This window comes from Drosophila subpulchrella, chromosome 2R (genome assembly GCF_014743375.2).
Source record: "Drosophila subpulchrella strain 33 F10 #4 breed RU33 chromosome 2R, RU_Dsub_v1.1 Primary Assembly, whole genome shotgun sequence".
NCBI classification, from domain to species: Eukaryota; Metazoa; Arthropoda; class Insecta; order Diptera; family Drosophilidae; genus Drosophila; species Drosophila subpulchrella.
This window is the reverse complement of record NC_050611.1, coordinates 20071053-20213796: the sequence shown is the minus strand read 5'-3', so window position 1 is coordinate 20213796 and position 142744 is coordinate 20071053. Positions and strand designations below refer to the sequence as shown.

The window sequence follows — 142744 nt, the reverse complement described above, 5'->3', positions numbered from 1 at the left end:
TTGTTTGCATTAAAGCGGTACCTGACTGCCCTTAAATACATAGAAAAAAATATTTAAAACTTTACTTTTTTATATAAAAATAATCGATCTTAAAATATTAATCTTTAGGTTTAAAAAATGTGGAATCGTGTGAAGACATTTATTCATAGTTAGGAATTTTTAATTTGTAATAAATGGGTTATCGAATAATGCATTTAAAAATGTAGTAAATAAAATATTTACTCGTCTTTCTTAACACTAAAGAAATAAGAAAAAATAGAGAAAAAAGTTTAAAAAAATTTATGTTTTGAATGAAACTATTTTCACATTCAAAAATTGTACTTATTAGCCATAAGTCAAGGTACGTAAACTACAATTGCCACTCTGTACAATATTAAACTCTATTTTTTCAAAGTTCCTAGACCTCTTTTGTGGAACTGTTTTGTTATATATTAAATTTTAATTTTAAATAATATTTTTATAAATTTCTTCAAGTGCGCCTGCCCAACCCCTGCCAGCAAGCAGCACTTGGCCTTCCCAGCACTTGAGCAACTGCTTCTGCTGCTGCTGCTTCCAAAAAGGCTTTCGGTAACTTAGTTTCCGTCGCTTTTTACAACCTCATGTTTGCATTTTACCTCAACGACGAATGCTTGGGGTCCACACAACAACATCGTCCAAAAACGAAAAAAAAAGAAATAAAATATATAGCAACATCAAGAGGTGGTAGCTCCACAAGTGGGTTGTCAAGCAGCCCAAAGTTGTTGTCAAGAGAAGTTGTAAAATGCTTCCCAAGTAATAATATACAACAATTTCGTAGCTGGAAGTGGATTTGGAAAGCAAAATGCTTGCCCAAGATAAACATTTTGTTTTCCGCTCTGCTTTATATATTTTCAACCAGCTTAGGGTTGAGTTTAGGGCTAAATTGCTAGAAATTGGTAAGAAACGCACCCATTGAACTGAAGATTCTGTAGATCTATTGAACTCAAATCATGGGATTAGTATTTTCTGTCCATGATCTGGTGTTTTATGAGCCATATTGAGATATGAGATATTCAAGCTAATCTCTTTTCTCATTTTATTCGTATTAAGCCCATTGTTATGAGGGATTCTGGAAGTAAATCCGTTTTAAAAACTCATGCAATGATTTAACGGCCCCTTTCTTCCTTATCTCTGGTGAAAATGAAAGTGTGTATTTTTCTTTGACAGCTCTTTATTTGCTATCTTTTTTATCTATTTGGAGATAAGCTTTTCAGCTCGAGAAAGCCTCGTAATCTTTAACCGGGCTCAGCGAATCGCGTGGTCGATTTATGGCTTGGATTTATGGGCTGATCTCTGAACAAGACTCGCGACTATAAACACCCACCCAGGTGTCGTCACAGTTGCCATAGACAGGTGTGATTCTTTTGCCAAAGGTGTTGATGCCATCATTATGTAATCCACACTACTAACTTGGTTGACCAAGGTTCCGATATCTGAAATTAATTTGAATTCATTTAGTTTTTATAGTCACGATGGCCCAAGCGTCATCCCTGAATACTTTTCTTATCTAGGGTCTTGCATTACACAGCCATCTCACTCCACATTTTCCAGCGAGCCTATAACCATTTCCCCAACATCAAATTTAATGCGATTTTAATTTTTGTGCCCAGCGCATTTTCCAATTTGATGACTGTCGGGGGAGAAAACGAAGACGAGTGCTCACCTGGGATGTAGATGGATATTGGGGATACGTATCCCTGCCTTCATAAAATGGCATAAGGGCAAATAAATATTTCAAATAGTCATAAATATTGTTGATTGCAGGGGGCCCAAAGGAGGGAATTGTGGCAAGGAAGACCTTTTAATTAAGGCAATAAAACGGAAATCGACCACGTAACCTAAGGAAAACATAAAGTTTACATTAAATCCACTTAATGTTCGAACAAAGTGCCGTGAATGTCTTCTTTATCGCCACGTGCTTCAGGTTCAGGTCCCTGCCCCGCCTTCTTTTCACCTCCCGCCCACTTGGTTGTTGATTTTTTGCTCGTGTCTCTGTTATGGCAACCTAAGGTTAAAGGGTCGGTGTAAGTTTCACGGAAAAAAAAATAATGAAGTGGGTTAATAATGTTAATAACAAATATTTCTAAAAAAAATATATAATAAATTGGCTCAAGGAGGTAATGTTTGTTAAAATATGTATATTGACACCAAAGTGATCTATTAAGAAGGCGTTTATCAGTAACGAAATTCAATCCTCCCCTTTAAGTACTCCACACCTTTGAAAAACGACCTTATAGTGCACTTATTTTCTTCAACATTTTTAGTTAGTACTCCAATGATCTTTTCTTACTCTGTAGCAAAGCCCGTATTCATCAACTGCGGCAGCTTATAACTCATAATGCTTTTGGCCAAGTGAACAACCGATGTCGATGTTGTCCTTCCACCTGGGCTAACACAACACCCCTCTCCTCCCAGGGCTTTGCCCTCATATTTGATTTTTATTAGCCTTCATCTGAGGCCGTGTCAGAAGTTGGCGCCTTTGGCGTTTGGTCTTCCTTTTTCGCCACCATCATTCCCATCCTTCCGGCCACATTCCGATTCGCTCATCATCTCACTTCATCATCGCCTCCTGTCGACCGACTGGCCATAAAAACATTTGGACCCAAGGTTGTCCGATGTTGATGTAAGTATAAATTAAATATTTCGTGCATTAACGCTCGAGTGTTTATTTTTGCCTCCGGGGAGAGAGAAAAAGAGAAGGCGAGTCGAGGAGGAAACTCATTAAATTAGCAACGTCGATTTTAATACCCCTCGACGTTTTTTCTTTCCATTTGCTGGGGCTTGCCTAGCCGGATTCATGAATTATTCACCCCGAATTGGCAGATCTGCCCAAGCGCCACTGGGTTAAATTCATGGCAAACATCTTTTCAAAATCCCAAATTCACTCACTCTTCCTTCCGTCAATGAGCTAATTGAAGGCACGAAACAGCCAGAATAAGGAAAATGAGAAAGTGTAGGCGGATACTAGGCACTTGGCCACACTGTTTAGTAAAAATGCAGATCTGGTCATACTGAATACATTTTATTTTACATTTTGTAAAGGTAAGCCTGAAGGCAATGTAATTGATTAATTGTTTTCTTAATGCACAACTTCTGCTTCAATGGTATGGTCTATTAGCCTAGATTATTGATTACTATTTCACATTATTTTATCCTAATTTTCCCCCAAAGGGCACTCCGAATTCGATGCAATTATTGGCTAAAGTGCCTAGCCTGAAAAGTAGGTAAGTTAAGTACGACTGTGGCAGACAGGCGAGAGGGGGGAGGGTCGGGAAGTTGGGAAATCCAACCGGAGGCTGACCTCTCTGACTTTTCATGACCCAATGACACTTTGACTAATTGAAAACTGTCAAATTGCAAGTCGCATGCGGTGGCCTCCAAGCCCCTCCTGCCTTCTCTTCATCATTTCCTTAATTGAATTAACTCATTAGACGTAAATATCTGTAAATCCATCTATGCACTCCGACCACTCCAGCTGAGTTGGGTTTACCTATGACCTGGCAAACAAGATAATTCAAGCATTTTTCATTCGTATATCTGGGATGTGTGCCAAACATTTTGGTCAAATGTCATTTTGCACAAACATTGCTGGCGTCCGATTTTGGACTGGTCAGCTCTGGGATTTATTAATGACGTTTCGTATTGGGGTTAACATTCATTTAATTTATTTGAGCCCTCTCCCCCTAAATGGCCGCAATTTGTGCATTGTGACAGTTTGGAAATCGGGCAGAGATTGAACATCTCTCTTGGTTTATATAATTAATAGCTCGTTGTGCTGCGACTAACAAATTTTGCAGCTGTCACAGAAACAATTTGAAAGAAATTAAGATAATCCGAGCAGAAGCATAGGCAACTATTACTAGAAGATCTAATCCACTGGTTGATGGTTTTAAGGACTAACTTCAACTTGACATGATATGATAACTAAATCAATTTGCGAAAGGACTTTTGATAACCCACAGCTTGATGGGTTAACTCCTCGTTACCAGAGTTTCAGGCCATTTCACTGGGCCACAATCAAAGTAAACCGAAATCTGTTCACATTTTTTATATAAATGGCCCCTTCGTTTTGTGATTGCCATTTGGGGATTATCTTTTCGGTCTGATTGAGAAGCCTCGCACTCCTCGAGGCAGGGATTCCATCCCATCCATTCCGTTTGCGGGGCCATAACTGATGATGATGATTCCATTTGCGGTTTGAATAATTTTCATAATTTAAACAACAGCCCCCGAGTGCAGCAGGAGTCACTCACTCACCCAGTTGGTCCGTCAGGACACTCGGCTCTCCTTTATTTTGGCCCAAAAGCAGCCGAGTCAAAACAAAAGCGAGAGTGTAAATCACGGAGTGAAATGATAAATGGAGCAGCGACTTGTTACGCATAAATTGTTGGCCAAAAAGGAGACGAGGACGTCATGTGCGAAGTCCTCCGACTATGCCACTTTCCCTCGGTGCAAACAATATTTCATTACATTTACATATTCTCACTCAATTTTCATATTTTCGCATTCTCGGTGGGGTTTTCCGGAAGGAGAGCCGGGCCCGAGGAGTCAAGTGGATCTTGTTGGGCCGCGCCTTTTGTTTCCATTTTATGGTAATGCCGCCGAGTCCCTTGTTCCGCCTGGTTCCCCATTTTTCCCTCCGACATTTCCCAATTTCCCACTTTCCCGCCTCCCGTTTTCCACTGCACAGTGGCGCCCTCAAGTGTCGGTTCATTCGCATTTCGTATGTCAGCATTTTAAATAGGCTTTTCATGTTCGAATTTTATTGTATTTTTTACGCTTTGCATCGGCCGCACTTTGCCACGTTTTGTTTTTTTTTATTTTATTTTCCTTTATTTTTTTATCTTTTGCGTGGGTCCTTGAGTCGCATTTCCATGTCCGCAGGCTACATTAAATTCCGCAAGTTGTATGCAAAGTCAGGCCCTCCAACTCTCAACTCTGCCCTGGCTTTATTAAATACAAATATTTTGCTTGTGGAGGACAATTGTTTGGCGGCTCCTGGACTCCTTCGTCTCTGTTTCTGTGCATGTGGATCTTTGTCCTGACCACATCCCTTGAGCAAAGTCTGGCTGTCAAGGACAACATATACTTGCTGGCAGTAAAGGTTGACTTTTACAACCCAAAGTGGAAACCAAGTTATTTCTCCGGTTTCAGGCACTTCCTAGATGTTGTGGTGAAAATGGTTGTCATATCATGCTAAACATTTACCTAGGCAAATGTTAAATGGAATTGTTTTCCTAAAATTGATACAGTAGTTTTAATTTATTTTGTAAAAATACATACATGAAATTCAATTATTTATATATATTTATTTTAAATAAGTCACGAAACATTTAGTTTAGTTAAACAAATTTGGAAGCTGTATCTAAATTCGCTTGGGCTTCGCGTTGGTTCTTAAAATTAACATATAATGATAGATAGAACTCATGTATTAATTTTTACTTATTTAAAAAATTTAATACATTATAAAATTCAGCTTTTTATAAATGCAGAAATATTATTTCTTGTAAAATATTAATTGATATTCTGCATAATCTAAAGAGCATGGGGAATTCGTTCCCTTTATCCTTCCCGCAGGACACTTCCTTCCCACACACCGAGTTCATTCCTGGTTCCTGATTCCTGCCTTTTCACTTCCTCTTGTTGCTTTTATTTAAAACAAATAAAATGCCCAAAGGCTTAAAATCGGCACACAGCTGCAGATTCAGCAGGACATCACAGCAAACTCACACAGATACAGCACACCCACACAGCCACTTGCGCCCACACACATCCACACATCATCAATGTGTTACAATCTCGAAAAAATAAAAAAATAAAAAATCGTGAGAGAAAATAACGCAACAAATATATGGAAAAGGGTGGGGAAAACAGGCAGTTTCTGGATGGTTTGGGTATCCTGTAAAGTTAACGTGCGAGAGAATCCCGAGCCCGAGTCAACGAATATTTCATTCGTCATAAAAACATTTTGCAATAATTTTTGCATTTCACTCGACCAACTGCTCACGGTTTATCCCTCTCCTTTTCCCGCCCACACTTCTCGCCTGCCCTCATTTATCATTCTGCAGACAGTGATGACCTCTCTGGATTTCAAAAAGTAGCTAAACTTAAGATAGAGAACTGTAATTTTAAGTAAGATAGCAAGAAATATTTTTTATAATTTTCTTAAGGAACTTTAAAATTTAACATTTTTAGTACAAAGGTTCTTTAAAATTATTTGGAAGGCATTAACATATAAGATACATTCAAACTCGTATACCTATGACCAAAAATATAAATGTGGAAACTCTTTTGAAATCAGCTAGTAAGTATTTTTGGAAATATAGTTATATGTAGTTATATATAGTAATATATAGTAATATGTAGTTATATATAGTTATAAATAGTTATATATAGTTATTTATAGTTATATATAGTTATATATAGTTATATATAGTTATATATAGTTATATATAGTTATATACACTTAAATAATATCGTATTCGGTACTAAAACTATACAGATGTTATCTGTTTTTTGATATAAGATATAAGCAAGTTTAAAATTTTTGCTTAAAATGATGTCCCTTGAAAAGAATATTTAAGGATCTTTAGTTCGGGTTTTCGTTTTGAGATGTGGCTATAAATTATGAAGGTGGGCAGCTCTGAGCAAATACCTCGATGGGTCATAACATACACCAAAAATCGCGATGTGAGTAAGTAAGTAAAGTGTGGGATGGAAAAAGGGACAGGGTATGGGGGCCAAAAAGTGACAGAACGAAGAGGGACGGAGACAGAGTGTGTGTACTTTACGTTTGGTTTACTCGGTTTGGTTTTTGGGATGGGTTCGCTTGGGTTGGGTTGGGTAGGTTTGGGTTGGATTCCTTCTGCTGCTGTGGTGTTGCACAATAAACCTTGCTTCCTGGCAACGCAATCCCTTATAAGCCACTTCACTCCGTCGACCGCCGGCGCAAACCGAACCTTTAGCTCACTCCAGGTTTCCTTATTGCTCCTCAGCTTGTTGGTCAGTGTTGCAGAATTTCTTCAAGTGCTATTCGGTTTCCTGTTGCTTTTGCATTTAACTCGGTTTAAAGTCCTCTTCAGTTGACCTCTTGTGAACCCAGATCTCGGGTTCCTTTGTTTAATTAACTTCTTAAAGAACGTCTTTTAAATATATAGAGTTCAAAAAGGAAATTGGGTCAAATTACTCTCTTAAAAACATAAAATATTAGTGTTAATATCCATTTAGTTTTTTAATTGTTTTAAAGTTGCCAACCTATCGAGCCAAAGATATTCCTTAACTGTCGCATTGCAATTGTCCCCTAGTTTGCCAAATGTTGATAATGAGTTTGAGACCCAGTTTGGGAAAAAAGGTGTGTCCCTCTGTCCCCGCCCTATTTCTGTATTCTACGTATCCCTTGTTCCATCTCGTTCCGGCTATATCCTGTCTGTTCCCTGTCGCCAGTGCAATTTGGCCCGAGTGCGTCCCAGATATGATCAGAATTGACACTCGGCCAGTGAAATTTGTGCCTAATTTGAGGCCTCAGCGGGATGCAGACCTCTTCCTGTTCCATTTTCCACCTCTCCCTTCCGCTCTCTACCCTCCTTTGAGCCATGTAACATCTAAACAAAAGATTAGCTGCAGTCACCAGAGGGAAGTGCACTTGGAGAAATATTTTAAAAGTAAATAATTTCACTTTTAGGGAAACTTGGTTTTAATAATACTACAACTTTTTTAAAATATTTGCATTATATGTAACTAGATTTAGGTTTGAGTAAGTGAACAAAAATAGATTTTAGAAAAGAAAAATTTATTTCTACAAACTTTATGTGATGTTAGATGTAGTAGATCTAGTTATGATATTAGTCCCAAACATATGTCGGTAAATTGCAACATATTAATTTTTTAGTTGGGGTTAGGAAGTTATATAGATCAGCGGTCGTCAGCGTCCTATGCAGCGAGCATAGCAACTGCTTTTCCCATTCTCTGCCGCTACACGGACAGTATGCAGCAGCGCAAGCACACAAAAAAAAGAAAAAACTATATTTTTTCGAGTGCTGGGACCACACAATGGAAATGACACGAACTGCAGTCATCTAAGGATGGATAAAAGGAGCGCGGTGGAGGGTCGGGGTCACCATGTGCACGCGTTTAATGGCAGAAACACAACAACGGAACGGCGGACCGAGCCGGGCAAAAACAATTGTCAACAGACGTGGAAACGTGACCAACGAATTTTACGCACAATTTCACTTTATGCCAGAGTGTCCGAGGGTAACAAAGCCGGCCAAAGAGCAGGAGACCCTTTGACAATGGCCAGCGCACAGCGGAATCTCCTCGGCCACACATTTATTGTTTAGAGCATGGCCCAATCCTCGACCATTCGGGAAATCCAATTAGCCAGTGGCAGTGGCTCTCCGAACACCGGGTTTGTTGACCAGGAAGTGGCTGGCTTCCCCGATCGGCGAATATGATTCATATTTGCCCATTTCGTTCTAATCGTAAAAGGTAATCGCCACTGCTTAGGCGCCTTCGCCTTTGTTTTCACTTTGTTTTTCACTATGTTGCAATTATTGCAAAAGTCGGGGAATTTTGACTTATGTTTCTCGGGATCGCTTCCTCTGCGATTGCCGATAATTGCCAAGAAGCCTACAAGGCACCGTCCCTTCGACTCTTTGGTCATGGCAGAACCATCCGCAAATGGCTAAAATGGGCAAACCCATGGTGTTCTTCGGTTCGTTGACATCCTCTGGCTTTCGATTATCGCCAGCGAGTGGGAGGAAGTTTGGCCGGTTGTGCGTGGAATGGTCAAGTGTCGAATGGGTTACGATGGGAATGGTGTAGAATTGCTCATAAATATAATTGAGCTTCTGGGAATTCGCCAACTGATTAGGTAAGAGGAGGAGCAGGAAAACTAATAACCTTAGTGGGAAGTTTTTACAATATATTTAGTTTCAAGCTGTCCTATTAACTGAACTTCGTAAGTACTGTAGGAAAAAAGGAACCCCTTCCTATAAATTCTTTAAGATTATAAAGCCGCGAATTCTTCAGAACTAAAGGAATTATAATGGATAATTCATACAAAAATTCTAAAAAAATGTTACCGCGAATTCTTCAGAACCAGCGATTGTACATAGAAAATGTCTCTTAAAGTATCAAGAAAGTTATTCAATAGCAGCTAAATATATTTAGAAAAATTTAATTATATACCAGTTTCTTATTAAGTTTAATGCTGTATTATCTTACCACTGGGAGTCTGGAAGTTTCACCTTCAGTCCGTCGATTTCCATTGCAAATGCCTCCGTTCTAGTCTTGGATCCCCGGCCATCTCGCATGTCCAACTTTTGCGGCGACACATGTTTCCCATTAGCCAATAGAAGAGGAAAATAAAAAAGTTTCACTTGATGCGGCCCCAGTCTTCCCTGGTCGTCTCACATTTCAGACTCCGAGCCATCCAACCTATCCGACCGACAATGAGATGTGCCGCAGTGTAGTCGTAGTGGCTGTTGTTAATGATGATGTTGACACAACTTGTTAACAGAATAATTTATGCGACACTGACTGGCCAAATGCTTTAAAAAGAAACAAAAACAAAGTTGCTAGCTGCGGAGGAATCTATTGCATATTTAATGACGCCACGAGAGGAATATCTTTGCCGTCCTGAATCCAGTATCCCGAATCCCGAATCCGGATGCGCGTGCCTCACCAGAAACTGGAGATCAAATTAAGAGCACCCAGGCAGCTTTGGAGGGACTTGAAGGCTTTTGGGGGCCTGAGGATTTGCCGCCTCTGTTCTTTGTCATTTGTCAACGTCGCCAGTTTCAAGATTTTGGCCAAGCTGCAGCTTTGGCTTTCAGCTTCGAGTGTAAAAAATAATAAACGCATTCGCTTATGATGTGTAGAGCTTTCATAAATCATGCTCTTCAAAAGTTGCTGTTGGTCTTTTCCACTACTGGCAGTGCCGCAAATTTGCCTGGGCCAAGAGGTCACGGGGAATGGCGGAGAGTACAGGGGTCAGGGGTCAGAGGTTGCCACGCGACAGCGCTTAGACAAACAAGTGTCGCTTTTGGTTCCACGTTGAAGATGATGATGGAGATGGCTTGGAATGGGATGGTCTGCATGGATAGTAACTACGAGTAGTTCTGGCGATTTACGAGCTGCAAGTGGGTCACCAACTAGTCAGTGGAGCTTCTGAGGGTATTTCAGGAGAAAAGGTCCAGTTGGTTAGGTAAATGACAAAAGAAATTCAGAGGGCTTTCATGGAATGTCAGCTCCTCAAAAAGACAACAAAAGATAAAATAATGTGTGTGGAGAACTATGTTTATAAGCTGCACAAAGCAAGAGGTTTCCTTAAGTTCTTGATCTCTTGACGTAAATATTATAAACCTATTTATTTTATTATTTTATTTGTTTGAAAAAGGAATGCTTTGAATAACCTAGGCAGCAATTTATTTATGCCTAAGATATTTGCCTGACTTATACATCCCAAAATACTCATAACTTTGGTTTAAGAGCAGCAAACATTTGCCTATTTATTGCCAACCAAAATTGCTAGCCATTATCAAATAAAACTAGTTGGTACTTTATGTTTATGGCCGAGTTGTATGCTCCCAAGTAAGCCACAAATTTCTGTGGATTTGCAGACCATGTAGTTGGCTGTTAAGCTTTCGCTTCTCCCCATTTTTCCCCTCTCATTAAATGGCTGATGGAAACTCAATCGATATCCGTCAGCAGGGCGTTCTAATAATGTGTTCAACATGTCAGCCAAGTGCTTATGTCCAGTAATTCCTGGGGTTGGGGCCTCTAGAACCAACACCACCACTCAAAGCCCGGATCTCCCCCTGGACTACCACTTATGAAATTGAATGTAAACAAAATGAGCGACTCGACTGCAAAGCTCAGTCGTCGGGCGATAATATCCCCCAGCAATCGACCGCTGGCAATCCCAATCCTAAAACCAAACCAACCCCTTCCAAACCCCTTCCAAAACCCCTTCTAAACCCCTGCAGACCCTGCTGGTGTTGACTGACATATCGGCGCCAAGCAGGCAATTAACATGCGATTGTCATAAATTTACTCAATGCACAGATTATTAAACATTCATAAAATAAATTACCCAGCCAAAGTGCATAAATTCTGAATTGATTTTAACGCATTGTCCGAGACAAAGAAGAAAGTCTCCCCCTCGCAGGAGGAGAGGAGTCTGGTTATTGAATTATAACGATGTCGGGCAGAATGGCCAAGGGAAAAACATAAACATAAATTCCTTCGAAAGTCTTCGGGCGAAACAACAATTGCATAGAAATCAATTTCAGAGAAGAAGCGTTCAAGGGTTAAATTCCAAGGGGGAGGATATAAATTTTGTAAATGCAACGAGGGGAGAACTGAAGTGGTGGGGGCGCAAAGACCCCACAAAACAGGGGCGGCTAAGGGGGGCCTTCATTTAATGGCATTTGTGGCTTGTCGCTGGGGTTGAAACAAAGACTTCTATAGTTTCTTTAGGATGCGAAGGGAAGTGGAAAAGCGACCATCGACTTGAGCACTGGCTGTTAGAAATCGGATAGTTATGAAAACTTCCCCCTAAAATGCTCAGCACCCATCACTGAAAGGGGTTGCATTTGGCTCCTTAAAGCTATGTTAAATATAAAAGTCTTTGAAAGTTTCTGAAATGTGTTCCAAACTATAATCACAAATTTATTGGGTTTCAGATTGGAAATGCATAGTTTTCGATTGAAAACGAATTTTAATCTTTCAAACATTTTTAAGTAAGAGTGAATATAAAATAACATCTTTAAACGTTTATTTATTAGAACATTAGTAACTTAGGTTACCCTTATTTTTATACCCTTGCAGAGGGTATATTGATTTCAGTCAGAAGTTTGCAACGCAGTGAAGGAGACGTTTCCGACCCCATAAAGTATATATATTCTTGATCAGCATGACTAGACGAGTCGATCTAGCCATGTCCGTCTGTCCGTCTGTCCGTCTGTCCGTCTGTCCGTCTGTCCGTCTGTCCGTCTGTCCGTCCGTTTCTACGCAAACTAGTCTCTCAGTTTTAAAGCTATCGGGCTGAAACTTTCCCAAAAGTCTTATATCTTTTGCAGGTAGTATATAAGTCGGAACCAGCCGGATCGGACAACTATATCTTATAGCTCCCATAGGAATAATCGGACAAAAAAATGAAAAAAAATTATATCTTTGGTGTTTTTTAGCATATAAACTCCTAAGCTTGGAAATAACAATTTTTAAATAATTTTGAATTTTAAATTAAATTTTATCGAAATCGGACGACTATATCATATAGCTGCCATAGGAACGATCGGAAAATTTGTGGAAAAATAATATGAAAAAAATTATAGCTTCGGTGTTTTTCAACATATAACCTCCAACGCTTGGAAATAACATTTTTTAATTAGTTTTGAATTTCGAATTAAATTTTATCAAAATCGGACGACTATGTCATATAGCTGCCATAGGAACGATCGCAAAATTGGTAGGAAAATAATATGAAACAAATTATAGCTTCGGTGTTTTTTAACATATAACCTCCTACGCTTGGAAATAACATTTTTTAATTAGTTCTGGGTTTCGAATTTAATTTTATCAAAATCGGACGACTATATCATATAGCTGCCATAGGAACGATCGGAAAATTGGTAGGAAAATAATATGAAACAAATTATAGCTTCGGTGTTTTTTGACATATTATCTTATACTATTGGGAATATCATTTTTTGTGTTTTTAAATTTAATAATTATAGCTGCAAGGGTATATAAGCTTCGGCTTGCCGAAGCTAACTTCCTTTCTTGTTTGTTTACACAGAGATAATTATTCAAGTACATTGTTCTTGAATTGAGAACATTCGTTCTTAAAAACCGTCTAAGTATATTTTGGTATCAATGTTCTCAATATTAGAACGAGATGGTGAGAAAAGAAAAGTTAAATTGAGTTTTTTTTAACAACTTTTTGATAAGTATACCCTACTGACTGGACTAATAGTTTTTTTGTTGAGATATACAATGTAATTACCGTATGTTGTTCTATTTTTAAGAACATTTTCAACTCAGATGAGAACGTCAGAGTTTTCTCTGTATAATTATACCCGTTACTCGTAGAGTAAAAGGGTATACTAGATTCGTCGGAAAGTATGTAACAGGCAGAAGGAAGCGTTTCCGACCCCATAAAGTATATATATTCTTGATCAGGATCACTAGCCGAGTCGATCTAGCCATGTCCGTCTGTCCGTCTGTCCGTCTGTCCGTCTGTCCGTCTGTCCGTCTGTCCGTATGAACGCTGAGATCTTGGAAACTATAAGAGCTACAATACTGGGATTAGGCATGCAGATTCCTGAGATTCCTGCGCAGCGCAAGTTTGTTTCAAAAGAGTGCCACGCCCACTCTAACGCCCACAAACCGCCCAAAACTGTGGCTCCTACAGTTTTGATGCTAGAACAAAAATTTTAACTGAAATGTATTGTTCTCATCAATACCTACCGACTGACCTAAAAAAAGTTTGCCACGCCCACTTTAACGCCCACAAACCGCCCACAAACTTCAAAAAATCGTAAATATGAACGCGGATATCTCGGAAAATATCAAAGATAGAGAAACGAGATTTCAGATTTAGATTCCGTAGGCTTGAGCGCAGCGCAAGTTTATTACGCGAATATGCCACGCCCACTCCAACGCCCACAAACCGCCCAAGTCTGTGGCGCCCACAATTTTCATGGTAGATAAAAAATGTAAACTGAAATGTATTGGTCTCGTCAATACCTATCGATTGATTTAAAAAAACTTTGCCACGCCCACTCTAACGCCCACAACGCTTAAATCTGTCTACCGCCGGTAGGTGGCGAATTTGCTGCTTGCATATCTCCATTTTCCTTTGGTCCCTTTAGCTGAGTAACGGGTATCTGATAGTCGAGGTACTCGACTATAGCGTTCTTCCTTGTTTTTATTATAAAAATAATCTTTTTTTAACCCTTTTAAAAAATTGGAATTTTCCACCAATTTAATCCCCCCGTCCAGTTACCGAACCGATTAAAGGCGACAAGCAGAATCGCAGATAACCTCACAATTGTTAAAGCTGAAGCTGCGACGTGATTGCATTTCAGCTAACTGCATTACACTTCGCCTTTGCCCGCTCTAAGCAGATAATTTGGGCCAGAATACCATTAGGAATTCCCTTTTCCCGCTCGAAATCGGAGATGGGGAGCTGTATCTTCGGGCTTAATTCGACTGCATCTCACACAAACCCCCAGAAACCCCAGAAAAAAGCAGCAGCAGGAGCACACTCAGATGTGAAATGAAATTACGAAGAACCAGCTGAATGTCAATGTCCTCCCACAAAATCCCTTCCCATCTGCTCCTCGTTCGGCGATGCCAAAAACAAAGACCGAACGGAATGTATATACAGCAGTATGTACAAATATATATATTTTTTATGACATTTCTGACAATTTATGATGCAAATTCCTCACCCAAAAACTGAAGAATGAAGCGATGGCACGAGGAGAAGCCTCCGACAAATTGTCGAGAAATTGCATAAAACTATAAAAAGGGCAAAAAAAACCCAGAAACATGGGAGAAAAAACAAATTGTTATGCTGAAATCTGTAATCTGAAGTAGTTGCGGATGCACTCGAGAGATATTTATGGGGCGAGAGTGGGAGTGAGAGGGAGTATGGCGAAAAAGAGACAGCCACACTCCCTGGGCAAAGGGCAAAAGCTGTATGCAAAAATTGTTTTATTTCTGCTTTCATTATTTTGCTTTATATTTCGTGATGGCTTTTTATTTTCTGTTGATTCATCAGAAAATAAATTGAAATATTCTTGTTGACAAAACCGAATTCGGACAGAAAACTTTTTGCTGTTTGCCATTGGATGATTTATTTAATTTACTAAAACTAACACAACATGGAAAATATTTGATAATAAAATCACGTTCACACGCTTACGGCCACAAATCAATTGGTGCCACCGAAAACGAACCCATCAATGAAATCGGCCTCGTCCCCGAGAACCCAAAGTTCATTATAAAATTATTTGTCTTGCTTTTATTTCGAGTCCCCAATTCGTGGAAAGAGTTTTGACCGCAAGTGAGGATTGCTCCTCCACCCACACGATTTTGCCTTTGGCCTTTAATATGTATAAATACCAATCTATCCCACGAACTCTACCACAACAGATTCTTTCAACTTGTGCGGTCCCCTTTTTCTGGTTAATATGACTGGGTTTTATCCGAAAGTCACACAAACAAGCCAGCAAAAAGAAAAGCGAACTACTGGTAGCAATACTCGTATATACGGTCAGTTAAAAACAAATATTGCAATTTAAACAGCAAAACACCACAAAATGTGATGGAAAAAATGAAGAGCTTAATTAACGAAATGAAATATGACCTTGTTTTTGGCTGAAAATCGAAATAGGAACTGATGACGAAAGTGAAAGACAGCGCAGTCAAAAATAGCGAGTAGAGTTATCTAATCCATTTGAGATAGTCTATTGGTTAATTTAATACTTAGCAAAAAGTTATCGAGTTTGTGTAAAATGATATGATGGTAAATTAATGATTTTTTTTGAAGTATAAAATGTTTTACAGCAGATTTTCGTCAACGTATCAATGGATCATCAGATAGTTTTTAGATTTCTAAGATTAGATTTCTTTCTATATCAAAAAGTTTGTTTCTTTAATACCTTCACTTTAATTAAAGTAAGTTAGGTCGCACTAACCCTTATTTTATAGTTTAATTATCTCCTAAACATTAATATTTTTGGAAATGTTGTTCCCACACAACCTAAAAAACTTCGATTTCGATCACAACGATTTTAAATAACTGATTTCCATTTCGTGCATGTGGCCAAAACTCAAACATGGCACAATATGTTATGAATTTTTATTGAGTTGTTTGTGTGTTGAGGAAAAAATTAATTTATCGCCTTCGCCCGTTCGTTATTGTTCAAATAAAAGGCCAAATCGATATCGACGATCGAAAAAAATGGAGGGAATTCGGAGGCATCATCATCATCTGGACACCGCCATCGATGGACATCAATGTGGGGATATGTCAGAAAGTCGGAGGCGGGGAGACGTTGCCTGAATTTAAATGGACAAATTAATTGCGTTTGTCAGGCCTGTGGACAGGTTCTGGCCATTGGGACAACAACGAGCCCAAACGCCCGAACAAAGAATTAATTGGTTTTTGGACACTGGATGAAATATATTTAATTTAGGCTTAATGCCGGACAGAGATTGCATTTTAGTATGCATCCCCTCTCTCTCTCCATCTTGTTACAAGTGTCAAATTGGCATTGAATCATGACTGGGACTGTATCGCTTTATCTGTACGCGATCGTCGGGCCATCAAATAGCCATTAAACAGTAGACCATTATCCTGGTTGATGGGGAAAGAATGCCAGAAACCCTCTATAAAGGATCTGGGGTCTCAAACCGCAGGCGATCGTGTGGCTCAGTCGCTGATCGAGGACCGGAACATAAATTATCACTTCGTTTTGGGTCCGACAAAGTGACTTGTAGAGGATACAATCGGGGAGAGATGAGGAGTAAGAACTATGTATTAAACACTGAGGAAAAATGATTGAAGTTTATTTCAATTATAAGAACAATTTTAAGAGTTTTAAAATATATAATGTAGTTTAGATTTTACAATAACCAATAAAAGAAATAAAATAAAAATACATATTAATAAATATTCTTTAGGTACCTAAAAATACTTTTGTTAGTTTGAGCATAGCAAATTTACTTCACATGTATTGTAATGTGTAATCCTTAAGTTGAACAACATTTTGTTCTGGTTATTATAATTATATGTATTCAAAATAGTATAGAAGGAATATTTTTTCCCCGAATACAATGATGTTCTCCCCTAGTTTCGAGATCCCTCTTTTGTCCGATCTGAGTTGACAGTTTTATTGTGTCGCCCTTTTTGAATTAATTGAGCCGCCCCTCGCTCAGTTCCAAATGAAGTCGTTGTCGTTGTCGTGTTTCCAAGGAATGTCGTGAGGATGAGTTCCCCGAGACCTCATCCCATCCCTGGAGATGGAACCCCTGAGGGAAGATGGACCGCGAGGACCACACATTGTGATGGAGACACACGCAGCTCTTTTCACGAACCCAAAAAGCGTTCCCTAACAAATTGCTTCTTCTCTATTCATTCGGCCTGCGGGCAAGAGCCGTTGCCAATTAATTATAATTGATTGGCGATATTAACGAAAATTATGATGATTATGATTATTCGCTGGAAATGCACCCGCAGATACGTAGATACGTTTTTCTGTCGAAAGATTCGAACGATTCGTAATAAAAGCTGGAAACTATTCGAATGCATGATAAACGACTTAATTGTGGCTTTCAGCGAGCCATTGGTATTTAAATTATTAAACTTTTGATATATCATCTGCGGGGCTATAAAGAATATTTTAATCGGTTTGAATGGCGCTTTAAGGCGTACAAAAGTGGGAAAATAAATAAACAAGGGATTGGACTTTAAAAGAGGAAAGTGATGAAGGACAAATCTAAAATAAAAGATGATTATTAAATGTTTCTAAATACCTCAGAAACTAAAAACGCCTAATTAATTTTGTTTAAGGGAAAATCAAGCCGAAAATTATATCTATTATATTAATTACACTTATAAACAGTATCATATTGTCTTTCTAAATTGTAATATTTTTTTTAACTTCATGGCTTTACTTTCTAATTTTTGGTATGGTCACATTGCATTACATCTATTCTACAAGTAGCCACTCTACATTTATTTTAGGAGCTGTCAAAAATTTTTCAGAATATTTTGATCATTTGTGCTCCACTTGGAAGGTATTGTTTTTCTGTGGATATTTTCGCAAACATGGGTCGTCGCCGGAATAGTTCACGGAGTTACCAAGCCTGGCGCTCCCGTTCCCGTTCGCGTTCCAAGTCGCGTCAACGACCCACTCGCTCCGACACGATCTTCTCGGATAGACCGCGGCTGGAACGACGTCCGGGCCATGCTGCCTCATCCTGGGACATTCCGGCCGCCGGATATGACCATCTGACCCCGCTCCAGTACAAGGCCATGCAGGCCAGTGGGCAGATTGCCTCCAGGATTGTACCGGATGCCGTGCCCACGGGGGAGTCCGCTGCCATTGCGATGGTCACTAGACAAGCTCGTCGTTTGTATGTGGGCAATATTCCATTTGGCGTTACGGAGGAGGACATGATGGACTTCTTCAACAACCAGATCATGTCCTTGGGCCTGAATGTCTCCCAGGGTTTGGATGCCAGGGCGGTGCTGACCTGTCAAACGAACCTGGAGAAGAACTTCGCCTTCCTGGAATTTCGATCCATGGATGAGGCCACCCAGGCCATCACCTTCGATGGGATTAGCTTTCGCGGGCAGACTTTGAAGATCCGAAGACCCCACGACTATCAGCCGGTGCCCTCATTTTGTCCCACCGAAACCGAAACTTCCCTCGACTTGAAGTTGCTCACCAATTTGAATATTCCATCGTTATCAGGCAATTCAGCTGGACATGTTGTATCCACCCTGGTACCCGATTCCCCGAATAAGATCTACGTGGGTGGCCTGCCCACCTGCCTGGATGAAGCGCAGATCAAGGAGCTGCTACTTTCGTTCGGAAGACTAAAAGGATTCAATCTGGTGAAGGATAGCCAGACCGCCCTGAGCAAAGGATTCGCTTTCTTCGAGTATGTGGATCCCTCGGTTACCGAACAAGCTATAGCTGGCCTAAATGGCATGCAGTTGGGGGAACGCAGGTTGATTGTCCAGCGATCCATTCCCGGAGGAAAGAACGGGATCGTTGGACAACCTCCCGTTGTTCAGGTACCAGGGATATCCACCCTACTGTCCACTGGCTCACCCACGGAGATTCTGTGCCTGTTCAACATGGTTCTGCCGGAGGAACTCCTGGACGACGAGGAGTACGAGGACATCAGCAGCGACATCAAGCAGGAGTGCACCAAGTACGGAGAGGTGTGCAGCCTCAAGATCCCCAGACCCATCGGCCCTTCACCGCAACGGGGCTGTGGCAAGGTCTACGTCCAGTTCGAGTCCGTGGAGGACTGCCAGAGGGCCCTCAAGTCGATCAGTGGACGCAAGTTCAGCGGTCGCATCGTGATGACCTCGTTCTACGACCCCGAAAAGTATCTGGCCAACGACCTTCAGTAATAAGTTTAATAATAACATGGGTTCAGAGAATGCCTGAAAAGCTGTCTTTGAAAATCAGTTCTCTTTCATTTAAACATTTGAATTCTGCCTAAAGGGGAAAAGACTTTGCTCTGCTTACGCTCAAAACCGCCACATGCAATGGAATTTAAAGGAAGGGTCGAAATAAATAGTCATATATATGTTTCAGCTATCATATACTAGGTAAAAATGCTTCTATACTGCTCATATCAGGGAGTTTATTATAAACCTCTACTATTTTATTAATATTCTACAACGCTTCTACTTACTATATATATTATTGGAGAAATTAACTTGTTGATATGTACAACAAGTATCTGAGAACTCCATCTTGTCAGCTGTTGAATCGGTTAACTGATGGGCCCAAGGCCAGACTGCGATAACGAATTTAATCCCCTGCGAAAGTGCCGGCTCTCGTTATTGTTTTTCGTTGTTGTGATATCATCTGCTTAATGCCACAGAAATCGCTTTAAGTTATCTGGGGTTGGGATGCCAGGACACGCCTCCCCGCCCCCCAAAAAGGGGCGGCCCGGGATTCAATTAGGCAGACCGACTTAAGCTGCAATCCTTAAAGCTGCTCCAAAGCTGACACCTCCTTCTGCAGGTCCTCCTCCTCTGTTCCTCTCTTGTTTTCATCTTCCCTCTGCCAACAAAGCTCTTGCTTAATTAAAATTTTAAACTTTACGCTTTATCGCCGGCATTTCTCGGGCATATTCACACCTACCTTCTGCCTTTTACCAGGTAATTCCTTAATGCCCTGCCCTCAATGAAGAAGCTTCTTGGCTGCTTATCTCGCCGAACGGTTGCATTTTCTCAGGTCTCACATTTCAAGACTTTCGGGGCATCCGCCTTGGGGTCTTTTCTTATCGCAGACTTTGGTCATTTGGTCGACAGCCGATCATCAATACTGGTACGCGTAATGAAATGGTTAATGCACGGAAAGAAATGTCTATAGGAAATACAATTTACTGGTAAAAAAAGAAAGTTTAATTTTTATTCCATTTATTAAATACATTCATTCAATACAAAAATTCAGAAAATCTTATTTGAAATCGTAAAATTATTAAGGGTTAATTTCACAATGTTAGGTTAAGATTCTATTTGGTTATCTATCATAGGAAAAAGACAAATTAATTTTGCAATGTGAGGTTACACAATATAACTAGAAATTTGATTCTAAATAACATGATGTTGAGAAACTTAGTTTTTCCAAGAAAGCCATTTTAAACTAAACTTCAAAAGTTAACATGACATTGAGAAAACGGCCTAAAAAATGGTGATTGGAAATTGAATATTTTACAAAATTATTTGTAAAAATATGTCAGGAACCTCCCACTTTTCCCCCAGTGCAGCTTTAAGAGCGTTGAAAGCCCATCTCCAAACTGAACGATTTATCAGTGGCAGCGACGACCACAACTAAACGCTTTATCGGAGTGGTGGAGATTGTGGCAGGAAGGAGCGGAAAAGACGGAGAACTTGAGTGGATTGTGGACACAAATTAATTCAACGCCTTGGACTTTTGTCATTCACCGGAGGAGACGATCTGAAGGCGAACCTTTCATTCCCCGTGTTCCCCAAAAAAAAGCAACTAAAAACTTCTTTCGAAGCCGCTGCTGTCCCATGAAAATCAATGCCTCGATGGGTAATTAATAAACGCCCATAAAGATGCGGATACAATAAAAATTCCTCTGGAATCGGAGGCGGGTAGGATGGGAGGAATCGAAATCAAAAGGGTTTCTTTGATTTTGTAGTTTTTTCCTTCGTTGATTTTTATGATCTGGCAGCTGCGCTTTGGGGATTAACTGGATTGACTTCTAATCTCTCCAGCTCCCCGAATCTCGTCGGGCAACTTCTTCCCTTTCCATCGATGGATTGTGACCGAGGTTAGGGTCTCTGTGATGTTAGGTAATCGAAATTAAGCAATCAAAGGCACAGTTGAGTGAACCCTCGCCGTCTCCTATGCATTTTTGATTGCATTCTCATCATTTCATTTGAATATGATGTAGTAGATAATTACCGGGCTCCTGCCAGAGCAACGCCCTTGATAAAACAATTGTTAAATGACTTTTTCCCTCACTTGATTGTTCCATTTGGTAGCTGGAAAAGTATCAGAAGCTTGTTTTTTACTTATCGCATCCATCACTTGATTTGTGTATCTCCCGAGTTATCCAACTTAATTAGTTGGATCTGCAGGACGTTGTGCTTCACTAATGATAGTTTAGATGACCGAACATCGTATAAATTTGCCAAAGATCTAGAGATACTCCTATGAGATGGGGGGATCCATAAAAATTTGTTCTTCTAATGATCGCGATAGGCATCTCGCATGTGTTCAATTTGTACAGATTTAATTAAGATACATGGAAATGTTCAGAGACAAAAGCGCGTTTAATGAACTGGACTGCGAATCGCAGAAAGGTCAGAAGTTAATCTCTGAAATATTTAAAAATCAAGCAATCAAGGCCGGAAACTTTTTCTGGTTCTCAAAGGGAGAATTTCTATACCGAATTCAATTAACCAGAACCTGTTGCTTTGTTTGGTTTACCCGCAATTCAATTCACATTTCCGGGGCCCTAAAAAAGAAGAAATTAAAGGAATGAGGAGCCGAAGAACAAAACATGCGAAATAAAATCAAATAAACAAATATTGTTGTGCAGTTCGAGCGAATTTGTAATTTCCCCTTCATAGTCAACAACAAAGGCTAAAAACAAATTACCAGCGAGAATAATTTCACCGAAATTTCCACTTGGGGTTGTATCTGGAGAGGAGGGACGAGGTTTTGGATGGTATTCCCCACCCACTTTCGGGCTGTCATTGCCATTCCCGTTCCAGGGTTTCCACGTCGCTTCGTTAATGGCAGCGCAATTAATTCGAGCAAATCGTCTGTGAACCCTTTTTATGACCTCTAAGAGCCCGGTTCACACTGCCACCCACCCACTTTTTATCCCCCGTCTCATTCGCAGATAAAAATTCATTAAACGACATCATTGGAGAGCTTTGTTTCGCTTTGAACTGTTTGCCGGGCGATAATAAATGCGGAATAGAAACGCAAATGCCGAAAAAAAGTGTTCTTTAAATGCTTCTGAAGTTGTTTTTTCGGGGGTGGCGAAAATTGTTTGGGTTTTATTTGCGCAAACTGTTGAATGAGCTACAATAGAACCTGAACTTGGTTCTGGGAAATGTACTTCTTAAGGTTCTAAATTTATAAGGATTTCTTTTGATGATACAAGATAAAAACGATTGCGTAAATATATTAAATTATTATATGTATTATCTGATAAATGACTATAATTTGTACTAAGCTTGTCCTTTTCTTTTTTAATATATTAAAATATTTTTTAGGGTTCCTATCAAATAAAGATCTTTCAGGTAGTCTTAAGGTTTCACAAATTATAAACTGTATCATTTGTTTTTTACCTAATGCATAAGATTAAAAGGGTTCCGTAAACATAGAAAATATTTCGTGCATTTGGTGATTTAGTCATCAATCATATCTATTAAACAAATAAATAATTAATTATTATTTTCCCGGTCTTAAGTAACATGTGGATATTTTTCATAATACATAACTATTTGTATTACCTTTTGTTTAACTATTGGTTGTTAATATTCCGCATAATAGGTACGACCATTCAGCTGAATTGCATCCCTGCCAGGGATATAAATCTCGCTGCCCCTTCCCAAAATTTATACTGGACTAGTTCCCCTAGCACCATTAAACTAACCCATTAGCTGGCTATTCAACATTTTGAGCACATTGTTACACGATAATACCGCTGATCTATTACGCGGCTCAAGCACCATTTGTCTTCCCTAAACTCTTACACAATCCGAATCCAGTCGAGTTCCGAATCCTAAACCAGAATGCGAGTTCGAAGAACCCATTTGTGGACACCCTACGGCGCCGAGGGAAAAACAAAAGGAAAAGCGGTGGGCATCCGAATGGGTTTTTCCAGCAGCTCGGCGAGGGAGGGTCCAACACCAGCGCGAAATAACCTGCGAGTCGAGCGCATTTAATGAGGGTCATAAAATCAAGCGCCGGGCCTCAACCTCCAGACAGAGCGAGAAAAAAAGAGGCCCTGAGACATACAGATAAACCGAAACTAAACCAAATCAAACCAAACCCGAAAGGGTGTAACAGGTGAGCCGGCAATGAAATTATAATGCAGATTATCCCGGGCAAGGAGAATTGGTAGCTCTGTGGCCCAAAAAGGACATCTAAGTGGCCCAAAGCTGACGATTTGAGGAGGAAACCATTTCGTACCATTTAACCATTTTCCTTTTATTTCGAGTATTTGCTTTGATATTTTGCCGCAAACCTTTTAAATCGTTTGTTTGGGAATTACACCAAGGGGCTTTCTTTGTTGCTCCTCCTCTCCTATGCAAATGCGTGTCAACTTTGACCCCAAGTGAAGCCGAAACACATAATCCGAAAAAAGAAGAAAAAATGGAGCAGATGCGAAACAACAATAAGAGACCGGGCAGCGAAACAATGGAAAATCCGAATTTAAGCTCCTCGAAATGCTCGACTTTTTCGACTGGCCGCCACTTCACTCCGCCTGGCATAATCCAAACTAAATGTCCGACTTAATTTTGTTGTTCAACTGTCCTGCTTTTGGCCCGCCTTTGCATGCACTGCGAGAAATATTTCAGGGAAAATGTTCAAAAAATAAAGGTACAATTGGGTTGTAGAAATTGTCTCGAGGGTTTTAATTTTTATTTGTTTTAATTTAATATTTAAATAGGTTTATTTATCTACATACACTTGTTTAAAGTATGTTAAAAAATGTGGACAAATTTATAAAGATACAAAAATGAAATTTAGTTAAAACAAACTTTAAATTTTGTGTATCCTTAGATCTTAAATTAATGATAACAATTTTAGCATAAACAATTTTTTTTCAATATATACCTTTGTTTTTTTAAATAGTGCTTAAAAAATAAATTCTAACCTTCTTTGATTACCAATATTTTAAAATTATTTTCATGTAATTGAATATATTTGAGGTCATATTAACAGGATTTTATTGAGTTCTGGTAATTTTTATTTTATACACTTGATCGATTTATCAAAACACTCAACTCCAATGAACCATATATGTATGGAATATTTATTTTCCCATTCCTTTTCCTTAACATAATCATATGTACCTGTCATTTCCTCGATGACCGACAACTTGTGAAGCGTGCTGATAGTGGGGTGTATTTATAAATGTAAGTGCAGATTACATACCTTCGTTGCCTTGGTTCACTGACCTTTGGCCGGGTCTATTCAGGGGTTCCCTTAAGGTTGTTCTTTGTTGTTTACCTATTCCTTATTTTTTTTTGCCGTGTAATGCTGTGAACTTCGAGGTCCGCCCACTGATGAATGCCCGCTGCTCCGGGAGTCGTCTCCATTCTGCTGGCGAGCATTTGTCCTGCCGTTTGTTTGGATGCTGCTGCAGTGCCTTGCCCCTCACGGGCACCCTGCCCCCACCGCCCACCGCCCCTTTCCGCCTGTCAGCATCCACACAATTCAACTTCAACTTTTGATACTCATCTGAATTTGCATTATTTTCTTTTGCTGCTGTTTACGTTGATTCTGATTTTAATCTCTCAACTGCGCTCCGCTTTCCTCGCTGGCTGGCTTTATTTAGTTTGGAATCTTTTTTCCCGGTCCGATTTGCAGTGATATGTACCTGCCTTCAGCCGTCGTCCAGGTGAACAGGTTTCCTTTCTTTTGTCTGTCGCGCCCGGCAGGTTCCAACGCACTCTTCACTCGCTTTTTCCCATTTTTCCTGCAGTCCCCATTCACTCCGTTCGAGCAAAAAGGCGAGGACGGGAAAAAAGTATCCTAATTGGTATTAAAATTGACGTTATTTTTTTCCCTTACCCATTGTATTTCGATGCCTTAATAGCTAGAACGGTGCCGCATTTGTCTTCTCCAGTTTTGTCCTTGCGCACTTTATTCAAATTGCATTAAATCTGGAATCGTAACCCGACTTTGGGCAAAACGCATTTTTCAGATTGCATCTCGATGGTCGAGATTAAAATCGAAAAACAAACAGGCTTCTGTTCTTTCTCCGATTTCCTCGACCCTCACAACCAAACAATTTTTTCTGTGTTTTTGTTTCTTTTTTTCATTTAATTTTTTGTTACCTGAATTTTATCTTTTGTTTGGCGCTCGGGTTTAATGCCACGAGCATTTATAGGGGAAAAATAAAAAAATTATCTGCAGGATTAATTTTAAATGTGGCCACTTACACGTAATTAAGTTCGCTGCACATTATTTAAATATAAATAAAGCCGTTTTCCCAGCAGCGATATGCAGAAATAATAAAGCCGGCTATAAAATTTTATTAAAGCTTAAATGGAAATGTAACGAATTTGCAGCAAAAGTGGCTTGAGTTGGGCATTTCAGAATGGCATAGGTCAGTTCCAATAAGTTATAGTTAACAGCACTCCGAAAACTGTTGAATTGGTTCCACTTCCCCTTTAACAGGTTCGATACATTTTCAGTGGACGGTATTACTCCGAAAGATAATGTTCCGTCTTATGTTGAGAGTTAACAGACTGCCTGTTAAGACATTTTTGAATTTAAATATAACATGACTAAACCAAGTATTAACCAAGTCTTTAAAAATTTATTAGATTTCATAAATTATAATACCGATTCTGATACAAAAAATAAAGAATTTTTCGTATTCTTTAAAAATAAAGAAGAATTTTTCGTATTCTTATTTATTTGTTGTACTCTTTGGAATCCTATAATATCCTAACTCCATCTGTACATCCCATTGGATTCCGCTGAGGTATTTTTGGGAACTTATGTTATTCTCTCTGGGATTTAATGTGGACTTTGTGAGTGAGTTGTTGATTCTGTTTGGATTTGTTTGTGGATGTCATCTAAAATGTGTGTCATTTTGTGGCTAATGTAAAAGTTACCATCCGTGACTCTTCTGCCCAGCCAATTTAAACGCAACCGCAGTAAGATCATATGAAGTAAACCAATATAAATTTGAGTTTATTGATATATCTTTGAACTTTTAGTTTTCTTTACAACTATAATTCCTTTTTCTGGAACAGCCCAAAATAATTATACAAATAAATAACCTCTATAAATACACAACATACAGAAAAAGTTTTAATTTCTAACGTGTAAATAATTATATTGTTGTTTTTATAAACTTACGAATTTCACTGTTTTTGTTTTCATAAAAAAAAAGTTTGTTAAAAACAGCTGTTATTATTTATATATTTTAATGTTTATAAAACGAAAATAAATATAAATTTGTTTTATTTTTTCATTACTATAAGTGTATATATTAAATATTGAAGAAGAACCAGACTCGTGTCTGCAGTAAACTTTGCCTAACAAGATCAAAAAACTTCCTGGCCATCATAAAATATCCCATATCATTCAATTAAATATTAACATAGCTTCCACACGTTTTGGAACGCGTTTCGCTCTCAATCCATCCCTGTTAGAGGGCGGCGCCTGCGCACTGGCCGCTCTCTTCTTACTTATAACATACCTTCCACAGGCGACAGATACAATCCACTCGCGATGCAGTCGCCGACTCGATTCATAAATTGCGTTTAGTATTGCCGAGAGATTCAAGCGTTGTGGTACTCGAAATCGCGAGGCGCGTTCTGTTGCGTTTTGGATTGATTCGGTCAGAAAATCATAGTATCGTCGGTTTTCGAGACAAAAAGTGCTGGAATCGAGTTAAGAATCGGCAAGTGCTGAGCCCAAAAAGTGACCAAAGCCCAGTAAAATTCACCTATAAAAAGTGAAAGATCCTTCGAGTTGCTCGTTCGTTGTCGCCTTTCGGTTGTCGTCAGTTCGTCGCGAGTAGTTGCAACTTCGTGAGAGAAACACAAGGGCCCTTAAATCAGCCAAAAATCATAAAAAAGTCACCCAAAGTCAAGTAATTCAAGCTTTTCAAGACAGCCAAAATTCATGCATTAAATCTGAAATAATATTCATATCGGAGATGTGCTCGTGAGATGTTGCTGCTGCAACAGCCGCAGATTCGTGTGGCCCAGTGTCAGTGATTGAGAATTATAAGCTACCGAACCTAACTCCAGGATGATGCCAAGCGGATTACACATAAGGATTAAATAACAAAGTAATTTGCATATCTGGAAAATAAATTGAAATCATGACAGCGAACTAGGCACAAATTTATGCACGAATATTAGCCGGAGTTCACCTTTCTCCTTTCTGCTTTCTGCTCCAAGGATCCTGCGCCAGCGGATGTCCGTTCATGTCCATGTTGCGAGTCAATGAAACTTTTAATTGTGCACGCGTGCCCCCCTCTGAAAAGAACCCCTTCCAAACCTCTTCCAAGCCCCTTCCGAACACCTTCCAACCCCACACCTGTTCTGTGGGGGCCTTCGTGCCCGTCGGCCCCGCCCCCTTTGGGTTTATGTTCATGTTTCCCGCATATTTGTCATGGACATCGCCTGGATGAATGCATGACTGGGTGAATAATCTCCTGGGGATCGTTGGGTGGAGTTGGGGGGAATCCCCCGGGAACAGGAATAAAAGTGCAACCATCAAGCCATACAGACTTTAAAACTTGCGCAACTGGCCAAGGAATATGCTGTGGGACATGAAATTGTTTTGGTATAAAGGAAAAAGTTGAACTTTTAATAAAGTTCTGGGGAAGCCCACAAAAGGAACAGAAAGATGCCATTTACAACTTTGAAACTGATTTTACTATATTGAGGGAACTATTTCTGAAGAATTTATTGCAAATCACTTTTGTATGAAACAGGAGTTTGTGAGTTTGGCTTTCAAAATTTGAGAAACTAAAAAGGTATTTACAACTTGTAAAAAATATTAAAAAAAATTAATTAACTTCAATTTACCTAGCCAAACAAGTAAAAGTTTTAGATGCAAAATCAGGGTTAAACCATGTTAAAAAGCAAAACGCTTCATACCAATTTGCTTATACTTCTCTAAACTTTTTATTTTACTTTTCAAAATGTTTTTCTTAATGGAAGGATTGGAACTACAGATTATATATACAATATTTGTTTATTTATTTAAAACGTTTTAAAGAATAGGCAATGAAATTCAAACATCGTCTTTAAGTTATCCCCTATTTTCAAACTGAAAACATTTTTCGTTCAACTTTATTCAGTTATCTCGCTTGCCCCGCTAACTTTATTAACCAGCAAGTGGAACTCCTCTTGTTCCGCCCTTAAGCTCTCGGCCAAATCTCAACTTATTTTCAATTATCATGTCATCTGGTGGGAAGCCACTTCCCCCTTCAGCTTTTCATCCCCTTTCCTTTTCGCCACCAGCTGCACTTGAACTCCATGTTGGTAATTCGGAAAATCCCCCTCGCCAAAAAAGGGACCAGGAGAATTTACTATCGCCACCGACGCCAATTGAAGCACTTGTCCCCACGCTCCCTGACCTCAAACCACCCCACCCCCCCCCCCCCCCCCCCCGCGGCTTTTCTCCACCCCCTTTGGTTTTACCACCCAACTCCCACCCGCTTTCCTCACTCATCTCTCCTTTTTCGTTATGTTTTTTGCGGTCAGTTGAGGCCGCGTGCCGAGTTTCCATTGTATGTGTGTTTTTCGTGCTTATTTTTTTTCTTGCATACCCAGTACTTGCTGTTTTTAGGGTATGTTGTATGGGTACATAGTTAAAGATTTTAATACGGCCTTACAATTTTTTAAGTCCCCATATCTCAGGATCTATGTGAGGTAGAACAGAAATAATTGGGATGTGACCTATTAAGGTTGGGTACTTAGCTTTAACAAAAGAAAGTGGAAGCTTGATGGTATTTTAAACAAAAATAAATTCATAACCCCATTTTTTATGAAATAATTACCCGGTATTTGATAGTTTGTTTTATATTTTTCGAAAGGACCTGGATATGTGTGCGAGTCAAAGAACAGTAGAAAAAGGCAGCACTGGAAAAGGAGGAGAAAGTGGTGGTGAAGGAGCAGGGGACACCGCCAAGTTGACCTCGTGTCGCCTGCAGCGTTAATTTATAATTTACTCTCGGCTCACTGAAATCGCCTAGCACCCCGAAACCCCCCTGAAACCTTCTTGAGAGCCCCCCCCCCGCTTTTATTATTATTATTTCTGTGCGTTTCCACGCGCTTTTCCCTGGCCAAGCTCAGGAAAGGAAAAAGGTCCTTTGCCCCCATCATCATCTACCAACGTTTTTGCCACTTTTGACTTTTTTACATTTGCCGACGGGCCTGAATGTTCTTGTTTTTTGTGTCCCCGTTGTTGTTTGTGTTACTGCTGCCTTTGCTGTGTTTTCCTGTTCGTGTTGTTGTTGTGGTGTCCCTTGAATTTACTGGCAACAAGGCGGGGATATCCAAAAACCTGCTACCAAAATTCAGACCCCCCATCCTTGCTTTTTGGCCTTTTCAACTACTCATTGTTGTTGTTTGTCTCGGTTTTTAGTGCCTTAATTTCGCTGTTTGTCTGTATGTTTTTGAGGTTTTTTTCTTGGGGGATGCTCTCTCTTGGTTTTAAATATTTTTGACTTTTGGCCCGCGACTGTTGCTCTTCTTACTTTCTCCTTACAGCTTTTTTTCGACTTTTTTCGTTCGTTTGTTTGTTGTTTTAATTAATTTGTAAATTTACTCGACCAGATTAAAGCAAAAGAGAAGCAAATTAGCCTGAGACTCCGCCAACAAGAAAGGCAGATGGACGACAGATGTCATTTGGAGAAAGAGGGAAAGAAATTTTTTTCTTTAGGAGGGCGAAAACCAAAGTGGGGCATTTAGGATTAAACAAATTTCTCTGTTGAAATGTTGGAGCTTGGAGTTTCAGCACTTGACAATTGCAGAGGATTAGTTTTACCAGCTTAATTGATTTAAAATTTGCAAATAGCTGAGAATAAACACAATAGAAATGAAGACAAAGAACTCCCGTAATTAATACAATTGTGTTCACGAAACGAATGCAAATGAACCAAAAAACAACAAACAAAATTTCTAAAAAAGATAGCATTCATAAAAAATATCAATTTGAGTTTTCAACAATGGCTAAACAATGCCAATATTGCTCTTTTACAGTTTGTTCAACTAATTGAAACCGTATAAACAAGAAATAAGTAGTAAAGGAAAAAAGCTATTTCATGAAACAAATATTTTTCACATGTATAATAAAAACCAATATTTATAGAATCAATTTGTCTATTGTTTTAGTATCTTGTTGGATGTCAAAAATAAAATCTTTACTTTTGTTTATTAAACAATCTTGTTAAATGAAGCAATAAAATGTGCGTTTTCTTGAAAACCCAATTAGTGCTAAGCATATCTGATTTGCTGTGTGGCTGAATCAACATTTGCAACCTGAGCGGCAGACTCTCGGGTTCCCTAGACAAACAGTGTCTCAAATTTGTATTTCTATTTACGTTCACGTTGCGGGACGTCTATCAAATTTCCCTGTCAATCTGGGTTTTGCGTACCAGGAAGGTCCCATCCTATCCCAACCCCCCAGAACTCCGGGCTTCATCTTTCGTCGAGCTGTCTCGAAGTTTGCCAATAACAATAATTCAATTTCCCGTCGACGAAGTCGAGTCACTCAAGTAAAACACTTCTGTGGAAACTCAGTGAGCAACACATTCGCCCGCCGGGCATTTAATTGCTCCTCCAAAGCCAGAACAAAGGCTGAATCAAATGATTTGCAGTACAAATGTATGAGGGGCATTATTTTTCCAGCTGTTTTTTGCCGGGCCTTTGTTTAAACTTTAAAGTATTTAACTTGGGCTTAACCGCAATGGCAAAACTTTGTCTTGGTCCTGCTCCCGAGGTATTGACACATTTGTGAGCGGCGCAACATGGAGTCGGCCAATAAAATTCTTGCGGTGTCTGAGCCAACAACGAATTTCAAATTAAATAAACAAAATACAAAAAGCAGAAGACGAAAAAAAACAGCTCCCAAATGTGCAATTAAAAAATTTTACAGTCATAACTTTTTATTATGGAACATAATTCAGACTTTTTATGCAGGGCGGGGAAAATGAAGAGGGGCGGCGTTGTGGCTCCACTGCGCGTGTTTAATTTCGTTTTTCGTCCTGTTTTCCCAATAAATTTTCTTCCCTTTTGCACGCAATTTCCTCACTTAAACTTTTTCCCACTTTCTCCGCTGTTTGCCCCTCGATTTCCCGCTCGCTTTTCCTTTTTGGGGATATATAATTGCATTAAAGCCAACCGCCGAACCGCCAGCACTTTTATGTTTTATCTGTTTCATCATTTTTGGGTGGCAACAAATTCCCGACTTGTTTACATTTCGCATTCGGTAGTTTCAGTTTCTAACTATAGATTTTTATCACGAGGCGAGGCGGTTCCGTTTCATATTTTTTATTGGACCTAAATGTCGACACGTGGATAGTTTACCATATACCCATATAGCTATGTTACCAGCTTACTTTTTTAGATGCATTTTAATTGGAGTTTTGCTGGGGCTTTTTATGGACAATGATTATCGTGTGGATTAAAAAAAAATCGGGAGCAAAGGAGGTTGTATTTGGCGCAAAGACCTTAAATTACCATCTGGTACTGGGCTTTATGAGTGCAATTTTGTTAATAACAAAAAATTGTTCTTTTTTTTTTTTATTTAAATATATTTTTATAGAACGACTGGAATGATGATATATAAAATTTATTCCCACTATAAGCATATAATATAACTAAAACTGTGCTATTCATGATTTATTTTCCTACATAAAATATGTTTTTATAGAGCCTCTAAAATTTTTATTATATATTATTATATATAAAAGTTATTACCACCTCAAGCGTGTACTAAAAAATATATTTATATAGAACCACTGAAGCTCTGACGATTATAATGGTTTTTCCTACTTTAAAGCCCTGCTGCTGCTCTCTTTTTCATACTTAAAAATAATTTATCTTCCTCACCGGTGTGAACGTTTCGTAATACCCCCATTATTCACATGTGAAACACATTAACCTACGCCCATTAAACTGTCCGACAGCCAATAATTGTCGCCCCAACTAAATAATGCATAAATAATGCAGCGGGATAACAAACTGAACTGGAACTCAAACAGAAACAGGATCAGGGGAGCGGCATTGTGGGATATTAACCCGTTGGGGCCCGAGGGGGTGGCTCTGTTAGTGGATTTGTCGGCCAACAAAGTGAGAAAACCGCAACGGAGCGGCATAAAAAATGCATAAAACGAGGACAGAATAAAGTCATAAAGTAAAAATTGCAGACGGGCGGGGAAAAAGGGGGCCGGAAAGGAGCGTCCTGAGACCCAGGAAAATAAAGGAGTGTGTATGTGTAGAAGGGAAAAAGGAGAAAAAGGGGAAAACTGACTGAGTCAGTTGTTGTTCTTGTTGAGCTTGGGTCTTGTTTGAGGTTTCAATAGGTCATAATTCACGCCTAGTCGCCGCTTTTCCCCTTTCCACTTCCCCCGTTGAGTTGCCCTGTCGTTAGGCGCCTTCAAAAAGGCTCGGGAGGAAAATAAGTGGGCGGGGAAAGGGGCAAACGTGTGGGTGTTCTGCTGGCGCCACATACACACTCGTAAAAAAAGAACAAAAACACGTGTGTGCACAACCAATATGCGAAGGGGGAACAGCTAGAGTTACTGTCTCTATAAATATGATTCCAAGGCAAGACGGCACCGTGGTTGAAAAGACTAGGAAAAGTAGTATAGGTATATTATTTATTATATTATATTAATATTTTCAAAAGTTACTTTAAAGGTACAAAAATACCTAAGTATATGGAATATAAAATATCTGAAAGATAGTTAAAAGTAATTTCAAACCAACGACTATGATATTTAGTTAGGGGATTTTATTTAGAATATTTATTTCACAGGTTAAAGATTTCCTTAAAATGTAGTATATAAAATAATCCACATATAGTTGAAACAAAAACTTTAAACACTTAAAAAAATATAATTTTCAATCACAGTTGATAGTTTGATTTATGGAAAAGTTTCCACATTTTAAAAAGTTAAATTGAAGCTTCCAAAAAAAAGTGTCATATCCTGGTGAAAAAGAGATGAAAATTGTTATCATGTGTTAGCTGTATCCTCTTTCCTTCTCATTTCCAACCATTTATCCCTTTCTCTCGCTTGTGCATTGTGCAAATTTGTTTTGGTCGCTGGTGTTGTGTTTGTTTTTACATTAGTTGTGGTCTGTCTCCGGCTGGCCACTTGGTGGAAAACTCTGGGCGAGGAAAAGGGGAAAATGCCGTGGAAAAGGGGGTGGCCTGGTGCCTGGTTCTGTCTTCTTTATGGCTGCTAACGATGAAAAATGTTTGCGTGGTGCGTGTCGCAGCGCCTGCTGAGTTTCCCTTCGCCTCCTATTTCCGACTTTTCTCCAACCCTTCGCTTTTCCAACACCCCCTCCCCGGGCCCATTCCTCACCTTTTTGCATGCGTGGCCCTTCGTGCATATGTCTGAGTGGCACTTAGGATCAAAAAAAGGACGAAAAATAAACCTTACTGAAAAATAGATTATCATTGTAAACCGAAGTTTAAAATACCCTTTTAGAGAAAATTAATATCCGTTGCGTTATATTTCATTTCTAATGATACCATAGAGTTATCTGATTAAAATAGAACCAGTAGAATAATAAATCAAACACCCTTAAATAGCAATTAATAAAGTTAGTAATGATTATAGTTTCCTAGATTTAATAAGCACTTTGTCAAGTTTTAGTTAATTGTTTTCGAATTGTATTGATCGTATGGTAACTTTATCCTGTTTATTCCTGTATTTAACCACACCCTATGGTCACATTAATTGCTTCATTGGAGTAGCCACCCTGATTATGCTTAAAATGCCTGAAAAGTTCTTTATAGTTCTTTCCCTAGATTTAATAAGCACTTTGTCAAGTTTTAGTTAATTGTATTCTAATTCATTATAGGGATTCCTGGTATAGTAACTTAATTTTTTTTCCTATTTATTCCTGTATTCAACCACACCCTATGGTCACATTAATTGCTTCATTGGAGTAGCCACCCTAATTATGAAATGACTAAAAAGTTCTTTATAGTTCTTTCCCTAGATTTAATAAGCACTTTGTCAAGTTTTAATTAATTGTATTCTAATTTATTATAGGGGATTCCTGGTATAGTAACTTCATTTTTTTTTTCCTATTTATTCCTGTATTCAACCACACCCTATGGTCACATTAATTGCTTCATTGGAGTAGCCACCCTGATTATGCTTAAAATGCCTGAAAAGTTCTTTATAGTTCTTTCCCTAGATATAATAAGCACTTTGTCAAGTTTTAGTTAATTGTATTCTAATTCATTATAGGGATTGCTCGTAGAGTAACTTTTTTTCCATTTATTCCTGTATTCAACCACACCCTATGGTCACATTAATTGCTTCATTGGAGTAGCCACCCTGATTATGCTTAAAATGCTTGAAAAGTTCTTTATCCCTTCATAGTTTTTAAAATTTAAATACCCTCTGCGAGGGCACAAAAACTCTTTTATCCTGTTTTTTCCCCGGTTCTGTTCGTGGGTTCCATAGTTAATCCCCATTAGAGGAGTGGGTGTGGCCGGGGGCTGGCGTCAGCTTTAGGGTTGTCGCCCGCAGGTAATCGCAGCGAGGGGTAAGCAGCGAAGGGGTTGGGGTGAACAGTCAATGGCACTTTCGGTTATGGCCATAAAGTGCCTGCCATGGCCCGAACCGGAGCTCCAAGTGGTCTGCGTCTGGTGGTGGTGTCTACCTCGTCCTCCATCTTTCCCCTAGTTTTCTAGTTAGCAGGGCTTACGCAATGCGATTCCCATCCCTCGGAAGCTCAACCCTCTACATAATTAAGATCGCGTGCTTAACTTAGTCCGCTTAACTAACTTAACTAACTTCGCATTAGTGGGGAGAAGTTAAAATTCACCGGACTGTCGCAGATAACCGTTCATATATCACAAAAATACTATATTTGCTAATGTAAATCCTTTGACGTAAACCGAGTGATGGAATAGGATTACATTTTTTATCAGAGTGGGTAAAAGCATTTAAGGAAAATGTAGTTATTAAGGGCTTGATAAATGAAGGTTGTTTAGTTACATTTCGGTTTTCAAGCAAAGTAGTTAAATCCAATAGCAACATAGAAAATTTCTTTACTTAAAATGTGATTTCCAGTAATTCATAAAATAATAAAATACATATTTCCATAAATATCTTTAGCCCCATACAAGGAAAACCCATTATAAAGGCAATTCAAATCTCAGCCAATTATGCAACTTGTGATTGCAACCCAATTCCGCCCAGCTACTTTTTGTGGTAATTAAAAAATAATAAAAACAGCGATAAAAAACATTAAATGCAAAGATAAGGAGCCAGAGAAATCCAATTAATTGCAAACTGAAGCCAATTAAGTTGACAGGCCAAAGGTGCGGGGAAAGCGGAAAAAGGCGAATAAATCCTGTTGCTCTTTCTCACCTGAGCAAATACGCGAAGTCACACACAATCGCACACCTAGACCGCCAATTAACACACTCGCAGGAACCCAGGAAAAGCGAGAGAAAAAGCGGGGAAATGCGATGGCAGTGCGTAGGCAGGGAAAACCGCAGAGTGCAAACGCTGCGAGACTTCTGTTGTCCCCTCAAAAAGCCAAGGCAACTCAAAGGATTCTGCTTTAAGTGGGTTTTTTACTTAAAAGGAAAAGGGGTGAAATATAAAAAATACAAAATAAATAATTTTAATGCAAAGGAAATAAAACAAATATTAGAAGTTCAAGAGGGACAGACACTACCCCACATTTGTATACTCCTGAAGCAATTCCCCTTTTTCCTTTGGCGGCATATTTAAAAACAATTTTCCCAGCATTTGTTATCCATATGAAATGTGCCAAGGATGCGCAACGACCTCCTCGGAGTCTGTGTGTTTGTGCTATTGTGTTTGTATTGGTATATATGTACATGAGTATGTGTTGCGCCTTTTGACTCGTAACACGGCCCTATGCTCCACTGAAAAATCCCACGAGTTTATCGGATCCTGTACTGACTCTACCCTATAAAAATTGGGTTGAAATTGGGCTTATCAGGCCATTTAATATTTTTGAACAACATTTTTTACAAAAATATTAACGTATTTTTAATTAAGTAAGAACAATCTTTATAAGATATGAACATTGTATCACATATTTGCTTTATATCTGTACTCCTTTTTGTATCAAAAATTTGAATCAAAAAATATACGTTTTCTTAATGAGACATTCTGTTGAATGACTTAGATAGTATTATTCTTCCAAGAAGTTTAATATTACAAAGGGTACTAATTGGTCTACAGATTTGCTACCGATTTCAACCTTTTCCACCTTGCCCCTTCAGTTAGTTATAAACACGCGTTTTTAGTACATTGAAAAAAGTAAAATGTAAACAGGCAAAGGAGGTAAAAGAGGATTTGCCTCCATTAAATAAACAATTTTTTTGTCATAGATACAGAATCATACACACAAACACACACAGGATATATATAGGATATTTTATGAGCCACCGTGTGTGTGGAAAATTGTTGACATTGAATTTTTACGAGCTTTGCTCTGCTATTGTCCCTGCTCAGGGGAGTTGGTATATGTATACATATCTATATATATCCTCCACCGGGCTCTGCCTTTTTTGCTTTTAATTAAAAATATATGTAGGCGAATGAAAATAAAATTGTTGTTGCTTGGCTACCATGCCAATGCATAAAATCCTGAAATGTTTACCAAACCTTTTTCGTTTTTCCTGGCAATTTGGAGCGGTTTGAAATGTGATTACCTGCATTCTATTTGCCTTTTGATTTTGGCCAAGTACTCAGAATAAAATGAAAACATGTTCAATATTTAAACTCCAAACTATTGACTTATCCCATGTGTATTAATTTCTCGATGGCCAAAATGCAACCGAAATATTTTTAGAACAAAACAAGTAGTTATATTTGCCTTTTGGCAGGCGCAAAAAGTGCAATTAGTTGTGAAAACAAATAAAAGCTCTGATTTCAAGTGGCTCCATTCGCATTGTCCGAAATATTTCATTAAAAGCCGAAGAAAGATGTGCAATTCTTGCTCGAGATGCTGAGAAAGTCAGTCAAATAAAATATTAAACTCTATTATTTAAATTGCCAGCCGGCGAGGGGGAAAATCTCCTTTCGCACTTCCACTTCCCAGGGACTTCCCATCAGACTTTTCAAGGGGCGCTGGCAGCAAAGTTTTTTAGGAGTGAAAACTCTTTGTCGAGTGCAAGGAAAACAAGAAACAAAAAGCTCCTCGAAACGTGAAACGAGATTCTCTCGGCGATGGAGATTGTAACGCGAAGCGGGCTAAAATAGAAGTAACATTCTATTATTAACAACGCCACTCGTTCCTGCCACTTCATAAACAGCAGCAGACTGCCGAGAAGAGCAATATGAAACAATGGCAGCAACAATGGATGATGGGTGGGATACTGAAGGACTGAGCAACTGAGGAGCCCAAGGACCAAAGGACAGACGCACAGACAGGACAACAACGTGACGACGTCGTCATCGCCAGCAAAGTGTTGACATCTTTTTGCCCATTCATTGTGTGTCCCAGTCCATCCATCTCCTTGCCGCTCGTAACTCGGATCTCGGAGCCCCAAACTCCCCCATCGGGCAACAATCCTTGACTAACGCTATTCGTCCTTTTTAATTAATTTCACTTACTGTAGTCCCTCTGTCCTACCGCCTGTCCTCACAGGATCCCTATCCTTTTCGAAGGCACAGAGAGAGAAATAAAATACCTCTATAAGCAAATGGGTAGATTGAAAGTATGAAATGCAATTCTGAAAAAATAACATATAAACTTAAATAAATATTTGAAAATTTCGGTATTGTTAGAATTATTTTCCTTTTAATATAACAAAATAATACAATTTTCTCAGTGCACTCTTTCAAGATGTCAATGTGACATGGTCCAGTCTCAGTTTGAACTCTATGGAGGATGTAGAAAAGGTGTTGGTCCTTCGGGGGCTGCCATTCCATTTTCCGCCGCCCTGAGAAGTTTTCTTCATAAATTTATAAGCGTCACGTTGCTGACACTCTCACATATCTCTCACACACTTTTTTCCACCTTCCTTTTTCTCACCTGTGCCCCAGATAGACAGACAGACCAACAGACAGACGGACAGAAAGTCGGGTGAAGGCCTTTTGGGGCGCCACAGGAAGCTTATTCAGGGAGGGATCAGGCTGGCACCCAATAAAGCTCAGTGGTGGGGAATAAAAAGGGGGCAAATCACTTATGCAAATTGGCTAAGAATTTCTCGCATTGTTCACTCTGTTGTGAGAAATAAAATGTTAACGAAAATCCAAGAGAAAATGTTGGGGAAGGAAAAGACTGGCTTAAAGCGTGGGAGATTTAAACAAATGTTATAAAGGGGTATTACAAATTCCTCAAGGTTCTAAAATTAATAAGAACTGACAGAAAAACTCTTGTACTTAAATAAATGTTACATTTAAAATAATAATAGACTTTAAAAGTAATAAAACACCAAGGAAAATTATATATTGATAATTTCTTACTACCACTAAAATACCTTATAAAAGGGTATTATAAGTTCTAAGATATTAAAAAAGCACGTAAAACAAACTGGATATATATTTTCGATATACCCAATAAGTGTTTACTAAGCCCCTTGTATTTATTTTCATCTCTTTAAGAGTTGGATAAATATTTTTTTTATAGAAACATCCCAAGGATTTCACAACCGCTCCGGAAGATAAAGCCCCGATAATAACCCAACAATTACTGTGTTAATCTCTGGCACACTTGGCACCCCTCCCAGATATCAAATCGTATCTTATCTTCCGGGGAGTTTCCCTAACCACTTGGCACCTGGAAGCCATCATTCCGTACACCTGCCCTTTCACCTGACCATTTGGCCATTATTTCGTTTGGGGCTGGCAGAATGGCCAAATTAAATAACCATGTGCTCCGGCTCCTGCTCCGGGTGAAGTGAGTTATGGTTTGGAGGACTCTCGCCGTGTGGGAATTTCGAAAATTAGATTTCCCGGACAACAGGTTTCCATTATTGGGGCTCCTTCGCATTTCGCTTTGCATAATGCATAAATATTTTCTATTTGCCGTCATATTCCATTCGCTGGCTGGGAATGGAAAATGTGGTGGGCATACGTACTCCTTATGAGAGGGGTGTCTGGGGTCTCGAGTGGCAGCAATAGGCACAGCATAAATAAGCAGGCTTTTCCGAGCAGGTGAGGCAGGTGGCAAATGGAGGGGGTGGGTGTTGCAAGGAGGTTTCCCGACAGGAGCTTGCCACTCGTCACTCACCCATTTCGCCATTTGCCATTTGCCATTCATGCGTCGTCCTGGTCTCAGACATTATTCATACAAATGTCTGAGCCAGCTCCTGCGCCGGCTGCTCCTTTTCCTCCTTCCATTTGCCACTGGATTTCCCCCTCCTGGTTTTTTTATTATTTATGTTACTCATTCGACTCGTATCCTGCTTGTTGATTGCTTTGCCTACACGTGTAGTTTCTCTTTCTTGGCCCCTCTCCATGTTTACCAGTTCCTGGGTCCCCCCTTCACATTTTTTTGGGGCTGGAAAAGGGGTGGCTGAGGCCCCTTTGTTCGACTCGCCCCGTCGCGCTAATATTATGAATGGCAACTCATGCATTGTAGCCAGTTTTCCTCGGTCTCAGCTTCTGTTTCGCTTTCTATTGCTGCTGCTCCTCGGAAAATTGTGGTTGCCCTCTCACCTGTAAGTGGGAAATTCAGGAGCGGCTCGGAAAATTAAGGGGGATTTTAAGTTCATCTAGGGGATTGAGTTTCAAAAAAATGCGATATTAATATTAATTAATTTTAAGACAGTAAGGCAGTAATCCATTTTATAATCTACTGACTGGGTTCAAGATCTTTTAAAGGTGTTCTTCCTGAATTTTAGAAATTTTATGTCGTCGAATTTTACCTTGTTTTTACTACAGCTTGGGTTCAAGGTCTTAAAAAAGTGTTCTTTCCTGAATTTTAAGAAATTGAAGATATGTCGATTTTTTTAATATATTGAAATAGTATTCTTTTTAGACAAATTTTTTTACTTGCTTTTATAGAACACTATTTAAAATATTTTTAAGACTTGTAACAAAAAGTTAAAACTAGAAAATATATTTTTAGCCTCTAACATATACTGCCCCTTTTTTGACCAACCCTCGAAACTCCCAAATCCGCTTCTGGTTTTTCCGTTATCCGTAAAAGTGTCAATGTAAGCCCCCCAACCCCCTCCCCAACGTGTATGTGTTCGTCCTTGCGGGCGTGCATGTGTGAGTGTTTATATTAGAAGAATCGCTGTAAGCCCCTTTTGGCCAAACAAAATGCTGCTAAATTGCTTCAAGAAAGCGGAGAATAGAGGCAAATAAAGTAGAGCACATAAGTAACACCGACGAGAGGGAAAGTCTCCGGAAAAGCTGGGGGAAAGTGCCTGGGAAATTGGGGTGGAGCAGCTAGATACTTAAATCTTAGCATTTGGCCGCATTAAGTTATATTTCACCTGGCCGAGAATTCCGAACCAAACCGACGAAGTGCGTTGTTTTCCAACCCCAACCCCAAACCCCCCGAAACATTTCACTTTTCCTGTGCATTTCCATCTGGCTGGATTGGGGGGTAATAAAAAATTGAGGTCAATTTGTTTTGGCATGTTGAAAGGTTGACAAAAACGTACTTTCTTATTCCATATTCCATATTCCAACGCTTTATTTGTGTTGCCCTGCCACCGACCGACATTGTTGTTAAATATAACAAAGTTTATTTATTTATTTATTATTTACACTGCCCTCGGCGCAACTGCCAAGGTTCTCTGGTCACTCAGTCTGCAGGCCGACCGTCCGTCGAGGCCCCACTGTAGTCTTTCGGAGATACTGCCCGCAGGCTTTCAGGATGTCTGTCTGAAAGTCTGTCTGTGCTGGCATTTTAAATATTTAAGTCATTTTCGTGCCCCAAAAGGGAGCAACATCATTAAACTTATTGGATTTCGGTGCTGGGCAATTGCATTCGAAATGAGTGGGTGGAAAATTGGGGGCGGGGCATGAATTCTTCAGGGATACCTATCTCTGAGGTTGGTGCCCTTTGTGGCCCGCCTCCTGGGGGCGTGGCTGTAAAGTTTGTTCCCGACGAATTTGAATGAAGAGGCGTCGAAGTATTGATCCAATTTGTTAGAGGTGAAAATTGGTCAGATCTCGGTTGGAAAATTAGCTAGCAAGTGGGGTTAAGAACTTAAAGAGGTAAAATATATATGTTTGGGGTGTTTTTTATAAAAGGTCAAAACAATTTTCAATGGAAAAGGGACTCATGGAAGGACACTTACTTTTCCCAAGGATGCCTTATCATTTCCCCTTTTATATAAAGGGGAAACACGAATGGAAAAGTTCAACAGTCTCCCCATCTTCCCCATTCCCATTTGCATTCACATACAATTCCAATTCTGGTTAAATTCCACTTTGTAATTAAGAAAGCTTGATCGAACACGCTGCAGTATGCAGATTTTCCTAGGAATCCCCCCAAAAGTGCTCCATATTATGCACTTTTCGCCGGCAAGGAAATTTTCCGGATGAGGGGAAGAGCTGAAAAACTCCAACATGCATTTCTCTGATTCAATTTGCAATTCAATATTTTGTTGCTCTCTTTTTCGCTTGTTTTGGTTAGGGGGGAAACTATCCAAATTGTGCATAAATGAAAACTAATTCGTGCAAATGTTTTTCCATTGTTTTAATGTTTGGCATTTTCTATTTGCAGTGGCGAATGTCAGCGACAGCCAGCGACTGATGATGGAAAAATCGAATTGAACAACAAATCACAGAGCGGAGAAAAATCACAAGTGGAAAAGATGAGATTGAAAATGCAGGCAGCTGCAGGAAAAAGCGAGAAAAACACGAAAACGCGGCTACACCAAATGGGAAACTTATGAAAAGCACTAAAAACCGAGAGAGAACAAGAAAAAGGAAAACAACGTTAGAAAGAGGAAAACTAAAGCAACAATTACTGGGGAATCGGGGTCGAGAACCCAGGAAAATACGGAAAAATAATAAACGTTCTTGAGGAAAGTCGCGAATCTAGAGCCACGCCAAAGAAAAGGATTCCCATTAAATTACCCCGGAAAAATGGATACCGTTTTCGCTGTGGTTTTCCACCGGCAGCCAGTGGCTTTTCTTCTGGTCCTCCTGGCCGCAGCTTTTCCACTGGCCCAAGGAGAACAGCACCCCGCCACCGCCGATGAAGGTAGGTACCCGAAACCCGGTTCTATTTCCATATAACTCAGGGATACACAAAATTAACGGAAGTGGCCCGGCATAAATAAATAAAAGGCACCGTAAAAACAACAAACCAACACATTCCGAATTGCGTGAAAACCTCAATTGAAATATAAACAGCGTAACCGCAGAAATCCAGTTGAAATTGTTTTGAATTTAATGCAGGGTTGCCACAACAACAGCGTCAATAACGCCGAAACACCAAAACAACCACTATAAAAATAGCAACAAAAGCAATTTAGACATTAACACTATTTTCGGAGGGGGGCGGTGCTATAAATTCCAATTAAGCCCGGTGAAACTTAGCCTTGAACTGGAACAAACGCTACATGGAATTTGAGATTTGACAGGACACGGCTTTTCATTTTAAAATAGGATTTCGTATGTTACGACCGACCAAACCCCATAAAAAATTCAACATTTCAAATTGTTTTTCCTCTTTCCATCTATCCATAATGACATTTCACGGACATCCAAATGAAATTAGAGAACATGTCAATGAGTTTGTTTATATAAATGGGGCATGGCCCGAACTGAAAACCATGGACTACGATTGCGTTTAGTTTTCCCATTAGGCAAACGGAGGCGTAACCCAACAGGCCAAACATCTGGCGGGCAAAACCGAAAAACACACACTCGGGCATCGAGGGTTAATTGCACGGGGACATGGGAAGTGGAAAGTGGAAGTCAGGAGAATTTAATTTTTGACTTTCCGGATCCCGGGGATCACCGCCCGAACAATAGAGTCGTGCCTCAGTGGCAAAGCCCAGCGGGAGTTACTGAGTTGTGACTGCAGCTGCGATTGTACATTTTAGTAATTACCAAAGTGTGACTTACGAAATGTAATGACTTTGTAAAAGAGTCAAATCAAAAAATGATGTATGATATAACCTATGATTCGTGATATCTATTATTGATGCAGATAAAATATTTCTAGGTCATAGCACTTATTTAATCTATGTATCCAATCGAAACTAAGAATCAACGAATAGCGAAATCCATTTAAATCATACCCGCTTATAATATAAATACAATATAAAATCTGCTTAAATGGTTAAAGAATTTGGGAATATATAACATTTATGTTTGTTTTTGACAGTCCTTCCGCTTGAATAGTGACATGTGTAGTAGTCGCAATTGAACTTTTCCTCACCCTTGTCACCCCTCAGCGCCTCGTCACCCTCTTTTCTTTCCCAAACCCTCACGATCCCGAGATCATCATTGTGTCATTCTCATCAGTGTCAAAGCCAAATGTGATTTAAACTCGATTATTCTCAATTATTTTGTTACATGCATTTCGATTCCAGTGACTCAGCCCCATGCCAAAAAAAAAGAAATGCCACCCCCTCAGAGCTCTGGCACCCTAAAAACTGTTCCTGTTGGAATTATTTTTCTGTGCTTCATGCTTTTATTGGTTCACTTGAGTGGATTTGGTCTGGGGACTCTTTTTTCCACTCCTCCTTCGACTCGCTGCATTTGTTTGATTGAAATTGATTTTGTCTCGCCTGCGGGGATTTGTCGGAACGGAATGCCAGACTCCGGACTCCAGAACCAGACCTTATAAAACATTCTCAAGTACTCGCTCTCTCCCACTTGACTCACCCTGACTTGACTCCTCCAATAAAGATTAAATTCATGCCGAATGGCCTCTCATTGAGATATATGTATAGTGGCGAAAAGGAAGGAGGGCCTCTAAGTGCTTTCAGATGCTGTCTCGTTATGGTAATCTGGTAATCCCCCCGCGCCCCTGGGTTCTGACTTATTTATAACACCATTCGAAGTGATTACGATCTTAATTGTAAGTGATGCACTTGTTCACATGTAAGTGCATATAGGGCATCGTTTTCCACCCCCTAGTTTAGCAGAGGGTCAAAACTATCCCACACACGGAAATGGCGTCCTTTTTCTCACTCCAAACAAAAGGTTCATGTCCCTAACGAGGCTCTATATCTAATCAAATATTCAACCTTTTTTAGACGGCTAAACTGATTTCATGGCAGCGATAAGCAAATATCTGCCATTCCCAACAAATTACTTGTTAACAAGTGCATTTTAATGTTCAGCTTTTTGGCCAAAATGTGGCACATGTGTGTGTGCTTTTCTGCGGATGGAGTGGCCACAACTGAAATTCATGTGGGCTATAAAAAAAAAACCGACTAAACACAAGCCTACAAATGGCCAAAACCCTCACTTAGTGTGTGTGTGTTTTGGCCAATTGGAACAGAAAATTGTGAAATGGTTTTTGTGCTTTGTGATTGCGGCCCTTTTTTTCCGCTTCTGCTGCCTCGATTCCAATGTAATTTGAACATGCAAGCCGTATGTTTAACTGCGGAATATACGGTCATGGGCGTCGTTAGGGGGTGCTAAGAAAGGAAATGTTGAAATCAAAATAAAGAACAAAATGGTTAAGGTTTTACATGGGGTAAGGTCTTTCTTACCTTGTGGAAGAACATTAAATAAAATGAATAAATATGAAAAAAACACGGAATTCATCTATATATTCCTAATTTCAAACGTAATTCACTCAATCAAAAGTAAATTACACAGACAAGTTCTATCAAAACCTTGGTCTTGGGTTGTCTTTTAAAAAGGGCGTTCAATCAAAGTTCACCATGTTAACTGGCATTTTTCTCTCCCTTGTATAAAATTGATTTTCCACATTTTTCCCGCTTGCCTCCTCCTCAAAATGAGACATCGGTTATCCGAGCTCTATTGAAAATTCAATTTCTACACCATTTTCATGGATTAAAATGTTAATTTTCAATCTAATTAAATGCATTGGCTTCGATTTCCATTCACAGAACTGCTCGTCTTCAAGAGGGTTCAATAAAAAAGGTCGTCAAATGCTTTGAATAATAACCCGGGGTGGCTAAAAAATCAAACCGGGAAGAGGTCGCAGCTGTTTTGACGCAGAAATAATCCATTAATTCAATAAATGTGTAGCGCGAGTTTTTATCTTTTTTTATACACTTTTTGTCCCCGCTTTGGAAGTCAAATATTTGTACAATAATTTGTGGAAAAATGCTGGCAGCAGCATCTGGTGACGAAATCAAAACCGATTCCTGACCGGGACTAAGCGCTCCTGCAAATACGCGGCGGAGGTCCTTTCGCTGCTCATTTTAATCTTTGATTTTCGGGTATATTGGCGGAGGACACCCAGGACTTGCTACCCAGGACCCTCGACCCACGACAGGAGCTAAGCACACAGACATGGTGGGAAACATGGAAAATACTTGAAAAATTACTCACCCGCAGCGGCGGCACAGATCCCAGTACCCATAACCCATGAACCAGCAGCCGGCAGCCAGAATGAATGAATGAATGAAAATGTTGTGGAAAATCCCAGAGAAACATTTTGAGCAAATATGTGTGTACATATGTATGGATGAGGAAGCCAGAGGCTGCGCGGGTGGGGGTACGGGTAAGGACTTTTGGGAACGGTTACGGTTACGGGCACATTGGATGGCCAGCGGGTGGCTCAAAAATCAATGGGCTCAAAATATTAAAGCGCTCGATTTCCATGTTTTCATGTTTGCCAAAGAGCCCTCGATCCCGCCTTTCACCATTTCCCCATTTCCCTTTTCCCTGCACGATTTCCGTGTGTGTGCTCCGATTTCGATGCTGATTCCGATTTCGATTCTCATTCCGCTTGAGATTGCCGTTTGTGCATTGGCGGCTGCCTTTTCGATTTGTAAATTGGCACTCAATGAATCAATGGATTTCGCCTCATTTTTAGTTCTGGCCGCAGTGGTCAGCGAGGGGAGCCTGAAGAGTTATAAAAAATAACTAAGAACTGACCTATAGGTTTGAATATGATCTAAGATATGTCTTATAATGATGTCCTTGGGGAATTTAAAATAAGACAAGGAAGAACGCTATAGTCGAGTACCTCGACTATCAGATACCCGTTACTCAGCTAAAGGGACCAAAGGGAAATGGAGATATGCAAGCAGCAAAGCGAGATTTAAAAGCGCCACCTACCGGCGGAAGACAGATTTAAGCATTGTGGGCGTTAGGGTAGGCGTGGCAAATTTTTTTTTGGATCAATCGATAGGCATTGACGAGACCAATACATTTCAGTTAAAATTTTTAATCTAGCATAAAAATTGTGGGCGCCACAGGCTTGGGCGGTTTGTGGGCGTTAGAGTGGGCGTGGCATATTCGCATAACAAACTTGCGCTGCGTACAAGGCTACGGAATCTACATCTGAAATCCCAATACTCTATCTTTGATAGTTTCCGAGATATCCGCGTTCATATTTACGATTTTTTGAAGTTTGTAGGCGGTTTGTGGGCGTTAAAGTGGGCGTGGCAAACTTTTTTTTGAGTCAATCGATAGGTGTTGATGAGAACAATTCATTTCAGTTTAAATTTTTACTCTAGCATCAAAACTGTAGAAGCCACAGTTTTGGGCGGTTTGTGGGCGTTAGAGTGGGCGTGGCACTCTACTGAAACAAACTTGCGCTGCGTAAGAAGCTCAGGAATCTGCTCGCCAAATCTCAATAGCCTAGCTCTCATAGTTTCCAAGATCTCAGCGTTCATCCGGACAGACGGACAGACGGACATGGCTAGATCGACTCGGCTAGTGATCCTGATCAAGAATATATATACTTTATGGGGTCGGAAACGCTTCCTTCTGCCTGTTACATACTTTCCGACGAATCTAGTATACCCTTTTACTCTACGAGTAACGGGTATAAAAACACCCATTTCTGACAATTTTTATATTTTTTATTCCTTAAAGGGCTTTTTTATACAACACATCCTACTAGAATTTCGACGCACTATTAAAGTAAATTAAAAAGGATTGTAATTTATTTATTACTTGAAATCCTTGTATTATAGGAACTTAGGGCCAAAAAAGTTGAAACAGATATTTTTCCCGATAGCCTAATCCCATTTTCTAGATTACATTATTATTACTTAATTGAAGAACTTTTCGATCCACCTCCTGGGCATTTCCCTATACGCTCCATATACAAATCAGTCAAAGTGTTTTCGCCCTTTTCATCGACTTTACTTTTTCAACACCCTCAGGTTTTTGAGCAGACGGCTCTCATATTTGTATGGGGACTTCGAGCAGAATTTCAGGCACTCGCTTATAATGTACTTGACCTGCGAGGTTTTTTTTAGAGGGGAAAGGGAAGGCAAATGGAGGCAGACTTCTCCTATCGCGGCACAATAAACTGGCAAAAGTGCAGTCTGGTTTCTATATCTCCGTGTGTGTTTTTCTGCGGGATGTCCTTCCTTTGAGCCCGTGGCCGTGACTGTGGATTCGCCTCCTTTTCTTTTTGGCCAACGAACGTGTGGCATGCTCCATTTATGCGCTGATATACGGAATTATGCTGAAATCACGTTCCCACACAAGAATGGAATGGAAGGGGGAGGGTTAGGATAAGAGTTTTCCTCGGCTGCATGTGGAAAATCTCGGCATGAAGGAGCCACCAAGAAAAGTGCTTCCTGCATAAGCGATTTTCCTCTGTTTGTGTGGTCCTTGCTTTGATGTTGTTCTTGCTATTGTTGGGTGTTATTATGTTTGTGTCTTTTCCTCTTCGGGAAATGCTTTCAACTATTTTTATATCAGCAGGAGTGGCTAAACAACATAGAGAGAGCGGGAAAACCCTATGTTTACTTATGAGGCAGCCCCTCGCATAAAAATCGATAGTAATCCACTTGATCGATACCCGTCTTCCAGAGTGAATTGGTAATTTGACAAAATTATATGACATGGGAAACCAATTTGGGAACTGGGCAAATTAATATGGTTCGATTTGTGTGGTCTCACAAGTCATTGAAGTCAATTTTTAATGTAATTAGGGGGGCAGTTCGAGAGGGAAGTGAAAAAACAGGCACTTGACACAAGAATACCCTGCAATCAGTGCTTGTTGTTATTACCCACTAAATAATTCATTGAACTTGTGGCAAGAAAATTAAGTCCATGGCTGCTAACATATAAATGCCAAAGCCAACAAGACTTTTTTGACTATCTTTAGATAGAGCTAACCCCCAGCTAATCCGTCGGTATTTATAGAAATCCAATACTTTAAGTGCGGCCTCGTTAAAATTTAAACGTTTCCTAAAATTTGATCCGAAATCGTTTGGTTAAATCAAACAGCCGTCTCTTTAAACCCTTTTTCCCCGGCTTGTGGCCAATTTAACGATCACACCTTGAATGGGTAGTAACTGTCACCTCATCTCCATCACAATGTGAGCTGTGAATGACTTTGAGTTAATGGGCCAGTGTGTGTGATTGGGTTAGAATTTCATCCGACGGATGATGCCAATCAATGGGCACTTTTATTGCCTCTGCCTGGCATATAAACCTGGGTTCCACGAGAGTCACTTACTTAGTTGATGGTAGTCCTCTACACTGAAACAAAGAAATACTTTCGTAGCTCTTAATATTCCTTATTGAAAAGTCCTTCTTTATGTGACATTAATCTTAGAGATACTTATTATAGAACGATTTTGTAATGATCAGAATACCTTTTAAGTCACTTTTGTTCCATACAAATACCATATTTTTCCGTTGTGTACCATCTTTTCCCCATGATAAATGGTGGGCGTGTGGAAATCAGGAGAGAAATCACCTCTCCAGGGGGATGATGACATGGCAAGTGACATGGCCAAAATCAAATCATTGTCTCAGCGACAGAGGAAAAGTCCTCCTGCCTCGGCTTCAAATTAACTAGAGGAGGAAAACGGAGAGAAAGGATGCTGAAAAATAATGGAGATTTATCAATCGCATTATCTAGCCATCAATCTTGTCAAAAACTGATAGATGAGCCATTATCTGACAAATTATCTGTCGCGCGTGTGTGTGTTCGATGGGTTTGAGATTTACAAATTAGAGTCATTCGGTCAATAAATATTCTCAAGCCGATTGATGGGTGGATTTTCTCAGGAAAAGTAATCAGTTGGGGGGTAGTGTCAGTGGAATTCCCCTAAGTAATAAATAAATCCTTTCAATCTTAGGAAAGGTAAATTACAAGAGGAAAAGCAGATTATTTAATTAATTATGGTTTTGTATTTGAAATTTATAAGAGCGGAGATAGGATTAGGGGTGTTTATTTGTAATACCTAATACATAATTGGAAAAGCTATAGTTTTGATCTTGTCCCCAATGACATGGACCTCATAGTGAAAGTCTCCCACAACTGTTACTCCGGAAGTTGGAACAGGAGGCTGTTTAGGGAATTTTATAGATTCATTGACGCAGTTGAAAGTCCATTGCAAGGCCTGAGAAAGTCTGGTGACCAAATCGAAGCATTGAGCCAACTTAGAAGACCACACGGAAACCGAATCGAAGTTCAGGCCCTCCCGCTTATATAGTCTTACCACCTCGTGGAGATTTCGAAAAGTACTCAAAGTAATTATAGCCGTAGGCTTATCACCAAAATAGTACTGAGGGAAATCCAGAACTATTATAGGGGATCCTTTCATTCTGCGTCCATAACGTTTTTTCGTATCTGTCTCCTCGAATTCCTCGATGTGGATGGTTGGGCAGTTCATTCGCTCGATAAGCTTAACCGAGCTCAAGTAATTTGGATGGTGTTGAATGCGCTCATTCATGGGTCTTAGATTTGCTCGAATTTTCTTTATTACTTCGTCCCTTATCGATTCCTCCACCAGAACACTAGCCACCAGTCCACTTCCAATTGGATGAATCATATCGGAGACTATAACCTCCACCACCTCGTCCACATCCCCACTGGCGAACAGAATCATTATCCGCGGTAGCACCCACGATTTGTGGGTTCCATCTTCTGGATATCTGTGAACATGTCGCGAAAGTAGGGACAAGTATACGTCCGAATTTCTAACTTCATTCTCATTCATTTTGTAACGCTTGGAATTTGGATTTATTTTGCTAAACCTTTTGACTTCATTGAAAGCTAAATTCAAAGTTCAAAAAGTAAAAGGCCACTTTTTAGGTGATCAACTCATGTATTAAAATTAATTTATTTTTCCTCCCGCTATAAATAAATTCAGCAGAGAATAAATAATTTTAAAATGGTATTAACTTAAAAAACAGTCAGTCGGGTGGAGGTTAAATTTATGAGACGCCTTTTTAAGTGTTTTCAAAGCGAAAACTGTCTATGAATATTCACGAATAACTTACAAGCTAGCTATCCCCCCCACTTTTTTTCGGATCCAATTTGTTAATGAAGTTATCAACGGTTCAAGTTAGTTTCTCTTGGTTTCCAATTCATTTGCATATCTCGAGGAGCACCGCTCTTGTTTATGTTTATGGGGCTTTATAATCTGCTTTTATAGTTTGTTTACTTAATTTTCTGTAGCTTTTTGACATTTTGCTCCAAATTAAAAAAAGCACACACAAAAGACGAGGGTAGTATTTAAGGAGGAGGTGGTAGTGGAAGGGAGGCGCTGACGTATAAATATTCCCATTGCCCATTCCAAAAAAGAAAATAGAAAAAAAACGAAACAAAAGCAAAAAGTTTTGGGCGGAAGTGGCTGCGACGCCGAAACACAAACAAAATGATACCAAAAAAAAGGAAAAAAAGAGAAAAAATGCAATGAAAACAAAAATAATAATAGCAGCCAAAAAATGGGAATACGAATATTGCTGCTCCAGTTTTTTTTAGGACGTGGCTGGGAGTGAGGAAAAGTGAAATGAAAATCCACCAAAATATGCACATGAATTTGTTTTCAATTTCACATAAATTGGAAGAGCTTTTAAGGGTTTTAAAGAAATATTTACAAGAAACAGTTTAAAGATTTTAAATGTTTTTTGGGATCATATAATATAGTGTCTGGTAATAGAAACCTCTTAAAAAAATTTAAAATAAATTCTAATTCAATATTTTTTTATAAGAAACAATTTAATTTGTTATTTTTTCTATTTACCTACATTATGCCACATTTTCGTATCGCCCTTTGAGTTGTGATTAGTTTTTGCCATGGGCGTTTTATTATTTCCCTGACGCTGACAACTGTCTGGTAGCCGTTGTTCCCGCTTCTGGAGGGCCCATTCATGGCTCCTAAGTGGCCGAAATGTTTTTGTGCCACGTTATTAATGATCAACAAATTCCCCTGACATTTCGTTTTGAAGTTGACACGTGCGCGGGGAAAACCGAAACCGAAAAGTCGAAACTGTTCAGCGATCCACCCCCGAGTCTTGAATTATTCTTTTTTTTTGTCATGATCCAGTGCTTAGAGTCACATGGCACATTCCCCATTTCAAACTCAGGCCAGAACGCTCCCTTTTATTCTCTGTTGCGTTAGGAAAATGAAATGAAATGATTTTGAGTAATTTATTTTATAGTCGCGCTGAAGTATTTATTATTTTGAAAAGCGCCGAACAATGCCATGATTAATTTCGCTGCATGCGGAGCAAGTGGCCAACCACATCGCCCCCTCTGCCCGCCGCCCCTGGAACCCAGGGCTCCCCTAATCCCTCGGAAAATTCCTTGCGGCATCGAAAGTTTTTCTTTTCTCTGGCTGCCACTGATTGCCGAGCATATTTGGGTTGCTGCCGCCGTTTCTTTTTTTCTTGGGGGTTCTGCGTGTTATTTATTCGATTTGATTTCGGCTCCTCCATCGCTTCCCCATCAAACATATTGCAAAAGCAAATGCTCCTCTTAAACCCCCCGGTTTGGTTCCGGGCAAAATAATAGCATCGGACTTAAAGAGGTATAACAGGAACATATATAAAATATATATATAAAATAAACAAGAACATTTTTTTAAACTTTAAGCGAAAGACCAAGTGGTTATTTATTTCATATATTTTCTGTGGTGGTTTTTAATAGATTAGGGTATTACCATTTTTAGTATAGAATATTGCATGTCTTTCTCATATATAAAACAATTTTAAAATTAGAAACATTTGAAGAACTTTGTTGAACCATACCATGTACCTATCCAAATAGATCTTCTTATTTTTTTTTGGGTAATCTAAATTGTACTTAATGAACATCGCATCATAATCGAATATGGATGAGACCAGGTCGCTTATAATATTCTTACCACGATTGTAAGCTGTTTTTCCTTTGTTTTTTTCCTCATGCCCTTGGGCTATAATTCAGAATCAATCGTTATGCTTTTGGCAGCTTGCAAATTTTTCTTTATTATATCATATTAATTTTATGAGTCTTGTTTTTCCTAAACCACCCTTGGAGCACACTCCCTGCCATCATGTCCCCCATTCGCTATCGTTTTCTCGTTGGTTATTGCATTTAAAAGATATTTTTCATATCAATGAAGCTTCCATATTGGGGCACACACACACAGGCAAAACCACCAGAAAGGAAAACAAAGGAAAAGGAAAAAGTTTGCTAAATTTCCTAAAGTCATGCAAACATTTTTTACATATATCGATTTTCAGCCGGATGAGGTCGACGGGGGTGAGCCCCCTCGGTCTTGTTATGACAGGCTCAAATTGGGTGCTATCAAAATTATATATTATTTTGCATAATATCTTCTTCTCCGGCTCAGAGACTCTAGGATAGGTAATTTGATGCGGCATGAATTTCGTGTCCCACAACGATTAGGTTTTCCCGACGCCCACCACACCCACCTTCCACCGCCCACTTTGTTTTGAAGTGGGTGCGTTTTCCCTCTGTAGAAGCGACTTTAAGCAAACTTTTGGCGAAACTCGGAACGATGTCTCATTTGTTTGGGGAGCAGCACTTAAGCACTCTGATTGTCTGAGCTTTGTCAAAGGTGAAACGGCAGGTGTTCCGTGAGAAAGGAAAAGGGGTCGGGTAACTAAAGAACTTCCCAGGTATTCCGCTTAATGCAGTCTGAGAGCTTCACTTTTTGTAGAAACGCAGGAAAAACAGTAAAGAAGATGCACTCAGAAGATATAATAATTCGATAAGTGGAAGCTGGAGGGGATGAAACTACAAAAGTATCAAAAGAAATGCGCTTTAAAAGTGTCTAAAAGTATGCAACAATAAAAGTCGAGACCAAAAGTCGAATGTACTCATTCATTATATTTTTCATTGCATACTTTTAGACACCCTTTATCCGACTTAAGCTCCTGCTTTCTGTATATCCCCTTTGAAATTGGATTTATAAAAAGAATTAATAATTTAAAATTATATTTTACATCTATAAATATTTTTCAACGTGCACTAAAAGGTGTCAGGGCTTAAATAATATTTTCGTTTTAAGCATTGACTTCTGCTCCGTGTGGTACTACAAAAGGAAATTACCGACAGGGAAAAGGGCCACGTCGAATTCCTTTAGGTGTCGAACCATTTATGACCTGCCATAAACACGTGTAAATCCCGTTCATTATGGAAAAGTCACGATTTCCAGTGTCAATATCGTAAATACAGACAACTCCGACTCGGAAAGAACTCCGACCTCAAGAGCACTTCCATTTGGCATTCCCAACTTCCCCATTGGGGCAATAAAATCGAGAACCCAATTGAAGCTCCCACATAATCGGTATCCATCCATCCATCCATCCATCTATCTATCTATCCACCCGGCTATGTGTCCATGTACACTCGATTACCCCGCTCGACGATCTAATCACTTTGAGTGATGGCCTCGGTGCATTGAGACTCCGATTCCGTCTAGGTCCCCGTCTACCGATATCCGTATCTTTAGCTGCTTTCGTATCCGTATCTGTATCTGTCTGCATACGAGCGTCCCTCGCCAGACGGGCTATCTATCGCCGTTGCGTGTTCTGTTTGCATTTTACAAATGTCAACAAAGGCAAATGCACTTTGAGGTTCTATTAGTGGTCAGGTGAGGGTTGATAAGCGCGATGGAGCGCTGCATTTGATGGACAGCCAGCAAAGGCGATAAGTGTAACCTCCTCCTCATGCGACTTAAGTAAATCAACACTAACATAAAAAAATTAAAAATAGTTATTAGGGTTAATTAAATGGTATTTATACCTTAAGTGTGGGAAATAAATGTATTTATACTTCATTAAAAGTGTTTACTATTTAAAATAATAAATTAACAATCGTTCAATTCTCGCAGAACATTTTTAATTGCAGTGTAAAACTGGTGGTGGGTGGTTTTAATTCTATTATACACACATATTTAGGTTCCGATCCCCCTTCTCAGCTAAGTAATCCATCATAAAATTAGTTTTGGCTGCCACGAATGCAACGAGCATTAGATTTTTAACCAAGATTATGATAAAGTTAAGCCAAGCGGTGAAAGAGTGCTACATTTGTGATATCAAAATAATAGGAATATTTGTAGGTATACGTAGTAGGTGGTGGGTTGTATAAATATTAATTTAGGGAATTACCTGTAGGGTTATGCGCTGGGTAGCCAATGCCAACTGAGGCGATGTAGAGACGGTGGAGAGGGTGGATGTGAATGGATTGGCTGGCTGATGTGGGTCAGACACGCTATTCAAAGGCAGTCCCACCAAATATCTTAGAGCAACAAGTTTGGGGATATTTGGGGAACATTTCAGGAATAAATAGAATTTGGAAGAATTTCAATAGGGAAATATAATATCTTTAAAATTTGAAAATACATCTGAATGATGTTCCATCTTTTCCATTTGTAAACTCAACTAAACTATCTTGACTTTAATTAACCTTTAAAAAGTTACTCTTCTCTCACACAAAAAACCTTGACCCACACAAGGAGCAAACCTAAAATTGACCTCACTAACCCCGACCCCATTTCCGACATTTATCCAACCTCAATTTCATAGATATTCGGATATGTCCCTAAAGTATCCCCTGCCCCTTTTCAATTGAAAAATACCCCTGAGAGAGATGGCAATACCGACTATATGTTGCTCCATGCATAATAATAACTCGGTAAGGGCCAAAGCCCAAAGTCAATCTAATGAAAATCAAATAAAATAACTCAGGGCTTTTGGGAGGAAAGCCGAAGGTCTAACGAGTATTTTCCATATTTTACAACTTCCCATGAAGAGGAAACAACAAAAGGAACTTTATTAGGGAGGGAAACCCGGGGAACTGAGCACTCAACTTGGCAGGCCCGGCTAATTTCGAACTTAATTTAGGTGACTCTGTCAGTCGTTCCTCTGGCCAATTCCCCACTTTGGGCCATAAGCAATCGGCAAATCGTATTATTGGCATTATGACCGACCAGCCAACCGACCCCGCCCCCTAAGCAATTTCAACATCCGCCTACGACATTTTGATGGAGGCGCCTAAAACTCGGCAAATGCCGCCTGCAGGAAATATTAAAGCTCAAATCGACAACAACGACTAAACTTGGGGGTCATAAACGGCCAGTGGATCGCCAATTGTCATTGGTCACGTGCGGGTTAAGGGCGGGGAACTCCACTTTGTTGCTCGGTTGTTATTTGAAAATATAGAAATAAAAAGAGCCAAGACAAAAGCAAAAAAGCGAAAAAATCAAAGAAACATTTTACGACAATTGCTGTTGCTTTTGCTGTTGCTGCCGTTGATGTTGCTGCTGTGCATGTTGCTGCTGTACAAATTGCTGCTGTTGCTGATGGCGTCGTTTGAGTCATTGGCAATTTGTCGTCAGCAATTGTTTGCTGGGTTGTCGTTCAGGTGTTGTTTCCCTCCCTTTTCTGGGTGGGAATCCACTCGCACACAAAAGTTTCATTTATAGATAGCATTTCCACCTACAAATCCCCCATTTGTACCCTTTTCTCCGGGATTGCAACGTAAACATATCTAATTTGATTTATTTCCTACAGTATGGTCTTTGTATTTGTTATGATGCTCGTTGGCGCCTAGGAAAAAGCTTAAAAGATCCCTTACTGAGTTCTCCAAAGGGCTTTCGCCTATCAATTTCCCAGAGCCCCCGCAGCGTTGGGCAATAGGCAATACAAACGATCTGAATAATCACCTCATCGACGGGAGCCAGAGATCGGGATCACTTGAGGCGATTGTCAAAATATTTTCACAGTTGCAGGCAGAGCAAATAAATAAATAAATAACCGGGAACAACGAGATGGATGCGTTGGCCGGGATTTAAATGGATGACTGATTGACTGGGTAATTGCCCGGGCACTTGGCACGGCCTTTGTTTGTTTCCATAAAAGTTCTAAATGAGCTTAGCGAATGGGGCTGTACGGATGGTTTTCCGCCGCGGGGGATGCCACGGTGTGGGAAATCCAGTGCAGAGAATAAATGCATTTTCCCCAAATGGAAAATCGCTTTTATATTCAACGCGCTTTTTTCCTTTTCGTTTTGTGTTTTCACAGCACGGATTATTTTTTAAACTTCATTATTTGTTTTATGGGAGTGTGCATTAAATGGATTAAAGCTTATCCTAAAAAGGTTTCCTTTTTGTGGGTTTGTTTTTATAGATATTATGTTTAAAGAGGAAGCGCGATTTTTTAGTTCTGATGAACATAGTTGAAATAGATATCTGTACAGTATATTTAAACTAATACAGAAACATAATGTTTAATAAAAAACATATTAAGTAATTTAAATCAAGGTAAAAGTTATTAGATACTGTTTTATACATATTTGCTTTCAGCTTTATTTTAATGAATGATGAAAAATGTAATGAAAGAAAACTAAGCTTAAAATCTTGAAACTAACTTAAGTTGTTCAACTTAAGATTTAATATTAAACATAGAAAAACGAGATGGATGAAACTAATGGATTTTATTATAAGTGTAGATTTATTAAAACTCTTCTCTCGTTTTTTTTTTCCCGAAAAAAGATATTTTATTCCGCCGAATAGCTACACGACCATAAATTTTATTCCTTGACTTGAACTGTGAACTGATAGGCAATATGGGAAAAGGCTAATTCCCTCGAGAACATCGAAAACTTGAATATTTTATGATCCGCTCCGAGAACACCAAACAGAGAAACATTGAATATGACACATAATTCCATATTCCACGAACCTGAATGAAACTCTGGGGCTCCCCGCTCAGTTCGTAGATTGAGTGCTGAAGAAACCAGAATTAGTTCTGCGGCATTACGATCTCCATCAGCTGGAAATGTATTTTGTTCTGTTCTTCCGAGGAGAAAAGGGAAGGAAGAGCCAATAACTTGGCCCTATCATGTTGACGCCCACTTAAAGTGGCACAATTATGAGGCGACAACATTGGACGCGGAACACACAACATCTTGAGGCGGTCCGTCGCCTCAATTCGTTGCGATCCGCTTAATTATAGAATACATGATGCGGGAAATTTGTTGCACGCACCATTAGCGACCAAATGTCCGACAGTCAGCCAACAGATCCGGCTGAATTTGTCAAAATATTGCCACCAATAAAAATAGAAAATCAGAGGGCAAAAAACACTGAAATGCACTTCTGTCATTCTGGGCGATCGTTCAATCAATATCAGTGTGAGTGACAATAAATCTTTTCAGAGGCCCCCCCACAAAATCATCCAATTTCCGCTGGGCTTCGAAAATCGTACAAAGATCGAGGGGAATTGCAAAAGTTCAGAGGCATTTCGTTCCGAATGTGTGTGAACATTTGTTGCACTGGCACTGCAATTAGCAATTGAACTCTTCTGTAGCTCATTTCGGCCGTAATCACTTTGATCTGCTGACCCAAATACAAATCCATTCCGAGCCATAACAAATTGCATTTGGCCCCAATGAATTATATCATTCATCCGATTACCAATTGCTTCAATTTTATTTTATTTTCATGGCGCCTCGCCTCTCTTGACTCCTCATCGGTATCATACCCCTTCCCGGCCCACTTGGCTCCTAATTTATTTGAGTGTGTTTATGCATATCGGTAGAGGATTTCGATTGCCTAATGTTAATGGCAAATGTTACTTATGGCGCTCGGAAATCCGGAAATGCCAACGAAATCAAGCAGAGAAATGGAAATCGCTTTTTCGGATATTCCGGGTTGGGAAATTCTTTCAGTACAGACAGGCACTCAGTTGTAGAATTTATTAATTACAAATCGGAACTAGCCTGTATCACTGCACTATATCCAAAAACATTTTGTTTTCAAATTATTTCCCTTTTTAATTCCATTATTTTGTAAAACAGACATTCCCCCATCCTCATTGCCCATATGCCAATATCAAATATTCCCATTCTCATACTCCTATTTAATCGTTATAAAATGCCCATTAATCGAGTAGAAACGCATTAAAATAATTGAATTTCAGTTCGACAAACAGGAAGAGCTAGTCGATTTGGCAGTGGGAGGTACATAGCTAATCTAGATAAATATTGATTAATATTTGGGATGGCATTCAGCGTTCGACGGCGGTTCCCTTGGGGGCTAACCCAACAATGTTCGGGAATCTGGCAGAGGGTTCCACATATAGGCACGTACAAACGACACGCCCTCTATTGCTCGTCCGTTGTTTCTGTTGGTGTTGCAATTCAAAATATGGAAAATATAATTTGTATAATTACATTGCCCTTTGATAATACCAAATACATACCAATAAGCAACAACAACGACAAACGTGGGCACAAATCTAAGATGTTCGCGGGGGGCCCTAGACCAACACCCTGAAATGGCGAGGAGAAAAACAGATAGGATTGTATTTTAACAATTAGAAAATTATTTTAAAATATTTCTAATTAAGCCACACAAATTAAATATGGAATTTTTTTAATACATATATAATATCAAACTTTAGTACCTAAAATACGTTTTCTTACAAAATTTATTGTAATTTATTGTACTACATAATAGGTAAGCTATGTAATACCTATCTATATAATATTTGAAAATCCCACTTTGAGAGTAATTTAAAATAAAGCTTATTCGGTCTATAATTTTAATAATATATATATATTATATATATTTTAAAGTTATGAATTATAGTAAATTTTTGGATTACAAGTTTAATGAGGTATGTCCGTGACACGAGTCCATCTCCAAAGGGCGACGACTAATTGAAGACCGCTCCGCCCCTGTTTTCCCCCTTTTACCCCCCTGGGCGGCGGCACGCACAGCGCGGTGCCATCGCGTAGAAATAGATGTCGCCGTTGGCCGAACCTCACCCAAATCGACCTGGAACCCGACCACTCGGAACTATGGTGAAACGTGGCTGTGGAGGCGCCACTCGCTGCGCCGATGATGTCTCCATGTCGGAATCCGCACAATGGAAATGAACGTTTGGCGCTTGAACCCTTTCAGCGAATGGGCTTTATCATCAAAGGGAAATCAAGCTGTCAGTCAATTTATAGTTGTATAGTAGTATCGCAGATACAAAGAACAGGGAGCGATGTGGCGATAGGGCCAGGTCAGAGTTCGCATTTTTCAATTAAGGGAAACCACACAGGCAGTTTCGATAACAGACGAACTTCCGAATTGAACACACTACAGTTGCTAGAGCTGTGTATGAATCTGTGTCAAACTGATATTATTTTCTATTTTCAGGACCGCTGTCTGAAATCCTGACTGCCGTGGGCTCGGAGGTGGCGCTACCTTGCGATCTGATGCCTGGATCAGGGATCTCCGACAAGGCGCAGCTGGTCATCTGGTATCGCCAGGGAAATGTCAAGCCCATCTACACGTAAGTACACAAAAATCTAGACTAAGAAGGTCTTATACAAATGTTTTAAAAATCTCTTAATTTACAACTCACTTGAAACTTGGGAGCTAAATAAAAATTAAATTTGTTTAAATCCAATTCAAGATTATCCTTTGTAATGTAACTTATCCCACGATTTGATTCCAAATTTAACCTCTCCACATTCTTTTCCAATTTTTTCACTTTCTTATTTCCTTACAAAGTCCCTACCAAATCTTTTAACCAATAATTTAACCTCTTTCCACATCCTTTTCCTATTTTTTCACGTTTCTATTTCCTTACAAAGTCCCTACCAAATCTTCCTAAAGCCTTCTTCATCTCACCACCCAACTTTGCATCCTCATCCATTTTAGCGACTTATATTCCCCTGATATATATTAAAACCTTTGCCACTTCTCACTCTCCTGAGATTGTTTCACAGTAACGCCCCGCTAAAGTGTCAGCTAAATGAATTCCACTTAATGATTTTACCAGGGGGTAAACCCTAGGTTGAGCTCATACTTTTTGGAATTAACCAAGGACCCGAGGTGAATTTGGTTTCGATACCGTTGGGAATGGCAGCCAATTATAAAGAAACTCCCGGTGTTAAATGGGCGTGGGGAGGGGGCGTGGCACCCACAAATCCATACAGAGGCTTCCGAAGTAGGCGCTAGCTCATTATAAATTCTATTAACGTGGGGCATTTATGTTGAATTTGACGATATAAACATTACTTACACAGAACAACCTACGTGATGGGGAGGGGGCCCAAGTTATGTGGGTGGGGTTAAGGTAAGAAATCCCACCCCCTCTATACGGCGCTACTAGCACTCAGAAAAAAACCTACCCATAAAAAAACCATTTTCATTTCATAGCTTTACATGGACTTTATTTAATATAAGCCTTGTAGTTAATATTTGTTGAGTATCTTATAGGTAAATATCTATCAATTTCATATATTTCCGTTTCTGAATCTGAAAAACTAGATGTTTAGTAAGATCCATATTTGGTCTTAAAAAAATTTAAACTTCTACGTTTATAAGTATCCGAAAGTCTAGTTTAATTATAATCGTTTATTAAATACTCATATTTTAACGTTTTATAAGATCTGTATATTTATATCTTGTAGTTGCTATGCTTTTTTCCTGAGTGTCAAACTCGGAACGTTAGCAATTTTTAACAAGCTCATAAGAAAAGGAAAAAACATTTTGTGAGGCAGTGTGCCAGGAAATGTCGCTAGTAAAGGCAAGGAGGTGGTTCTGGCAGATGGGTAATATATATATAGCCATATAGACTGACTGATTGGCAGCAGCAATTCTGCTCAAAAATCGCTTGTTGGCAACTCACTTTATACTTCGTTTTCTTTTGCGATTTTTCAGGAAAAGCCAAGATGGAAAGTTCTGGGAGGGGGTGGAGAGGGGTAGCCTGCCAGGTGAAGTCGAGTGGAGTCTCAAGTAGACAGATGCGCAATAGACCAGAAATTGAATTTTATTTCATTTTCCATTAAATTCGTTCGTCTGTTCTCGGGGCACACAAATCGATGATGTCAAGTCAAAGTGTCAAAGTTCTCTGCCGGGGAATGTGCACTCCTGTGGTCTTCGGTACAGTGTGCCCTCGATTGCAATTACCATGGGGAGGGGTAGCAATTTTTACGACCGCATAAAGTTGAGGTTTATGCAGATATATCTGCTCAAGCTCTTCTGCATTCAGTTCTCGCCCGCATTTCTTTATTGTTTTCCATCAATTTTAATTTGCCTTTCCCACACTTCATAAATTTTCGTGTTCGTTGCTTTCATGTTCTGGCTGGCTGGAAATTTCAATATGGCCAAAAGGCTGGCAAAGGTCGAGAGATTAATTGCATGAGAAATTTGTTTTCCAATTGCCATGGATAACCCATGGATAACCTACTGTCCCCCGTCACCCCGATTCGGCTCTCACTCACTTCTACATAATTTAATTATGTTTAAAATCCATTAACAAATATCCCATCCATCTTGTGCCACTTACTCCTGTTCTTTTGGGTTGGGTTTTCTGGCATTCGAGTGCATTTCTCCAATGATAAATCATCTAAAGTGCAGAATGGGGCCTATGGTATATTTGTAAAGTGGGATAATCCGGGAAAAGTCGATAATTGCAGTTAAGCTTTCTCAGCTTAATTGAATTAATCAAATCGCATTTAATAATTTTTTTTTGTTTTAACTCGAATCACTTTAAAGAACCCCCTATATCATTGAAGCCAACGTGTTCCCTTTGAAATCTATATTTCTTTTTTTAAAAACCCTCACAGATTTTTCTCCATAACTCACAGCTGAAAATAAAAAAGAAAACGTTAAATTCTTCCATGTGCTTTTTATCGCCCGAATACTCCTAAATGCTTTTGGGCTCTTTAAAGCTACTTAAAAAGTGCCACAAAAAAACAAAAAGAAAAGTCCACAAAAAAACATTTAATTCATTTGGAAAACAAAGTGATATAAAAATTCAAGGAATTACGAAAATACAAAAATAAAATGGTAATCCGCTTAAGCCAAAAGGGAAATACAACAGGCGCTAAATTGATCAATTAATTAATTGAAGTGAACTATAAAATGGAAATGGAAAACACGATTTTGTGGGCTGACTGGGCGTGTCACTTTGAGGGCGTTGCAGGGCATTAACATAAATAGCAAAAATGTGTTTCTGGTTTTTGCATGGCCTCCCCACCTCCTGGTCCCCCCACAAAAAGGTCAAACGAAATGCTGAAAAAAGAACCAAATGAAAAATCAAATTAAAAGACTGAAACCAATTTAAATGCGACCATTTAAACATGCTAAAAAAAAAAAAGTGAAGATAAAAAACCAAAGCGAAAAGCGAGTGGAAATCAAAAGTTCTGTAAATGCATTTTACGATTCCCGATTTCAAAGTGGGGCCTTTGGGCTGACATTTAATGCGGCACTTTGTCAAAATGCATTGGACAAAGCCATAAAACAAAAGCGTTTGCCCATAACAATAAAAACAAAGTTCTCTTTCGGCCATTCATGCACTCCATCTATTTCTGTCCCATTCCCCGGTTTATATGGGGTATGTGGCTGAAAATAGTTTGACCCAAGGGAAAGCTAATTAAGTATTCCGCTTTTAGTGGATTCCCTGGATTTGACACACATTTCAGTAGCCGATGTTGTCTCAATTGTTTGGACAATAAAATCAATGAACCAGGTTAACACAATTTGGCTTATCGAGCCTGGTAATTGGAGGTGTGTGTGGGTATTGGTGGAACGTGTCAAAAGGGTTTTTCAGGGGGAATTCAGTTTTATGTGACATAAATTGCTAGGGGGGAGGGTAAAGGCTAGATTTATGACTAGGCTATGCTATTTTAAGGGATGAAAACAAGTTGCAAGTTCCCTTTAAATGACTCTAATTTTGTAGATAATCAGGAAACGACATGTAAATTCTATTATAATAACTCCTATTTTAAAGATCATTTTATTTTAGATAATATTACTTCATCAAATTAATTATACATAGAAATTTTTTAAAAACCTGAATAATTTATTTCTTATTCTCCTTATTACAGCTTTGATGCTAGAGGTCGTCCATTAGAACTGGGTATTCCTTGGGCCGACGAAAGTGTCTTCAACAAGAAGGCTCACTTCCACCATAATACAGATCCCCCAGTCCTGCGAATCAAGAACATCCAAACCTCAGATGCCGGACTCTACAAATGCCGTGTGGATTTTCACAAGTCGCCAACCCGTAATTGGCGTATTAATGTGACAGTGCTAGGTGGGTTTTATTATTCATTCATCTAGAAGAAGTATATTTCTGACTTATTCTTGTCTTTACCCCCAGTTCCACCCACTCAACTGACCATCCTGGACCATCACGGTGCCGAGATTCGGGACCAAACGGCAGGACCTTATCTGGAGGGCGACAGCATCGAATTGACGTGCCTCTCCAGCGGCGGAGTTCCTCCTCCGCGGGTCTCCTGGTGGCGCGAACACGCCCTGATGGACGACTCCTTCCAGGTGCTGCCCGATGGCTCCGTTCGGAATGTCCTGCGCATCAAGAACATCCAGCGGAAGGATCTGCTAACGGTAAGTCATCCAGCTCTTTGGAGGGGGGTTTGGAGTGTTTGCTCCAAATATCGTAAGCCTTATTTACGACTCTAGCACAATGCACCTTCTGGCACAATGCTCTAGCTTCGCTTTTCTGTTCACCACCAGTGTTGCCTTTCGAATGCCACAAACAGCTTTGGAAATAAATGACAACAGCTATAAATATTTTTTGTAAGCAAGGGCATTATTATAAACAGAACATAGTGCTTAATTCTTAAGCCTTTAAAAATTGCTTTTATAGTAAAGGTTATAAATCTTACGGCACCTGATTAAATGTTACATGTTTTATACTTCTGAAGTTTTTGTCATAATTTCCTATGATAATTTCTTGTGATTAAATTGATTACATTTTCGAAACAAATAGATGATCTTTTATAAAATATTTTAAAATGTTTGGAAAGCATTACTGTTAGTTATAAGCCTAAGAACTAATAGTATGATAAGCTTATAGATTTACGCAGTCCAAAACCTACTTTGGTCTTATTATGAAAGTAATTAGTTTATCAAAAATATTACAGCTTATAACTCTCATACCGAAAAAAGACTTATATATCTTGGAGACTCCAATATATGTCTATAAAATAGCCAGTTTCTCAGCTCTGGCTCTCAGCCCTAAGCGGCCAGTTGGCCATTTATTTCGGCCAGTCACAATGGAAGACTTTGGCCGTGGGCCTCCGTTAATGATAGCGCTCCGTGTGGCAAGCGGCCGGCACACAATGGCTAATAGAAATCAAATGCATCTGACTGCATTGGGAATTGTTCCCTGGGTGGTTTCTGCGGCTTACCCATGAGAAACCCCTCCCTTTGGAGGGAACCCCATCTCCCCAGCAGAATCCCCTCATATGCTCTATTCCCAAACCACTGAGGCTGCCCCGTTCGGTTGATTCTAAGCCGGATTTTTCTTTGGTCCGTGTAATGAACATTATTGTTGGACAGCGCTAATCCCGCCATTCAGATCTCGGTTTCCGCTCGACCAGCTTCCAGTCCAACGGCAAATTGTGAGGCGGTCAGGTCTTTTGTATCTGGATGAATGGCTTGCGTGGAATCACTTGAGTGTTGTTCATGTAATACCAAAAGTTATTAGCTTAGACTAAAGGGATGAACTAAAGCGGCTATTTCAAGGAGTGCTTTAGTCAATAACGCTGAAAATAAATAAAGATTTTATAAGAAAAAGTAAATTCAAGTTCTGTACCAAATTATACAAATTGATTTCAATCGGAGAAGCAAATAATATTTATTTAAGCCATTAGCAAACAGAATACTATAAACTTGTTCACACAGAAAAATTTTAAAAATGTAAAATATTTAAAGATTTGATTAACCCAGGCTATCAATGAGAATTTTACCTATCAAAAAGCAGCAGATAAAATAAATGAAATCTATCTTAACAGTTATTAAAGCTGATAATGCTTTGCTGTAGGTAAACTACCCGGATTAAATGTCGAACACCAAGTTAAAGCGCTTGTGGTTATGAATTGTGGCCATTGTTCGCGCTTCTGCCAATCGATTTAAATTAAATGGCTCAAACCGTTCGAGGTCATAATAAACACCTCGCAGTATCGATGACACTTCCCAATCCAGAGAGCTCCCTGGAGACCCCCTACCTGCCCCAATAACAGACCCAAGTATCTCCACACAATGTTAGGTTCTCTTGTGTAACCGAATAGAAATTTATGACCTAATTTTCCAATCGAAACGAGACTTGCGGTGCGGCGAACCCAAAAGTTATGCAAATATTTTTATGGCCAGACATCGTTACAGTTTTCGTTGGGCCAATAAAATGTCCGAAATGTATATGGTACCGAGAAGTATCGCATTACGAAGCGCAGGGGAATTTACGATATTGATACTTGCATTCGCCAACCTTTTGAACTCTTTGTCGTGAGTTTGAGTCTGTGACTCCGACAGAAAGCATAATTGATTAGTCTTTATGGGTAGCTTTTTTCCGATATTACTAGTATTGCTGCGTATTTGATACACGTTTCCCGCAATTAAAATTAAATGTTCAGTAGGGTGATTTATCATCGATACCTGCCCCCACATTTTATTGTTGCTATTATTAGTAAAAGGCAATTAATGTAATGAGCATAAATCATGGGGTTTCATTATTGTTCCCTCTTTCCACCTCAATTCCAGATGTACACTTGCCAGGCGACCAATGGCCATGTGGTTCCGGCGCTGACCAAGAAGGTTATCCTCGACATAAATCGTAAGTACCTTCTATAAAATATGCTCGAATATTAGAATATTAGCTACACTTTGGTATAATTTGTGCGGCCAACCAACACACACAGTTCAAGGTCGGCTCTTAGGACTCAACGGATGGCTGTGGCTTATTGTTTCTGTTTTAGTCGGTGGGCGTGACATTTTCATGGAAATTAATGTAATTAAAGTTTTGTCATTTCGCCACAAGGACGAACGACCGACCACTGGCATATTCATCCACATTCATGCATTTATGGTTATGCGGGTGGTTTCTGGGTTTTGGGGTTCAGTTCGCTATGCTAATCGCATTGGGGTCCCTCGAGTGGGGCGGGCCATCCAGTGATGGGCATAATAAAATGTGTCATAAATAATGAACATTTCCATAAAGGTTGGTTATAGATGAGCAGGAAATTAAGCGGGGTCCTTGCAAGCGAAATTGACGCGTTGTCCTTGTGTGGTAATAACTGAATTTCACCATGTTAATCAGGCTTTATAGCAAAATGTGAATTAAACAGGCGACTATATTAGACTATTCTAATGGGTTATCATATTTCATTTAAGATGCATCTTTAAATGTTTTAATTTAATAAAACAGGGAAAGAGCTAAACAGTATTTTAAATTATTATAATGGGCTATAATATTAAATTTAAGATATTTTTATCAACTTTGCTTGTCCAATGAACATTTAATCGAATAGTAATTTGCGTGTCAGCGATATAATAGTTATTTTATTCAAAAAGTAGATAAAATCAGTGATTAATGGGGTTAGAAAACATTTTATGACTAAATCGTTTATTAACAAATTACAGAAATAGAAAACAATTAAAGATGATATAAATCTAATTGAATTATTGCCATTATTCTCGACAGTTCCCCCGCTTAGTTTGCTTTTGCAAGGACTAAATCACGCCGTAATCGCTGGAACCCGAACCCATGTAACCTGCACGGCGATAGGAGCTCGACCTCCGCCGGAAATAATTTGGTCAAAGGCGGGTCAGATTGTGCGAGGTGCCACGGCATCGGTAAGTTTGGGCAAACTTAGATTTCAAACAGGTTGTATAACTTATGATATAACACTTCGAATAGACCTCCTCCGATGGTAACACAACCATATCGGAACTAATGCTGATACCCGTTCCCGAGGACAATGAAAGGCAGGTGGTGTGCTCCGTATCGCTAACTGCGGGTATTACTTCCCAGCAACTGCATGAGGGTCATACCACCGTGATGACCACTCTGGGGAATGGACACACAGGACTGTATCTCAAGGATTCCAGGGTGCTAAATGTGACACGTAAGTTGGCCTTAATTAGCAATATGAATTAGATAAATATTAAATATCAAATGTGTTGCAGATGCACCTATTGTCAACCTTAATCTGGGAGCCCCCCTAGATCCGGATAATCTACTCAAAGGCACCGATGTCTACTTGGAATGCGATGTGAAGGCGAATCCCTCGATTACCCGTGTGGAATGGTATCACAGTGTGAGTAAACCAAAGAATCTCAATCTATTTATATTTTTACAGCAAAGCTCTGGAATTTCTATTAGTTTATAAACCAATCAACACCCCACTGTAACCACTAATTGAATAATATTTGCTATTCCTTCCTCTCTTTTCAGGACAAACAACTTCATTCCTCCCGCGGCATCATCATCTCGAACCAGACCCTCGTCCTTCAGGGCATTTCCAAGTCCTCGCATGGCCAGTACTTTTGCAGGGCCAGCAATCTGCAGGGCAGTGTGTCCAGCAACGAGGTCTACTTGGACGTGAAGTGTAAGTGTTGCCCCTTGACCCCACAAGCACCTCACTTAACTTCAGCACTTCAATTTTGCACAGATAAAAACATATCAAATTTAAAAAAAATAGGAATATTAAATATCTTCATTTTAAACTTTAAAATATATTTATTATTTGTTTATTTAAAAAAGTAAATTAATTAAACAATAATAAACCCGCACACAAAACTATGCACTTATAATGAGTACTAGCATCTCAACTCAGGACTCATTGAATATTTATATTGATAACTTTAAAATATTTTAACCAATGATTAGATAACACAGTGGATTTTAAAACATATATAGGGTGGCCTTTATTTAATTTATTTCGATTTGAGACAATTTAAAGGACATTGAAAAAATTGCATTTCCCACTTTCAATTTAACATTATTCAATGGTAAAAACTATACTACCCACAGAAATATCACAAAGAATATTTTGTTAGTACTTCACCTTTACCTTCAACCTTTAATACATATTATTCATCCTGAATAACCCTTAATTTTCCCCTGTGCATCGCCTCCCTTCCAGATCCCCCCGTTTGCAAGTCGGAGTCGACGGTTATACGTGCCGCCCTGAAGCAGACAATCAACATCACCTGCGAGGTGGACGCCAATCCCCTCGATAATCTAAATTACAAGTGGCACTTCAACAACTCGCTGGAGAGCCTCATCGAGCTGCCCCAGCTGCAGTCGGGCGTGGGGCTGGGTCCGGTGATGCTGGCCTCCGGATCGGATCTGGGCGGATACTATCAGCGGAGCAAGCGGAAGCACTCGCACGGACTGCAGCAGCGCCTGCTCCACGGAAGGCACGGGCGCATGGCGGCCGTGAGGTTCGAGGACGAGGACGGCGACGATGGCTACGGGGAGTTCGAGGAGTACGGCGAGGAGGCGGGCCCGCCCTTCGCCCAGATGGTCTACTCCAACATGGTGCACAAGAACCACGTGGAGGGCTCCAAGCAGCAGCAGCGGAAGCAGCTGTCCCCCCAGCAGATGCCATCCGGCGGTTCGTCCGGAGACAGCCACCACAGCTCCTCCTCCTCATCCTCCTCCTCCTCCAGCGGAGTCCTCCAGCTGGCGGAGCGCAAGCGACTGGCCGCCCTGCACAAGCAGCACCATCGGGGAGGCGTGGCCACGCCCCCCACCACCACCGCCGCCCCTCCGCTGAACAACGTGTACAGTTACCACGTGGAGAGCTACGAGAGCTTCGGCGCCATTTCCTGCGTGGCCAGCAGTCCAATGGGCCACAGTGCGCCCTGTTGGTACCACATCCAGCCGGCAGGTGAGTGTCCAGGACTGTCCAAAGTCGGGGGTCTGGAGATAAAGAATGCCGGGGTGCCAGGAAATCAGATAGAACGGGTGGCCTTTGATACCCTTTCACGGGGGTTCTTGAATTTTGGGGAGATGGTGTGCTTATAACTCGAGTCTAGAGGTTTTTGCCAAACGAACTTCTAAAATATTTTTGGTATAAGTTTTTTTTTTGCAAAACTCACCAAGGCCCAATCAAAGATAAATAGGTTATTTGTGGAATAAAGCATTATTTATTTTTCTAGAAGAGTTATAGATCATATCTAACTTTAAAACTCTTGGTATATTGTGACTACTTTTAAGGGGCTTTACAATTTTATGTTTCCTTCAATTTGCTACATTTTGTTGTGCTAAAATGTAATTGAAAACTAAAAAATTAAATATATCTTTCTTTTAAGTTCTTGGTAAGCCTAAGTGGTCTTAAAGTTTTCTTAAAAATAGCTCATACGACACGTATGCTAGCTAGAATTTAGTATGAAAAATCGTTATATCAATTCAAACTTGCCAGCTTATTAATAGTGTTGAAAAAATTATTAAAATAAGGCAAAGCAAAAAGAAATGATTAGTTAAAGTATACGCCACCTATATTAAAAAAATCTTTCGATCACAGTTAACAGATAGATCGTATGAGTGATAATATTTGAAGCCGTGGCGCAGACCCTTAAATGCTTATTTACTCAAGATGTTATTTGGTATGCCAAAAAAGAACTGCAGCTACTCGAACCTTCCTTGTTTTTTAGGATGAAACAAAAATTGATTTAGCAATTTTGTTTTACGCAAAACTAAATCCATTAAAGTGATAAAAAACTAGTTAATTAAAGGGGGCTTACAGCAAAGTCTGAGCAGCTCTCCCCATCGAAGGGTATGCGAAAAAATGTAATTAATTTCAGATCGAGGCGACGGGCAAGTGCAAGAGCAACAGAAACAGCAACAGCAACAGCCAAGGCAAACATGTTTACCCGATTCGGCTGCTGGTTGTTGGTTGTTGCAAGTTGGATACTGGCTGTTGGCTGGTCAGTAGATAATTGTGGCAGGCAGCACGTACGGATGGCGACCGGCGAGTGAATCTCTGAACGTTATTTACATTTCGCCGGACGTCGGGTGAAGTTGCCTCCCGGCAGGCGGCAGTTCAACGCGTTGCCTGGGGGCGGAGATCCTGGCCATCGCATTCACTTGTCCGTCCGGCAATCGCCCGGTTTTGTCCCTGACAGCAATAAAAGCCATGTTTACCAACGCCATCTGCATGTTTGCCTTCCCGATGCTGCCACACTGCCACACTGCCACTGTTGCAACTACTGCAATCTGTGTGCGGCCCGATAATCTGATAATCAAATGCAATAAATTGCCAGGGTACATCATTTATTTATAAAAGCCCCGCTGGCCGTGGCCCAAAAACATGCTGCGATTTTGGTGCGTGGCCACAGGAAAACAGCTTGAAAGGCCATCAGCGAGAGTGTCCTGGTTATGGGAAGCCATCCGCAGAGATTCGGGTTGCGGTGGAGGGGATTACTTCGGGATTTGTCAATTGAAGAGTAACTAGACACGAAAAATTAAAAAAAAATTTAAAATAAAATACAGGCCTCTGCCAGTTTTCTAAAGATTTGTTCAAATTCGATTAAACAATATTATGTTAAGTATCTGTTTTGTTATTTCTTAGAAAAGTTACCTTCCAGTTAAGATGTTCAGATATGAGCTTGTTTTCTCCATGTGATGTTAACTTAAGATAAGGCAAACTTTGCCTTGAGTTCAAAGTTTTTAGACAGATTCAAAACTAACATGATTTTGAGGAAGTGTATTTTTTTAAAACAGCAAGTAAACTTCATGAAACAAGTTAACATGACCCTTAACATGGCCCCTAAAAATATGTTTGAGAAAATGATCTTGTTTCTATAACTGTTCAGATGATATATATGATATGGTTCATTGAAGCTTTACCGAGTATCATAAAAAAAGGATTCCAAGACGATTTGAACTAGAAAGCTTTTTTTGAAAGTCCTAGTTCAAATTACCTCTTAAGTGAATCCTTTGCCAATATAAAAATAACTATAATGATTTTTATATATTTTCTTCATTAGACCTTCCCGAACCGGTGAAGAACTGCACGGCCTTCAATGCCACGGCCAATTCGCTGCAGATCCAGTGCATTCCGGGATACGATGGTGGCATTCCCCAGCACTTCCACGCCCAGATATACGACGAACTGAACCGCCAGGTGCTGTACAATGCCTCGTATAAATATGCGGAGTTCACAGTGAAGCGTCTGCCCAGCGACTCCGTGTTCGTCATCCGGATAACGGCGGTGAATGGCCAGGGTCCCAGCAAGGTGGCATATCGTCTGCGAGGACGCACGCTTTCGGCGCCTTTACTGCGAACAGGTGAGTTTTCAAGGGGTCAGGGATTTAGAGATGCCGATTTAGCCATTTGTGAGACATTTTTGAGGGACTAAAAAAAAATAAAATAAATTATTAGCTAAGAATATTTATCCAAAAATAAATTTTGTTATGACTCAAAATATTTTCATGCGAATGTGGATCCCTTAAGGTATATGCATATGTGGATTGTATAATGTACATTCTACTTTTGAACTCTTCAAGAAACAATTTTTATGTTTAGTCCTTTATAGGGGTTTGTTTGATTTTTAATATTTCTTAAAGACTTAAAGTTTTTAAACTGTATCAGAAACCTTTTTTTATTTTTTTTTAAAGGAGTCTAAAACTAGTTATCTTTTATAACCCATTCCGACAGCTATTTATAAACGTAGAATGCAATTTAATATATACGAATATAAATTTAAATGATTCGTTTTATCTAAATTGCTTTTAAAAATTCATAGAAAGCCCGCAAATAATGTGTGCATTTTATTTGCCACTCTGACCATTTTATTTGACCCCATTTGAATTGTTTTGTCTCTGTGGAACGAGGGCAACACTCTAGCGAATGGGTTCATTGTGCGCGCTTTGTCATTCAATTTTCACCAATTTTTCCCGCATCTGCTTCCATTTTCCCCGATTTCCACAGCCTCATCGACGGCGGTGCTGGTGCAGCTGACACCCCTGCTGGGCGCCCTGGTGGGCGTGATTGCCACACTCATTCTGGTGGCCATTTGCGTGGTGATCGTTATCAAGTTCCGGAGCAAGCGGGGCGGCAGGCGGCACGGGAACGGGCCGGACGCCACCACCACGGAGGCGGACAAGGGCAGCGCCGAGCCGCTGTCCCGCAACATGGGCAGCCACTCCAGCCTCGAGGACAAGAACCCGGATGTGGTGCCCCAGGAGGCCAACAGCGAGGACGAGTTCCACCAGGAGGAGAAGGCCTTCGACCGGCTCAACATGGAATCGCAGCGGATTTTGTACACCCCGCCGACGCGGATTAACACCGCCTCCCCGCCGCCGCCCTCGCTGTCGCCCACTTTTGGCAAACAGGTGAATATATATGTTTTCCCTCTCGATTTTACAAACGATTCCCAGGCCCCAGAGATACCATTTCGCATATTGGGAATGGATTGGGCCGTAAGTCAAGGGGCAAAGTAGAGGAATGTTGCACACTTTTTGGCTGTAGGTTCAAAAGAGACTCCCATCACAAAAGATTTAAAGTGGGGTTTTGGGGGCATGGCTACGTGTGTATTATAGTTTTCTGTATATAACTTGAATAGCATTTATATGATATATTGAAATAACCATAATAATAAGCTATCAAGAATGGAAATTAGACTATTTTCTATAAACTAACCCATTTCTATAAGGTCCTCAGTCTAGAATTTTATTACTTAGAAAGTCTTTCGGGCATACGGCTTAGTAGAACTCAGAGTACTATGTATAATTTATATCCATCTATAAAATATCATAAATGTGACCCCCCTTGGATTATAAAAAGAAAGATTCCTTTAAGTTTGTTAAGTAATTTTATTTCAAGGCTCAGAAATCCATCAATATCTTCTTTCTCCTTGAACCAGGGTTTTACAGGGTTCGATTTCGTCCTTTCCCTTTATTTTTGCCGCCAATTAGCCAGGAACCGTAAATAAATTACACAAATTAGTTTCGTTGTTTCCGCAGCAACAACAAGTTGCTGGCCAAGCAAAAGTTTTCCTCAGTGTCCACATCCAGTACCGCTTTGCTTAAATTTTTATCATTGTTTGGTTTTCCTTTTTTTTTTTTTGCCCTGTTTGGGGTTTTCGGATGGGAGAAGGGCATCAAATTTTGATGAGCAAAATGCCAGTCGTCGACAGCAAAAGTTCAAAAATGTTTAGCTTTTGTTTAGCTTGGCTTTTTGTGAATTTCTGTTGGTCCGTTGGTCTGTCCCTTCGAGTCGAGAGTTCCTAACAAGCTCATTAGAAGTTCCTGGTGTTTGTGTGGGTCAGTTTGCGAACTTTTCGATTAGAAATTGTTTTTGTCAGCGTTCGTCATAAATGCTGGATCGAAAAGGTGGGGCAAGTCCTCGTCAAAGTTTGAGCTGAAATATTACGGAACACAAGAGCGAACTAATTATGAACTGAGCTGAAATCAAATTAGTACACTATTTCAAATGGGAAATCCAATTACATTTGCGATTTTTGATCGGATTTTCATCAAGGTTTAATTTCAATTATTCTTGGAATTCGTATTTAAAAAGAAGTTGCCTATACAATATATATAAATATTTAGGTATAGGTATAAATTAGATTTTAGAAATATATGAAACTAGTAAAAAAAAGTTTCTAAATCTATGTCATATATTCAACTTTAGCAACATTAGTTAATAACATTAATGCCAGTTTATATTATAAATGATAAGGTGTATAAATAACATTTTAGGAAGCAAGCATGTTCTTAAAAAATCCTATAAATTCAACTTATCAAACTTTCTAAGCTTTAAATTTGTAACTAATGTATTCCTTATTTTCCCCCCTCTCCCTTGCAGTACGGTGAACTCTCGCTAACCACGAACCCCGCCTTCAGCCTGTACAACACCCCCCAGCGCGCCCCTGCCGTTCAGCGACCCGTTTACACCGCCCCACCGCCCCTTCTGTCCACGCGGACGCCCCCCAACATCTACACCCGCATCCCGGGACGGGGCGGCGGAGGGGGTGGCGGCGGCGGAGCAACGGTCACGGCGGCGGGACCCGGGGGCGGCTACCACCTGCCGGCGTACGAGACCAGGACCTCGCCCACCTCCCCCTACGGCTCCACCACCACCTGCACCATGCCCCTGCTGGGCGGCCAGTCGAATGGATCGCTGCAGACCAACGGCAGTGGGCTGGGGGGCGTGGTGATTGGGGGCGGGGGGGCGTGCAACACACTGCCCCACCCGGGCAGCCTGCATGTGGGCGGCATTTCGGCGGCCTTGACCAGCTCGGTGACCAGCGGCAACATCACCATCGGGGCCGCACAGTCGCTGCTCACCTCGCCGCGCAGCCAGACGGCCACCTACAGCACCACCCTGGGCATGGGGGGCACCAATGGGTTAACAGGGGTACAGTCGCCCCTTCTGATGAGCGGCGTGGGGAACTACGAGACGGTGAGCTCCTGAGAGTTAGCCAAAGAGGACATCAAGTGTCAGATCGTGTGCATCGGGGGCAGCAGTACGTGCACCACCACCACTCTGGGCGCCGAGCGCACCACCATCGTCTAAAAACAAATCAAGATACAACTGAATCCCAAAATCTGTATTATAGTAGTTAAGCTGCATTGAAAACTCGACAAGACTTCCACACAAAGAGCAGCGGGGCGGCGGAGAACTAACCTAAAGTAAATCATATATATATATAGATATAGCCTATGTGTACTCTGGATTTAGCATTGTTTTCGAACCCGACTAAAGTGTAACTGAATACCACAAAGGAAAGCATTTATTTGGTCTATCTACTGTATCTGTCTTTGTGCGCAAAAAAAAAAAGAAAATGAAGTATAACAAGTGAACATTATGAGCTATGCTTGGGAAATTAACGAAACACTAGTTTAGACTTCTAACTAAGAGATGGCCGAACCGCAACTAGTTAAGCTATAGATGTGTATATATGTAACTCATTTAAGGATCAGGTCAGCTAATACTTAAACTAGTTTACGATTTAGCCACTTAATGTAGCCTAAACTAAATTGAACTTAGTTAGTCACATTGCGAATCTACAAAAAGACTATCCCCCTGATCATATATAAGTATGGTAAAATTACAGAATTTAATGGCATATCTCTATATCGACATAATACGTATAGCACAACACAGCAGCAGCAACCGAATGAAAAGGAATCTGAAATAGGCGCAAACTATATATATGCGATACGATACAATACGATATGGAGCGAAATGGATTATACTGTATATGTATCTGTGCATCGAATCATATTTTGTTAGGTGTGGTATGAAATTTTATAAGCATCTGTTGTCGAGAACTTTATCAAATCTATATAATACGAATATATAAATGATCTGTATGTATCCACGATTAAGCAGCGCGCAGTAAAAACGGAAAAATAAAACAAAAGTTCAATGTGCATCTTCGCCACCACCTGCCCAAAGAAAAGCCCCATTTTCCATTCAACGTAGTCGCTCTAAGGTCGAACTTAAAGTTTTTCCCGTTTAAAGATTCTTTCACACCCCTCCCACCATAAGAAAAACAACATGAAAAGTGCTTCTTCAATGACAAAATCAAATTGTATTGTGACTCGAATTATAAATTGGAAAAACGAAAAACTTGAGAATGAAATTTAATTTTTGGTTTACACTTAGCAGCTAAGAACTTTCGACTCAACAAACTTAAACTTAGGCATATATATATATTTTCTTAATTAACCCTTGATTTGTAAGCGAATAGAATATTTATTTTCCGTGCGAACAACCTTACTTTTCGTTTAGTTCCCTTTAATGTAAAGCAAATGAAAACTTAATATGCAAATGAGCAAAAACAAGTGAAAATAAGTGAACAAAAAATAAAGAAGAAAATGTGTATAAAACTGGTGTGGTTTTTGTGTTGGTATCAACGAAGGGAGGGCTCAAAACTGAAAAATGCCTGCCCCAGGATGAAAAATCCCTGACCAAAACAAGTATCTCCAGTGGGGTTAACAAATATGTATTTTCGCTCGGCCAGCTCGTTTTGCCTGATTTATTTGGAAATATTTTTCATAATTTGCGGCAGTGGGGGGCCAGGGAGTACGGACACCCGTAACAAGCCCATTTCACCACAGGACACGAGTCGTGTACGCATATTTGTCCTTTTGCCAGGGCACGCAATACACTTTCGGAATTAATTAACGCAACCCCAGACGGAGCCCAAAACCACTCAACCACCCAGAACCCAGAGCCCAGCACCCAGGAAACAAAGCAACGACATGTGTGAGTGGCTGTGGATATGAGGATATATAGATATATGGATGGATGGCAGGATGTGGGCGCTTGTTTGTGTGTCCACATCCTGCGGCGAAACTTGTCACAGACTAATTTCGTGTCTCAGCTCATAAATTGATATTAATGAGCCGCCAGCACCCCTTCCACGAATCATTTTTCGCGTTTGCCCGACGAACATTTAACTTTCGGTTCGGTGGAACTCAGTTCGACGGGGTTTTCGGTGCGGTTCGTTAGACTCCCTGACAGTTACAAAGTGGCAGTCAAGTAGATGCGTAATTCGAGCAGGACACCAATGTCCTGCGGCTCCTTCGACATTCAAATGAACATGTGTGGTGCTGTTTTCTTTTTTTGGGGGGCTCCCCAGAGAGAAACTGACACATTTCGTGTAGCAGCAAATTGAATGAATCATTTGTGTTTGCCACAGGAAAGCTCGTTCGAAATTCCACAATGTGTAAATTTAATTAATAGCATTTTGGGTAATAACCGACATATGGAGATGACCCCCATCACCACATACAAATATTTTTACCTTAAATTAAACAAAATGTCGGATGATGTCCCCGCCAACCGAAAAGAAAGAAAGTTTCAGCACATTTACATGTATTTTTATTCAACATCATTGATTTTTTGGGACCCTATTGGTTTCGAGGCAGGTTTGTTATGTCGTCCTTATAAAGATGTGGGTGGCGTTGATTCGGCCTCAGGATGGCCATTCCAAGAAATTCTGACAGCGGCTATTCTCGTCCAGAGCCTTCTCAATGAAGCGCTGGACACCCAAAACCAGGACCCTGAGGGGGCGCCTCAGGACACACTTGAAGAAGTCCAGGGATCCTATGTAGTAAGGCCAAGCATCTACGTCCGATCAGGGCCAGAAAATGGTTCGACTTCTGTCTGTGGATGCCGACAAACAGGCCATCTGCCTCTGGAGATGTGCTGGTTGATACTATCAGGGCGAATTCCTTGACTACCAATGACGCCCAGGATCTTCAACGAATTTCGCTTCATATGGGCCAATAAAAGCCATACAATCGTCTACTTGATGATGTTTCTAGTTTCGGTAGCGATGCCAATATGAAACTTGGACAGTGTGGTCGGGGGGGAGATAGTAAACTTGCTTCCGTTTCAGTGGTCGGGAAATTTTTTGTGCAGCCACTGGACAACCCTACTGACATTCGGCATCTTACTAGCTTTCACAATGTTGGCGCTATATGATGCTCCTCCACCAGCTCCGAGGTATGGATCTTCTTGCCCGTCATCTGCAGCCACTCGATGCACTGAAATGGAGAAATAATGTTAATTTATTATGGTTTAAAGGATTATCCAGTTGTGTTTTTTAAATGGGGTAATGTGTGGAAGACCCAACGAAAGAGGCTTCTCTGCCTTTGCAGAAAACCCAGACTCCTTCGAGAAATTACATTCTACCTATGAACACTAGGATTAGAGAACCTCATTTGATCATATTCTCTTTTAATCCGGTATACAGCATTTTTTAATATTTCAGAACTACGAATACAATTTAATAAAAATCGGACTACAATATCATACAGCTGCTACAGGAAGGATCGGAAAATAAATGTGACATTTTCTTAATATTTCTGTAATTATTTTGAAGTTTTCTAAAAATCGGAAATCTCTATGCTCCCATAGGAATAACCTGCAAGGGTGTATAAACTTCGGCTTGCCGAAGTTAGCTACCTTTATTGTTTCTCAGTTTCAGTACATCGAATGGCTCCAGGTGACGGCCAAGATCATCAGTAGTGTGCTCCAGTGGCTGGACAAAATATTTCCTGCCCACTGAAGCGCAGTATCAGGAATACAATCTCCTCCGCGAACACTCTGTCTAAGGCCCATATCGACATCGCTCCCGAAACTACCAACTTCATCAAGCAGACGGTGACATGGCGTTTATTGGCCCATACAAAACGAAAGATGGTGGGTTCGTTGGCGTTCCTGGGTTACATGGTTAAGAAGCTGTGGAAAAACACCTTTAGCTAAGGAAAAAGAGTTAAGCAAGGGCTTTACCTTACTTCTTTCTTCCAAAAGAAATCAGAGAAAATTTCTTTCAGATAAGCGAACTGAACAGGTCGGCTGCGGAAATGGAAAGAACATTTGATCACATGACACTAAGCACGTTGACATTTAGTGCGACGTTGCTGAGCACTGTTCGTTTCTATCGATACATCGCATTCACCAACACTTTTGAGTCCACAGAACTAGTTCATCTACAATTTGGATTTGAATTTTTAAAATACCAAACTATTTGAAAACAAAAATTTTACTGCGTTACCATTATTTTTTCTTCTCACGATCTCAAGATCCCTTGTAGCCCTCCAGTGCCTTGAAAATATTTACAAGCTTGTCCTGTAGAGCTCTGCGTAGTTTAGCCTGCTCTTTGTTGGTTATGTGTATAACAGGCCGCCAGCAGGACATTTGCCCTGATTAGATCATTTTTGTAGGATTAGAATGGAGTTTTGCACTTTTTAATGCCTGCCTCCAGGAGCCCCGAAAAGGATTCCCTTTGACATTTGGAGTAGCACGTCAGCTAAGGAATATATCCTTAACTCCTTTTCAATATCTGTAGGTGTAACTCAAGAACTCACCGCATTTTGAATGCATGTATGCAATGGCACTTCCTTCGAGTTGGGACAACTGTCCCTCTGCATAAGAATCGCTTCCATTTCTTTTGCTAGCACCTGAACACTTTCACTTTCTAAGGAACACTGAATTTTCTTTGGCAAGTATAAATAGGAATGAGTAGAATCTTAAAGAGGGTTGCTAAGATTTAGAAATATCGTCTCTATTTCTATCGACAAGGTGTGGGTGAACAAAATCTCAAGTAACTGGGCTATTGGTTCTATAGCTATTAATAGGGTGTCCAACGTAGTCGAATTTGTTGAGACTTGATTTTATTTTTGAAAAATAAAAACATTTTTAAAATAGCCTTAAATAAATCACAAAAATAAAAAAAATACGTATCAATGGGTTTTTTTTATTGATTTATTATTGTTCAATTTCAATGCCAGGGCTATAATGAAAAATCACTTCGATGTCGTGAATTACAATGTTTTCTATCCACTTACGTTTTCAGTTTAAGCGCAATTATATTATGACTCCGCTTTCAATCTTTTTCCAAAGCTCTTTACTTCCATTTTTTGCTTGTCACCAAACTTGACCCAAAAGGTGCGGACAAACAATCAAGCGCTCATTACTGTCAGTCTGTCAGTTTGTCAGTTTGCCAGTCGGGCTCTCCCACCTTCCCCTTTTGGCCAATTGTCAGTTTGTTGACGGAGTGTAAAAATAAACAAACATTCCATCGAACAATGCTAATCCATTCGATATGGTTTGCCCGGATTAGCTACCAATTCCACATCCGCATGTTTGCAGGGAACTTGTTCTTTTGCCCTGAATTTTTTGGCGTATAAATACTTGGCTCTGAGTGGGAAATAGCATCAGTCAACACACTTCCAGTCTTTGAGAACGTTCGTCCAGCACAAACACAAAAAACAATCAACATGAAAGTAAGAGAAGTTTGTATAAAATATGCTTAAGACTTTAAAGAACTCGAATACAAAATTGTTTAAGCATAATATTCAATATTTTTAAAAAAATGTATAAAAATTATTTTTTTGATTTCTAAATATTCTTTTCTATAAAAAAAAATTTTTTTTTTCTTTATGAATATTTTATTTTTGTAAAGAAAGTGCATTTCACTGATGTTAATTGACTGCTAACGAGAAAAAAATTTTATGTTTCTTTTTTTTTAACATCATATCATTAATTCCATTTTAACCCTTTGATTTTGTCTTAATTCCCTGTAGTTCCTCATCTGCTTGGCCCTCTTCATCGCCGCCGCCCAGGCTCATGTTGTGGCCCCCGCTGTCGCCACCTATGCCGCAGCTCCGGCCCTGACTTACGCCGCAGCCGCCCCTGTGACCACCTACTCGGCCGCCCTCCCCCGCGCCTACTCCGCCTATGCCGCTCCCTCCGTTTATGCCGCCCCCTCCGTCTACTCAGCCCCCTCCGTCTACGCAGCCCCCTCTGTCTACTCCTCCGCCGCCTATGTGGCCTCGCCCTCCGTCTACTCCGCCTATGCCGCCCCCGCCGTCGTCTCCACCCTGCTCAAGAAGTAGAGTTTTCAGATCGATCAAGTAATATTTCACCCACTTTGTCAATGATTTTCCAAGAAATAAAGCCTTGCATTTTTAAAAATTATCCTGTGTACGATTTTTGGGATCTTTTAATTGCCCATAAAATGATTATATTCAAAATGAAATGTTTTTCATAAATAAAAACATATTTACTAAATAGTTATAGAGCATAGTAAAACATAATTTAAATTAGATTATATTCTTGGGTGACTTTATAAATGGGTATCAAAACCAAACTACATTTTAATAAATTAAATAGGTAAAATAAATAACGAGAATTACGAATATTTGAAGAGTATCTCCAATTTATCTAACAAATCTAAATCTATCTTATCTAAAATGGGCCATGGTCTTAGTTTCTTTAATACTTACAATAATTTATTATTGATTTGAACTAGTTACAAATCTAAGTTCCTAATAATTTTTAAGAAATTATAGTGATTCCTTGAGTTCATTCCTTTTAAATAACTTTAATGTCATTTAGATATTTCTTTAATAACTTTAGAACCCAGCAACATCCGTTGTTATTTCCTTTTGAGCCAATGAAGTGCACAGGACCTTTGAGTTCGTCCTTCTGCTCGGCTCTCGCACACCTGAAAGCCCCTGAAAGTGTTTAAGGTTAATTCGTTGGCATACATATTTTATTCAAACTTGCTTGCTGGCCCAGTTAGGATCCTGCAGGATGGCATGTGGCTCATGTTACGGCATCCGCCCGCCCGTTAATGTTATGCAAATGAATTACGACTCGGCTGGGCTAGGATTGTGCCATGTTCAGGCACGTGGCTAACACACACACAGGGCCGGGAATATGAATATGTAGATGTGCCCACCTACATTTAATCCCCGACATGGGCGGCCCATAAACATGGACCACAGGCGGGACTTTGGGCCAACTCCCGGAGCGGAGTTCGGCTGAGTACTCCTATATGGGCGCAAAAGCAAGTTTATTGATTGCTCCGTAATGCACTTGTGCCCCAGCGAAATCCCTCTTCTTTTTGCGATACACTTCCGACAGACGATTATGCAGAACAACGAAACTTTTGCCCGCTACATTTCCGGGGAAAAAGTTTAGCCTAAATCACTTAGACCTCAGACGGCAAAACAAGTGTTGGCATGTCGAAAAATCAGAATCAGAATCCGAAATGGGTGGGAAAACTTTGGAAAGTTTTCGGCACAACAGCAACAAGCAGCAGTCAAGAGTGGCGAACCCTAGATAGCATTTCATCCGGGAGACTTTGACTGCCAGTTGAAATTCCTCAATAATTAATCAACAATTTACTACAGCTTGTCCTGGTAAATATTTAATTAACCATTTGCCAATGACATTTTGAAAAATATACAAATGTAGCAGGTATGCCGGCTCCTTAAATACTATCTCCCAGTCATTGGCTTGGCAAATAAATTATTTAAAAGTCAACAGAGAAATTAGAGATTTGTTTGTGGGCGGAGGGAAATGTTGCATAAATTATGGATGGCCAGTATTGTCGGCAATTAAGTGACCAGGGTAAACGGGCGATTGTTTGTACTGCTGTTATGGAAAACAAACAAACAAATTGGCCCGAATCAGTCGGATATAAAAGACGACGGACTTAGTCCCGGATCTTTTGTGCAACGCCACTTCAGACGTCAGGCTCCCGGTTTTTCTTTTTCAACTCCTTTATTTTAGACAAGGACGTGACAATCCCGGCACAAGTCGCCATTGTCAATGGCATTTTCAGAGGAAACCAGAAGCCTTTTCCCCGACCAGACTCTCCCATTTCCCTGCCACTTGAGACGCAGCCAAATGCCCCAGGACGTGTTTGATATGCACTCCATCCTGGCATGGGCTTAATTACAATGGGCAGGACGACAATAGAACAATATTGTGAGCACACAATATATATAGCAAACAATTTCCCTGCAGCTGCACAGAGGGGAAACGAATATCGGATTATACCCACTCGGTGAAAGCAGCTTTCCCCTTAAAATTCGATTCGGTTTGAGTTGAAGCATCCTCAAGTATCCTGTCGAAATGGAAAGAGCCGGGAACCCAGCTCCACTGCATTATTATTTTATATTTCTTGGCACGGAAATCATATCTATTGCCATGGAAGCGCTATGAATTGCCTTTCCACTCGTAATTCCGGCTGCAGATTAGGCTACCTGCTGGAGTTTAAAATGCAGAAGTAATAATAGGTAAGGAAATATTCAAAAGGGAACTTTTAACATTTATATAAAAACATCATTAGTGTAATACATATTTAATTGTATGATTTAATTAGAGAAGATTTTAATCAAGTCGGAAGAAATTGGAAATGATTTATGTCATGTTTACTTTAAGCATTAAATTTCTAAAGTAAATAGTAAGTGCTCGGCTTAATTATCCCATATTTAAAGTAAATAAAACCTGCAATGGCTGAAAATCAAAGCATAAATATATAATTGTTTGCTTTATTAGTGAAATTAAATATGCAGAAAATACTCCTTTACTTTTAAATTTGAAACTGATAACCCTGGCAGTCTTTGGGCATGGTTAATAATAAATAAATAAATATATTAAACCAACATTTCAATTGAATTCTAAAAGTAATATTAATTTGGGAATATTTTAATAAACTCTGAAGATATTAGATATGATTTTAGTATTGTTTACTTTAAACAATAGAATCCCCAAATTAACTCTTAATGCTTAGGTGAATATTCACATATTTAGAGTTGATAAAAACCACAATGGCTGAAAACCAAAGCATAAATATTTAAATTCTAGTTTTACCAGTGAATTTAAATATGCAGAAAATGTTCCCTTTCACTGTACTTTAAAATTCGTATCTGATAACCCTTGCACACTTTGGGCATAGTTTTCCACACTTTAAATATGCCATGTATAATACATACTCCCCAGATTCCTTATGCTCAAATGGACCCGCATAACTATTTCATGATGGAATCCATGGAATGGAAACTTTTGCTTTTCCGCCCAGTTGTGCGTTTAAATTAATAAAACATTTAGCCAGCTTGAGTACACGTACACTTTCCTGGGCAAACAAACTAAAATTAACTAAAAATGTTGAGAGTGGCTGCGAGCAGCAGCAGAAACATTAAGTAAACAGCCCAAAAGTATGCTTCAACTTTGGGCATTACATAAATTCCACCCACACACATACACAAAACTCACACAACTAAAGGCAACAAAAGCACATTAAAGCTTAGATAGCGGGCGGAAAAGCGGGTGGAAAAGCGAGGGGGGGGGGGTCCGGAAAAGAAGCTAGCAAACAACCATAACATTTATCACGAACACTTAAGTTGGCTCAAAGGGGAAAATGGGTGAAAACCGGGGGTAACCGGGGAAAATCGAGGCAAAAACGGAAGTTCTGGTGGGCGGTTTGTTAAATCAATTTGATAAACTGTCAATAATGAGAAATAATTTAATGCGCAGCCTCCAAGCCAAACTGGATGATGGGAAAGATTTCCCTCGACTCATCGTCATAAGCAATTATGACGAACTTGAGCTGGATTTTCCCATCTTTTCACTCCGTTTTCCCCCATCGTTTTGCTCACAATGTTTGCTATTAGCACTTGCTGAAGTTAAGACAAATTTTTGGTTACTTGGACAAGCGAAAGCCGAGATTTATCAAGGATATCACCCAGATGGACCAGTCAACAATAACGCAAAGTGTCAACAGAAATGGCGAGGGGAGGACAACAAAGGAGGGGCGGGATCCGGAAAATTGGGAGGGAGGAAAAGAGGAAAAGCAGATGAAGAAGCAAAAGCAAAGCGGGCTGATAACAATGGACAAAATGGCAGCACCCACACCGGGGAAAATGGGGATTACCAAACATAGTTATGAAACTAAAAGAACCCTCTATCATAACTTTATTGGGTCTTATATGGTTCATTGCTAAACATAAATATGGTAGGTAAGGTAAGGGTTATTATTTCTTATAAAATATGTTAAGGTACACAAATCTCAAATAGATTAGGTACTGGAAAACTTATTAATACAGAACTCACTTAGCATTTAAGGTATTATAAGTTAAATATTATTTAAACCCCTAACACCGATCGAAATCTTTAAAGAACTTATATACTTTTCAGTAATATTCTATATAAATGATCTTAAACCTCTAGTAATTATTGTATTTAGAAACGATTCCGCTTGGTATTGAAAGATATTAAAGTATCTCCCCAAGAACCTGTAGTTTTTTCTCTAAGTGAGCATTGTCAGAAAGGATCCGAGTTTTCTGGGGCTGGAGATGGGTGGCTGGGGGTGGTAATACACCAAGGGGCTGGGGCAAAAAGAGTGGGTTGGCGACACCGACGATGTCTGTGCGTGCGTGGCCCGAATCCTTTTGTGCGGGCTGTTGGAAACGACCTTCATAAAACAAACACTCCGATAATGAGTGAACAGTCGTAGGTTTCCCTCAAAGAGCAGGGGTCTGAATCCGAGAGGGTTCTCCACATTTGGTGCCAGGCCACGAATTGGAGCTACCATTTCGCCTGTGACTACGACTCTCAATTCAACGGATTTCCCGGTTCCCTTTGTGGGTGCAACTAACTGGGCGATAATCGGCATTTGATTTGGTGCCGACGAAAACTTTTCTCAAGAGTCTACCCCTTTACCAGTCCCCATTTTCCCCGCATTTTCCCTTGCGACAGCTGATTGTGAAGTCAACTCTGCTTCGGCTTTGGCCTGAGTTATGTGGCAAAGGCTTTGTCGAGGCCTTCGGCAAATCGATTTCGGTCTGGCGAGATTTTAAAGGTTGGGAGCCCAGGAAGGGGGAACTTTCGATGGTGAACGGTAATGATGTGTGCCACCGTAAATGGGTTACGGATAATTGTTGCGGTTTTCGTTTTCTGTTGGTTTTTTGTCGGAAAACTGCAGAACAGAGCTTACGGAAAAGTTGCTTCTTACCAGAGTGCTTAAAATTTGGAAATGAAAGTTTGGGTTATTATCCCTTATGAAATTTGATATTTAGACCAGTAGGAGCTGATTTCTCAAGGCCATGTTGAAGTTCTAGTTCATTATCTCTTAAATAACCCAGATAAACAGTAAAATTTTATTGGAACACAATAAAAGTTAACATGACACTGAGAAATCGGAAATAAATAAGTACAGAAATACATTGAAGAACATTTTTTTGTTCTGTTCCAGTGAAATATTGTCCAAAGTCAAAGCCCGCCCAAGTGATATAACATTTTTTAGCTTCAAATAAGATTTAAAGTACTTCAAAGGTATCTCCTTACCTTTAACCTTTCGCCGCTTTATGCCAGACTTTAATCTAATCATTTTCTGCCATTTTTAGAGATTCCTTTTAGACGTTACCTTTGTTGAACTCTTTTTCTCTTTGCCCGAGCAACATTAAGCCAGTTAAGGAGCGGAAGTCATGTTAGCTCCGGCCACGCCCCCCGCCCCCGCCCATGTGCACCGCCCCATCTTGCTACCCACCTGCTAAATTTGCATAAAAGATGCTTTTCACTTTTCCAGCCAAAGAAATGAAAACTCAGGCTGCAAATATCTCAGGACGGCTCCGCTTTTGTTGGGTTGCCTGGCAGCCGAGGGAAATAAAATATTTTTTGGCAAAGGAAAATGGAAAATGGAAGGAGGAGGAGGAGGAGGAGCTGGAGGAAAAGCAAATGTAAACTAAACGGCAAGAAGCGCAAAAGGGAGACACGCGAATAAAAAAAGGGAAATAGCAACACATGGAATTTTCCGTTTTTGTAGGGTTTCATTTTTGTTTTTCTGTTGTCGTGTGGAATTAACTTAGCGGAAACGGAAATGGAAAATGGAAATGAAAGCTGCTGCACAGAGGCATATGGCCAGTGTCAAGGCCCAAGGATGATGGCCGCCAGCTGCCGGGGCTCCTTTTCCCTTTGATATGAGTTTCCCTCGCATTTCCCGACTAATCATCCACTGATAGAAGGGTGCTTTGCTGCGGTTCGGACTCCTCGCGGTTCCTCTGGGAGTACGGTCTCAAGACCTGCCAGTAATTGCAGCAGTAAATGAAGAGAGCTGGCCAAGAAATGTGGTTATTTGCTTAATATTTTTAAAATACATCTCGTTTTTATTGAATATCTCACTTAAACAGCTGAGCATCAGCCACGTCAAGGTGGCTATTACCATCATCAGATTGTTATGAGCCCGTTCCTCCTCGGACACTAAACGAGAATCACTCATCACTTATATAGCTGGAGTTTTAGAGTTAATGGGTGTACCTCCCAGAGCTGTAAAGTTCTCACTGTCGGGCATTGTCCATAAAAAGAACTTTACTGTCCCGTTGAATAGTTCGTCTAGTACTGGCTCTCGTTCGCTTTATTTTTACTATACCAACTGGGTGCTCCGAAACAGCTGTTTTGCTATCTATGGGAAAGCATTTATGGGGTTTTATCACTAAGTGAATTGGTCATGTAAATTCGAAAAGCCACTTGGGCATTTAGAACATTATTCAATTCAAGAAAGACATGTTGAGTGCTAGGAATTAACTAGGTTTTAGAATATTTATAAGAAAAAACTGAAAACCCATCTTAAGGAATGTAAACTTCACTACTTATATTTATGGGTCTTCCAAATTGTGTCTCCATTTCACTTTCAATTGCATGTATCGATATAATTTCATTGAGACATCTATTTTTAGCAGCTCTTACCTCATCCACCCTTGTAAACCCCATTACCAACCAATCCCCCTTGACAGCCGCCCCTGCCTCAGCAATTGTAACAGTTATTGAAGGCGTTGCTGTTTATCATTTGCCGCATTGCATGACTTTAGCTAGTATATCAATATCAGGGAAGCACCTTTTCCCGATCCCCGAAGCCCTTTCCCTTTATTATCTACTTTTACTTCCATTGACACGCCGAAATAAAGAAAGCTGGCAGAACTACCAGTAGAAACCAAACTTGCATTTATGGCCAAAACAAACAAATATTATTGACAAAATTATGGCCGGCGCCCAAAACAAAATACAAGAGATATAAAATGTTCGTTTTGTTCCACACTTCGTGACTTTGCGAAGGGCTATGGGCAAATCAAGTGCAATCCTTGCCTTGAGTTCCCACGCAATCGATTTTGGGGGAAAAAATAAATAAAAGCCATGTTGGCGTATGAGATCCGCGCACTACAGTCCTTGGTATTTTTTAGTTTTCCCTGTTTGACATGGCAGTTATATCTGGATGTGACTTTTGGTTTCCTGTTGCGGTGAACATTAAATAAGATTTTCCCAAGGGGGGATTTGAAAAAACATAATAATAATAACAAATAAATACAAATATATAGGTACTGTTTAAAAATGCTGACAATAAATATGAATTCTTAGAAAATAAACACATGGTAATATTTAATTGCAGTTTTACTATTAAAGAACCATTTAAAATAGTAGATGCACACAGGGCACTAAAAAAATATTTTAAGAGTATTAAAAAAGTAGTAAGCTAGTAAGTTATTACTAGACAAATTCAACTTTCCACAAATTTTTGCATTTTTGATAAGGGGTAACATCACCTATTTTTGCGAAAATTGCCCAAAAACTAAGATTTGCAGGTTTAAATGCCAAACGATTGTGAATTTTATTACGAGTTCAGCAAGGTATGGCTTTCCATGTTTGGAGCGGTACTTTTTTTGTTTGGAACAAATACTACTCTCTTTTGGGGTAAATATAGTAAATACACACATGATACTATTTTATAGTAGTTTTACTGTTAAATAGTAGCTCAAAAACAGTATGGAAAACCGTGATGCAAATTAAAAGCAGTGATAAGCAACGAAAGCTGTTGAAGAGCTTAAAAAATCGCTTATATCATTTCACATTAGATGCAATTTGTGTCACTCCTTTCAGGAATCTCAAGCCTGATGTCAAAGCATCATTTCACTTATTATTTGCAATTTCGTAATTGTAATTCAGAAGTCTCCTGTCCCCTGGGAATTTGTCCTCTTCACTTTGCCAACGAGCTCTTGGGGGCAAAATAAAACGAAGCATTTCACGATGCAAAAGTCAAGTCAAAGGAGGGCAGAAGTGGGTTTCCATGCCGTATAAAGAAAGCCACATAAATGTTTCCTTTCTCCACTTTCTTCACATTTCCCGCTGCCTCAGCTCCTCTTTTTTCCTGCTTTTCTTTTCAATGAATGATGAATGCCTGATATCTCCCAGTCTCCGTTCTTACATTTTCTTTGAGTGTGTGGGAGTCGTAATGAAATTAAATATTTAAGCTCGCAATGCCTGAATGGGCAGCGGGAAATGAGTGGAAAAGCGGAAAAGTACTGCGAAAGGGACACAAAGCTCAGCCATAACTTTGTGCCTTATGTTTCACAACATGCTGTGGTTTTGGCCCTCTGAATTGCGTGGCACGGGATTAGGATTTGGATTAGGGATGCGCAGCACTTCAGACACTGTAAATGTTGCAAATGTTGCAGCTGCCACCGCCGGATTAAGCCAACTACTGCGGCATTACAAACGCTGCCAACGTCATCATAATCAACTTTTCGCCAGACTCAACCTTTTTTTCTACGTCCCCGGAACGTGCTGACACCTCGGAAAAGTTGCCAACTTTCCACTGTCGATTATTTGCTGTCAAATCAGAATTTATTTTGGCAATGCATTCGATTTGCCAATTTTCAGCAGACTATTGCAAGGTGTTCTGGTGTAAAGTGGAAACAACACGTCTAGAAATGTAGTCGAAACGGGGAAAAAAGTTTCTTCTGTGAGAAGTTGAAAGTGTTTTATGGAGCAACATACGTTTTTTAAAGATACGTAAAATATGGGCGAAAGTTAGGCAATATCTCTATATATCATATTTTATTGGGTGCTTATTTTGCCCAAGAAATTTTTGGTGATTTTGTTTAACAATATATAATAACGGGGGTGGCCTAAAAAATGGTGTGTCAAAAATCAACGCCTAAATGGTCTTAAAGTTTACTTAAAAATTAATCATACGACTCGTATGCCAGTTAGAGTATAACCAATAACATCATATTCCTTGTCATCTTATTCAATTCGTTAAAAAAATAGCTTTAATATTGCAGAAAAATATCTAATGTTTGCTTAACATCTACGACATCTAGGTTAAAATAAACTTTTGATTAAAGGCAACATTACGTATGAGTGATAAACCTTAAAGCCAATGGCAGACCCTTAGGGTTTAAGACTTAAAGGAATTTTCATTATCTTATGATTTAAGTATTGATGCAGAGCAAACTTTAAATCCAAATATCCCTCTACAGGCTCACAAAATTCTCGGATAGAATTGTGCCAAAAAATAAATACCAGAAAATAAAGCCGTAATATGCTAATCCACTGAACCTTAAAAGTCCGCGAGAAATTACATAATTCCCCGAACTACATAAATAGCGAACGCATTCGAGCGGCAATGCAACAATTTTTAATTACCATTTAGGCGCTTCAACGAGCTTTACAGAAAAACGAAAAAAATAAAGATAGATAGAGGAAATGGCTGGCAGCACTCTGGTTTGGACTTTTTCACCATTTTTTCCTCTTTTCCTGCAAGCGTTTAACAAAAATTAAACAGCCAGGGAAAAAAATGGAAAATACAGCGAAAACGAGGAAGAAAAAAGCAAACGCCGGGGAAATTAAGTCAATGTCCTGCGGGGTCAGTTGCGTTTTGGATAAATGTAATTAACCTTCGGGATGGCGACCATTGAGTTGGGTCTGGTCTGCCCACTAAAAACTGAATGAAAAAAGCCAGCAGATGCGAAAAGCCAGATTATTTGGTGTAAACGATGGGTTAACATATTTGCGATACATTCCCGAAAAAGTGGAGGCAGATGGGATAGATTTACTCGCCGCTCGGAGACATTCATCACTTTAAATAGACCACGAACCACATCATTAGGGCCGTCGCCTTGCAAATTAATTACAATCGAAGCGAAAGGTGGAAAATGGGTGGGATGGCACAAACTGAGGGCCAAGAAGCCCCGAAATCCACAGGCAAAGTTCCCAGCGATTTTGGCCAACAATGGAGCCCGGCTGTAATTACCTGCTCACACACACACAAACACACAAACACAGTGGAGCCCTGGAACACGGATAAAGACGGTCACACACACATAATTAACTCGATAATGAGGACAAAACCCGTAGCCACACGTACAGTCAAAGCCAGAAAACCCAATCCCACCCGAGTTGTCTTGTCGCAAATGTATGTAATGGCGTGTCACAGTTGTTGTTCCTGCGGTCGCCCAGGGGGCACTGGGGGGTTAAGGTGGCCCATGGGCCGGGGGTCGGGGGAACCCCATACCCACTATTGCGTTTTGTTTGCCACGATAATGACTTCCGCTTCGGCAGAGCCGAGGATGACAGAACCGGAATCCGTAATTGCTGCTAAGCGCTTGCCATTCTCGATCTCAATTTCCAGCGTTTGCCTTTGATTTTGCTGCCCCAAAGGAAAAACTCCCCCCATTTTAGAACCCCTTTTCTTTCGCCATTTTCCAAGCACACACATCCAGGAATGTGCCAGTGTGCTTTTGGTTTAAAATTTATACGCATTTGACCCGAATGTCGTTGGGCACAAGGAAAAGCCGACCGAATGCGAAAAAAGGTGTGAAAAACTATGCAGGAAAATTCGTTTAACTAGGGGACTCTGCAAAGTGTTTGCTATGCTAATTCCTGAAAGGCAGGAATTATATTTAGTAGTTGCAGCAATTGTCGGAACCAGTTGCAAATGGCAAATTAGAACTGCGATTTATGTATTTTATTAACCATTTTAAAGGGGATTTATTTAAATAAACACTTGATTTAGAATTAAAGTTCTATACTCTTAAGACCACTATTTTTTAAAACCGCTGTATATTAAATTCATTTAAATTTAAGAATAAGTTCCATATACTTTATTTATATATTTTTGCCATTATTGGTTATGTATTAAAGTTTTATAACATTAAGGCAAGTATTTCTTTAAAAAATGTAAATGGGAGTAAATGTAGTATACAATATTCTGCTTAAGTCCTAGGTATATCTTTTTGTAATGCTAGATTGAGAAGTAAAGTTTTACGATTTTAAAATAAGAAATGGCAATCCCCTTTTCTACATTTCCCCTAGGCCTCCCCATTTAATTCCACTTAATTTCTCCCCATTGAAAAACAGAAATAATAAGCGCAATCCTTTGGGAAGCCGGGAATATTTCATGATTACGGGCAATTGAATTACACATTTGCATAGTCGGGTTAATTCCTCGGAGATGGCCAAGATACAGAATGGCAAACCCCTAGCATTTATCGCAGTTTACATTCCAATTGCCATTTGCCAGTGGGGTTGGCCAAAAGGGGGAGGTGCACCCCGTTTGATTGCGGTAAAATGCTAATTAACAGAGCAATGCTCCAGTTTGGTGGAAAACTTTAACCCGCTGACAAATGACTACCCGTCTGGGCTGCGGTGCGGAGCTAAGGGGTTAAGACGGGGGCTAAGCTAGAGTTTCTTTAAAGTTTTCAGCAGACTCTTTAACGTGGCCTAAATATTAATGGCCGCATTTCGTATACGCCGCGATGGCCGCGATCCCTGCTGACCTGCCCAGGGAGTTGTGGGTCTTAAATTCATATCAAAATATATGTATTAAATATTCCCTTGCACCGGATTCGGCGTTGCTTTGCTTTAATATTTATAGCAAAGTCCCTGGAGGACGAAATGGCTTTTGTGAGCCCGCTCTGCCCCTCTATTTGAGAAATTTAAGCACGAAAAAGGTTCGCATATTAAATGCCACGGTCTGAGCAGCGAGTTATCATCTGTCCGTCTGCCTTTGGGGCCCCGGCTATATGGCTCTAAACTTGTTGGTTCCGCTGGGGGATTCGGTTTTGTTTGGTAATTTGTGGAGTGCCGTGCTGCGTGGCAGGAACCAAGGCGAACCGAACCGAACTGGGGAGCGATTTCAATTGGCTGCGTATGGATTTAATAAAAGGTTGCGGGGGTGCTCACTCCCTCCTCGATAAAGTTACTTATAAAGTTACCACTGTGCTTATACAGTGGGTTTTGAGCGAGCTTCATTGGATGTAGTTTAAATACTTTGAGCTTATCTAGTACGTGGTAGTTCGTTTATGTGATAGATATCTACGCAGATTAATATATTATTATTTAGAAGCTTAAAACCTTTTTGAAACCTTTCCTTAGCGTTAAAAAAATAAGTCTATAGGTATTTAAGTTTCGACATAATATGTTGCATACTTTTAAACACCTTTCAAAACAGAATTTGTAGAAATGTCGTAGGGTGATTTGATGTATTTTACAAAATTTAAATTCCTTTTAAATATTCTTGCAGATTAGAATAGTTCTCCTTTTATCCGACCTAAAAACTTTTAAAACCTCTTTAAGCTTATCTAGTACGTGGTTGATCGTTTATTTGATAGATATCTTCGCAGATTGGTATGAGACACTTTTAATATATTATTATTTAGAAGCTTAAAACCTTATTATAGGTATTATAGTTTCAACATAATATGTTGCATACTTTTAGACACCTCTCAAAACAGAATATGTAGCAATCTCGTAGGGTGTTTTGCTGTATTTTAAGAATTTAAATTCCCTTTAAATATTTTTGCAGATTAGAAGAGTACCCCTTTTATCCGACCTAAAACCTCTAGAGCTTCCGGTGCTCACTAATGTGTTATGTAGTGAAAGGCAAGCAAAACATTTCTTTCGATTACGTAAAACCCTTGAAAATATCGCATCAAACAGCCAACTACTACATTTCTGTGTTTATTTTATACTTGGTTCGAATTGCCATTGCCAAAGTCCTTCGATGCAAATTAATTACATCCTTTTTCCAGGTCCTTCCGTCCCCGTCCCCGTCTGTTTGTGTGTGTGTGTGTCGGCACTCGATAAAGGCATTGATCACACAGCCACCTATATAGCTCATCCGCCCCGTAAGCCCGCCCCCTTTTGCATTTGGCTCGATTGCAATTACAGAGCGTGGCTAAAAAGGGGTGGCGAAAAAGGGGTGGAAAGAGGTAGAAAGGGGGCTTGCATATTTCATAGTAGCTACGCATAAGTGACACTTGTCAAAACACATTTTCCACACCTCCCACCCGCTTTTCCCTTTGGCCAGAGGCAAAAAAGCATATTTCAAGTGCGGCACTTCATGTGCGTCAAACAGAATGCGGGAAAGAGACGGCCTGCGCCTGTGCGAGCGAGAGGGAGAGGGCGATGCATGAAAGGGAAAACCGAACAGTGAACACCAAACAGTGAACAGAACTGAAAAAGTGCTCAAGTCGAAAGCCCTCGAGTTGTTTTGCAACATTTGAACACGTCAAGTTTTTTAAGGTCAACATGTCGCTGGCAGGCAGGCCAGACATTAGACATCAGACATGGTTAACACGCCGCGGGCGGTGGGCCAAAAGGGGGTGGGAAAAGGGGTTAGGAAAAGGGTTCGGAAAAGGGGTTGGCTAAAGGAAAGCGGGATATATTGGATGGTCCAACGTGCGAAGTGCCATTTGCATGTGCCGCGATTGTCAAAGGACTGGACCTTGTCCTTTATTCTCAATTCAGAGTCCCTGGCTTTCAAGTCCCTGGCTAAGTTGTGAGATCTGTTAAATAAAAGAATGTGTAGGGGAAGATTAGAAAGAACATGTTCTACAGTTTAATAAAAAAAACACAACTTAAATTAAAAACACATATAAAATGAGATTTAAGTCCAAATTAGTCATATTTTTGGGGGTTTTTAGGTCGTAGTTAAGTCAATTCAAGGCGTACAGCTAAAAGACCGATTGTTTTAATTAGCTATCAATGTATGCTAACGATCCTCATCACTTTTTGGAAAATTTATTTTTTGAGTGAAATTCGCATTTTTTATAAGGGGTCCATTTATTTTTGCGAAAACTGGTCAAAAATTAAAATTTTCGAATTTGGATGCCAATCGATATGAATTTGAATTACGAGCTCAACAAGGTATGGCAATCTTTCTTCCGCCTTTATTTCGCAAAATTATTCACAAAATACCTAGTTTTTGTGTTAAAAAATAGTTCGTAGGATTTCAGACAAGAATACCCCTACTTTTTTGCGGGTTTTCAATCGTAACTTGGTCAAAACGAGGCACACAGCTGGGAGATCTTTGTACAGCTAACAGCCTAGACTAACTTTACCCATCACTTTTTAGAAAATGAATTTATTGACAAATTTTCGCATTTTTTAGAAGGGGTTAGGTAAGGTAAAAATTAAACATTTTCAGGTTTAAGTGCAAATAGATTGGAAATAGAACTACAAGCTCAACGATGTGTGGCATTCTTTATTCTGAACAATATTACCATTATATTTTAAAAATTGTAATATTAGATATAAATCGTACAATAGACTAGGCTTTTAAAGGAGCATTTTATTAATCATTACTTAATCTGACCCTTGGACTTTAAAATATTAAAATCGTTAGTAAATGGATTTCCAACAAGTATCAATAAAACTATCTGTACTTATAAATTCTTGAAATAATTCCCAAATACCTCTCCAAAGCTGTGTCCCTCCTTTTAAAGAAAGAAATAGAGCACTAACAATTTTGGCTGCTTGGTCAAACGAAAGACAGTCGAAATCCCACCTAAGAACTGTTTTCTTCATTGATATCCCCAAAGTCCACCCACTCTTTCGGCTCTTGGGCGACTCTCGCCCAGAGAAACCCTAAGAAAACCTCCCCTTTTACCCCTTTTTAGCCCATCGTTTATTGTTACTTAGCTTTGGGGTAGATCCAAGGCCGGTCCTTAGCTCTTCGGATGCCTTGTTTACTCGTCGGATGTTCACGGCTTTATATGCGGAGACGTACGTGAACACACACACATTGGGGTGTGTGCGTTTCGGTCTCGTTGGAAAACACTTTTTCACAGAATTTTCTCAAAAAGAATGTTAGACAAACCGCTTTGTTGGCAACAATTTGGGTTAAAACTTAAGTGTTTTGCTTCGAGTTGAAACCGAGCCACCTCTTCACCCCTCGTTGCCACAGCCCCTTAAATTCTTTGGCATTGCAGTGCTTTTGGCCCGGCTTAAAACGAAACCCACAAGAAAAGGCGAACAAGAAGGGCAACTAGGAAAAACCAACAAAGTTGGGGGGAAAACGTGAAAATGTTTTTGTGCTCCTCCGCTTTTCCCTTTCATGCATTCCAAGCCAAGGAGGTAAATTGTCCTTTTAACTTCTTTCGCAGCTGCTGCTGTTCCATATAAATTTCGTTAAAATTCAGCACTACACTTTCGCTTTTCCCCCAAAAACCGCTTAAGCAGACAATGAGCAGAAAGTATCTCGGGGAGATCCTGAAGAGGCTTCCTCATTAGACCAACTGCGAATAATTAACAGTCATTACCCAAATGAAAACTGTGAGAGATGCAGTGGGGATTGCGAATCTGGATGCTACATTTTTTTTTTTAAAGGATCCCAATAAAAATACTATTTTTTAATATCTTAGACACAACATTTTTAATTATAACCAAAATGCATTTCCAATATATAAAAAACAAAATTCCCAAATAGAGCTTAAATTGCTTTATCAAACTCCAGTGTGCGTTGCATTGGGCTAATTTGATTGAAAGTTTTCGGATCAAGTTTGTGTGGGTAGTCTTACATATGCCGCAAATTTGAGGCCACATCAAAGGAAAAGTTGATGCAAATATATGCCCCGAAGTGAGACCAGAAACCCAGAAACCCAGACCGAGCCAAACTCGCAGCCCGACCAATCCATTCAAATGTAAGCAAAGTGGAAAAGAGAGAGACTCGAGTCGCAGATGAATTTGTTTGTTCACATTTTGGGGCTGCATTATTGGATATCTCAGCTCGAACTTAACTAATTTTAAAGTTTTCCAAATGAGAGATCTCTGTGTGTGCGGCAAGTTCTGCAAAAGTTTCCCCAGCTCGTGGAATTAGTTGCAATTTTCAGCATCTGGGGAAGATTTTACATTTACTTGGGCAGGGAAATCGGTGAGTATTACGGGGGACTGGAAATTGTCTACAGCTGCTTGTGGTTGGGCTTCATCATCCCATTCGCCATCGCAGTCATCATCCTGTTCGTCGTCATCAGCGTTGACACTTTAAAGTTTTGCAAGAATTTACCGAAGCGAGTTCACGACTGGGTAAACAATTTGCAAGCCATTCGAAATTAAATTTCAAGTAATTGATGTTTAGTTAAAAATTGTTTACAGTTTAAGATGGTTTATTTATGGCGACGTGGAGAAACAAAAAAAAGGTTAAATAAAAAAAAGAAAGAAAAGTTCTTTAAGGCCTTTTGACAGTTGCATGATTTTAACTAACTGACAAGATTTATTTTAAAAAGTCATGGCAACCTAAATAAATATAATTCTTAAATTGCAAGCAAGTGCTATAGCCCTTAAGTCCTTTGATGGCAGATTTATAAACGAGATTAGCATATATATTATTAAGAATGAGAACTTAGTCAAAAGTAATATTCCTAAGGGTATCATATAGGAAAGTAAATGCAATAAAACCTGTATGACTAATATAAAAAGTAGTTTTTCAACGGAAAAGTTTTGGTTAAAGTTTGTTTTGTTGGGTTTATTTTCTCCTTATTTAATATGAAGTATGTATTAAATTGGTTATATGACGCTTTAGTTTTGGGCTATTCATTTCAATACGAACTTATTTGCTATAGCCATATCATTGACAATAAGTTCTTTAGATCTCATGAATCAGTCAGTTTGTCAACGTATAAGCTAGTTTCATATCCTTATTACAAAAGACTATAGTTCTTAAATAGTTTTTTACATTTATCATATCGGAACCAATGTAACTAAAAAATCATATAATTAAATCATAAGTAATCCTATCGAGCAATTATAAAAGAGCATTCCAACATCTTGCGTTCTAGAAACCAGATACCCACTCAACCCACTTGTAACCTTTACTTTTACTTTATTGCAGTCAAAAGTTCAGCGTTCTTTTTGCACTTCTTGTGGCAACTTACGTGGCTTCCCCTGGACCTGTTACACATGATGCCGGGAAGATTGCCAGTTAACCAAGTTAACAAATCCACCCCAAAGGTTCGGTTTCTTTTGTTCGCCGCCGACTCGCTTACCTCATGTTGTTGATTACACTTCGGACGGTCATAAATTTGTATCAGCGAGCGGGGAAACTCAGGCAGCAAGTTGGGAAGCTGTATAAAAAGGAAAACTCCGCTGGAGGGTGGAAAAGTTTTTATTTTACCTCGGCGGGTTCGAGTGAAACTTGAGTGCAGTGTGGAGCTGTAGCTGTGAAAAAAATAAAAAGAGAAACTAGATTCGTGCTTGAATTTTCATTAACTGCTTGTTTATCGAATTGAAATTTGAGCCGTTCGAGGGTCGCCCAAAACTCAAATGAAAAGATACAGAGAGTGGTAAAAAATAAATTCATATAGAAGGGGGCTGGCTGGGAATACACCTAGTCCTCCTCCTTGTTTTCCTCCTTCTTATTCCCCTCCAGCTGCCCGTTCTTCTGCATCATATCCTTGATTAACTGTTGGGTCTTGAACTTGAACACTTGATCTCGGGTTTGGTTGACCATTGTGAGCAGATCTTCAAAAGCATTATCTGAGTTGGCCAGATAACTGCCGAATTCTTCCTCTGATCGAAGTTCACGGAAATCGCGCACTAGGTTTTCCATGTAGTCCATCAAAACTACGTGTTGTTCGGCCACCTCTTTGAGTTCCAGCTGCTGCTGTGGCATATTAATGGTATGGTTAAAGTTTGTATCGGAACTGGCATTGTGCTGAATATATGAACTGGTTTCCTCGGAAGATATGGTGATATGCTGATTTTCTTCGTAGTCGTACTGCTCCTCCTCCTCCTCGGCAAACATTTCTGGCTCGGATTCGTCGTTGAGATCGGGGGATTTCTCTTCAGTCCCACCTGAATTCTGTAAGGCATCGTCTTCCTTGGCTATTAGCTCCTTGACCCTATCCGCATAACGTAGGGTATTCAGGGTATGCTCCACACAGCTCATGGATGGTGATATCATGGCAATCATACAGGTCTTGTTCTTCTTTCCACCTACGAAGGAGTCGCGGAGGACTTGGGTTAGCTTGGATCCACGGAAAGGAAGGTGGCTCGACTGGCGACTCAAGGCACGAATGCACTCCTTGAGGGCCAGCAGGGATTTGTTGATCTCGGCTCCCTCGATGCGGGTATGGCGGTCCGCAGATTGCGTATCCGCCCCGCGTTCATTGCCAGCCAGGTCCACAAAGGAGCACTTGCCATAGGGTCCCCAAGAATTCGGCATGTGTAGGGCAATCTGGAAGACGGCATGTGAACGCGAAGACTTGGCATTCGCTGAAGTCTGTCCCGAAGTGCGCTCCTTGCTGCCATGCTCAATTAGACGAAGGACATCCTCCACCTTGGTCACTGTGATTTCGGTGAGACCCACCACCACCACCTGCTGTCTGCCATCCTCCAGAACCCTTAGCATGGGTTTATTTGGCAGCAGAAGATCAAAAACCTTGCTGCCATAGATCTCAAAGAAGCTGCAAGTGATCTTGGCTCCAATTTCCCGGTACTCAGGACGGGAAATCTCCTCGAAGACATCGCGAGCTGCCATGGCATAGATGCCAGTTCCGCAATCCTGAATCTTACCGAAGAACTCACCGCCCATGGTGTGGGTCTTGCCACTGCCAGTCTGTCCATAGGCAAAGCAGGTGGCATTGCCACCTTCGAACATGGTTCTGATCAGAGGACGAGCTGTGTGATCGTAGACCAGCGCATTGGAGCACTCCTCATCGAAGGTGAAATCGAAACGGAACTTGTGGTGCTCCAGGAACTTGGTCAGGTCCACCTTGAGGCGCAGTTCGTGGACAATCAGGGAATCGGATGTGGGAATTGTGATGATATCCATGTTCTTTGAGTTCTCCTCCTTGCGACTCATGGGTCTCTTGCGCACACAAACTGTTATTTGCTGGGCAGCAGCTCCACGTGGATTCAGACAGCGGAGTGGGGTGAAGTTCAGGGTTCCCCGGTACTGACGCAGCATCAGGGACACCTCCCAGTTGGGATTCCCCGGGTCCTTGCGACGCAGTGCATCCTTCTCCTGCAGCTGCTCCACCTGGCGAGCCCTGCGCTTCTCCCGCTCGTCCTTCATGCGATTCACCTCCCTAACGACACTGGAACATCTCTGATTGTTGTTATTGGAGCCCTGAGATCTGCGATTCTGGATGGGACTGGTGCTACGCGGCTTACAGGGGACCAGTCGAGAGGTATAAGGTCCACCCTGATCACGATTTACCATAGGAACTGGAGGATTATTCTCCGTCTTTGCGGTAGGAAGCTTACTGCGAAAATCCATAGCTCTCATGCGCTCTGCATAGGGATTTGCGGTTCCGGTTCCGGCCGATGACTTCCTTTGCGAGTCCTGACGTCCTCCAGAGGGACTCGCATCCCTGGGCTTGGGAATCAAAGAGCCCGTTGGTGGTTGATTCTCCGCGAAAATATGACGATTAATCCCAATCAGCATACTGATGGGCACCTCCTTGCCCTTCACCACCGCTCCCTCGGTCCATTCCCCGGTCACCGAGTCGAGTTCCGGATTCTTGCCCGTGCAAACCACCGGATGGACACGTCCGTCACTCCGCTGGAAAAACAACTGCTCGCCAATCTGAATGCGATCCATGTTTTTGGTGGTGGCCACGGCTGAAGCCAGCAATTTACAAAAGATGTACTATTTCCCGATTTTTTTTTGTTAGCATATATATTTTTCTAATTTTCCGTTGCACAAGTCAACAATATTTCTTCGACCAGATATGTTGCCTCTGTAATTTACTTGCGAGTGTGAGGTTTGATAAGTTAATAAAAAGGTTGTATTCATAGAACTAACCTTAAAATCTACGCCTACTTTAACATTTATGTTTGTTGCAAAATTTTGTGAGTTTGAAAAAAAAATACATGTAAGCCTGACATTATAAAGGTTACAAAAATATAGCTACAACGCAATAAGTAGACGTTTCCAACCCCTTAAATTATATATATTCCTGATCAGCACCACAAGACGCGAAATTGTCTCTTAGTTTTAAAGCTATCGCGATCAATTCTTTCCAAAGTCTTATTCCAGTTGCAGGTACTGTAAGAATCGGAACAAGCCGGGTCTAAGATCTTGACCCTATATCTATTGTATATCCATTGAAATTATCAAAAAAACAGTTTTAAAAACTATAGCTTTCCTGTTTTTTGGCATATCAACTTCTACTCGTATTTCGAACTAAATTTTAAACAAATCGGACGGTTTTATCATATAGATGCCATGAAACGGATAATTAATAGAAAAATAATTGGAAAATAATTATAGTTTTGTTATTTTTCTTCTTTCATATCTTCTTCTTATTTAGTGTGCAGTATTTTTTTTTAATTTTAGATTTACGAATTAAAATTGATAAGAATCATACTAATATCCATGTAATTTGTGGTTTCATGCATTGACCAAATTAAAAGCAACATCACAATTAAAATCATAGTAAATCTGTTTAACTTTTTTTCATGTCTAGCTATTTTAAAAATACTATTTCAAATTGTAGCTGAACCAGTTCTCTGAACTGACAAGTGTTGGAAAAAGCGATCTATCGATAGAACTGAACAGTGCTCAGCAACGCATCACTAAATGTCAACGTGCTTAGTCATTTCCTTTCCAATTTTCTTTTCATTTTTGGTGTCGACCGATTCAGTTCGCTTATCTGAAAGACATTTTTTCTCTGATTTTTTTTGTAGAAAGAAGAAAGGTAAAGCACTTGTTTAACTCTTTTTCATTAGCTAAAGGTGATATTCCACAGCTGCTTAACCATGTAGCCCAGGAACGCCAACGAACCCACCATCTTTCGTTTTATATTGGCAAATAAACGCCATGTCATCCTCTGCTTGATGATGTTCGTAGTTTCGGGAGCGATGTCGATATGGGCCTTAGACAGAGTGTTCGCGGAGGAGATTGTATTCTTGATACGGGGCTTCAGTGGGCAGGAAACATTTTATGGAGCCACTGGAGCACAATACTGATGATCTTGGCCGTCACCTGGAGCCATTCGATGTACTGAAACGGAGTAACAAGAAAGGTAGCAAACTTCGGCAAGCCGAAGTTTATACACCCTTGTACGTTATTTCTATAGGACCATAAGGCTTTCCGATTTTTAAAAAACTTAAAAATAATGCCAGAAATATTCAGAAAATGTCAAATTTAATTTCCGATCCTTCCTATAGCAATCCAATTTTTATAACATGTTATTCGTAATTCTGAAATGTTTAAAAATGCTATATACCGATTAGAAGAGAATATATCAAATGCGGTTCTCTAATCCGAGTGTTCATAGGTAGAATGTAATCCCTCGAAGGAGTCTGGGTTGTCTGCAAAGGCATAGAAGCCTCTTTCGTTGGGTCTTCCACATATAACCCCATTTAAAAAACAACTGGATAATCCTTTAAAACATAATAAATTAACATTACTTCTCCATTTCAGTGCATCGAGTTGCTGCAGATGAGGGGCAAGAAGATCCATACCTCAGAGCTGGTGGAGGAGCATCATATAGCACCAAGATTATGAAAGCTAGTAGGATGCCGAATGTCAGTATGATGCTCCAATGGCTCCACAAAAAGTTTCCCGTCCACTGAAACACGGTAGCAAGTTTACTATCTCCTCCCCGACCACACTGTCCAAGTTTCATATTGGCATCGCTACCGAAACTAGGAACATTATCAAGTAGACGATTGTATGGCGTTTGTTCGCCGAAATAAAACGAAATTCGTTGACGATCCTGGGCGTCATTGGTGCTCGAGGGATTCGCCCTGATGGTATCACCCAGCACAGCTCCATCGGACTGGTTTTGGAGGATCTTGACAGTGCCCAGCGCTTTTTTAAGATGACTCTGGAGGAGAATAGCTTCTGTCGGAATTTCTTTCTTGGAATGGCCATCCTGCAGCTGAATCAAGTCGACCCACAACATTATGGGGTATAAGTCTCCTCAACGCGGCCTTTCAAAATGATGAACGGCATCCGGCAGTTCTAAGAATTCTTGCTACCTTTTACTATTCCATTGGCGATCACTGATGACTGTTACTCTGAAAAAGGATAGAAACCCCTAAACCATTTTAATTATACAAGTTAAACAAACAAAAAATTTTATTCCTTATCACACTATAAATTTTAAAAAACACTTTTAAGGTTACAATTTTCCATCTAAACGTAATTTGTTTTATGTCTTCAAGGGGTCCTTATCCTCTGTTTATAAAATGCATTTTTCTTTATACACTTTATTCAATTTTGTAGCTTGTTTAGGTAAAACAAGAATATTATAAGTCATGATTCCCAAAACTGTGTAAACTGTAAACTCGTTTTCTTGAAAACAATGTATTTTCGGTTAGCGGGTATAAATATAATAATAACCTAGTAAAAATGAACAGAATAAGCAGGCTAACCAAAAGATTTTAATTATCATTGAAGGTTTTTGGTAGGCCACTGGGTTTTCTTATTTCAGGGAACTACTTACTTTGCTCGGGCTACTCAAAGTTAAAGGGCTTCCTTAAAGTTGGTTTAGGTGGGTCTACGAACAATTTTATGGTTAACATGCTTGGGGTGTCGGCTCGTAAATTCCTGGCTTGCCGGGTTTTGGGTTAGCAGCTTCTTTTGATATATGGCCCTTGCTCCGTTACGGGTTAGTACTTTTCAAATTAGATTTGGCACCCATCCCCTCTCGCCCTTTGTGTGGGCATGTCATAAAGCGAAACGAAGGACCTTTCTGTATTTACACAAGCGTGCGCATTCCACAAATAAATAGCTGAGGCAGCTCTCTCGTTTTGTAGTCTAGACTTGTGATTGGAGGACAATTAAAATACACCTCGGAGACCCTTCTAGGGATCAAACGACATGCTGTTCGCAGTCAGTCAGGTGTAAAAACTAATTTGCGGCAGTGTTCGCAGCATAGTTCCAATTCCGAAAACCGCAAACGAAACCTCAAGGTGAAAAGTTCAGGGGACTCTGCAGCCAAAGTGTGTGTGACTATCATCATGCTGGCTGGTCCAGTTTTCCTATCAGTTACTGGGTCAGCACTGGGTATGTGGACCATAAATCTCATGGCTGCTGCAATCAGGGCCTGCAATCGCAATCTGCATCTGAAATCAGCGAGCAGTGCCAACTTGTCAGGGCCGAATAGATAGCGACCAAACTGGAAATGGCGTCAAGGGCGCCATAAATGAGAATTTCCGTTTCATTTCCGTCCGTTTGTTTGTGTTTGGCTGTGCGGTTCATTTGTGGCCCATAATGAGCAGGGAAAGCTGGGAAAGCGCCGTGGCTCTGTATCGATTTTCATTTAAAGTGCCTGCCATCGGACCACCTAATGGCATTTGCCGTCCCGAATTTATGGCAACTTGACCTCGGCCATTTGTCAGCATTAGAACACAATTGGATAACATGGCCGCTGCAGTCAAGGGCATCATAAATGGGCAGCTGCCAATAGACGTATGGCTCCTTTGGCCAGAAGCAAGTTGGCCTAAGCCCACAATTCAATTAAATACAGCCTTAGCTTTGGGAAATTCCAACCAGCCCCGGCGAATATTTATGGCAACTCGAGGTGGAGAAAAAGACACATAAATTTGTTTCCGCCCGACGCGATAAGCGGCAAAACATGTTGATACAGAGGCAAAATAAAATATGTCGCCTGAATGGAGACCAGGATGCAAAGCCCGAAGATTTATGCCGAAATAATCGCTGGCGGCCATAAATTATAGCCAGCAGCTAGACAAAAATCTCCGATTCATCGATTTTCCATCGAGCTGTCAGTCACAAACAACACTTTGTTCTACCGAAACATGTTATAAAACACACACGAGTCACCCCACACACATTTAATAAAATCAGGAAATAGCGCGGTAAATTTAGCAGGATGTTCTCAGGTCGAGTCCCCATGATGCAGCACACTCGCAGGGGCACAGTGCCCATGACCGAGGAGCAGCGGTATGGTGGTTTCGTTGTAATATAAGGATATATCTAAATTCTCGACTTTCTAATTGCAGCAGTATGAAGTCCGAGTCCCAAAATGACTCAATCAAGTCATCTGAATGCAGGATGCGATTGATTTCACGGTAAGAAAATATTAAAATCCATAATGATATATTATGAAAGATTGAATCTTGAAGTTTAACTTACAATTTACATATACTGAATCAATAAATACGATGTTTAGTCATAACAACATTTAAAGTCTTTGGGTCATATACAAAAATAAATGTTATATTGAAATCATCGTTAAGGATCTTTAAAATACATAATATTTTTAAGATGAATAACTATCATCTTTTTTGAACATTTTTAAACATTCCAAGATCTCCTACTTATCCGAAGCAATGGTTTCCTCGTTTTATCCATACCTATTTATATCCCCTTAGCACCTGGATGCTCCTGCTGGACTACAAGCAGTATAAGGCAGCTCGAACCATCCAATCAAATTGGCGAGGATTCTACTACCGGAAGATGTTCGAGGACAGAAGAAAGGCGGCCATTACAATCCAGCGGTGGTGGCGTGGGTTCTCGGTCAGAAACAATCACTACAGCTTTGTGGAGAACATGCTGCAGAAGCGCCTGGTGGACCACTACCACAGATCGGCCACCAAGATCCAGGCTCTGTTCCGCGGATGGTGGAGTCGCCATACGATCCACGATAATAGCAAGTTGCTCAGGTTGCAGGTCTGCGCCGCCGAGGATCTCCTAAATTGCGTGGCCTTCAAGTTGCACCACCTGCTTCGCACCTACGCCATTCCCGGCGTCTATTCGCTGAAGAACTCCAAGTAGGACTATAATTTTTGATTCTATATAGTATACACCTTTATATACCCTTAATATGTACTCAAAGAATTTTCTATTTCTTACTATTTATTATATAATTTCCTTAACAGCTGCTTGTCGCGAGTAGAGAAACTGCTGGCGAGCCTGCATTTTCGGTTTCACAATGGCAAGGAGAAGCTGCAAATTGCCAAAAATCTGGCCGATAAAAAGAAGGATCAACAAATTTATAAGAAAAGTGCAAGGCTCAGTGATGTTCCGTTCAGAGGAGCGCGATATTGGAGCCAATGCAAGCCAAAGTGCGAGGTAGCCCTGAAATTGTCCAAGGATATTGACAAGCGCATGTTCAGGATCATTGAAATGTACGATGCTTCGCAGAGGGATGCGCAAGCGGCCTTGGCCCAAAAGAATTTGGCATACAGTAACTATATTCAGAAACTATATTTAAAAATTCAGTTTTTAAACGATTTTTTATAATTAATTTTACAGAAAGGCAGAAAAAGCTAATGAACAATATAAAGAAGTCGGCTGAGAGAAATAAGCGTGACTTTTGCGGCGATGTTATTGCCAGCATGCGCCGCTGGAAAATCCTGGTGGACAACAACCTGAATGTGGACAAAAACATTTTTAGGAAACCGGAAAATCTAGAGAAGTTCCTCGCCGAAATATCACCTTACGGGAAAGAGTTTGAGAACTGCACCTGCTATTGCCGCATTCCCGTACTAACAGAAATCTATTGCGGCTAAACACTTTACACAATACAACCTGTAAACCACTATGTAATATTTTATTAATAAAACAACTATGTAAAGAATTTGATCACTAAGCAATTTTATTTGCAATTTGGTGAATACACTGAGCTTTATCGACAACTTTCCTTAATCAAATGTGGATCTTAGAACTGCTTTTTAGCTGAAAATTGCGTTGAATATATCGACTGAAAAAATATATATTATTAGATGTTAAATTCTGGATAGACTCTGTTTTCTCACCAAAAACATTGCCGAAAAATCTGAGCAGTGCGGTGACGAATGAGGGTCTTTGCGTGTCGGTCCAGCTATCGGTCATGTGATCTATTTCGCCAGATTTTATTAATGTTTTGGTAATCTGCTTCTGGATTTATCTTACCCAAATGCTCGCAATCTAATCGCTCGTTGTTCAAATTAAAGTTTATATCGCCGCCTATGGGCGGGGCCACAGACTGATCGATCTCCGAAATGTCTGGATCCGCCATGGTTAACTTTGAATTTATTCTTAAGTCAATGAAGTTTTCTGTTTAAAGATTCTGCACAACTCATAATTTTGAATAAAATTTCTTTTATTTATTTTATCGCCCGTTTGAAATGTGTTTGGCACAGCTATGATTTTGATTTTGGAATACTGGGTGATGGAAATACGAAAGGTTAAGCATAGATTACTTGGTTTGGGGTTAAATTTAAGGAACAAATTAAATTTACTTTAAAAAATGAAAGTTTTTATAGCGGTAAGAAATGTATAATGAGTTTGGCTGTTTTTTTAATTATGAAAAAAAAATTATAAGTGAAAAAGATAGGCTTATTTTTTTTTTAAAAATTTAAACATGTTATGAAAACTTGTACATTTTATCAATTTGGTAAAGGTGAATTGGATTAGATAGTTCTTGGAAATTAGTTCTTAGAAATATTGCTTTCTAATAAGTTAAAAATAAGATATAACAATTGCCTAGACTATTAGATATCCGTTACTTAATTAACCGATTTTAAAGTAAATATTCCTCCTCGTATTGATTTTAAATTGAAATACTGCCATTGTCATAAATCAAGCTAATTATCAAATAGTAAAGGCTTATCAATAAAGATAGGTTTGTTATTTAAGTTTGGTAATTTTCTTAAGGACCATTTTTAAGAAATATTTTTGTCTTCCGAAAATAAAAACATGTCACAGTTAGTTAAATAAATCATGTTATTAATTCAACTAACTTGGAAACTCATTTTAGAACTATAGAACTGATAATCTCTCACCTTATTTTAACATCTAAGCAACCCTCTTAAAAGATTTTACTCATCCCTATTTCTACTTGTCAGAGAAAAGTCAGTGTAACTTTGAAAGCGAAAGTGTTCAGGTGCTAACGAAAAAAATGGACGGTATTCTTGGGCTAAGGGACATTTGTCCGAACCTAGAGGGAATGCAACTGCGCACTTGCATTCAAAAAGCGGTGAGTTCTCAAGTTACATACACATATTGAAAAGGAATGATGTACGTACTCCTTAGCTGACTTGCTACACCAATAGTCAAAGGCAGACCATTACGAAGCTCCTGGAGGAAGGCATTAAAAAGTGCACAACTCCATATGAATCCTATAAAGCGGATCTGATCAGGGCAAATATCCTGCTGGTGGCCTGCTTCACCAATATGGCCTACGAGGAGCAGGGCAAGCTGCGCATGGCGCTACAGGCCAAGCTTGTAAATATTTTCCAGACACTGGAGGGCTACAAGGGACCCGATGATCTTAGCCTTCGTGTAATCAAGGGATTCGCCCTGATGCTATCACCCAGCACAGCCCCAGAGGCAGATGGCCTGTTTGACGGCATCCTCAGACAGAATTCGAACCATATTCCGGCCCTGATTGGACGTGGGTGCTTGGCCTTCAATCGCCAGGACTACATAGGATCCCTGGGATACTTCAAGAGTGTCCTGATGACAGATCCTGGAGGACCCGTTGATGTTCGCGTAGGGATTGCCCACTGTTTTTGGAAGATGGGTGATCTGATAAGTGCCCGCCGTTCTTTCGAATTTGCTTTCGAGCATAACCGCAGAAGCCAAAATGCGCTACTTGGTATGGCCATCTTAAATCTGAATGAGAGCGACACACAACTTTATAATGAGGGTATTAATCTCCTTAGCGCGGCCTTCGAAATTAATAAGCGACACCCGGTAGCTCTAAGTATTCTGGCTAGCTATTACTATTCCATTGACGATCACCAAATGGCGCTGAGATTGGCTGGAAATGCCATTGGGTTCACCGAAATCCCGCAGCTGAAATCGCACAGTTTCTACCAGGTGGCCAGGAGTCAACATGCCATTGGGGAATACGAGTATGCCAGGATGTACTATCAAAAAGCGGTGGATTCCGCACCGGAAGGCTATGTGCTGCCTCAAATGGGCCTCGCCCAAATGTACCTGAGGGACGGTGAATCCGACAAGGCCAAGATCTGCCTGGAAACATTCCTCAAGTATCTGCCAAACGAATCGAATGCAATGCGGCTATTGGCCAGAATTTATCTTAACGAAAGGTCGCCAGGGCAAGGGGAAAAGGCCATTGAAATGTTGATAAAAGTGGTGGCGAAGCCATCGGCTCACCAGGACTGGGATAGCTGGTTAAGTCTGGCCTTGGCCTATCAGCAGAATGGGCTCTGGGAGTTGGCCATCAATGCATATGACAAGGCTATTACAATATATATGGATCAGAGACTCCAGATCCCTGTCGAGTGGCTAAATAACCAGGCGGTCAGCCAGATGTCGGCCAAACAGCCAGAAAATGCCCTCGCAACCCTCCAGGAGGCGTTTCCCAATATGGGAAGCCAAGAGGATAAACCCAACAAGTCTACTAACTATCTCACAATGCGGTACAACTACGCTAGGATTCTGGAGGCCATGAGAATGTACGAAAAGGCTCAGACGCAGTATAGTAGTATCATCGCCAGCTATCCAGACTACCACGACTGTCACTTGAGACTGGGCCTGATGGCGATGCAGTTGGGTCAGCTGAACAGAGCCTTGGAGCACTTCAAGGATGTCCTGGCCATAGAAAACGACAATATTGGGGCCAGGTGAGTCCCAAGCGAGTTAATTAGATCTTAAATAATATATGTTTGTAATGCATTCTGTAGGACCTACCTGGGGGAATGCTATATGATGCTCAGTCTTAGCAAACAGTCCATATACAACTACAGTGTCATTCTGCGTAGCCCTGGAAACACCGAAGACAGCTACTGCTTGATGGCCCTGGGAAACTTCTATCTGAAAAAATGTCAGAACAGCGTGACGAAGGGAGATTTATCGTCAGCCAAAAGAAGTCTGGAAATTGCCTTGAACTTTTACACGAAGGTAAGATCAGCATATCATAAATATAAATAAAATACTAATACATAATGAACAAATTAACCCAAAACATGGCCCAATTAATATTTAATTATGCATTTATAGATTCTCCAACGCAGTCCCAGAAACGTTTGGGCAGCCAATGGAATAGGAGCTGCCTTAAGCACCTTTAACTACCTCTCCGAGGGTGAGGCCGTCTTTAAGCAGATTCTCGAGTCTGGAAACAAGTGCCCCGCTGCCCTCCTGAATTCGGCTCACGTAGCCCTGGAACTTGGCCAATTCAAGCTGGCCAGCCAGACCTACAAGCTGTGCCTAAAGGACCATCTACCGGAGAATTGTGTGGAGGTGATGCACTACCTAGCCAGATCTCTGTATGGGGAGAGAAGGACCGGCGAAGCCAAGATGTGGCTGCTCAGGGCCCGACACTTGGCCCCTCAGGATCCGCATGTGATATTCAATCTGGCCCTAACCATTAAGAAGGAAACCAGAGATCTCTTAGCCCTGCCAAAACCGGAGTGTGATGATCTCAACAGATCTGAACTGGAGCTGAAAGTGGCCTCTAAGTGACTATAAAGAAAGCCTTACCATCGATATAGATGTTGAATAATATGTACTTCCAGATATTTTTCCTACATTCAACAAACACAATCTAGCGTTGCTGCACGTTCGTGTGCCAAAGCATCCGACGATTGCGAGGTCTTGATGGGGAAATTAAAGGACCATCTCGAGCAAGTGCGTAATTTGAAGTTAGCGGATGAGCAGCGCATCCGCTTGCAGGAGCAACGCTTCCAGGATCACCTGCGGTCCCTGGAGGAGCAGCGTCTGAAGCGGCAGGAGGAGGAGGAAGTCCTTCGGAAGAACCTGAAGGCCAAGCGGATGGAGGTCCTGGAACGCACCAGGAAAATTGTGAATGCCCCTCTGCAGCCTAAAGAGCCCAAAAAGGATTCCAGCAAGGGCAGGAAAAATCGGCAGGAGAAAGACGGAGATCAGGAGAAGAATCAAGAAAAGTCAAGAGCCAACAAATCTCACAAAAGGGCTGCAAATGAAGAATTGGATAAAGGTGTGACCAAGAAACCCAAGTCAAAAGAATTTATAAGTTCTGATGATGACAGTGATTCGGAAGAAGGCATAAAAACAAATCCTAAAGCCAATTGAATGGTTTAATAAACAGACCAATAATGTTTCTAATAAACTTCAACCTTTTTTTAAACTGAATTACAATTTCATCATCTTTAGTATATGTATATACCTATATACCTATACCTCCTACCTGTTTCATACTATCCGACGAATACAATATACTCTGTTACTCCGCGAGTAACGGATGTATCATAAATGAAATGGACCTTTTACAAAACAAAATCCTGTAAAAAGTCATTAGACCACACAATAAATTCAGTTGCATCACTTAAAAATTTCGAAAAACAAAGGTAATATCAGGTGTGCGCGCTGAGAGACACGAAACATGCAGTTTACTCCTCGAAACTTTTACCTTCTGACACAGCTGCGAATTACGAGCCAAGTGCACGATTTATGCCGAAAACTTTTCAAGGCGAAAAACATTAGGCATCCGGAGAGCAAACATGCAAATACCGAATGGAAAAGCCGGATGTGAGGGGGGATTTTCTCGGAACCTGTCCCTGAACGAGCATAAATTAAGAGGCCAGTTGCTGTTGCTTTTAATTAGACACTAAAACCCGGCCTCGACTGTCCAATGGTCAATGGTCAGGGCATCTCCTTCTGGCCAGGACATCAAAACGGAGCTCGGCTCAGCATGGGGCCTTGGTAATTGTACCATCGCCATCGTCATCGCCATCGCCATCTCCATAATAATCACCATCCTCAGATATGCAATTAGAGGACAAACGAAAAATGTGTCTTGGTCAGGCGCTGTCATCGCTGCCCTGGGACAAATACATATTTCCCAGACTCAGAAGTATATATATATTATATGTACAGTGAAATTAACCATATTCATCAAGCCCACAACTAAATGCAACATTTTCGGCCGCTAATGACGAGCCGTTGTCGCCGACTTGAATGGCAACTTGTATTGCCCCGGGGCCAGGTTCTTTATCACTCGGTTAATTACTTATGGAGATGCCCTCCCCCGATCTTTTGTGGTCACTTTCCACTGGGCCTTGGATGTCCTTGGATGCCGTTCTCCTCTGGCAACGAATTTCGTTTATCTTGCGGTTGACATGTCAGGTCTCTTGACATGTTCCACTGACATTATTATAATGAACCTCATTCTAACCAACAGGTAAGAGTCAGTTTTGCTTTGGTCTTGAATTCATATGTATATGTAGAGTATCTACAAGTCCTAAATATGTTATCTTAACAATTAGTTAACATATTATTAAATGAAGCAAATTAAAATGTTTAAATGAAATTGATATTTCTATGTTTAACAATGAATAATGCTAAATTTATATTGAGAAATGTAATAGTTTATTAATTTAACAACTTTGTTACTCCTGGATTAAACTTATTTTACCATTGAATAATGTAAGTATGATACATTATGTCACTTTTAATTTAATGAATTAATTTAGTAATTAATCCATATATATCATTCCAACATCAAACCCATAATACCCACATCAATGCTAAAAGCAAGACAGCTGAAAAAGGGGCTGCAAAAAATTAGACTATTTTAAGCTTATTAAAACTTTCCAACTAATTTATAAAAACATTTGGCACAGCTAACGAAACTTTTTCGCTTGCTGTTGTTTTTTCTCTCTCGGTTTCCAGGCTTTTCGGGGAAAATCTCAAGCCGCTTTTCCAAACATTAGGAAAGCAGGCGAGCGAGGGGGTTGGGTTGAGCCTTCGAAATGATGTAACCACACCAAAATGGATTCCTAAAAATAAAAGTTGCATTGCCAACAATTTCACTTTCAGTTCAGTTTTAATGCATTGTGTGTGGTCCGTGGGCAGCAAATATTTCGGGTTTTTCCGCCTGTTGATTAAGTGTGTTAAGAGCCAAGAGTTGTCCAACTTTCAGCTGGCCAAGATAAATAGTTCGGACAGTTTGTTCGGCCTTGCTTAGTTCATAAGCAATTTATTTTAAGTTGTCGTGACGAATCTGTTGGCCAATTTATAGAAATTTGATCATAATAGCAATTGCTAACATTGAAACATTTAATGGCCTCGATTCTGATGAGCTTTTCCCCCGCACTCGCATGTGTCTATGACCCTTTTCATGGGGTGGACTTGGGAGGAGGGTCTGCTGTAACCGCAACACAAGGCGTTTCGAATGTTTCCTTTCAAATTAATTAGAAGTTTGCGGTGAGCAAGGCAAAGCGGAGCCAGTTGCCTGCTGGCCCTTTCGGCGTTGGCAGTCATTCATGGACATCATCATCATCATCGGCCTCATTGAAGGCAACCGAGTAGGCCACAAAATGGTTTTTGGCCAACAATGAAATCTGAGTTCTAATTGCCGGCGCACAAACATATAATTAACTAAATAATGAGATGAGTGGGGCGAATGGTATGGGGCTGTGTTTGTATCTTAGCCATTTGGCTGCTGTTAACGGCATCCGTAATTACCTTTGATATGCTCAGCCACACGACCAGGAGTCGGGGTTTTTCAATTAATGTTGGGCAAATGTCTTTCCAGGTACCGTGCTTTGTCTGGCCTTGCAAAAGTTTTTTAATTTATTGGCCATAAATTCAACAACACTCGGCCATCATTGGCACCTGCCCGAAACAGTTAGTAAACATGGCAAATGTACAAATGCACGAACATCAAGTAAAACATATTTCTTTTGTTCGAGGCTTGAGTTGAATAACATTTATTATAACTTACTTGTCAGGAAGGAACGAACATGTTTATTAGTACATTTTATTTACAAATGCTTGCATTTGTTTGAAAACTATTAATTAGAAGTTAAAACAAGGAAGAACGCTATAGTCGAGTACCTCGACTATCAGATACCCGTTACTCAGCTAAAGGGACCAAAGGAAAATGGAGATATGCAAGCAGCAAATGCGCCACCTACCGGCGGTAGACAGATTTAAGCGTTGTGGGCATTAGAGTGGGCGTGGCAAAGTTTTTTTTAAATCGATAGGTATTGACGAGACCAATACATTTAAGTTAAAATTTTTTATCTAGCACGAAAATTGTGGGCGCCACAGGCTTGGGCGGTTTGTGGGCGTGGCAAACTTTTTTTTAAATCAATCGATAGGTATTGACGAGATTAATACATTTCAGTTTAAATTTTTTATCTACCATGAATATTGTGGGCGCCACAGACTTGGGCGGTTTGTGGGCGTTGGAGTGGGCGTGGCATTTTCGCGTAATAAGCTTGCGCTGCGCTCAAGCCTACGGAATCTAAATCTGAAATCTCGTTTCTCTATCTTTGATATTTTCCGAGATATCCGCGTTCATATTTAAGATTTTTTGAAGTTTGTGGGCGGTTTGTGGGCGTTAAAGTTGGCGTGGCAAACTTTTTTTTTAGGTCAGTCGGTAGGTATTGATGAGAACAATACATTTCAGTTAAAATTTTTGTTCTAGCATCAAAACTGTAGGAGCCACAGTTTTGGGAGGTTTGTGGGCGTTAGAGTGGGCGTGGCACTCTGCTGAAACAAACTTGCGCTGCGCAGGAATCTCAGGAATCTGCATGCCTAATCCCAGTATTGTAGCTCTTATAGTTTCCAAGATCTCAGCGTTCATACGGACAGACGGACAGACGGACATGGCTAGATCGACTCGGCTAGTGATCCTGATCAAGAATATATATACTTTATGGGGTCGGAAACGCTTCCTTCTGCCTGTTACATACTTTCCGACGAATCTAGTATACCCTTTTACTCTACGAGTAACGGGTATAAATATGTAGTGAAAGTATGGTTTGAAATAAAAGCACATTTACTTCTAGTTATAAAACCATTTCTCTTATGTATATGCAATTTTATAACTCCTGTGTTAAATACGTCATTAACCTTCTACCCACTGACTTAACTTGGAAAACTACATATAATATATCAAAATGGTCAAAAAGCAAACCAAGAAAGGCCATGAAATTAAGAAAGGATGAGGAAGGCAGGTTCAGAAAAAGACAAAGAGCAACCGATTAACATTTATTGGGTCCGAACTTTAATTTGCCTTGTTGGCCGAGAAGCTTACGTCTCGCTGGCCTTTTGGCCATTTGACATTCGAACCGTGGCTAGATTTATGGGATGGCCAGTGTCGATTAGTTAGCCATAAATCTCTGGTGTTTGCTTATGGTCAGCAGTTCAGCCGATCGACTCGGTGACCCCGAATTATATGTTTCAGACACCCACTTTCCAGGATATCTTAGGCCTTTTTCCTCCCTGACAGCAAACTAATTTACGAGTCATGCCTGGAATACATTTGCCCTGTTTCTCCATCATTGCACCATTAACAGGTTAACTCATTTTAAATGAAATCTGCGCTGAGCGAAATATAAAAATATATGAACAGCAGGTAAGGAAAAGGAAACAGCGCAGGACTACTAATTTGCAAAGTTTTCTTGCTGACTGAACTTTAACCCTGCCGCAGGTGTTAAAAATGATTTGCAAAATGCAAAACTTTTCGTTATAAATTCATAGTCATATATAACTAACAAAATAAGGAGAAGAGGAAGGCCAAACGATTCGCGAAAGAAGTTAAAATTGCTTAAGTTTTATATACATTTTTCGTTTGCTGCAGTGAAATACGCAAAAAGTTTAATCAAACTCCACCAAATCGCCAAACCCTAAATCGTAGTTTAAGCTTTTACGGTGTTGCGTAAATATTTCAAATCAATAACTGAAATATAGGTAAGTGCTGTAAAATGCAACTAAAAATACTATAAATGTGCTTAAACAATTTTTATTAAATGTAATGCTTGTTATTCTTTAATTTTCAAAGAGAACGAGGATTTATACCCGTTACTCGTTTTCATTCAACAGATAATGAGGACCTCTCAAACGGAGAATAAAATACGGTTCGATGAAAAAATCATAACAATGTTAAAAAATTGTTTAAATTGTCCTAGTGTGACAGGAAATTAATACAATTTATTGTTTGTTTAATTTGTACATTTAAAATGGTTAAGTGGTATTTTGCTTTCTTCAGAGTAACAGTCATCAGTGATCGCCAATGGAATAGTAATAGGTAGCAAGAATTCTTAGAACTGCCGGATGCCGTTCATCATTTTGAAAGGCAGCGTTGAGGAGACTTATACCCTTTAATGTTGTGGGTCCGGTTGATTCAGCTGCAGAATGACCAATCCAAGTAAGAAATTCTGACAGCAGCTATTCTCCTCCTTCTTAAAGAAGCACTGGACACTGTCCAGATCACTCGTCCTCCAAAACCAGTGGCCTATTAAGACGGCGCTTAAGGACGCTCTTGAAGAAGCCCAGGGATCCTATGTAGTCCTGGCGATTGAAGGCGAGGCACCCACGTCCGATCAGGGCCAGAAGCTGTGCTGGGTGATAGCATCAGGGCGAATCCCTTGATAACCCATGCATCCCAGGATCGTCAACGAACCCATCTTATTTCGCTTTATATGGGCCAACAAACGCCACACAACCTCTACATTGATGATGTTCCTAGTTTCGGAAGCGATGCCAATATGAAACTTGGACAGTGTGGTCGGGGAGGAGATAGTAAACTTGCTACCGTGTTTCAGTGGACGGGAAACTTTTTGTGGAGTCATTGGAGCACCATACTGACATTCGGCATCCTACTAGCTTTCATAATCTTGGCGCTATATTTTGCTCCTCCACCAGCTCCGAGGTAAGGATCTTCTTGCCCGTCATCTGCAGCCACTCGATGCACTGAAATGGAGAAATAATGTTAATTTATTATGGCTTAAAGGATTATCCAGTTGTGTTTTTTAAATGGGGTAATGTGTGGAAGACCCAACGAAAGAGGATTCTCTGCCTTTGCAGAAAACCCGGACTCCTTCGAGGGATTACATTCTACCTATGAACACTCGGATTAGAGAACCTCATTTGATCATATTCTCTTTTAATCCGGTACATAGCATTTTTAAACATTTCAGAATTACGAATAAAATGTAATAAGAATCGGACTACAATATAATACAGCTGCTATAGGAAGGATCGGAAAATAAATTAGACATTTTCTGAATATTTCTGACATTATTTTTAAGTTTTCTAAAAATCGGAAAGCCTTATGGTCCTATAGAAATAACGTACAAGGGTGTATAAACTTCGGCTTGCCGAAGTTTGCTACCTTTCTTGTTTCAGTACATCGATTGGCTCCAGGTGATGGCCAAGATCATCAGTGGCTCCATAAAATGTTTCCTGCCCACTGAAGCCCAGTATCAGGAATACAATCTCCTCCGCGAACACTCTGTCTAAGGCCCATATCGACATCGCTCCCGAAACTACCAACATCATCAAGCAGAGGATGACATGGCGTTTATTGGCCAATATAAAACGAAAGATGGTGGGTTCGTTGGCGTTCTTGGGCTACATGGTTAGGAAGCTGTGAAAAAACACCTTTAGCGAATAAAAAAGAGTTAAACAAGTGCCTTACCTTTCTTCCTTCTAAAAAAAAAAATCAGAGAAAAAATGCCTTTCAGATAAGCGAACTGAATCGGTCGACACCGAAAATGAAAAGAAAATTGGAACGGAAATGACTAAGCACGTTGACATTTAGTGATGCGATGCTGAGCACTGTTTTTATTTCTATCGATAGATCGCATTTTTCAACACTTGTTGGATTAGAGAACTAGTTCATCTACAATTTGGAATTGTATTTTTAAAATACCAAAATATATAAAAACAATAAAGCAGTTTGCCTTACCTTTCTTCTTTCTTAAGATCTCGAGATACATCCAATGCTTTCTCCTTAAAAAATCAACAAACTTAAGTAATAGGTATCAATGGTTTCTTTTGTTAATAATAGTTTACTATTTGATCAATAACCTGTTTATTGAGCAGTGTTCCATGTAAATGCCAGGGATACAGTTTAAAATCACTTCATTTAAGATTCCGCCTTTGCTCTGTTTTGAATTATCATATATCATAATTATATTAGAAAAATTTCCTTTGTTTCCCACGGCTAGTTCCACTTATTTCCCCGAAAAGTATGCTACAGAAAGTGACCATAAGATATTTCGTGTCAAAAAAATAATACGAATAAGACGTGCCTGAAAATGGACAACGAATGTCCCTTGATATGACAACCAAACGGATAATTTTGGTAACTCCCACACAATACAAATAAAAAAGAAAAAGGGAAATCTAAAAAGCGGAATAGAAAGCGGTATTTACATTCCTCTTTCGGCCAAATGTCATAAATCTTGTACACCTGGTTGTGAATGTGTAAACGCCCACACGCTGGCACAGATAAATTCAGTGCCAAAATATTTAAAGTCTATTTGTTAAGGCCAAGAAGGAAAGGAAAACTGCGGCGAAAAAAGCACGGAAGACCCACCGAATAAAGCCGGAAAAACCGCCAGAACCACCTGAAAATAAGAAAGAGAGCGCAGCAGTTGTGGTGAAAGAGAGGGCACGAAAACCCCAGAGAAGCCCCCAACAATTTAACAACTGACTTCATGTGAACTAAGCAAACATGCAAGTGTGTGCACACACGGACTCACACGCACACAAATGCAGGAGCGTGGGTGTAAAAAAGAAAAATGACAGGAAAATTGCAGGACTGAGCAAACGCTTTTCCTTTTGTTCTAGGACTGCTCATGCTATTTTCCCCTTTGTCCTTTTGTGCTTTTCTTTATTTTCGGAGTGGTTCAATAAAAATTCGAGCTTTTTCAATTAAAAGTACTATTTTTTTCGACTTTAAAAGGCTGTTTTCATTTTATTTGGAATAATAGATTTTGGTTTTCAGTAGATTTCATAACTGCATATTAAAAATTTACAAATGAATTAATAATACATTTACCAACGTGGTAAAGTGTATTTAACTACGATAAATTGCAAATGGTGTATTCCTAAAATTGTTCAACATCCTCAAATTACCATGAACTTTTTGAGCAAGTGGCTGTTTTTAAAGGGGGCATAAAAAATAAATGAATACCTTAAAGAAAAAACATTTGATGAAGCTAAAAATTACCTTAAATTTTAACATGTAGGTATTTTTTTTGGCATTTACATAATGCAAATTGAATTTGATGAACATACAAATCTCAATGTTAATGCATAAATACAGTGCCAATAAAAAGTTAGTGGCCAAAGGCTGTTTACCCCAGAATTATTGAGTTCTTATTAAAGAGCTTTTCACAGAAGAGCTCGAAAAAAGTGTTATGCACTGACAAAAAAGGCTCATCCCTGGTCACACGGAAATATTGACAGGCACACAGGACTTAAGCGAAGATTAACTGCAGTCAGTGTGTGCATGCCATTTTCCCCATTTTCCCCACATATGCACGGCACGTATTTGAATTATGTGTGCCAGTGAGCCCGGAAAATACACACACGCCAATGTCAGACGGGGAAAAATATAAATAAATATATAAGCCCGACATTCTGAATATTTTCCCCCCTTTTTCACTGGGAAAATCGCTCATCGGCATCTACTTTTTTTGCACTGATACACAAATTAGTCTCGGCCACGCCCACTAATCATGGCGCCAAGGCAAGGCGGAAAATTGCTAGCCGATTAAATTGGCAATCAAGTGAAAAGACATCAGCAGGATGATTTTCACACAGACTGTGCGGCAAAGTCCTCTCATCTTGGCTGCCAGTAAATGGCATAATTACATGTAACTAGCCCAAAAAGTTTACATTTATGAGCGACTGGCGGCTGTCGCCTGTTACCTGTTTGCCAGTTTGCCAGTTTGCCCGTTACCTGGGGGATACGGCCCACATTCGGGCGGGGAAATGGGGAATTTCCCGGGGTGGTGGCGGGAATAAGCCATCATCCAAGCGGTGCTATTTATGTCGCCATCAGCGTGGCGGAAAAATGGAGACCCAGGGAAAACGGCAAGGAAAAGCGGGGAGTTTTCGGCTGCCAAATGGCTGCGTTGACACAGTTTCCCTTGTCGCCCAGCTGCGTCTGATGCTTTCCCCCCCCAGCCATTTTCCAGCCCCCTCTGTATGAGTATGTGTGTGGGGAAAATCTGCGGCAAAAAAGGACTAGCAAATTATGAATGAAAGATGGCGGTAAAGTTCGCTAAATGGCTACTGGAAAATGTGAAATACAGGGGTGCAAAAATGGGAAGGGAAAAGGTTGTGGCTGCATTCTTTGGATAGTAACTTGCAAAGAAATAATTGTTATAGGCTTTTAAGGAATGTTGGGAAAAATGTTTGCCTTAAACTGTTATATTTTAATAGTAAAAAAGATAAAACAATTTTTAGCGCATTGTGCGCAAGAAAAAATTTATGAATATCCCAGTAATGCGGTAAAACATTTTGTGATGCAGCGGAATTTTAATAAATTTTTTATATTCAAGTGTGAAATAATTTACACTATATCACAGGGGATAACAAATGTTGTTGCATTATATTTTAAGAGGGTGTGAAATTGTAGTGGGCTCATTAAAGTTTTAATTTCATTGGCTGAATAAATCCGAATCCAATTAAAATTTCTAATGGCGAAAATCAAAGCAGAGTTGCAAAGTAGCATCTGGGGATGACCTTTTTGCTCTTTGACCGTGCTCGCTGGGCACGGAGGTGCTGGTAAAAGAACTCTCTGATTGCAATTGACCTCGAGACTCCGAGCTGCCCACTCACTTATCCCCTATCTCATCGCGCTGACGGACATCCAGACACCATCTGGGCATATTTTAATTACCATTTAGGCAAACGTAAAAAGAAAAACCCAAAGAAAAAAGAGAACATTAAAGGCCAACTGCAGACGTCTCTGCCGCGCCCCTCGACCCCTGCCACGCCCCTTTGACCCCTGACCCAACTGCCGCTTTGAACTTCCAGCTCAACTTTCTGGCCGCCTGTCAAATGGGAGCGAGCGAAAGGGCAACAGAATGCGGCAAATGTTGTTCGGAATATTAATTCGGCTTTTTGGGCCGCATTTAAGGAGCTTAATGAACTTGAATCGCGGGATTTTAGCTAAAGCTACAGAGAAAATATTTAATTTATATATTAATTCTAACAAGAAAAGGTAAACATCTATATATTGTATCTTAAAGATATAAAGTATAAGGGTAAATACTTCTGGAAACGTTTTAAAAGTGCTTCAAGATGTTCCTGTTTTTATATATTTATATATTTTATATTTATATCATTCATAGTGTCAATATATGTAATTCAAATCTTGTACCATTAAATTTGTCCTAGTCATATTCTAAATTAATTCCAATAAATCTTATATCCCATTTCTCATCGTGTACATAGCAATGTGTTTCATTTCGGCCATCAATGTGGGGAGAAAGGTGGCAAAAAGGACAGAGAACAAAAAACTTTTAATGCCGCATCGTTCTATCCCTCGGTCCCTTGATATTTGTTTATTCTTTGAACTTCTCCAATTAAAAGTAAATATTGTGAGTAGTTTATCTCGATTTCATTCACAGCCGGGCAGTTTGCATAGTTGGCAGTTTTAGCCCGGCTTCCCCCGACTTTCCCCTTTTCCCACTATTAACAAGCCAACTTTGCTTGCATTTCGCACGCAATCTAAGACTGCGGCTTCGTCATTTCCACTCTAGAGCTTTCGCTTTGTATCCGCATCTGTATCTGTATCTGTATCTGTGTGTCTGTATCTGATTTACACTCGAATACAGCTCAACTTCGGGGCCAGAAACTTTTCTTTGCGCGTAATTTAATGCCTTTTAAAGGGGCAGTGCGGACAAAAAAACTTTTAGTGTGCCATGTAATGGCAGCCAAAATGGCTAAAATGAAATCACAGCTGACAGTTTTTTTTTTGGGGCCACATATCATTTTTCAGTTTCGCTTAGTTATACAAGTATAGATACAAATTTTATAAATATAATTCTATTATTATAATTAGTAATACTGGTTCAAATCCTTAAAAGCAATCCTTATGTTCTTGGAAACCATAAAGAATTTTTTTAATTCACTTACTAGTAGCTAGTCTATGATAACCAATAACCTACTTGTATATAATATTAGGTAATACTATATTCTTATTTAATCTGTTCCTAAAAATTATATTTTTAGTAAGTCTTTTTTAGAACATAACAAAGCTTTTCCTTAATTCCATTCAGTTTACCTTTAAGACAAACATCGATATACAACATACCATCGCAAAAATGTAGCACACATCCGGCTAATTAGTTTATCTGAAGATTGCAAAGTTCGCTCAAAGTTAGAGCTAAGAGAAAGTGAAAGTTTACTTACTATTCCCGCCCCCTTGGATCCCCACCCCAACTCCCAAGCAGGCACTCGAAATCACGTTGCAGCTAACAAAAACATGGAATAATTTTATTTACGATTCAACTTTGTAGTCACAAAATCATATGAGTAACTGCCTCAAAGAAAAGGGAAGGGAAGGCGGGGCAGATATGAAAGGTGCAAAGCGTAAAAAATCGTGGTAAAACTTTATGTGCGTATCCCTGAGATGATTTAAGTCAAGCGCCCAAGTTAAGTTTACTTTATGGCATAAAGAAAAAAACAGAAGCAGAGAATAAAATAATAAAAACGGAAATTAATGTAGGACGGCGGGGCTAGAGGACATGTGTGCGAATAATTTATACGGTCCCGAGACGGAATAAAAAAGGAATTATGTTCAGGATACTTTCAAAGTGTTTCATTAGACTAGTTGCAGGTTTTAAATAGGACTGAGACTTTATGTTTTGTCTGCGTTTTGCAATTTAATTCCACAAATGGCTTGCTTTTACTTCAGTCTTAAGCGCATTTACTAACTTTAATTAAAGGAAACCAAGTGTAAGAGCTTTAATGAACGAATTATCATTGGCAAAGGTTTTGAATTATGTGTTTATTTAAGCGGAAACTATTTAATTGCTTACAACTTAAACGTGGGACTTAAATCTTGGGCTAGCTTAGATTATTTAAAAGTTTTTCAGACAATTAAACAATTATGAAGAATTGAGATTTCTTTTTTAATATTATATTTATTGATATGTACATCCAATTTATTTTTTATAATTACTCACAATATTTCAAAGATATATATTTATCTAAGTTTATGACAAGCTTATTAAGTTAGTTTATATTTAATAGTAAATAACTTAATTGGTCATAACTTAAACGTTTGGATCAACATCTAACATTTATTATAAAATTATACAGAACTAAGAATTCATTTTGAGATTTGTAAAATGAATCCTTACATCCAATTTATTTGTTAAGTTATTCATATTACTTTATAATATATCCATTTCCAACTTTTTGCAATCATCCGTTGGCAAATGTGAACCTGATACTTTAGTCATTTCGGTAGCCTTTTCCTTGTTTTCCGTGGCCCTTTAAAGTGCTGTCCAGCGATTTTGTGGGCCTGGAGTGGGTCGCACCCCCCTCCCCCCACTTGACTGCATCGGCCTTGGTCCGCTCCACCCCCCCTCCCCCCAGTCCACCATTGTGGACCGTCTCATTTCCATCGTTTTGTCTCCGCTCCATTGTTCGGCCAGCAGCTCGTTTGGCCTTTGCCTCGGCAGCAACTCATTAAAAATTCCATTTTCATTTCGCCCATCATCCATTTTGATTTCATAGTCGAGTGGATGGCGCTGGGCGGCCGGGCTGCAGTTGGATTCTGGTCGGATTGGTCGGAATTGGATGGGATGGCTTGCCATGGGGCGGCCAACTGCGCGTCGCACAATTCCAAAGTGTTTACTTTCTTGCACATTGATTTCGATGGGACTTTCACTTTGGCTTTCGCCCTCTGCATTTCAACGCTGGGCAATTTGATATTTTATTTAAATAACCACTGCTGCCGACGCTCCGCCTCCGAAAAATTCTGGGAGAATTTTTCAACGCCTGCGTAATTAAAAAATAAATATGAGAATTATGAAGTTTTTCCAGCATCAGCTTTAATTTCTTTCGCCACACGCAGCCATATTGGAAATTAAAGGGGAGAGCGGCTGCCACAGTTAATTATTGGCCCTGCCAGTTTGGCGAACGTGCCGTATACGTAATTTTTATCCCGCCCGCTTCGCTGATGAATTGTTTGTCCAGCACTCAATCAATATATGTACACGGAACTTATATGCATGTAAATATGCATATATATTAATACGAGATTGGGTATTTGCCCTGGCGTTTGCTTCAATATATTTGATCATTAATTTTTAAGGCTAACAACGGAATTTATACGCGCAACCCGAAATGCACTTACTTCTGCGGGTAAATTAGCTTGATTAAGGTTTGTAAAACGCATCACAATTAATTAACCGCATTATTTATACATAATAGATTAATTACGCTCGATTAGTAAGGGCCTCTTGAATGCATTTCAGTGAATATGTGTAACCGTGAGCATAATGGATGTTATCAATTACTAATCCATATACATGTGTTTTATGAAAATTGAAATTTAATCGAATGAACTTATTTATGGCAATCATAAATATAGCATAAATATATTTTATTTTTTAAATAATATGCACCATTATTTTATTGTGACAATCACCACAGACTTTAAAGTCAGTGAAACTAAACACAGAAAAACTTAATATTTTATTTCACCAACAAGTACCAAATTTAACTACCCACGATGGACAAGATAATGATTTGCATAATTGGTTCGGGAAACTGGGCGACCACTATTGCGAGGAATGTGGGCCGGAATGTGATAAATTCGCAGCAACTTGACGAAAAGGTGCCCATGTACGTGTACGAGGAAATTGTTGACGGTCGCAAGCTCACCGAAATCATCAACACCACCCACATAAATGCCAAGTACATGCCGAACTTTGAACTGCCGCCAAATATTGTGGGTGTTTCATGATTGATTGACAATGTGTTGAGATGCCTAATATTTCCTTTTTTATTGCAAGGTGGCCGTGGATGATATAGTGGCCACGGCCAGGGATGCTGATATTATAATATTTGCCATTCCGCCCACTTTCGTCAGTAGCTGCTGCAAAACCCTGCTGGGGAAAGTAAAGCCCACTGCCCACGCAGTCTCCCTGATTAAAGGATTCGAGCGCGGAGATGATGGGCAATTCGTTCTGATATCCCAGATCATAATGCGGCAGCTGAAGGTTAAGGATGGTTTTGTTTTGAAAATGAAAAACAAGATAAACATACCAAAATTCCAGCTCTTTCTTATAAATTGTATATTTTAAATAGGATTTTTTAAGACTTCTTTGTATAGTTATACAGTTTTCTTTTGGAAATTTCAGATAGCTATAGATTCAAAATCTTACATATTTTCTTACGCTGACTTCTAATCTTTTTCCTTTTATTATATTAATTATATAGATTCCATGTTCCGTCCTGGTGGGCTGTAATTTGCCCTACGAGCTGGCCCATGATCACTTTGCCGAGGGTACAGTGGGCTGTCGAGATCAGAAATATTATCGAGTGCTGCACGACATCTTCAAGTCACCCACTTTCCGTGTGGTGGTTACCGAGGATGCCGATTGTGTGGAGATCTGCTCCACTTTGAGAGTGCGTTTCTGCATTAATAATTATAATTTCAACCATAGCCTGTTCCTTTTTTTCAGAACATAATAGCCTTTGCGGCTGGTTGTTCAGATGGCATGGAGTTGAATGAAAACACAAAGGGTGGCATCATTCGGAGGGGATTTTTGGAGATGCTTCAGTTTGTGGATGTTTTTTACCCAGGCTGCCGCATGGGAACCTTTTTTGAGTCCTGCGGAATATCCGATTTGGTCACTAGTTGTTATGGTATTTTACAAAATTGCTATAAACTATTTATTTCTATATCTACAACATTTTAAAATATGTTTTTGTCCAACAGCCAATCGCAATCGCAAGTTGGCCGAGGCTTTTGTAAAGACAGGAAAGCCTCTCAGTGAGCTGGAGCACATCCTTATACCAGGACATGAACCATTGGGTCCAGTGACAGCTGAACTGGTACACCATATGCTTAAAAAGAAGGGCTTGGAGGATAAGTTAGTGTGATACAAAGATAAACACACCCAAAGGCTATAATAAACATTATTTCCTCGCAGATTTCCTCTCTTTACCTGTGTTTACAGGATCTGCACTGGGGATTATCCCCTGCACCGTCTGGTGGAAACTCTGATTAAGGCACGCGAGGATATGTAAGATGGATCTTCCTGGAACCCCTTGCTGATCTAGTACTAATAATTAATTTCCCTGCAGCTTTCACCCGCTCCATACCTTCCAGCTTTGAGGGTCTTCGTTTAATGTGTAATATTATTTAAATAAAACCAGAACAACTGCAAGCAAACAACACAGAAATTTGCGTTCTTTCTTTAACCGTTTAGCCGACAAAATGGAGCACATGAGTTGGGGCTTTGTCTGGGGATATACACGAGTATATGAGTGTATATATGGTATTTGCCAGGACGCTCAGCTCGATGTTCAAACAAAGCCCCTCCACATTTGTATTGTGCGTCTTTTCTTGCTGCAGTTCAAGTATTCCTTTGCGGAGAGAGTGCACTCCATTGAATGCACCAACGCTCCCAGCACATCGAAAAACAACGGAAATCACTTCAGTCGGGGATCCGGATCCGGATGAATGGAAAAGAAAGCCGCCCCGCATTTCCATCTCATTGTTTTCCATGGCCCAACTATAAATTTATGTGTGTTTCTCGGTGTCCGGTAGTTGTTTTTCTTTTATTTTTTAGCATTGTATTGAGGCTGAAGTGCTTTCCAATCGGAATTGAGGAAATGGGAGCAACCACTGGAGGACTCATCGAGATCTCCACAGGGGTTCACTGAACTATACGTCAAACAGTTCTATATGTCAACACGACTTTGTAAGGCAATAGTCAGTCAGTCAACGAAAGATCTCGTAGCATAAACATCTAAAATATATCCAAGAAATATTTCCTAAAAAAAAAATATATATTTTTAAAATGGTCATCAATACAATGGATCCACACCAAGGAAAACCAGTCAGGAATTATTTGATCTTAACTGCGGCGCTGCTAGCACTTGTGTCTTTGATGATCTATTTCCAAAATGCTGTATTCATCACACATCGTGAGACCTCAGGATTCTGGAAGGTGGTAAAGATGATTACTGACTATTTAGGGGTGCCTGGAAAGCCCAAAGTTGTGCCCAGCTATTATCAAAGAATGTTGAACTACGTGATGTGCTAATTATCGTTGGTAATCAGTCGGATCGTTACTTTCAATGCAAAAAAGTTCGTAAAATTGAAAATTTCAAGATTCAGAAACCCAAACGATATGTTACGAACCACGGGATCCGAAAGCTGTGATTTTTACTTTAATACAATGTGATACTTCTGAAGACCTGAAAAATCAGTTGGATCCTCAGTTGGATGCACAGTATACCTCAACACCAAGACGCAGACACCACTTCTGGAAGCCAAGAACCCTCATCTATATTTTAATACAATCTTAAACCATCTGAAGTCCTAAGAAATTATTTGGATCTTCGTCAATATCACATGTAAGCCTTCGTTCACTGGTAACCAAGAACAGGAACTAACCTTTAATTTTCTCACTATCAGAAAACAGGGATATTAACTAATACACAAAGTGGAGCGGATAATCTTCGTCTATATGCTGGAAGAATCTGGAACCCTAATCATCCAAAGAAACACTGGCAACTCTACCACTATCACATGCAAATGTTATCGTCGCCTGGCAACCTTTTAATCTGTTCACCGCCCATAAAAGTCAATTTTGAAATTGTTATTTAATAAATGATTTATGCAATTCATTTAGTTTTCGGCTTTGCAATTTCGTGTGAATTTTTTCAGGCATAATTAAATCAAAGCAACAAAGGCGGTAATCAGCGGGCGGGGGTATGATTGCATCCGGATTATGTAAACGGATTAGTTCAAATGTCGAAATTGTCCAATTTGATTACATTAGCAAACAGCGTTTAATCCGTGCCGAATGACAATTATTGTGTATGATTGCACTCTGTGATAGGCTGTTTTTTTAATGCATTGCTCGTGTGTAACAATATGTATGTAAATTATTTATTAATAAATTTAAAAATGATTGAAACTGGTCGAGGAAAACAGATTACTAGGAAAAGATAGAATACAATACAATATCAAAAGATTATATCCATGAAATCATTTTCTTCATTATTCATGCATACATTATTTTTCGGAGAGCAGCAAAATTAATGCACGTCCAGTCCAATGGCTTTTCAATTTATTTGGAATTAATTTTTTGTGCGTGTGTAAAACAGGGCAAATGTTTTCCATTTCAATTGGTTTATTAGTTCATTTCAGATTTGCAGTTTAGGCAAGCATATAGCAAATATTCAGCTTACGTGTTGGATGCGTGCAGGTGCAAAATGGTTGGCCAGGTGGGTAAAAATGAAATGGAAATCCCCGAAACGAAATCAAACTGTCCGGTTCGCTCTGACTACGGTTAAACAAATATATGCCTGGGGTCCCGGGCAAACAGAAAAAGCTATGGAAATTTGCATATCAGTTGGATGGGACCAGGACCGGGAAAACTCCACTTATTTGCCCATTTCTTGTTGCATTTTTCAGTGGGCGGTGGGCTGGGTTTCCTGGTTTTTCCGTTGCTTCCCTTCGCCTTTGCCGATAATTACACGGTAAATTTGGCAAAATGTGACGTCAAATAGCAAACAAGACGCCAGTGAAGACCCAAAACAAGTTGCACGTATCTATAAGCAATGTATCTGTGCATACCCACACCCATACATTTGCCGGCAGGAACACAGATACCATGTTCAGCTACAAATTCCACAGATACACCTTTATACAGAGGCAGTGGCGCAGGCACTTCAAAAAATAAATAACAATTTGGTACGTTACACACGTCTCGGCTTATGCAAACGTATCTGCAACTTGTTCCCTCTCTATCCATCTCTTTCTCCACCCATATGGCCGTCTCTCTCTCTGGTAAAAGAATGCTTCATTTCATGACCACCCACTTGGCAAACAGAAAATACACAGGACATACACACAGGACGACTGACGAGAGGCCCTCGGAATGGTGTTGTTTGTTGATTCGGTTGTTCTTGCTGCCTCTTGTTTGCCCCCAAATTGAACAAATACCTAAAACAATCCTCGCTAGAATAGATATCACTGGGATGGTACGGGAAAACCCAAAATAAGGGTTCTGGAACTGTAAGATATTGGTTTTTTAATTTATTTATGAAGGAAAAACGATTCTTAAACTTAACCAAGGACCGAATAAAAAAGGTATCTGAGAAAAATGATCTTTTTTGAAAAGTCTACTGAGATTTGTAATTTTAAAAGTCAAATAAAACCGCTCTTCTAGTTTCAGTATAAAAATAAGACATAAGTAATTGCAAATAAGTGTTATTTTAAGACCCTACTTTTTAACTAGACCAGTCCAAAAAATAAATTCATAAATAATATTTTTATTTTCAACAAATTTAAAATGTAAATTAATAAAAAATTTAATATATATGTTTTCTACACCTTGACTTGTTTGTCACTTTGGTTTTTTAGCTTTTGTCAGCTAAAACAAAACATTAAATCGGCAATCTCTGGATTCGGCCCAAATATTATGCACGCGTATTTGGTGAAAATTTTCAGTTATAAGATCTAAATTTGTTGCAGAAATCGAAAGAAAGTGAGCGTCGGCAGACAGGGATTGCGGGATCTCGGATTTATTTTTGGCCATGGATCAGCTGTCGATCAACCAGAAGGTGTTTATCCGCCGTTCGGACGGCCGAGTCCACTTGGCGGGGATTACCAAACTGGAGGGCGGTGCCAGTAATCTGGTGACGGTGGAGTGGCCCGAAGGACATGCTGTGCGGGGCAAGGAGCTGCCCTTGGAACTGGTGATCCTGATGAACCCCCAGATCTTTGATCCTCCACGTTGCAGTGGCACCTTGGCTTCCATACCACCGCGTTCCATGAAACAACGCATGGCAGCGGGGAGTTTCCCCCCTCGATTGGCCACTGCCACGCCCCGCCAGGTGGCGCCACCAAGGGAGGACGATGTGCTAGCCCAGGTGGAAAGGATGCGAAAACAAAGGGAACGTAGGCGGGAAACACAAACGCAGGTTCGTCAGAAAAAGAGTGAAGATCCCGGGAATCCCAACTGGGAGATAGCCAGGATGATAGGATTGCAACGCCTCCAGATGAAGAGCCATCCAGTCAAGAGTGGAACCACCGATATTCCCCCCAAGGAACACCAAATTGTGGTCTGTGTCAGGAAGAGACCACTGAGACGCAAGGAGCTGGCTGATGGGGAATTGGATGTGGTTAGTATACCTTCAAAAGACATGCTAGTGGTCCACGAGCCACGAAAGCATGTGAACCTGGTCAAGTTCCTGGAAAACCACAGTTTCCGCTTCGATTACGTCTTCAATGAGGATTGCTCTAATGGAACGGTATACGAATATACAGCCCGTCCCCTGATAAGACACATCTTCGAGGGCGGAATGGCCACCTGTTTCGCCTACGGACAGACCGGAAGTGGTAAGACCCACACGATGGGTGGTGAGTTTACCGGAAGGCAGCAGAGCTCCCTGGATGGCATCTATGCCATGGCAGCCGGGGATGTCTTTAGCACCCTTAAGTCACCTTCTTATGATAAGCTCCAGTTGAAAGTCTCCTGCAGTTTCTTCGAGATATATGGCTCTCGGGTTTATGATCTCCTCATGCCGGGTAAGCCGCAATTAAGAGTCCTGGAAGATGGCAACCAGCAGGTGCAAGTGGTGGGCCTCACAGAGAATCCTGTCAATAGCACTGGCGAAGTTTTGGCCTTACTGGAACTAGGAAACAGTGTTCGAACCTCTGGTCAAACCTCGGCCAATGCCAAATCCTCTCGATCCCATGCAGTCTTTCAAATCGCTTTGAGATCCTCTGCGAATAGTCGTTTGCATGGAAAATTCTCGCTAATAGATTTGGCCGGAAATGAAAGGGGTGCGGATAATAGCTCGGCGGATAGGGTGACCCGAATGGAAGGATCGGAGATCAACAAATCGCTGCTGGTCCTGAAGGAATGCATTCGGGCTCTGGGTCGCCAGTCGGGTCATCTGCCCTTTCGGGGCTCCAAGCTCACTCAGGTCCTGCGGGACTCCTTTATTGGGGGCAAGAAGGTCAAGACCTGCATGATAGCCATGATTTCGCCCGGCTTGCACTCGGTGGAGCACACTCTGAATACCCTACGCTATGCAGATCGGGTGAAGGAATTAACTGTGGACTCTGTATCCCCAAAACGACTAATAAGGACAGCTTCCAACTTCGAAAGCAGTTCCCTGCCAGATATATTACATCAATCGCAGATCGAAAATATCTATCCATCTCCCTCGTCCAAATCGCTCGAAGGAGTGGAAATTCATTCGAGTCCAGCAAAGGCAGTTATTGACACCACCAACGATTTAAACAGGGTCCCCGAGCAGGGATCTGAATCCACCTATCCCACTTCCGGACGACAGTTGATCCAAGGGAAATCACGACGCGCCCAGGAAGCTTCTATAATGCTGGCCAAATCCCTGGCCCAATTTAGAGGCCAAAACTTTCCCTAGATCTTGTGCCATCGATTTCTACAACAATTTCTTCTCTAAATTAAATAGGTTGTCAAAATTGCGTGTACATAATAAAACTAAAATAAGTTGAAAAAAATCAGAGTTCTGGCCCCTAGCTTTTTATCCGTTGTCGAGAACATTTGGATCGATAATTATGCTGAACATTTTTATCAAATTACCGCATAGTTTGCATCAATCTTCACTCGGATTCCCATTACCATGAAATTCGATTTGGTCTCCTACGTTCAGTTCAGCTCTGACTTAATAAACTCTGATAGACAAAAAAAATTCAGAAAATAAAAATTAAAAATCCATTTACCATAATATGTGACATTTCGAACCGAATCATATCCAATCAAAACAAAAGAAAACCAAGTAAAGGAAAAAGCTAAATGAAAACTCTAAAACGCGTAAAGCTAACATTTGAAATTAAATATTTACTCGGGTACACATTAGAGGTGGAGAAACAACGATGTTTTTCGATGTTTCATCAATGTTTGCCTGTTAAAACATCGAAAAAGCGATGTTTTCTGAACCTCTAGAACAAATGGTATTGTAAAGATATTCGTTTATACAATATTTACTGTTTATATAACCATTATGTACTACTTACTTACTGACAATTATTAAGGTTTCTGTTCAACTTCATTAATCTTATGTTAATAAAAGCAATTTCCGACTAAGGGAGACCTTTTCGAAGCTCCTGGAGGCAGGCATTAAAAAGTGTACAACTCCGTAAGAGTCCTACAAAGAGGATCTGATCAGGGCCAATACCCTGCTGGCGGTCTGTTTCACCAACATAGCAGGGCTCTACAGGCCAAGCTTGTAAACATTTTCAAGCCACTGGAGGGCTAAAAGGGATCTTGAGATCGTAAGAAGAAAGAAGAAATGTAACGCAGTAAAACTGCTTTGTTGTTTTCATTTATGTTGGTATTTTAAAAATACAATTTCAAATTGTAGATGAACTAGTTCTCTGAACTGACAAGTGTTGGAAAATGCGATCTATCGATAGAACTGAACACTGCTCAGCAACGCATCACTAAATGTCAACGTGCTTAGTCATTTCCGTTCCAACTTTCTTTTCATTTGTGTCGGCCGATTCAGTTCGCTTATCTGAAAAAATTTTCTCTAATTTCTTTTCGAAGAAAAAAGAAAGGTAAGGCACTTTCTTAACTCGTTTCCTTTTGCTAAAGGTGTTTTTCCACAGCTATTTAACCATGCCGCCCAGGAACGCCAACCAACGCAGGGCCCCACAGGCCAAGCCAAGTAAATATTTCCCAGGCAACCCACCTGGAGATCGCAAGAAGCAAGGTAAAGCACTTGTTTAACTCTTATCCTTTTGCTAATGGTGTTTTCCCACAGATATTTAACCATGCAGCCCAGAAACGAAAACGAACCGACCACTATTTGTTTCATATGGGCAAGCAAACGCCATATTTTCATTTGTTTGATGATGCTCCTAGTTTCGATAGCGATGTCGATATGGGACTTGGACGGAGTGGTCGCGGATGACATAGTATACTTGATACTGGGTTTAGTTGGACAGGAAATATCTTCTGGAACCCCTGGAGCACACTACTGATGATCTTGGCCGCCATCTGGAGCCATTCCATGTACTAAAAGGTATCAAACTTCGGCAAGCCCAACCTTGCAGGTTACTTCAATCTGTCCATAGAGTTTTCCGCTTTTTAGAAAACTAAAAAATAATTACAGAAATGTTAAGAAAATATCACATTTCAATTTACCAGCACATATGTGTTATTTTGACATTTATTTGCCGTAGAAGGCAGCTGTATGATATTGTAGTCCGATGAAATTTAATTCGTATTATTCGACTTAAAAAATGCTAAAACCGGAGTAGAAGAGAATATGATCAGATGAGGTTCTCATAGTGTTCATAGGTAAAATGCAATACTTCTTTTAAGGAGTCTGGTTTTTTTGCATAGGCAGGGAAGCATCTTGTGATGGGTCTCCTCTACATTACCCCATTTAAAAACACAACTGGATTATCCTAATAATCCTTTTAACCATAATAAATTAACATTATTTCTCCATTTCAGTACATCGAGTGGCCGCAGATGACGGATAAGATGATCCGGACCTCGGAGCTGGTGAAGGAGTATCATTAAGCGCCAATATCATCCAAGCTAGTAAAATGCCGAATACCAGTAGTATGCTCCAATGACTCCACGAGGTGTTTCCTGTCCACTTAACCGGTAGCAAGTGGACTATGTCCTCCGCTACCAAACTTTCCAAGTTTCATATCGACATAGTTACCGTTACAAGGACCATCGTCAAGCAGACGACAATGTGGCGTTTGTTCGCCAATAAAAAACGAAAAACGGTCTATGGTTTGTTGAAGATCCTGGGCGGCATGCTTAGTAAAGGTATTCGCCCTGATACCATCACCCAGCACAGCTCCGAGGAAGATTCCCTCTTTAACAACATTCTCAGTCGGAAGTCGAACCATATTCTTGCTTCAACCGCCAGGACTTCGTAGGATCCCTGGGCTATTTCAAGAGTTTCCTGATAACAGATCCTGGAGGACTCGCGAACGTACCTACTTGGAGGGCCATTCTGAAACTGAACAGAGCTGCGTTTAAAGAAATAATAAATATTATAATTGTGATATAATATAATATAATTATGATAATTGTTTGTTCAGGAAACCAAAGTCAAAAGAATTTATAAGTTCTGATGATGACGATGATTCGGAAGAAGGCCAAATAACCCAATTAAATGGAAAATAAAAAAATTATCTTTAAAAAAATGTGTTGTGTTTTTGTGTCAGGGTGTGGAATGAATACTGAATACTGAATACTGTGACCACGAGGTATATTAAGAAAATCAAGTACTTCTCATGAGCAGCATTAAATGTAAGTGCAATTTATAAATATGCTTATTCCAACCGCTCAATAAATATATTCATTTAATAAATTAAAAGGAACCCAGCAACGAGGATATTTGAATTTCGCCCCGGAGTAATCTCCGCCGATTGAAGATGTCTCAGGACTTTTATGCCGGCGTCTTAAAGTTAGCTCGCTCTTCTTTTTTTTCTGGCCCAGTTCATTTGTGGGCCAACCTGTTTCCCGGGCTTAAGGACCTGCCCCCCCTCCACATCTACTTCCATGTCCTGCGACCAACACACGTAGCCGGGGCTCATGTGTGTGACTACATTTTCCTATGCCGAACTCAAACTAAGCGCAAATATTTTCCGCATAGTTGCGCATTAAGCCAAAAACTTACTTTTCCTCGCAGTTTTTCTGTGGTTTTTTCGTTTGGATGAAGGCAAGTGGGGAAGTGGCTCCTTTGACAGCTGTCAATATACAATATTGGGGATTATGATGGTGCCAAGACACGTCTTACGACAAAGCTTTGTGTCAATATATTAAATTATGGCTTAGGGCGGCTTTTCCCTAACTCCCCATCTGCCCCCCCCCCGCCCAGTCGTCTAACTTTTTGGCATTTTTTCGCGCAAATCCGCACATAAATGCCTTGGGCTGAATGAATATGGATGAAGCAGCAAATTTTGTTATTCCTGCGCATTTGACACTAATTGAAATCGGGAAAATGTTTCTAAAAAGCTGTCACCCGAATTATGGGGTCTGCATAATGCAAATGGCAATTATTTAAATTAGTGAGTTTTCTGGATCTATATCAAGAACTTTTGTGATGTTATGTTACATTTTAAAGTCGTTTGTTGATAAATATATTATATTATTTTTACTCTTTAAGAACGCATCTCTACCAATTAACTTTGACTTACCATAAATCTTTTCGACAATCACAAAAACAGACTGGAATGGAATAGAATATTCTTTGTATTATCCTTAGAACGACGACACCTACGTTGGGTTCCATCTTCGCATGTCAACAATTTAATGTTTGCAATTTAATTTTAAGTCCCTGCTGTCTTTCGCATCGTTAATCAAAAGCGTCTTTAATCTTATGTCAAGTTATGTAAATAAACAATTACGAGCATTTATATATGCACACTCACACAAGCGCTTAAATACACACAGGGACACCCACACAAGAGCACAAATTTTGCGGCTTAAAGTTAATTCATTTCACAAGTGTTTACCTAACCTGGCATTCAAACGGCTAGATGATGGCATTCAGAATTCTCCCCCAGAAACCCCCCACCCTCTTTCGCATTCTAATACGCCATTAACATAGCCACCTAAATAAGTAAGTAAATTCGATAAGCACATAGATACTCACACAGATACTAACCCACGCACACACACGCCACGCGAAAGTAAACAAAACCGGAAGGAAGCGCGTGCAGATTCAGCGGAGTGCAAACATTTCAATTTGGGGAAACTGATAAGTCCTATAAACGTAAACTTAACGTTGGCTAAACAAATTTCCCACCACCCCGGAAAACCCCGAAATAGCGGGGCGATAACTCAAACACATCTTCTGATTGAAGGCTTAAAGCATTTCGGGCAGAGATGCTCCTCCATTGAGTATCGATTACTTTGCGTCTAATGCACTTTTGCAACTGAAGAACTCGCAGCCCATCGCATTCTCCTCTTTCCCACCTCTTGAGAATGTAACCGAAACTATGTTGGCCGGGAAAACTTTGCTCGCGGCAGTCGGAAAAGTGAGAGGCACTAATGGCTTCGGCTGGAGGATATTGCAAAATTGAGAGATATACACTGGTCGGCATATGTATTTTGACAAAATAAAAGTTAAGTATACTCATAACTTGAATTTACTTCTTGTAAACTATAGGCATCAATGGAAAGGTAATTTCAATGCCGTTTGAATGATACAATACATTTCTTTACCCATTCAGTACTTATTGAAAAGGACGAATTTGTGTAAATCAACTTTGAAATTTTTAAAAAAAACTTTTTTCCTCGTCTTGAAAACTTAAATTTTTTGATGCAAAAAGTTTCTTCAAACAAAAACAATAGTAACTGCAAAAAGAATTTTTCAAAAATCATTTTTCTTATATTTTTTATGATTTTTTGAAGGTGACAATGTCGGAAAAAATTTGTATGAAAAAGACAAAAATATGGCTCAAATGCCTGTTTTTAAGCATTTTCAAAAATTCATAAAAAATATAAGAAAAATGATTTTTGAAAAATTCTTTTTGCAGTTACTATTGTTTTTGTTTGAAGAAACTTTTTGCATCAAAAAATTTAAGTTTTCAAGACGAGGAAAAAAGTTTTTTTTAAAAATTTCAAAGTTGATTTACACAAATTCGTCCTTTTCAATAAGTACTGAATGGGTAAAGAAATGTATTGTATCATTCAAACGGCATTGAAATTACCTTTCCATTGATGCCTATAGTTTACAAGAAGTAAATTCAAGTTATGAGTATACTTAACTTTTATTTTGTCAAAATACATATGCCGACCACTGTATAAAATGGGAATCTACGAGTATGATAGGAGGTAAATGCAACAAAAACTGAAATAAAAATCATCAAATTTGCATTGTTTTCATCGATGACAGAACTTCAAAAATAATTGGACAACTTTTAAAGACGGTATTGTGACTGATAAACTTGTAGATAATAAAGGAAAAGATGGGGAATTTTTGTTAGAAATTAAAGGTAAAGTGATCCAATTTGCTTTGCTAGCCATTATGTATATATTATTAACATTAAAAATAACTTTAATAAAAGGCATTGTTCATAAATTCTGGCTGACGAGCTTGTGATGACCATTGAGATGATTATAAAAGTATTATAATATTATAACCATTGTTGCCTTATAGTTAAATTGCTAAAGAAAAACTAAAAAAGAGCTTAAGTACTAGTTAAAGATTCCGGAAAACTTAAGATGCCTAAAATGCTACTAAAGGTTCTCATTACTCTGATAGCATTATATTTCCAAAATCATTCCAGTTATCTACATTTTACTTTAACTTTAAAATTTAGAACGATTGAAAGGCAATGGAAATTCCTGACAGTTGGACAAGCAAATAGAAGAAAACTTTGGCACATACACATATGCCGAACCTGAAAAAAGCAGCTTGAATGGCAAGCTAAAACCATTTCTCCCCCCCTTTCGGTAGTCCATTCCTCATTTTGCTGAAGTCATGGCAAAATGTTTACAATGATAATTGTCCTGCTCGGTCCTTGTCGTTGTCATTGTCCAGCCAATAAATTCTTGGCAGCTGCATGTTTGTTAAGCTCAGGGCTCAATCCTTTGGCCCCCCTTCGAAGCCCTCTCACCATTTTACCATCTCACCACGACCATGTTGTTTGTCCTGTTTTGGCCAGTGGCTATTGGTCGAGTGGGTGGCTAGAGTCCTTGGTGTCCTGCGAGTCCTTCGAGTCCTGTCCCTCATGTCGACGCTTCAACCGCTTGGCTCTCCGCTCCTCGGGCGAATTATTTATGTCTCGCATTACAATTGCAGTTAAAACAATTCTCCGGGAAATGAGATTTTCATCTTTTGCAAGTGCATTGCATTGCGGAAATTGATTACTTAAACGATTTCAACTTAAATTTCCATAACTGTCAGGGTTTTCTTAAAGGCCTCTCACAATAATTGAAATGTCCCTATTTAAGCTCCCCCTGGCTGCCACTATATCTCACTATGTATAAGGAATATATCCCTTAATCCGGGCCAGTCCCTTCTGCCCGTCGAGTCCAGTTGTGAAAGGGGGCGTGGCCCTTGTCTTAACCCAAATTGTTCGCCATTAAGCCGTCAAGTGCTAAACATGCAAGCGATTCTCAATCCCGCCCCGCCTTTTCTCTCCGCCTCTGTCTCTTACTTTCTCACCAACTTTCTTTGTGCCCTTTCCCCTGCTTTCCTCGTACCTTCTCCAATTCGCGTGCCATTATATGGAAAACGTTGCAGAGAAATGTGCCAAGATAAAAAGCAACTTTGCATATTTACTAACCCTGTCAGATGTCGGTGGAAGTCTATTAAAAATGGTGTGAGATCAACACGGAAATGTGCTGGGGATGTTTAATTTCAATTTTCACTGGGTCATTATTTAGCACTCTTTAATTTGGGTTAAGTAACTTTTAAGCAACTATTTATTTGGGGAAATAAAATGATAAGGAAAAATTGCAGAGGGTTGGCTATGGCCATGTCACACTGGTTTTCATTTCGACTAAATGTCTGGAGTTATTTAATAGTTTTAAGATAAGCTATATTAAATCTATATTATAGATTCTATAAACAGATGAGATCTCTGAGGAAATAAAATATTAAATAAATTTCGGGGATATTTTCTAGAGTTTCTTAACGAAGTAATATATATTCTTTCAACAGATACATTTTCATTTAATACTTTAATTATCGTTCCATTATAGTTTGCATTTGAAATGTAATCCTTTCAGAAACTCGGCATCTATTGTAAGATATATTTACCATTGTATATACAAAATAGAACAAGTTATCAAAAAGGTACAATAGGTTTACTTAAAGTTTTTTTAAAATTTTATTAGGTAATTCAGTCGAAACTTAAGCAAGTGTCATAAGGCTATAATTGGTTATGTTGGTTAAATATCCATTTACTATTTATAGTTCATCTAATTTGATTAAGACAAACTATTTTTTCACATATTATCTTTCCTTGGGTTACAAAAAATATGGGTAAAAAAGTGCGACTCAGTCCGTTAAGCCCGAATTTAAGCTCAAAAACCCCAAGGAACTTGGCAAACACCAATTCAGTTGCACTGGCATGTCCTTGCAACTGTGCATGTGTGTTGGTGAGTGTGTTTGTGCTGGTGTGGCAGTGTTTGTTTGTCACGCTAACCTCAAAATTGCCGCCAACAATTTAACAAGCAGACGTTGTGTGAAAAATATGTCAAACAGAAGGCGAAGGCGGTGACATTTTGCTCGTTTCTTTTTTTCAGCATACGAAAATTGCGTTAGCTCCACTCACAAACATACAGACATATATTCCCCACAGTCAAGTTACCAACATAAAAAGTGGCAACACACACACAGACACACAGGCAGGACAAACATTTTCCCAGCCACGTTTTGAATTATGCATGTCTGCCACACATGACTCGAATTTTCCCAACCCCCTAACACTCCTTCTAACGCGAAGAAAAATATACATATTCACAAAAAATGAAAACGACAAAAGGGAGCCAGCGGCCCGAAACTATTCGTGGCCGCTTTTCCTTGCACAACTGGCAGTTGGAGTGGGAAAGTCGGGGAAAGCGGGAAAGTCGGGGAAAGCCAGCCAAGCAGGAAGGATGTGTTCGGATATTATGGTTCCCCAACCTCGTAATGACCGAATTCTGTGTCTGTCTGCAGCCTGCAACCTCTCCAAACTAACATGTTGCCAACCAAGCCACTGACAGCCACCTTTGATTGCCCCAAAATGTCCAAGGCTAAGTGGATTATGCATCTTGCCGGAGTTCGGGTTAAAAAAAGAACTCATTTCAAAGTCAATTACCTTTACGGGTAAAAAATATTTTCATGGCTTAGTTTTTGGGGTACTGTTAATGAAGTAAACTTACTACGTATGGGATTCATGGGAATCATAAACATACATAGATCTTAAATAATTATTTTGCCCTTACATAAATTTATACAATTGCAAAACATTTAAATTTCAGTGTTCAATTTGTACATTTATAAAAAAATATCTCAATATTATTTTGTATTTTAATTCTTTTCAATTCAATTTACCAATTTTGTACAAGACATCGCTCTTTTTTTAAAATCTTGTATATATATTGATCTCTTTAAAAATAAAAATCTTACCGTTTTTAAAAAACCTACATCACATAGCCTTAAAAAAAAATGTATGATATACGGCCAACAGTGCGTATGAGTGATAAACTGTGAAGTGAAAGCTCCTAACCCGCAATCTTTTTTTTCCAAAAAATTCATTAAACATAATCTGAAAAATAATATAATGATTATAATGATAATATCTTTAAATCTTTTAAATTTTTATTACCTAAACTTCTTTTTTATAACATAAAAGAAAGATAAAAAGGCTCAAGACTAACATGAAAGCGGGGCGCATTCCTACTCATTAAAACAATCAAAACAAAGACGAAGGACTTTAATTGAAACCCAATCAATAGCCCTAAAATAGCTTTTGCCCATTACATCACAGCCGACTGATTGGGCCAAGTTGCAAATATAATTACTGGTAAAAGGCCAGAAAGAGCAGAGAGAGAGCTGGAAAAGAGGCCGGCACAAAACAGTAATTAAATGGAAAACGCACTCGAAGTGAAACCAACTTGTGCAAGGCACTTGACTTTGGGCCACAATCGCGTGACTTTGAGCCAGCCCCTTAAAAACGCTCACGAACACAACTACGAGTGCCGCTCAAGTATGAATTTATTTATACGTAATGCGTATACATGATTTCTTTTTATAATTTTAATTTGCGGCAGCCTTGGCCCGAGCGATATGCCGCTGGCCTTGGGTGTGGGAAGTACACAGAAAAAGAAATCGGTCTTCGGGGGGGATGGGTGAGAACTTGAGTTGATTTTGAGTTTCTTGCTGGCTGTTGAATAATAAATGCCGCTATTGATTTCCACCAGGCCGGGAACCCCCGAAAAGGGAAGCACCAAAATAAACCAGAAAATTAAACTCCAGCCGGAAACGGAAGATGGGTAACTTTACTGACTCGCTTCAGTGCCACAAATTTACTTCCTGAGGGATATGGGATCTGGTATATGGTATCTGGGATATGGGATATGGGATATGGGGTAAACGGAGCCTAGAGGAAAGTTGTCGGCTTAACTTTACGATCTTGGCACTTGTTGTTACCCCCCTCAAACAACATAATTTGGCCAAACAGCAATCAAACCCCCTCCTCGCAGCATATTCATATGTCAGTTGGCCAAGAAAAGGAGAAAAAATAAGAAAGGAAAGTCTCTTCGTTTGTCAAAATGTAATAAAGTGCAAACAGCAGCAGAAAATAATGTGAACACATAAAAATAAGCAAAAAGTTTCCTCTTTATTTATATAGATTGGTGTGGACCCTCGCACTTTCCCCTCCGATGCCTTTGTTTTATATTGTTATATTGTTTACCCTTTCTGCAGGGGGAAAACTTGAACTTGGCATTGACAGGGCGTGGACAGGGTGGGGATCCTGTCTTATCAACGGGAAAGTAGAAAACTTTCCTCTCACCAACCAGCTTTTGTTAGACACTTCCGCTGACAGGCCCCCAGAAGCAATATAAGCTGTTATTATATGTTTAATTAAGCCAAAACTTTGCGAGCTGCGTAGAATCTGTAGGCGGAAATGAAATGCTGCGATTTTTCCCCATTTAAAACTTTAATTGGGATACTTTGTATATTATCAAGGCAATTACTAAATTATATCAGGTATAAGTTACAAAGGTACTTGAGAGAAGAAGGCTATAATATATATAATATACAAGATGAGTACTGTTTACCAATTTAAGCTACTATACCTAACTTGATTTTAAGAACTCAATCTATATTCAATATTTATTTTAAGACAATGTTTTATTTTTTGAGCCTTGTCAAATATTTTATATAAAATGAATCAATATCCTAACAAATACTTGTCAATCTTATGACATTTCCCACTTTCTCATTCGACCTTTGACTTTTTGACACCTAAAATATCGAAAGCGTTAAAGTTTATTCATTCTTTATTGTCTTTAAACAATTTTATTTCATTCAATTGAATTTGATTTAATACAGCTGGAGGGTGAAAAATCCTCAACAAAAAATTGAGGGGAATATTGTATTGATTTATATGGCAAACTTTTGCTTGTCTTTGGGGAAACTTCAAATGCTAAAACATCTTTCAACTTTACTTTATTGGTGTGGATATGCAAACCCTGCCAACCAAATATTTTTCCACTGGAAAACTTTTCCATTTTATTCCATTCGCCGCTGTCGATTTAATATGCGGCCGCCGCTTTTTCGCCACAATTGCGAAAACAAAAATTTTAGTTGTGAAAAAATGAGGGGGTTTGGTAGGGGTTAGTTGGGGTTAGGTTAACAGGAACTTATGCAAATGCCTTATGCAGCGGAGGATCTTCAGACCGTTCACCCCTTATACCGCCCCGTCTTTATAGTTCTCTTTTTCCCCATCTGAAGTCAAATAGAAGGGAGAAATAAAGCGAACTTTTTGTTAGTTCGGTTTAAGTACCGTGGAAAAGGTTGAAGGGGTCTTTTTTCCAATGGTTTGGGCTGGTTTGGGGCAAGTAGGGGTCAGTAGTGCTTGACTCTGCAGCGAATGCCTTTTGTTTCCCAGAGAAATACCCACAAAATGGCATTTTGGTTGGCTCAAATAACTCAGATGGCCGAAGACGGGTAGAAGGGGGAAAATATTTCCCTCATTTGCATTTAACAAGAAGCTTTTCCGGGTGCGGGTTGGAGTGGCGAGTGGGAGTTAAATTTGCCAAGATTGCTAACAGTTAACCACACATTCCTTAATCTTCCGTCGGCTGCAATGAATCTTTGCCCTCGGCCCGCTTTTTGGTTCTTTTCAGCCCAAGTCAGGCCAATTTGTGGCCACTAATTCGGCACTTGAATAGTCACTTGAGGCAGAGGAAAGCAGTGAGAAACTGGGCAGAACCGGGGAAATTTTGGGGGGGGGAAGATGGAGGAAGTCGTACTCCATGAGGAGTGTACTTCGGTAGACTTTTAACGATGTCATCGCTATAAACTTGAGGCATCTCATGCCCCCACTTATTACTTGCCTCCCTTCGTTTTTTGCCAGCCCGCATTCCCTTTATCAATTACGCTTTCATTTTTTTAATGATTTCGACTGCAGTTTTGTTTGGTTTGGTTCGAGTTGAAGTCCCTTTGGCCTGGCTTGATTTCCCCGCCACTTTCCTTCCTCGGCGCTTTTCTTCTGCTGACAAGTGCACATTTTTCCTGGCCCGCCTGCTT

General features: G+C 39.9%; 11 protein-coding genes and 3 long non-coding RNA genes across 16 annotated transcripts; 9 read left to right on the top strand and 5 right to left on the bottom strand.

The window, feature by feature from the left end:
* The first annotated feature begins 17766 nt into the window (after positions 1-17766).
* Positions 17767-19220, top strand: LOC119550688 (splicing factor U2AF 50 kDa subunit). The gene has a single exon (XM_037859553.1). The coding sequence runs from the start codon at positions 17864-17866 to the stop codon at positions 19181-19183; it is 1320 nt and encodes a 439-aa protein (XP_037715481.1). The 5' UTR covers positions 17767-17863; the 3' UTR covers positions 19184-19220.
* Positions 19221-26796: 7576 nt separating this feature from the next.
* On the top strand, positions 26797-76108 carry LOC119550851 (nephrin). The gene is made up of 14 exons (XM_037859820.1): positions 26797-27312; positions 41900-42382; positions 59697-59832; positions 63380-63588; positions 63655-63899; positions 66057-66129; positions 66997-67148; positions 67213-67420; positions 67482-67612; positions 67750-67903; positions 68441-69190; positions 71292-71591; positions 72235-72638; positions 74113-76108. Exons 2-14 carry the CDS (start codon positions 42265-42267, stop codon positions 74719-74721), a joined length of 3489 nt encoding a protein of 1162 aa, XP_037715748.1. The 5' UTR covers positions 26797-27312; positions 41900-42264; the 3' UTR covers positions 74722-76108.
* On the bottom strand, positions 49466-50307 carry LOC119550852. The gene has a single exon (XM_037859821.1). It carries the CDS (start codon positions 50250-50252, stop codon positions 49494-49496), a length of 759 nt encoding a protein of 252 aa, XP_037715749.1. The 5' UTR covers positions 50253-50307; the 3' UTR covers positions 49466-49493.
* Positions 76109-77169: 1061 nt separating the features above from the next.
* Positions 77170-79240, bottom strand: LOC119551041. 2 transcript variants are annotated; one of them, XR_005219520.1, is made up of 5 exons: positions 79134-79240; positions 78821-79075; positions 78556-78755; positions 78254-78504; positions 77170-77807 (listed from the first exon to the last, which is right to left on the bottom strand). It is a non-coding gene; the product is annotated as an uncharacterized LOC119551041 (long non-coding RNA). The 2 variants fall into 2 exon arrangements; XR_005219521.1 differs by having other exon boundaries at positions 78561-78755.
* Positions 79241-79964: 724 nt separating this feature from the next.
* Positions 79965-80742, top strand: LOC119551405 (cuticle protein 16.5). Its single transcript, XM_037860743.1, has 2 exons — positions 79965-80051; positions 80352-80742. Exons 1-2 carry the CDS (start codon positions 80046-80048, stop codon positions 80661-80663), a joined length of 318 nt encoding a protein of 105 aa, XP_037716671.1. The 5' UTR covers positions 79965-80045; the 3' UTR covers positions 80664-80742.
* A 5675-nt stretch (positions 80743-86417) lies between these two features.
* LOC119551618 lies at positions 86418-86936 on the bottom strand. The gene is made up of 3 exons (XM_037861031.1): positions 86875-86936; positions 86740-86817; positions 86418-86671 (listed from the first exon to the last, which is right to left on the bottom strand). Exons 1-3 carry the CDS (start codon positions 86906-86908, stop codon positions 86562-86564), a joined length of 222 nt encoding a protein of 73 aa, XP_037716959.1. The 5' UTR covers positions 86909-86936; the 3' UTR covers positions 86418-86561.
* A 10927-nt stretch (positions 86937-97863) lies between these two features.
* LOC119550280 (kinesin-like protein Klp59C) lies at positions 97864-100398 on the bottom strand. Its single transcript, XM_037858869.1, has one exon. It carries the CDS (start codon positions 100211-100213, stop codon positions 97997-97999), a length of 2217 nt encoding a protein of 738 aa, XP_037714797.1. The 5' UTR covers positions 100214-100398; the 3' UTR covers positions 97864-97996.
* A 4061-nt stretch (positions 100399-104459) lies between these two features.
* Positions 104460-106166, top strand: LOC119550696 (abnormal spindle-like microcephaly-associated protein homolog). Its single transcript, XM_037859561.1, has 5 exons — positions 104460-104530; positions 104590-104658; positions 104962-105360; positions 105469-105776; positions 105845-106166. Exons 1-5 carry the CDS (start codon positions 104460-104462, stop codon positions 106099-106101), a joined length of 1104 nt encoding a protein of 367 aa, XP_037715489.1. The 3' UTR covers positions 106102-106166.
* Positions 106167-106169: 3 nt separating this feature from the next.
* On the bottom strand, positions 106170-106737 carry LOC119550697. Its single transcript, XM_037859563.1, has 3 exons — positions 106484-106737; positions 106348-106428; positions 106170-106292 (listed from the first exon to the last, which is right to left on the bottom strand). Exons 1-3 carry the CDS (start codon positions 106587-106589, stop codon positions 106264-106266), a joined length of 216 nt encoding a protein of 71 aa, XP_037715491.1. The 5' UTR covers positions 106590-106737; the 3' UTR covers positions 106170-106263.
* Positions 106738-107447: 710 nt separating this feature from the next.
* LOC119550561 (RNA polymerase-associated protein CTR9 homolog) lies at positions 107448-110622 on the top strand. Of its 2 annotated transcripts, none has more exons than XM_037859349.1 (5): positions 107448-107549; positions 107606-109164; positions 109225-109441; positions 109541-109998; positions 110056-110622. In XM_037859349.1, the coding sequence occupies exons 1-5, from the start codon at positions 107472-107474 to the stop codon at positions 110588-110590; spliced, it is 2847 nt and encodes a 948-aa protein (XP_037715277.1). In that variant the 5' UTR covers positions 107448-107471; the 3' UTR covers positions 110591-110622. The 2 variants fall into 2 exon arrangements, with proteins under 2 accessions (XP_037715277.1, XP_037715278.1); XM_037859350.1 differs by lacking the exon at positions 107448-107549 and having other exon boundaries at positions 108044-108170; positions 108238-109164.
* A 13310-nt stretch (positions 110623-123932) lies between these two features.
* LOC119550922 (glycerol-3-phosphate dehydrogenase [NAD(+)], cytoplasmic) lies at positions 123933-125691 on the top strand. Its single transcript, XM_037859938.1, has 7 exons — positions 123933-124235; positions 124300-124506; positions 124727-124915; positions 124972-125155; positions 125229-125382; positions 125443-125535; positions 125597-125691. Exons 1-7 carry the CDS (start codon positions 124017-124019, stop codon positions 125625-125627), a joined length of 1077 nt encoding a protein of 358 aa, XP_037715866.1. The 5' UTR covers positions 123933-124016; the 3' UTR covers positions 125628-125691.
* A 530-nt stretch (positions 125692-126221) lies between these two features.
* LOC119551065 lies at positions 126222-127151 on the top strand. The gene is made up of 2 exons (XR_005219524.1): positions 126222-126874; positions 126936-127151. It is a non-coding gene; the product is annotated as an uncharacterized LOC119551065 (long non-coding RNA).
* A 1741-nt stretch (positions 127152-128892) lies between these two features.
* Positions 128893-131018, top strand: LOC119550377 (kinesin-like protein Klp59C). Its single transcript, XM_037859024.1, has one exon. It carries the CDS (start codon positions 129065-129067, stop codon positions 130919-130921), a length of 1857 nt encoding a protein of 618 aa, XP_037714952.1. The 5' UTR covers positions 128893-129064; the 3' UTR covers positions 130922-131018.
* Positions 131019-131955: 937 nt separating this feature from the next.
* LOC119550995 lies at positions 131956-133565 on the top strand. The gene is made up of 4 exons (XR_005219515.1): positions 131956-132077; positions 132129-132232; positions 132284-132544; positions 132982-133565. It is a non-coding gene; the product is annotated as an uncharacterized LOC119550995 (long non-coding RNA).
* The last annotated feature ends 9179 nt before the right edge of the window (positions 133566-142744 follow it).

Coding starts and splice junctions, on each gene's coding strand:
- LOC119550696 (XM_037859561.1), top strand. CDS start 104,460: ATGTTCTCAGGTCGAGTCCCCATGATGCAGCACACTCGCAGGGGCACA. Junction 104,531..104,589: donor CCCATGACCGAGGAGCAGCG/GTATGGTGGTTT, acceptor TTCTAATTGCAG/CAGTATGAAGTCCGAGTCCC. Junction 104,659..104,961: donor AGGATGCGATTGATTTCACG/GTAAGAAAATAT, acceptor ATATCCCCTTAG/CACCTGGATGCTCCTGCTGG.
- LOC119551618 (XM_037861031.1), bottom strand. CDS start 86,908: ATGCCCGACAGTGAGAACTTTACAGCTCTGGGAG. Junction 86,818..86,874: donor GAACTTTACAGCTCTGGGAG/GTACACCCATTA, acceptor ATTCTCGTTTAG/TGTCCGAGGAGGAACGGGCT. Junction 86,672..86,739: donor GCTGATGCTCAGCTGTTTAA/GTGAGATATTCA, acceptor TTTCTTGGCCAG/CTCTCTTCATTTACTGCTGC.
- LOC119550561 (XM_037859349.1), top strand. CDS start 107,472: ATGGACGGTATTCTTGGGCTAAGGGACATTTGTCCGAACCTAGAGGGA. Junction 107,550..107,605: donor GCACTTGCATTCAAAAAGCG/GTGAGTTCTCAA, acceptor CGTACTCCTTAG/CTGACTTGCTACACCAATAG. Junction 109,999..110,055: donor GAGCTGAAAGTGGCCTCTAA/GTGACTATAAAG, acceptor ATGTACTTCCAG/ATATTTTTCCTACATTCAAC.
- LOC119550688 (XM_037859553.1), top strand. CDS start 17,864: ATGGGTCGTCGCCGGAATAGTTCACGGAGTTACCAAGCCTGGCGCTCC.
- LOC119550697 (XM_037859563.1), bottom strand. CDS start 106,589: ATGGCGGATCCAGACATTTCGGAGATCGATCAGTCTGTGGCCCCGCCC. Junction 106,429..106,483: donor ATTAGATTGCGAGCATTTGG/GTAAGATAAATC, acceptor CTGGCGAAATAG/ATCACATGACCGATAGCTGG. Junction 106,293..106,347: donor ATTTTTCGGCAATGTTTTTG/GTGAGAAAACAG, acceptor ATATTTTTTCAG/TCGATATATTCAACGCAATT.
- LOC119550922 (XM_037859938.1), top strand. CDS start 124,017: ATGGACAAGATAATGATTTGCATAATTGGTTCGGGAAACTGGGCGACC. Junction 125,383..125,442: donor AAGAAGGGCTTGGAGGATAA/GTTAGTGTGATA, acceptor ATTTCCTCGCAG/ATTTCCTCTCTTTACCTGTG. Junction 125,536..125,596: donor ATTAAGGCACGCGAGGATAT/GTAAGATGGATC, acceptor ATTTCCCTGCAG/CTTTCACCCGCTCCATACCT.
- LOC119550377 (XM_037859024.1), top strand. CDS start 129,065: ATGGATCAGCTGTCGATCAACCAGAAGGTGTTTATCCGCCGTTCGGAC.
- LOC119550280 (XM_037858869.1), bottom strand. CDS start 100,213: ATGGATCGCATTCAGATTGGCGAGCAGTTGTTTTTCCAGCGGAGTGAC.
- LOC119550851 (XM_037859820.1), top strand. CDS start 42,265: ATGGATACCGTTTTCGCTGTGGTTTTCCACCGGCAGCCAGTGGCTTTT. Junction 63,589..63,654: donor TATTAATGTGACAGTGCTAG/GTGGGTTTTATT, acceptor CTTTACCCCCAG/TTCCACCCACTCAACTGACC. Junction 67,149..67,212: donor TGCGAGGTGCCACGGCATCG/GTAAGTTTGGGC, acceptor CACTTCGAATAG/ACCTCCTCCGATGGTAACAC.
- LOC119550852 (XM_037859821.1), bottom strand. CDS start 50,252: ATGAATGAGAATGAAGTTAGAAATTCGGACGTATACTTGTCCCTACTT.